General features: G+C 40.3%; 6 protein-coding genes across 14 annotated transcripts; 3 read left to right on the top strand and 3 right to left on the bottom strand.

Moving 5' to 3' along the window:
• Window positions 1-30,981: 30,981 nt before the first annotated feature.
• On the top strand, window positions 30,982-31,988 carry insb (preproinsulin b). The gene is made up of 2 exons (XM_029441795.1): window positions 30,982-31,171; window positions 31,843-31,988. Exons 1-2 carry the CDS (start codon window positions 30,982-30,984, stop codon window positions 31,986-31,988), a joined length of 336 nt encoding a protein of 111 aa, XP_029297655.1.
• Window positions 31,989-32,466: 478 nt separating this feature from the next.
• hmmr (hyaluronan-mediated motility receptor (RHAMM)) lies at window positions 32,467-39,941 on the bottom strand. The gene is given in 22 exon segments (XM_029440886.1): window positions 32,467-32,633; window positions 32,788-32,941; window positions 33,033-33,209; window positions 33,845-33,917; window positions 34,096-34,809; window positions 34,909-35,097; window positions 35,205-35,245; window positions 35,247-35,322; window positions 36,552-36,670; window positions 36,672-36,773; window positions 36,865-37,013; window positions 37,096-37,463; window positions 37,547-37,617; window positions 37,703-37,776; window positions 38,020-38,085; window positions 38,195-38,306; window positions 38,514-38,600; window positions 38,747-38,935; window positions 39,112-39,189; window positions 39,314-39,390; window positions 39,496-39,594; window positions 39,896-39,941. Coding segments are annotated over 22 exon segments (3,078 nt in total). The 3' UTR covers window positions 32,467-32,616.
• A 4,992-nt stretch (window positions 39,942-44,933) lies between these two features.
• On the bottom strand, window positions 44,934-66,204 carry cyfip2 (cytoplasmic FMR1 interacting protein 2). Of its 2 annotated transcripts, XM_029441280.1 has the most exons (30): window positions 66,051-66,204; window positions 60,293-60,445; window positions 60,112-60,201; window positions 59,086-59,163; window positions 58,411-58,512; window positions 58,087-58,268; window positions 57,911-58,007; window positions 57,159-57,287; window positions 56,944-57,048; window positions 56,768-56,856; window positions 56,402-56,639; window positions 56,118-56,270; window positions 55,482-55,621; window positions 55,231-55,378; window positions 54,826-54,979; window positions 54,487-54,643; window positions 54,301-54,397; window positions 54,143-54,219; window positions 53,941-54,049; window positions 53,707-53,826; window positions 52,695-52,894; window positions 52,513-52,600; window positions 52,250-52,393; window positions 52,017-52,107; window positions 50,101-50,231; window positions 47,205-47,277; window positions 46,957-47,051; window positions 46,628-46,866; window positions 45,198-45,345; window positions 44,934-45,101 (listed from the first exon to the last, which is right to left on the bottom strand). In XM_029441280.1, exons 2-30 carry the CDS (start codon window positions 60,407-60,409, stop codon window positions 44,934-44,936), a joined length of 3,759 nt encoding a protein of 1,252 aa, XP_029297140.1. In that variant the 5' UTR covers window positions 60,410-60,445; window positions 66,051-66,204. The 2 variants fall into 2 exon arrangements, with proteins under 2 accessions (XP_029297140.1, XP_029297141.1); XM_029441281.1 differs by lacking the exons at window positions 44,934-45,101; window positions 45,198-45,345; window positions 46,628-46,866; window positions 46,957-47,051; window positions 47,205-47,277 and adding an exon at window positions 49,138-49,677.
• Window positions 66,205-67,501: 1,297 nt separating this feature from the next.
• On the bottom strand, window positions 67,502-74,792 carry itk (IL2 inducible T cell kinase). 3 transcript variants are annotated; one of them, XM_029441470.1, is made up of 17 exons: window positions 74,507-74,792; window positions 74,238-74,342; window positions 74,026-74,107; window positions 73,774-73,899; window positions 73,497-73,534; window positions 72,897-73,048; window positions 72,732-72,797; window positions 72,587-72,641; window positions 72,067-72,146; window positions 71,617-71,759; window positions 71,334-71,408; window positions 70,360-70,528; window positions 69,527-69,743; window positions 69,375-69,439; window positions 69,130-69,248; window positions 68,033-68,190; window positions 67,502-67,921 (listed from the first exon to the last, which is right to left on the bottom strand). In XM_029441470.1, the coding sequence occupies exons 1-17, from the start codon at window positions 74,642-74,644 to the stop codon at window positions 67,856-67,858; spliced, it is 1,854 nt and encodes a 617-aa protein (XP_029297330.1). In that variant the 5' UTR covers window positions 74,645-74,792; the 3' UTR covers window positions 67,502-67,855. The 3 variants fall into 3 exon arrangements, with proteins under 3 accessions (XP_029297330.1, XP_029297332.1, XP_029297331.1); XM_029441472.1 differs by lacking the exons at window positions 74,026-74,107; window positions 74,238-74,342; window positions 74,507-74,792 and having other exon boundaries at window positions 72,897-73,085; window positions 73,774-73,789; XM_029441471.1 differs by lacking the exons at window positions 73,774-73,899; window positions 74,026-74,107; window positions 74,238-74,342; window positions 74,507-74,792 and having other exon boundaries at window positions 72,897-73,085; window positions 73,497-73,732.
• Window positions 74,793-76,886: 2,094 nt separating this feature from the next.
• med7 (mediator complex subunit 7) lies at window positions 76,887-79,282 on the top strand. Of its 2 annotated transcripts, none has more exons than XM_029440949.1 (2): window positions 76,887-77,074; window positions 78,229-79,282. In XM_029440949.1, the coding sequence occupies exon 2, from the start codon at window positions 78,238-78,240 to the stop codon at window positions 79,000-79,002; it is 765 nt and encodes a 254-aa protein (XP_029296809.1). In that variant the 5' UTR covers window positions 76,887-77,074; window positions 78,229-78,237; the 3' UTR covers window positions 79,003-79,282. The 2 variants fall into 2 exon arrangements, with proteins under 2 accessions (XP_029296809.1, XP_029296810.1); XM_029440950.1 differs by lacking the exon at window positions 76,887-77,074 and adding an exon at window positions 77,148-77,552.
• Window positions 79,283-80,893: 1,611 nt separating this feature from the next.
• On the top strand, window positions 80,894-95,355 carry lonrf4 (LON peptidase N-terminal domain and ring finger 4). 5 transcript variants are annotated; one of them, XM_029441751.1, is made up of 14 exons: window positions 81,605-81,741; window positions 82,364-82,475; window positions 83,283-83,369; window positions 83,768-83,886; window positions 84,495-84,617; window positions 85,956-86,144; window positions 86,262-86,385; window positions 86,744-86,819; window positions 87,014-87,128; window positions 89,917-90,038; window positions 90,194-90,352; window positions 92,146-92,308; window positions 92,419-92,568; window positions 93,548-95,355. In XM_029441751.1, exons 4-14 carry the CDS (start codon window positions 83,821-83,823, stop codon window positions 93,695-93,697), a joined length of 1,437 nt encoding a protein of 478 aa, XP_029297611.1. In that variant the 5' UTR covers window positions 81,605-81,741; window positions 82,364-82,475; window positions 83,283-83,369; window positions 83,768-83,820; the 3' UTR covers window positions 93,698-95,355. The 5 variants fall into 5 exon arrangements, with proteins under 5 accessions (XP_029297610.1, XP_029297608.1, XP_029297609.1 ...); XM_029441750.1 differs by lacking the exons at window positions 82,364-82,475; window positions 83,283-83,369 and adding an exon at window positions 80,894-81,116 and having other exon boundaries at window positions 81,408-81,741; window positions 89,989-90,038; XM_029441748.1 differs by lacking the exons at window positions 82,364-82,475; window positions 83,283-83,369 and adding an exon at window positions 80,894-81,116 and having other exon boundaries at window positions 81,408-81,741.
• Window positions 95,356-113,022: the final 17,667 nt, after the last annotated feature.

The following is a 113,022-nucleotide window of genomic DNA, read 5'->3' as shown; positions in this document are numbered from 1 at the left end:
TGGTGACCACATGACTTCACCAGCTTTATTCAGATTAATTTGACACCATCAGCTCCTCTGCTAGAGGAAGGAATAAAACGTGAGACTCATCTTAAATCCTGATTCAAATGAAAGAATGAAGAGTGACCTAGGTGGACAAGAAGGAAGCAAGGCTCCAGATGAGATGAAGATACATTTGATGGAAAAAATACATTTCTGGGTTCATGAATAACTTTATAGTTTGAAGTCGTACGTTTCTAATATATCTGAAAACAAATTGTTAATACAACATTGTAAATCCAATGAACAACTAGAATGGCACTCGGAGAGCGAATACCTCCACCGAGGCCAATGGTGCATTCACGTGCTCCTCAGATAGTCCAATGTCCCAAGATGGGAAGTCGTTCCTCCGATCTGAGTGTGTACATGAGTCGTAAGGTGGAAACAACATGGACGCCACAAAGAAGATGTGTAGTATTGTATTGCTCAGAGGATTTAAGCAGCATGTTGAAAGCTGTTTCCGAGTTGTTTGTGTGAATGTTGCCGGTCAGAAACTAAACTGATTATTCCGACACCAAGTGGCACAAATGTCTCCCAATGTTCACCAAAGTAAAACATAATTTGTATATCCGCCCCATAACTTCAATCCTCTCCGGTTCTTCCTTGGCTCATCACCGAGTTTCATGAAAAGCAGTTTGTCACGTAAATCATAAAATACTTTCAATATTTCTTTCCCTTGCAGTTTTATTTTTCCTATACAGCTGCAGGTGCTGTAGTTTTTAGTAAATACTACAGCTGCACTCATATTAACAATTAAAATTAGTGTGGGTAATGGGAAAGTTGCCATAGTAACAAACACACTGAGAATTATCACCCGACTGTGCCAAAGCAGAGAGTGAATATAGCACTTAAATTCGACTTGACGTGACTCAAAATGAAGGCTGACGTTGCTCAGTGTCTGCTGAATGTGTAAACTGTTAACTGTTTTCCAACACATTTTCCATATTAATTTGTAGCAGTCAATACTTGTTGATAGAATAAATTCATCATTGGTCTTTTAATGGGATTTGAGAAACATATAGCTGACCTTATCCTTTAAGATTACATTTTGTCCAGTGTCATTGCATTCAAAGTTTGCATTCAAAGTTAAAATTCAAAAACAAAGATGTCCTTGGTTCACTTTGAGAGTGCTGCCATTAAACTATTCAATTACCAAACGCTAAAATTTTAATGTTTCTCCTTCCTATGATATGAAAATAAGCCCCCCCATAAATGGATATGTGCTTAGGCAGGAGGGATTCATCTCCTGCAGAAAATGGCCTCGTATTCTTTAATTCATCTGTCAGACTAATTGTCTACCAAGACAGCCAGGAGCATAATGCATCAAACAATGTTGTCCCGGCACAACATTAGTTTGGCAAGTCCAACAGAGAAAGCCAAATAAAAGTCACAATTCACATTGATAGCGATATCAATTGTGTCCTCTCCAAAAAATTTAACTCATTAGTGGGAGATTAGAGTTGCTGTGCATGTTGTTTTATCACCGGGTTGTTAAAATGAAGAAAGAAGAAAAACAGAAAATATAGTTACTCGACAACCATCAATCTTTCAGTGAAAGCTCATTTAATATAGTCTGGAGATAAATGTGTTTGTGATTAAACTAGTTAAGCCTACACACGAGATGAACGCTTTCCTTTTATTTTGAAGGTAGTCATTATATCACAAAAGAATCCCCAAAAAACCCAGTGCCAGAAGGAGATGTTTTGTTTCTCTTTTGTCCTCCATCCGAGTGCTACTTTAACATCTGCATTACCGCACTTTACACACCTCACAGACGTGCACACAAACACTCACACACACAAATTGCATCCAGAAAATTACATCACTTCCCTGCCGTTGTCTGAAAATTACATCTGTCCCTCACCATTCCACCAATCACTCCCCAGGTCTCCATTTTTTTTCTCCTCTTCCCCTCTCTTTCGCCTTGCCTCACTATTTTAGGCTTTTCCCTCCACTTTAACTCGGTCCTAAATTGCCAAGCTTGAATTGCCCTATGAACAGCGTGGGGTGGACAGGCCTGCAGGAGGTGTGTGTGAATGCGTGAGTCTCCGTGTTATCACCATCTCTTTTCATTTTCCTCTCCAAGTGGTGCTGTCAGGAGCCAAAGAAGATATCACTCTCCGCCCGCCCCCCGACAGAGAGTCACAACACAACATAGAGGAAATGGAATAAAAGAATAGAGACAAAGGTAAACAAAATGGTTGCCTTTCCCCGACTAATCCCATGATTCTCTTTGTTCCTTAATCCCATCAGCCACTGGGGCCCATCGTGGCTCTCTGGGTACAGATAATGCCACCATGCCGTGTGTCTTGATGAAGTTCAGGACCTTATTAAAGAGAATCTGCATGCATGTGTAAATGCAGACGCACTCACAAGAGAAAAGTGACCTCCTGATCCTCAGAAGGTTTAACCTTTCTCCACATGGTTCTGTAATTGTACATTTCCAATTTTGCCAGCATCGTCAACAAAAACTTTCCCTCTCAGCTTGGCTTCACTCCGTGTCCCTGGATGTTTTGCTCAGCTCAAAATAACCTGCCTGCTCTTTGTTTCAAGGTAACTTTCTAAATATGACAACCTCTGACATTTAACACTGCATTTTTATTGCTTAAATAAACCAGCGTGTCAAGGAGAGCCGTGACCATCACTGCCAACACTCTGAATCAGTGTGTTCGGTGCTTTGTGTCATGTTGTTATAGCAGCCTCACATAACACAATATGCATTGAAGGAACCACTGACTTGTGTTTTAATAACTCCATCAACTGTAAATCTTAAGCCACCTACAGTCACGTCACTACGCTGAGAGGTGAATCAGGTGCAGCATTTCTCCAATTATAAAGCATGTCACCTTACTCAGTCTTGCGTGTCAGGGAACGAAGCTAAGTCATAAAAATGTGTGATTTAAGCCGATTGCTTGTGAGAATCTGGTCTTGTAACAGCTTCCATCCAGCAACAGGAAAGGCTAAACGAGGGCACAATGATGCACAAGCGGATTCACGGAGCAAGTCTTGTCTCGCTTGGGAGCTAACACGGAGTGAACAAGCATTTTCCAATATAAATACCTCACAAAGAATATGCCTGCATTCATTGTTTTGATAAAGAATCGCATAAAAACGGCAAGCTGGCTGGTGCGTTTTAATGAACGTGCAGCCTTAGACAGACACTGCTGTAAAGTATTCTCCGCTGGCCTGTTCCGAGAAGTTATAAAAGCCATTGCAAGTAAAGCATGATAGCTTTGTCACAGAGGCAGCAGTGTTGGCATGTGTATTTCGGATAACAATGGGTTTAGAGACCTCCGAGTGCCACCAGGAGGTTACAGAATCAGAAGCTCTAGTGTCGCAAACAGCTTGAGTGGTGCAATTTCATGCTCAGAGTAAATAAAAATATGTCTGAAATCAGCAACACCATCTACTAATGTTTGTGACTTGGCATCTCACGCACCATTTGTAGATAAGCAAACAGTCTCCATACAACATCCCTGGAATAGTAAAAGCCATTGAACGAGCTCTTCTGCTCTACTCTGTGTTTACAGGCACACAAATAGCCTGGTGCGTGGAGTGATCACATAAAAAGTCCGGGACATTTGTTGTGACCCCGAGAGGATTCTGGTCATGCATTCAATTATAACCTTGCTCCTCTGCGAACTTACAAGTGCGCACGTACACACACAGACACACACACACACACACACACACACACACACACACACACACACGTGTGTGTAAGCATGTGCTTTGGCCGCAGCCGTCCAAGGAAGCATCCATCTCTGTAGCTCAGCATGCAGAGGTTACTTTAGGGGCAACCTGCTCATTACTCCAAGTGTTGTTAGCCAAAGTATGCACGCACCAATTCATCAGCACACACCAATTTGTCAGAGCCACTTGCTCCAGCTTGTTAGCAGAGTACTTCAAGTCTGAGAGTTTGTTAACTCTAGTACGTATACACGTGTGTGTGTAAGCGTAGTATGTGCATGCATCCTGAGTATGTATTTCATTGTAAATAACCAATCTGTGTGTCTGTGTTGGTTCACCTTGTACCATTGTCCATCTGTAATTCTGTCCGCCTCTGCCTGGCCATTTCCAGAAGCTCACCGTCTCCCCGCAGCAGACGATGTGTGTGTGTGCGTACGTGCAGACTGCCTAATCTGTTGCTGCAGAGCTATGGCTGGGGGACTGCAGAGGATATCCTTTATCAGACTGATTAGAGAGGGGGAGAGGAGCGATGGACGGTGGGAGGGAGAAAAGAAGGATAGGAGGGGGGATAGAGCCTTCCCAGGTAAACACACCCCAGGCGCTGTTCGATCCCAACATTTAAACACACGCGTACTCAAAGCCGCAATCCAATTATTCACCACGAAAATGCTGCTTTCAACAAGCTCTAACCCCATTTAAGAGGTCTCCTCACCCAAAGGATCCTTTTTAATAAACAGTGGCAAACAAGTGTTGACCAAAAGGCAGCAAGCCATTGCTCTGAGTTTTCTCTTTTAACTACTTAATTAATCAAGTACTTTGGCTATAGTGACCCGAAGTTCATTCTTCAAAGTAACTATTTAGAAGTTAAAGTGTGAAAATAAACACTGCAGCCTCGTAGTCTTTTGTACAATGATGATATGGAGTGTGGAGAAAATGCAGTTAAACTGCCCAGGTGCTCAAACACCTAACTAAACACAGCAGCTTCAAAAAAATCTAAATTCTTGCGTGTGCATCCGACTTTCATGCCTTTTTTAACTCCCTCTATTCGATGTGAATAAATAGCATCCATTGAGACCGGAGCAGAGGGAGAGCCAGCTCGCATTTACATAAACACATAGTGTTCAATACACAGAGAGCGGGCAGGCTAAAGTAGCTTGACTCTCATGTACCCATTCTATTAAAAATGTATCGAACGTAGTTAAAGCAGAGATTTGGTCTCATTGTAAGAAAATACAGTTCAAAAGCCGTAAAGAGAAACTAGAATATTACATTACATTACAGTTAATTTAGCTGATGCTAAGTGACTTACAATAAGTGCAAACAATCAGAATTAACTTCACAAGCCAACATTCAGTTTGTTTTAATCAAACTCTGGTGTGGTTTACCCCTGGTGCAGTTGGGCAGTTTTGAACGCAGTAACGACTACTGGTGAAACTGAAACAGAATAAATAAAAAATAGACTAAAAGTATCAATTTCACTCTGATTTGGACTGGCCAAAAGGGCTGTAAGTGCAGGGAATGGAATTATCTGAATGAAATTCCTCTGCTCGCTGATATGTTGACTAGTAAAAACCAATAATGCTCAGACGTCTTTATTTTCTTTCCCTTTTATGCCCTTTGCTCGCCAACAGCTCTCCTGTAAACCATGAAGCCGGGGCCAGGGGCCACTCATCATCTTGTCGCCATCTTGTCATTATCTGATGGGAGCACCAATAACTTCCTTGCTGCTTCCTTGTTGGGTGGGAAGGGTCAAGAAGTCGTCCTGTGTCAGAAATGGAGAGGAAACGAGCTGTAGGGCTCGAGCTGCAGTATATTGATGGCATTGACATATGTAGCCGACTGTGATTTGAATTCGCAAATCCTCATTATAGCCTGAGCCTGTCTGAAGACAGCATTATTAACATAGTGAGAGGCAAACATGCCCCCATGAATACTAAAGTCTTGTTTGCCTTCATTGGAGGATTTGCTCCCAAATCGATTAGGAAAATATGTACTCTGCATCAGTATGAGTTTGAGAACTTGCCATTATTGAAGTTAAGTCAGTGTTTTTCACCTACTCAGCACATTAGCAAAAATGTTAAACTCAAGGTTAAGATATTCACAGTGGACATCCTTTTGTTAGTCAATGATGTATCAACATAATTTTTTTTGGATCACTTTATTTTGATGTCAGGCCTGTCAAAGATCAGAATTTTACAGCAAATGATGATCTGGGCGTGACTTCCAGAATTTGAGTCAGCAAAATTGTTCTCATCGCCGTCTAATTTACAAAAAAATGTCATTATGCATTCACATGCACACACACACACCCCTGTGATCTCTTGCTTTGGCTTGCCCTTGCGCTTCTCTGTTTGCAAACAGAGCTGCCCTGAAAGCCTCTGGCAGGCCTCTCTGCTGCTAATCAGAGCTCCCACACACTGGCCTTTCTAATGCTGCTGCCACAAAGTGCCGTGTTCAATATTAAAACAGACAACAACCTTTCTATATGTGGTTATTATGTAGTGTACCTTTCTTTTATACTGGGGAGTTAAGTCTTTTATCAACGGCTATGACATGTGTGCTTCACCATGTGTTAAATAAAGTGATAAAAACACCACTATTAAAGCAGTAGTTCGACATTTGGGGAAATAGGCTTATTGCTTTCTTACCAAGAATTAAACGAGAAGTTTGATACAGCTCTCATATTTGTCCCGTAAATATAAAACTGCAGCCAGTCGACGGTTAGCTTAAGCTTAGCATAAAATCAGGAAACAGGGGGAAACAGTTAGCCTGGCTCTTTCCGTAGTTAACAATATCTGCTAACAAGCACCTCTTAAATTCACAAATAAACATGCTAAAGACCGATCTTGTTTGTTTAATCTACACAAAGGCCTTTGTGAAGTCTTAAGCTCCTCTACCACTGGACAAAAGAAACACTAAAACCCACTAACATCTGGCTTTTGTGTGTAGTGGAAAAGGTTACAATCGGCATTAATTCCCAGGACCGATGACTCTGCAGTAGTGCAGTATTTATCCGCAGTGAAGGAAACATGACACCCGGGTGGACACATTCATTTTCACCCCTTTTACTGTCGCGATGCTCTGACATGCGTTTAAGTTAACATATACTGAATAAAATGTTCAAAAAGGTTTTGGACAATTATTGTAATTTATTAACATACAATTAATATGTTCTCCTCAAAGCCTCAAAGCCTCCGCAATTGATTGACAGGAACAGTAATTTTACCTCTCTGATCGTCGTAAAACACACTTCATTCAAACTCAACAGAAATAGAATAAAACTCCTCACACTGCTAACCATGATGCTGGCAGGCCGCCAGTGGAGAATGAAGTTACTGCTCTAAGCAAAGAGAGAGTCCAGCCTCTGTAAAACTGCAACCTGTTTACATTTTCTCTCTTTTGTTAAAACCAATGTGTTGGCGAGCTTTAGAGGTGCTGGTAGGCAAATGTTGCAGTTCCTTGGGACGGAGTCAAGCTAGCTGTTTATGGGGTCATCCCTTTCAGGGTCCTGTGTTCTTCATATAAACTAACAATGTAAGAGATTGATAAGGTCTATCTTCGCAGTACAAAATGCAAACAAATAAATGGACATGGACGTTTCAAATGGTAAATATCTGGTCAGCCACTCTGGAGGCATCAATGTCTAAAATCAAGAAAACCTTTTATTTTCGCAAATTTGAGGGCATAGATTTCAAGGAGTATTGAGAAACATACATTGCTGAGAAGATAGAACACTTCGAATGTTCTTAATGTGTCATATTAAGAGGATATTAAGATTGGGAACATAGGAAACTGTTTTCAGTGCTAAGCTACTTTAAGGCTTATATTTATTGTTCAGACATGAGTGGTGGCATTGATGTCTTCATCTCACTTTAACAAAGCGGACAAGCATTTCTCAAAATGTCGAAGTACTCTGCTCTGAAAGAGCTGCTGGTCGCAGTCCATTTTTGGATCCATTTTCTTGTTTAAAGTGTATTTACTGTTAGAAGTTGACATCATGTTGACATTTTTCCATGGCTGCCATTACAGGAGTTAACCTAATACAAATAAATCAAAATGTCAAGTATTAGCATCAGTTCTTCGAAATTGATGGGAGACGTTTCTTGCTGGTCTAATTATTTTGCCCAATACATACCACACAGGAAGATACTGGCATTGATTTTTGAATTGATTCCTGTCTTTCCAGCCACTGCGACTCTCATGGTTTCTCAAGTGTAAACTTTTGCTGTCTTGCTGCTGCCCACATAAAACAGTTGCGGATGCAACAAGTCCAGGCAAGTGCTCTGAAGATTGTCAAAAGTCATTATCTGGAAATATAGAACATTTCTAAGTGGGGCAGCAAGCTGAGGGAAAGTGGTAGAATATAAGGTCAAGTTACACTTCTTCAACTAACTCTGGGAGAACAATTCAACAGATTGATATGTGTATAGCAGCGTAAGACAATCCAAGGATATGGTTTTCGCTTGTGTGCGTGTGTGTGTGTGTGTGTGTGTGTGTGTGTGTGAGTGTGTGTGTGTGTGTGTGTGTTTCTAAATGTGTGTGTTTCTAAATGTGTGTGTATGCATGTGTGCTGCTAGCTTGCATGTCTCTCTATGATCTCTTGCCCTCTGGGCTGTAATTAATTAGAATTGGAACAAGGCTTGATTAGGATTCCTCTGTGATTCACAACCTCGGCGACCTTTCCATCCAGCATGCAGAACTGATCTCGACCTAATGCAATTGCTCCTATTGCAATGTACTGAATGTGTCAAACGTGTACTACATACTAGTGCATTGCCCAGGAATGCAAGGAATGCAGAATTGGTAAAGTTATTTTAAAGAGCAGGCACTTTAAAAAAATAAAATAAAATAAGGAAAAAATAAGCATGACTCATTCCTTCTATGAATGTTGTTATGGTTTAATAGGTACATGGTTTATTAATGTGATTCAGCAAAAACTAGTAAATCCCTGTTTGCGTTGTGCTGTGAAGCTGGCACTGGGGATATCTTGAACACCACAGCCTCTTGTCCTTGGCCACTAAGGATTACTTCCACTAGCCAGCTATTGAAATTGTTTCTTTTGATCTCACATTTCCAAATTAGGATTCTAATTCACACCATGAAAAATTAATTACCATTTTCTAAGGTTTCAAAGAGAATGAGTATGATTAGATCAGCACACACGGTTGGTATTAAATATGTTAAACAGAGGCTCTCTTTTCTTTCTTCGCGACATTTTTGTTGCTTGGTCAGGGTGCAGAGTGTTGAATTAGTGATGACCTTCATGGCGTGATTCTCTTAAAGAGGATGTCTAAGAGTCAGAGCCTAGTTTTAAGAGGGCACTCTGCCCCGCTAATACAAACGGTGCTTCAGCAATTATTCAACAATCCGGCTGAAGATTTGTAGAATCTCCAGCCCTGCTGTTACACTCGAGGAGGGTTTTGTATATAAAATGCATAACACGTTGTCGGGCAAGAAGGAAAACACAGTCTTCTGTCATAATATGTTTTTTTCTCCTTAGAGAAGGAAGGATAAACTCAGCAGTCCATGTTACTCACACAATCTTAACATCTTCATATATTCCCATTCTGACAGGGAGGGAAAGAAACACATTTATGAAACAGACGCACACATTTTGGTATACATCAGGGCTCTTAATGAAATGATGAAACAATTATTTCAAGTGAACGTGATTTTAACAACTTTGATTAACACCTGCCACATGCATGTGCATGGGAATACTTGTACTGTCTATCCATTATTGACAGAGCTGTTCATTTAAGTGTTTTCGTTTGATCTGAAAGTTTCATTCAACTCAAGAGCTTTGATCAAGAGCGCATGCCTTTACCCTTCGCTGTATCCTTCAAACAACTACTCTTATTGTTCTTGCTAATTAATGATGTTTCATTCACAATTTCATCTATATGACAAATTAAGTGCCTTTCTGTCTCGACTGATTGCTGAATGTTTTACTTCTTTGTCTATTTCAATAAGCGATTTTTCGGATTGTAATTAATTTCTTTAGCAGGAAACACAATTGATTCATTAAAAAAGAGAGGATTCTTCTTATCGTTTTCCCAGAAGGTTTGCACCCACAATTTCCTGTTCAATTTTCAAGCATATAAACTGCTCAGTCGAGGCCAGTCCCAATCAGCACACATTTAATGATAATGGTGGACTCTCACTAAGCTATTCAAAGTTAGTTGACCTTACAAAAAATTAAATGAAAGGAAATTAATTCTCATTGAAATTAACAATATGCTTAACAACCAATGGCAATTTAGCAAAGCTTGAAAGGTTTTCCATCACCTCAAGTGACTAATTTGAAGATAGATTTTTTTTTATTATTCATTGAATATTATAGGCAGTGAATAAGCCTTGATTTGTGCAAACTGTTTTGATGAATAATGACACATTATTCTAGATATTCAAAGGAATAAAAAAAATAGTTTTTCTTAAAATGATTCATTTCTTTCTTGTTGAAATATAACTGTTGGGGTTGGAAAAAAAGGAGAAAGACAGATTATTGTCTCTTTTCTGAAGCCATTACTGGACAATAGATATTGATTCCACTACACATTGGAATACTCTACGGCGATCCATTTATCTGTTAATTTGTCTGCGACCGAAGAGCCAAAGCGGACAAGAGCCAATACACCAAAGTCTACACAACATTCTATAAACTAATTAATCAATGTTGGGCCCGATCAGAGGCCAAGAAAGCTGTGTGAACACTGCAGAAGAGCAACACTGCCACCTGCTGCCGCTCTGCTTCAATTCTTCAAAAAGTAAAGGACGCTCTGGCACCGACACTGGCACTAAGATGAGAAAACAGGCCTTGCCAAATGCTGTCATATTGTGTTTTCTGGTTAAAAGAGACGACTACTGATTCAGCCGTTGTGAAGCTGAGGGAGATGAGCATATGGCCACAGTAACTATTACTCGACCGGCAATGTTAATTAAAATTCACAGATTTAATCGAGATGGAGAGTTTGGCTCGAGCAACGTTCAAGGTTAGTGTATGATTTATGCAGGATGCATGGATTAGATGTTGCTGGTACTACTGGAATCGATTGCCAGCAACCTTTACAGCAATCTGTTAGTGAAATTAGGAATAAGGCGTACTCTGTTTCCCATGAAAGAAATATAGAAAACCAATCTGATGCTGAACATACAGAAAAGTTTCAGACCTATTGAACAGTCCTCATTAGTGAGTTTCTAGAAGCAGTAGTGAACAGGTTTCTACTGTATGCACTAACTTATTGATCTGTTTCACTAGTGCATATTGCATTATTAACCTTCTCTGTTGTTACTGTTAATAGTAATGTTTCATCGTTGATCATTGGGTCCCAAAGACTGAAAACTGCTAAATAATTATGATATCAACCATTTTATTTATTTATTTATTTAAAATCCTTTTCCTTTGACTTTATGAAAACCCAATACGAAGAATGGTATTGAAGTGGTTTCCTTTCCCTTTTGCCAGAAAATTGAACGAGCAAACAAAACACGGAAAATACCAAAAAGCTTTGTTATTACAAAAGTCTTTCACAGACAAAGAACTACAGTGTGTTATCCCACATATATCGGATCAGTTATACCCAAGACAGGTCTAACTCCTTATTAAACCTCTTATAAAACCAACTGGTATAAGATAAACTCTAATATAGTCAAATACACTTATTCCTGATTTGCGAGGGGTAGTGCTGTCAGTGCATCAGATGTGGAGCACTTTTGCTTAGGAAGAATCCTATTTTAATTGTACACTATGACTAATTTAAAAACATCGTTCTTAGGAGTTGTGATTCTGTTTTGGACAAGAATCTTTACTTGAATTGTAAAACATTGAGTTTACTGCAGCCTACTCATTTTCTATGTTACAAAACAACAAAGAAAACTGTGTCTGCCGTTGTGTGAAACGAAGAAGAGTCAGATTATTTTAGCACTGTGGTTTTCCCAAGTCCTTTTGAATTCTCCTTCACATCTTTTCTTGACCTCATGATGTTATCCATCAAGGTCAAGGAAAAGTGTCTAGGATAAGACACAGGACGTAATTTCTTTGACTGGAGCGACGGTGCCAAGATGTTGCCTAGCAATGCAATTCCGTTGAAACGGTCTCTACAAAGCTCAAGATGATGTTTCGTGAGGCCGGGGATCTCCAGGACCCTAAACACAACGTTCGAGTTAGTCAATTAAAAGATGACTTTTTCCGCTATGGTGCAGTAACTACTCAATATTCCCCTACATATTTCCAGCGACTATAAATGAGGAAATCCCAGTAAACGAATCATTCAAAGAGGTCCATTTTATAAAATGTTAGAATGTCACACATTAAAAACATCTTTTGAAGTGAAATTAAACAGAATTTAAATGCAGCGCTATCCACCACCTATTTCTGCAGCTTATTGCAGGATAAATTGATTAAAGATCAGTGGGAACTTTATGTTTACTTTGTGTTCCTCTTGAGGCTTGAGGGGAACTTTGGCAAATGTCATCCATCTTTATCAACAATAACGATTAATTAAATATGATTACCTCCAAATCCTCAAAGCATTTGTTGATGTTGACAGCGGTGTGTCATCATAATATTAACAAACCACAAAAACATGTTTAGTTGATCCTCAGTACTGGCAAAGGTTCATATATCGCTATCATAAAACACAGGCCATTGGAAGGACTTTATGCCCTACAGCATCTGCAGCAGTGATTAAATGGAAAGTCACTCTCAGTAAATTAATCAAGGACACTTGCCTTATCAGCTCATTTATATAAATGGCTTAAAATGTATGCTAACTCATTTGTTTATTCTAAAGTCACAACATCGTCCTTCTCCTGCATGGCTTTCCATTTTGCTTTTGCCCTCATGGCCCCCTAAACAAGCTCGTTTCCAGCTGTAGCAGGTAGCTGTTTTTAATGACAAAGTAAGCAACTAACTGGCCATCGTGGAGCATGTAACAGCTAAAGAGCCATGTATTTCCCTCAGCAGTTAGTAGAGACCAAAACAAAGCTAACAGGAGCATGAATATTGGACATACATAGCTAGGTGGACACAAACATGACTCCAAATTAATGCTAATGTCACTCCGTTTCTGCTGGATGTATAAATAGGCAAACGGTTGCACCAGCAGTTCATTAATTCTAAACTGAATAACTACTACTATCTCTTAAACAAAAATATTCCTCCAAATATGCATATACAAAACAGTTATTTTTGGAAGCTGTATTAGCTTGTGTTGCTACAGTGACTTCCTCATTACATAGCTGAGTGCTTCTGATAGGACAGGGCTACAGAAGTCTCCTACAGATTTACACACTGCTCGAGTCTTAAGTCATATCTTAAGTTTTAATTGTGCAAGCTGATTTAGTAAATCAGTAGTTTGAAACTAATTAGTAGTTACTAAGAACAAAAACATTGCAAACCTGCATTCTTTCTAATGGCCATCGGGGGGCGACTCCACTGGCTGCAAAAATAAGTCCAATTGTCTTGAAGTCTATGAGGAACTTTCCACTTGATTTATTACCTCAGTAGACTCCATATATTTTACTGATGAGTGTATGGTCTCAATTAGTAGTTTCAAGTCTTCTTCAATACAATGTTGTGTTCATTTTGTAAATGATGGCCAAAATGCCAAACCTGAGGCTGCAATACCGCAGTCCATAAACTAAAGGGTGACGTCACAGTGACTTCAGTCCATTTCTTTTATAAAGTCTATGCAACCCATTTGAGGACTGACAAAACTACATTGACTGCTGAGCACTGCCTGCTGTGAGAACTACTGAACTGACATATTCTTCTTGTACTATAGCAGTGCTATAAAGTAATCATTGTCCCACTTCCTTGCGGGTGAGACAGAAACTCTCAAGAATGAGTCTTGCCAGTACTCCCATGGCCAGCCCACCCTCTTCATTTCCTCTGGCTTGGGGCACTGATGTGTTTGTTGTGTATAAAAGCTTTGTTTCAAATCTTTGCCCAGCAGTGAACTTCAGTCCTCTGACCAAAAACACATATTGTCTCTTCATTGTCTCCCTCTGCTTTTGCACAAAAGTCTAAATCAAATAGTTGCATCCTGCCTTACAGTACTTCGCTGGCAAAGCAAACCACCAGACAGCCTCGCTCACGTGTGTCTGCATGTGTGTGGCTGCTTTGCTAGTTTCTGCTAAGATTGATTAGCAGAAGGGAGTTTCTCTCATTTCCCCTTATACATTATTTGTCAACAAAAGAGAGTGACGTGAGTAGGGAAGCAAGAAATGAACCACCGCTTGGCAGAAAATGACTGTTGAAATATAAAAAAGAATATAAAAAGGGTCACGACAGCAGAATATTTAGCGTCCATAAAGAAGCCGATGCCACTGATGACACTTCCTTATGAGAATAAATGTTGGTATGCAGTACACACTTCCTTCAGTGAAATTAATTTCCCACACATATACACATGCACAAAAGCTTTACTTACTAGTACATCACTGGTGTACTCACGTTTTTATTGTTGTATTACGATACAAAGTCAGAGGGAGTTGTGTTTAAAATGAAGAAACACTGCAACCTAAGCTGTTGCCCTAAAATAAATTAAAAGAAGTATACGAGTGAGCCTGTAGACTGCACAGCTACAACTTACAAACACAAAAAATAACATTTACTACAACCAAATAACCGAAACAAATGACTCCACCCGCAAATTGTTGACACTTTTATAGGATGTAGTGGGATTTTAGTTGAGGTGGCTGGGCCCTGATAAACTTTGATTGAGGGGGATGTCAGTCCTGATCAAATTATTTCTTGTTTTAGGGCTGCTGAGTGCCACGCAGCTCAGGATGGCGGGCATGAGCACTTGCTGCAGGAGTATATGAGGACATTTTAAGGGGCTAAATGGGCCTGAACTTTTTATTTTTCCTCCAGCCTGGCATTTTAACTTATTGTAACATATGACTGTTATTTACACCAATCTCATCTCTCCTGCACCCTCAATAGAAGTCGGTAAAATACCAGTAGTTCATCTTTAACTTGTCACATTTCCATACGACAAGGCTGCTGATCAACTATTCCCTAGATCTTTGCACTTTTCAAAAGTACATGGAACCTTATTCCCATGACCCAGTTCAAAGAATGAGCCACATCTAAGAATAGAGGGTTTCGTATGTTGTACAGATTGAAAAACCCTCTGAGGCAAACGTGTGATTTGTGATTTTAGGCGATATATATATATATATATATATATATAAAACTGACCTTGCATCTCACCCAATTTGAGCTGCAGCCACCTGGGACGTGGCAAAGAATAAGCGCGTATATAAGATGGATGGAAAAGAAATGTGCTTGACTTGACACAGTTGGTGTTCACCATTCAACTACAAGAGTACCATCCACGCCAGGTAATAGGAGCCGTATGTATCTTTGTTTACAGCTGCCATTGTCAGGCTTCCAGAGCTCAGACAGACAGCTGTTCTGGAAGTAAAGGGTTAGGTACAATAGAGATATACAGTGATCATGACAACCCACTTACCTTTTTTTAAATTACTACTACTAGTAGTCGCCAAAGTCAAAGATTTACAGATCGTACACGTAGGAGCTTTAAGCAATTTCATGTTGGTTTATTATTAGGAATGTATTAAGTTATGCTTCAGTAGGAAGAGGTTTGTAGATTGATTATTTTCATGCATTCTCCTGTGAATGTCCAGCAACACGAGCGATCATTGCACCTGTGGCACCTCCTGCATTCTAGAACCTGCGTAGGCAACACAATCACTTGGTTAAGTTAAGAAAAAGTTTGTGGTTTGGGTAAAAATAAGTTTAAAAATGTTACGTACCTCACGTATGTGTCTTTAGTTAAGTAAGTTACATATCAAAAGTCAGTTAAAATAAGTCAGCGTTGACTCTCGTTATCACACTGGACACAAACGGCTGGCTGCAGGGAGAAAGACCTACGTTTGTTTGACCCATCCATCCAATCTAAACTCATCCCGGAGCGGACTTTGTCATTCTTTATATAACATCACTTGACCTTCTTAGAGGACAGCCCTGCATGTCCATGGGTTATATGGGAATTGTAGTGCATTACTTCTTGCAGGTGTGTGTACAAACAGTGACTGAGAACAGCCTGACATTGCACAACCTGTGTGACATTGTAACAAACTATAATAACAGACGGACTCCTTAAATAAGTTTACCCGCTTGTCACTGAAGACAGTAAAGGGACAACCCTCTTGGCGACTTCATTTCTTTACCGAGCATCTTCACAAACTTTCAGTGTAATACAGTATACAATAAAAAGAAATGCTGTTGATCCCCTACAGATGTCTCCACTTTTGATTATAGAACAAGAGTTCCATTTTGTAACCAAAGTATCTAATTACTTTACAGTGTGCTCCTCACTGAGCATCAAGTGCTACTACAAGTAATAATGTAAGCTCTTCACCTTACACCAAAGGGATCACCAGTCCTGTTGTAAAATCTATACACTTAAAACATTACACAAAGTGGTAGAAAGATGGGTCGCTTGTGAGAAAAATTAAGCTTAAGATTTGGCAATATACCATAAACTGGGGTGTGTATGTGTGTGTGTGTGTGTGTGTGTGTGTGTGTGTGTGTGTGTGTGTGTGTGTGTGTGTGTGTGTGTGTGTGTGTGGAGGTGGTTGTATTCTCCCTTCTTTGTGTGTGGTGGAGTGTGATGAATCAGATGCCATTTTGAGAAATGGAATTGAGTTTATGAGCGTCTGGATTGACGTTGGAGGCGACAAGGGAATATGGGGAATTAAGGAAAGAGTGTGAGCTACACTTAACACAATGTGACAGGCGCAAAATGACAGTTTGGCCCAGGAATCAGGATGCCATGCTGTTTGCACACACACACGCACACACGCACACACAGACATAGACAGAACACACAAATACACCACTCCGCCATGGAAAAGTGGGTACAAGCATGAGGGGACAATTTGATCTGTTCCACCAAACACAAATCAATGTCTATGTGGCTCTATTTTTGAGACACACAAAATAAAAGAAATATAAATAAACACACACACACACACACACACACACACACACACAGTCCCAATCAGTTGGGCATTCTCAGACAGGGACAAAACAAAGTCATCTGAGCCTGCAAGTGACTGTGCCAGTCTGGTTGTGACAGCCAGGATAGTTGCTATTAGACAGATTAACCTGAGGGATTTCTGCCCAACCCCTACAGCCGAGCAAGGACACAGAATTATCTGTGCCTTAGCATTTTTTACTTTTAGATTGAAGCATAAAATGTGAGCAAAATGGACTCATTTAAAAGTTCACTATCTTTCAATTTTTTGCTTTTATGGTGTCATAAAAGGGAGGAAAAAACGCCAAAGAAAAGATTAAAGTTATGTCAGATGTTATGTCAAATCTTTGATATTTATTATCTTCAGACTGCCCGACACCCACACACTACATTACACGTTGAAGCTCAAAAAGAAATGCCTGTAATCCTCTGTTCTCTATATCATCTTTGTCACACAATATCAGATCATTGCTTCAAAGAATGATATAGGGATAAGGCTGCTTTACGCTCCAGCATTCACCTCACGCTTGCATTAAAGAAGTGTGCTACATACACACAGGACCAAACAGCCAGTCAGTATTAATCTACTACACACATGATATTGACGTATAGATGTGTGTAACGAACATGAAAATTAAAAGGGATATACACAGGAAGCAGGTGGGTTTAAAACGATGGTGCAGAGGAGGTGAAGGAAGAGGTATAAGTAAAGGAGGAGCAGAGGGAGGAGAATAGGGTGAAATGCAGCAGGATGACAGTGACAGATGAGAGCCGGAGCTGACAGAGCGCTCAGTGATGACAGTTTATCAGCATCTGGTCCGCAGGGTCACTTCAGCTCCCGGACTCCCTTTCTCATCTGTCTCCATCTCTCCCCCTACCAGATCTCCTGACCTGACTTTGTCTCCCTCCCACCCTCCCTTCCTTCTCTCTCTCTCTCCCTCATGCAATAACACTTCTGACTTCAATGTTCCTTCCCTTTCATGCTCCCACATATACACGCACAGTGAGAAACTGTGTCCACGGAGACACATCCACACACCAATTACTACGGAGAAACGCCGTTAACAATGTAAGAGTACTTGTCAATAACCTCAGAGATAGATTAACCAAAGGATTTATTGCTTTGGCATTAACATATTTAAAATGCCAACCTCCTTGTGCAAGACCAGGGGATTTACGCTGACATCCGCCGGCTGATTAAATGTGATGTTACAGGATAAAATACAGCCTTGGTGAAAGGGAGAGGAGAAAGTCAGGGGAGGCCAGGCTCACACTGCATGTGTACGACACCTTAATTGCATCGATGATTATCCCCCCACATTACGCTTTCCCTGCTCATATTTATAGGTGTGTCCAATTTTCATTATGCTCTTCATTATGGAGCATAAATAACCTGCGTAAATGTGCCGCCACGCCACGACACGCCCCATAACATTGCCAAGTGATATCCATCTTGTCTCACAGTGATCCGACATTACCTGGCTGAATTATGTCTATTAGCTGTGTGTGGCCCCTCCCACTCCATCAGGACAGCAGTCCGCACATGACAGCATTAACTTTTAAGACTTTATGGCATCTTCTTTACCCAACACATACCATTAATCCACTTAATGGCCACCATGACCCCTTTCATCGTGTTTCATAAAATAAAAATATGAATAAAGCCCATTACGGTCTCCATTGTGGAGAGTCTCGGCGATAAATCAGAGTGGTTCTATTAGAAGGATTGCCTCTGTGACAAGTCAGGTAGGCCACACTAAATCATTGCTGCTGTTTGCTTTAATAAAGCTCTTTTTTGCCCGTTTTAATGCTTTAAGGTGGAATCTTTAACTTTGAGTCATATTTCAATCCACTGCTGTCCTTTAGCTAGTTGTTAGTGTGAAGGCTCCCGGCCTCATATTCACCCTCATCTGTGAGGTAAATCTGCCTCTCTCACTTTTTTGTAGATGTTTCCTCTTGCTAACACCTAGTGTAGCAGAATGTGTCGAATCCTGTATCTGTTTTGCAAATGTTGAAATACGTCGAATCAACCAAAGTGTATTATTTTCCAGTCGTTTTATGTGGCTGATTGATTGTTTGTGAAACTACAAAAGTCACTTCCTATGTAATTTTCTCTGGATTGTAGACACTTTATTAGTGTTGTCAGCTAAAAGGGTAACCACCCACAGAGACACTTGAGTCCAAACATAGTGTATGTGCCAGTCTTAGTCATATGAGCCATTTAGCAAACACCACTGTGATGAAACTAGCATATTTAACTAAAAACGTAAAGTTCCAGTGTGTAGGATTTAATGGCATCTAGCAGTAAGGTTTGAGCAACAAACTTTGGCCACAGTTTGGTTTGTCTGTTCCTCTGCTACTGTACAAACATGGTGGTGTAACATGGCGGACTCCATAAAAGAGGACCCACTCCCTATCAAGATATAAAGGGCTCATTCTAAGCCGACAGACACACAACGATTCTTAACTAATGAAAATCTATTTATGTATTTTATTTTCCAATACTGCCAAAACATCCCCCTAAATCCTGCACTCTATCCCTTTAAAGCTGCTCTAATCAATATTTTTATATTAACAATGGATACAATGACGATACGTATGTTAAAGTTGTTGCTTGTAGTGACAAACCTACAAAGAATAATCCACCAACTCTCACTTCCTATTTTGTAATACCTTTTTACACACTGTTTTGGTTTAGTGGTCCGCATGTTAACTGTTATAGTTCACTCTCGTCGCTCTCTTTAGAAACATCTTCAGATGAAGCATGCAGCTTTTAAGCTTTATTCGGAGAAAAAACTCAATAAAGAAGAACATTTAGCAGCTAAAGAGCCAGACATTTTCTCAGGAGGTCACTGAAACAGAGCATTAGACTAACATTAATCAGCTGGACACAAACACTTCAGACGAATGCTAATGTTGCTCATGTCTTCTGGATGTGTAAATAAGCCACTGCTTGCTAACACGTTCCCCATACCAATTCTTTAAAGTGCTAATATTTCAATGTTGTGTTTACCCCCAAGTGAACAATAAATAAATACATAAACTGATGAAGGTTTATCTGAAGGTGTCAGCTTTAGGATGTTTTTGTTTGTGTAGGACAATTTCTTTAAAGTATACGAAAGGCCAACTTTCATTTCAGTTTTGCTGAAAACTTTTACTTCTACAAACCCAACAAGGAACTATTGGCTTAATCACCAGCAGAGACCCATCAAATATGATATTAAGTTGGAAAATAAACACTTTTAACCTCATCCAAAGCAACAACTGCCACACTAAATTAGCCATGTCTACATGTGTGTTATATTTGCAGATTTAATAAAGACCATGATGCAGAATGTGCATTCAGAAGGATTCACATCCCGAGACAAGTATCGACTGGAACAGGTCAAAGGCCGATCACCCTGTGTATAGGGTGAATGTGCACGTGCGTGTGTATCATGGAAATATTGTGTGGTTGAGAAGCTCAGGTCCAGATACTGTTGAATTATGGAGCAAGCCTTACCTGGAAAGAATAAAGTATTCATGCACGGTATCAAGAAAACTCAGAGTCCTCTGTTCACCTTTCTTCATTCCCACACTGACTTCTGTTCCTTGAAAATCCGTCTTTGCGGCGACTCAAAGGAGAGTCCTCTGCTTTCACTTCAAAGAATTATCTTCACCTTTCTTTTTCGCTAACGGCAGGAAAAAAAATCTACTTCGATTAATGGTTAACAACCCTTGTGATTGAGCGTCACATATAGTTTGTTGTTTGGGCAATCCAAGCCAGTTTGTGCTAGGACACAGTAATGATAAATGGAATTATGCTTAACAAAAAGGCTATCACTGGCTGTGGTACAAAGGCCTTTCAGCAAATTCTCAATTTGTGGATCTAACACTGCCCTTGAATTGTTTAGGCACAACTGGGACGGTTGGAGGAATTAATTTCAGATATTACCAAACAGCGGGGTACACAGCTCCTCAGGCGCCGCAGACAAAATCTTTCATCCTTGTAAAAAAAAATTGAATGGGGATTTAAGGGGAACACAGATAATTCAATCTTTATCTGCGGCAAGCCACAATGAAATGTTTGAATTTCCATGGGATCCTCTTACCTCAAAGGAGGACTCTGGAATGAAAGGACAACACATCTGAAGCATCTCCTTCCTCCTCTTGAGCAAAAGAGTAAAACACATGTGCAGACACACACACACACACACACACACACACACACTGATACGCACACAACATAAAAGGTTCTCATCAACATATCAAAGCTGCAGTGCCTACTGTTTAACATGCTATATGCAAACTCAGTGGAAGCCAACAAGGCAACATACAGCCTCTCTCTGCACACTACACTTCACTTCTACATATATCACACTGGCAGCTCTGGCAGAAAGCAAACAGTAACAGATCGAGATAAGTCCAACAAACATGGATATGTTTGGCATTCTGCTCCATAACCCCCAGCGTCCTCCCTCACTCTCATTTGCAACCCACACAAGAGAAAGTTTTAGAGGAAGAGATACGGCAGGAAGGAGTGAGATGAACAACTCGGGCTTAGTAACATGAACTCGAGCTCCCTGAGATACCCACTAACAGTGTATAGATACCTCTCCAGAAAAGCTCCACTGTAGCATTAAAGTTGTGAACATGCATCTAATCCACCAGTTTGGAGACCGTTACACCGAGTCAATATGCAATTTGAGGCAGGTTGGCAAAGAACATTGGATTGATTGATTCTGACCTTTTACCTGACAGTACCTGCTGTACACATTATCCACAAAATAAAGAGAAGTGTTGAAATCCCTCTATCTTTAGGTTTGGCCTCTTTTCTTTTTCCCAAATAAGCTCCTGTTGTTAATCCCACTCATATGTCTGGCTGTAGGTCTGCTTTCTCTACTTTATCTCTGAGAGCAAGGGGGAGACAGACTCAGGGGGGTGATACCAGCCGTATCGATTTGTGCAAACATGCAGAGACACACACACACACATAACCATTCCTCATGTGTGGCTGTGCACAGCTTTGCTATAATCCCCATGATTTAACTCCATCTACCCAGCACTGCAACCACAAGGTGATTCGTGATAAAAAATAAAAAAACTTTTTCCTACTATCAATAAAAACACACACTGACACAGAAATAACCAGCAAGATTCTATAATATAATACTCTATGGCAATGTCGGCCGGTCAGTCGATCCACCGCTTTGGTCCAGACTGAAATATCTCAACAACCATTTCACGGATTGCCATGAAATCTAATACAAGCATTCCCCTCAGGAACACCGGGTCAAGTCCCAAGTCTTAAACTTTGAGCATCGAGTCCTACACGAGTCATAATACCACTTTTTTACACCCCTGTACCGAGTTGGCGTTGCGGCTGGTGCGATCCCATCGAAGGTGCAGATCTTGGTGGTAGTAGCAAATATTCAAACGAGAACCAGCTATAGACCCAAGTTCTCGTTTGAATATTTGCCGCTAACGCCAAGATCTGCACCTGCGATGGGATCTAGTCCTGGTTCTTTCCTGCAACTTGATCGGATTCTATGGAATTGGTTCAAACAAAGTTGAATTAATTGATAGTTTACTGGGAATGAATAGCAATAATGTTAGTTGATCCAGGAAATGAAGGGAAATTAATTCATTTGGGGCACACCTTTTGAATAACATACTTTCTAATCTTTTGGTTTGGGGGAAGGTATCAAGTATTTTTAAGTCAAACGGCTCGCTCAAGTCTAAGTGAAGTCACGAGTCATTGGTGTCAAAGTCCAAGTCGAGTTGCAAGTCTTTTTGGATTTTGTCAAGTCCGGTCTAAAGTCAGCATGCAAACACACTAAATTAAGTTGGTGAACAACATTGTCCCTGTGAACACGAAAGCACACTGACAACAGCGTTTAGCTCAAAGCTCTACGGTGCCTAAGTAGCTACAGCCTCACCAAGCTGTTGGCATGGCTGCAGTCTCCTTAAGTCTGAAAATAGATGCACTCATAAAACTGATTTTGAATACTGTCAACATCAACGACAAAAACTGTATCATGTCAATCCCAAGCTGAAGTGAATCAACACCCTTTGCCAACGGAAAACGTAAGCTATCATGCATTTGAAGCTGATGCTACTTCTTATTGGTGCATTATAGGGTTATAATACCCGTTTGTGAGGGATGCAATACAAAGAGGCGCTACATCCTTCTCCCTTCATATGTGGTGTGAAAAAAAGAAAAGAATTCCCTTCAGAGAGGAGGCAAGGCGCTCTCATATCAATCCATCAAACTAAAGAACGCCTTGCGCAAACTAGACAAATGGCAGTTCCAAATGAAATTCTCTTGTCTCGCGCTGAGCTCAACTTGAAAAGGCCGGTCATATGAGATTTTAAATAGAAATCTATTTTCTGGCCTGAAAATCAAACTGGCCATCATTCTGTCCTGCCTCACCTCTCTCTTGGGGACTTGACAGACTTATAACATGTAGTCATTTTCTCAGCTGTCAAACCAAGCTCTCACCAAGCTCCGTACCCCAACCCAACCTGTCAACTTCTAATTCTAATCTGCCCGAATGTCTGTCTGTGTGTGTGTGTGTGTGTGTGTGTGTGTGTGTGTGTGTGTGTGTGTGTGTGTGTGTCTGTGTGTGTCTGTGTGTGTGTGTGTGTGTGTGTGTGTCTGTGTGTGTCTGTGTGTGTGTGTGTGCGCAATTCACTCAGGTAAATATTTTAAATAAATAATGTCTTGAATTATGAAGGAGATTTCCTTCTTTTTCTTCATTATTACTGTGTGTGTTCTGTAAGGGTCCAGACCGAGGTGGCATAGCAAAGTAGGTCATGACAGAGGTTAGTACTGGATTAGCGACTGTCACTGGCAGGACAGGAGAGTGCAGACACCAGGGCAGCCATCTCCTTCTCACTCACGGTTTCACACACACACACACACACACACACACACACACACACACACACACACACACACACACACACACACACAGACCAACGATGTCTGAAACTCCGTGGCGCTGTCATGGATCTGAACCAGCAGGCTGTGACACACATGGAGGGAAGTGTCTGGAACAGGCGGCCATGTCCAGCCTGTCTTCTGCATGTATGCTCATACATGCATGAGGCAATGTTTGCATATGACAGGGCTGTTAGACCTGCCAGAATCCAAACTGAAAAAACCCTTGAAGTTCTCAACTTTTCTTTGACACATTTGTGATGCTTCCTCTTATCGTCCCGCAGTCAATTTTAATGGCACTCGTTAGGTATTCAAAGATGTGCTCCGTCTGAGCACAGATGAATCTTCATGGAGCCTTTATATCGGGATCCAGTTCTCTGAGTTGACTTATGGAAATCTGTCTCATTACTTCTGTCTTCTTACGGTTCAAACTCTCACATAAAAACATAATGATCCAAGCTGTTTCTGTTGTCTGCTCTGCAAGTAAACGATTTCTTTTTTTTTGATGTTTCACTGAAGTCAGTTTCCATCCTCAGAAAGTCTGGGATAATTATGGGAGTAAAAAGGCTCTCGCTATCAGAGCAGATTAACAACATCTCACTGGTCTGAACTCCTCACTCCCTTTTATCTCCTCAAACGCAGTAGAAAAGAAGACAAGTTATGCAACTCCCACCTTAGGGACCCAGCCGACTTTCCACCCAACTTCTGTCTGTCTCTGCATGTCGAGGGCCTCTGCCAGTCCTCTGCTATTTGATGTGCTTGTTTGATGCAGCCATGCGACCGGGGCAAGAAGGATCTACCTTTTGTTTGCAGCTCTGTTGCTGGGATTTGTTCCCTGGAGGAACAACTTCCAAAGCATGGAAAAGTTGGACCTTTCCTGGTACTGCATTTAACGCTTTCTTAAATTGCAGTGCCAAGGGGCTGGATGGCTTTTTTTACTGTCTCTTTTATCATTTTTCCAAAGACTCCTTTGCAAAGTTTTGAAAGACCCGTCCCTCCCTACTCCTGTCATATAGCGAAGACATGTCATATAAGGGAAATTAACATCATATAAATGTTTGCAGAGCCCAGAAGTAATGTTTAAGTTAAAGTTAAAGTAATGTTCTTTATTTGTATATATAAAAAAAACTATTTCATAATTCTAACTTGATAAAAAGTTCAAAAACAAGAAAAGTTTACACGATTTCTACACTAAACTCATTAGAAACAGCTTTGATTCCCCAAATTGAACTTGGTGTTAATTAGTCTCTCAGGCTTTTTGGCTTGTTTCTGCAATCAAATGAGCAAACAGGCCGATCAACAGGCCTAGGATTAATCTACAGTCAGGAATAATCACAATTGATATGCCAATTCCATCAGAATGTACTTCAGGTATAACTGCTGAGTGAGGAAGATGCAGATGAGAGGAGCACTTAGCTAATTTTCTAAATGGTACATCAATAGCAACATATCCTGTTGCTATTTTAAGACCTATAGATTTGAACAACATCCTATGCAATGTCTGGCAAAAACAAGAGTGAAGCCGGCCACATCTGAAACTTCACCCTCTGTGGAGCAGCTAGCTAACATAGGTGACGGGCTAACGGTCTCGTCTCTACAAGTCGAACTGAAGAAAACACTCACACATCTGACTCTTCAGAAATCAAAATGAGCCTACAGCCTATTCAAGCCTCATTGGAAGCTATACGTGGGGAAGTGGAAAAGTATGAACCTTGACTACGAGCTGTGAAAGACCTAGAGGCTGAAAAGACTGAACTGCAAACTCAAATGGATGATCTTGAAAACCTGTCCCGCTGAAATAGTCTTCAGGTCACAGGGATTCCTGAGGGCTCTGAAGGGTGATCAGCCAGGGAGTGTATGGGCAAACCTTATGTGGACATTTTTTCAAAAAATCATGTTTACAGTAGCAACAGAATGTACACAGTGCACCGTAACCATTAGGGAGACACCCAAAGAGGGCGAGCTACCTCGGCCTTTGCTGGTACGTTTACTCCATTCCAAGAGAAGGAGAGGACTTAGCAAGGAAACGTGGGCAGCTCTATTTCCAGAGAAGGACGGTTTTCATTTTTCTGCCAACTCGCCAATAAACCTTCAAGAAAATCAAATCCAAACCTTTTGAGGATTTATATATTTTAGAATTATATTTTTACAAACCTGTACTGCTGTCACTCTGCCTGGTGCCCCTGCCGTTGACTACAACATACTATATAATTTACTTTTACCATACTATATACGTTGATAAATGTACACGACCATTGTTGCCTACTTCCGTGTGATTGTTCGACATTTAATGTTCATGCCATGCAATATAATTGCATAATCCCTCATTTGAGGAAGCAAAGTTAATGTAGTTCCAGAAAGTTAGTTCATGAATTGTTAACCTGCAGTTTGCTCTGTTAGGAGTTGGAGGTGGGGTATGTGTCTGGTAATTTTTTTGTTTTGTTTTTTAATATTTGTGTGTGTTTTTACTTGTATAGGCTATACGTTATTATTATTATTATTATTATTATTATTATTATTATTATTATTATTATTATTATTATTATTATTATTAAAAATATATATTTTCAGTTTTGTATGTAGTTTATGTACGGGTAGGGATGGCTGGGGTTGGAAGGAGATACTGATTTAAAATAAAAGTCTTTGTAAATGTTGATGACACAAACGTATTGTTCAAAATGTAAAAAAAGTAAAAATATTGTAAAATAAAAAGTATTAAATATATGACTGTATATTATTATATTTCTAGGCTCTGCAACCCTGGCACACATATGTTACCTCACCAGCTGATATCAACTTTGCCACTCCAGTTGATCAGTCCATTCAACTCAAATATTAAATATCAACTAAAAATGTCGCTCCTTCATTCAGTCCTGTTTTCTTCAGCTAAGAAATATCACAAAAACCAGATGTATCTTGTCTTCTACATTACTGTAGAACTATTTATTCACAGGTTAATTTTCTCCCATCTAGATTATTGTAATTCCCTGGACACGTGCCTCAGTCAAGCTGCTCTAAATCGCTTACAGTTGGTTGAAATTGCAGCTGCCAGGCTTTTAACCAGAACTAGCTGTCAGTCCCACAATACACCTGTTCTTGCATCCCTCTATTGGGCTCTATCTTCCCATAAAAAAAGTCAGATTACACGATAAGATCCTGTTGATTACATATAAAGCATTGCATGACCTTGACCCAAGTTGCATTACTTATCTCCGTGTTCCTCATTCTCGACTACACCCTTTTTATTCATGGTTGTCTCTTATTGATCTGTGTTTTATATTGTAATCTAATTCTACTTAATTCATTTATATTTTCCATGTGTGCCTTTGAAGCACTTTGTATCTGTCTGCCTTAAGAAGTTCTAAATAAAGTGTCACTTACTTATATCAGACAACAAATTATCATAATTAAGGTTGTTGTAATTTCCATAAAATCATAGTCAAGGCTTGACTCTCTTTGTCTTCCATCAGGGGGGAAAAGTGTGGAACAAAAGCAACAAAAACAAAAACTGGATCTTTAATCAAACACTTCTGGATCAAATCTTAGCACCAGCATGAGATCTGCATAAACAAGTGACATTATCCAGAAGTACTAATACCAATGGGAGCTGTCCTAATGTAGCATTTAAACTTTTGGTAGGGTCCTGCTGTTCATATTTTATTTACTTTTATATCTGTAACGTTCAGATTGGATTACATATTAATCTCAGTAAGAGGTCAGAAAGCTATTGTATTGCATTTTCCTCTCTCAAAGGTTATCTGCACTGCACAGTATGAAACACAGCAGAGATTGTTCTTTTAAAAACATCTCTCTCAAAAAAGCATGTACGTACGTATACCCCTGCTGGCATTTCTGCAAAAAGATTATCTTCAGAGCATTTATGTTGTTAGTGGACGGTTTCCACTGCAAATGTATAGAACTGACAGTACAAACATAGCAGCATGTAAATATAGATCTGCTTACATCATATGCAGAATATTACAAATAAATGTAAAACGTAACATCATCCAGGAGCTTCAGGAGCTGAGGTCTATTACAAGTGATAGCTCTATCAATCTCAAGTTCTTCAGGTTACATATAATTACAGAAATCTGTCTCACTTATTAAAATGTACATGGATTTATTGGCCACTGGGTCTTTTTTCAAGGTGAGCATGCAGCTGCTGAATGCCTTTAAATCAATGCTGCAATGACAGATAAAAGGGGAATATGACACATTTTTTAAGAAAATTATTCCTGCTCCGAGGATAGTTTAGCCGATAGTCATGAACATGAACCTCTATTTCCTGCAGCTAAAAGCTGACCCCTGAGGGTCACAGAGAGATGGAATATCTGTCACCGCTCCACACGTAATGAATAGGTAATGAGTTTGCTCAGATTTATAAGATGTTTTTTTGAGTTTTTTGCCCTTAAAAGTAACTAATTCTGGTTTTGTAAATGTTATAAAATGTATTTTTCTTTTGTGCGACAGTTCAGCTTGGTGTATTAAATGGCTCTACATGATAAGAGTGTATTGTATTGTTCCCAAATTCTACAAATATTCACTCGTATGTGTATGTCATAACATTTTATATGCTCAAAAATGGAATCATGATCACTGATTCCAGTTTATTTAGATGAATATGTTGACTCATGAGATTGTCCTAATGTTTCTGCTTGTGTTCTTTAACAGGGCATGACATTACAAGAACACTGCGCATGGACCGGTACCTTGTATGAAAGAGGTGATAGCACAGAGTGTTACTGCTTCCTCTGGGCCCCGAAAGTTGAGTTATCGTTCAACATAAAATTATACAGCATGTCACCTCTCATCTAAATTTGGCCCACCCTCAGATACTGTCGGCACACTACAATTAAAATGAACAGCTGCTGCACATGGCAGGAGACGAGTCAAAACCTGGGCTGTAAAACAAAAGCTTTAACGGAAGGAAAAAGTAACTAAATAACTTCCCAAGAATTACATTTTGTGAAACAATAGCTATATATGTATTTATATGAGCAAAAGACATTAAAAAAAATGTTTTTAATCGACATTGTTGTTTATAGGGAGACCAAAGCAGTTAGTATTGACACATCACACATTATCTGTATATGTTGCCACACTAGTATAACATAATAAAATATAACCAACCAGGAAAGAGAAAACTTGCCATATGATTCTGAACTATGGCTGTCACGCTATCTGATTTTCACTACACGATTATCGTGGCAATAAGAATTCACAATAACGATATTATCTCGAAGTCTATAGAGGAATTGGGAAATGTTTTATTAATAACGCAATCAGTCAAATTCCTCTTTGAATGTATTGTGGAGGCACCACAGTAGATCCTCATGTGAACCCGACCTGCAACCCTTTGCTATATTTGTATTATTAACATGATATCAATATTTATTATATATCAATAACCTTATTCTGAATATAAACATTTTGTGGTTTCATCGATTGTGTTTAACCTAATAATAATTTTACACTTCATATTTCATTATTCTATTTTATGAATGATCAGGGCTGGGGGTTTGTTCTGATTTGTAAGACTTTACAAATACTATTACTTTACTTTATTCATTGCATAACCTTATTCTCATGCTCACAGCTCCACCTTGAACCAACTTTAGTGGTCACTAACAAGCCTAAGGAACTGTCTAATCACCATTATGTGAGCTGAACAAGACATATGGTGTTTGTTCGTCAGCAAGTGTGCGGTGCCAGTCAGGACACAGCACAGCAGACGTATAATTGGGTATCTCTCAGAGTGACTGCCCTCTCTCGATTGTATCCTAACTCTGCCGTTGGTACACACAAGTTAAATGACTTACTCTGGTGCCACTAAGGATCAGATTAACATGCTCACAGGTCAGCTTGTTAATGACAGGACTGCTGAGGCTGACAAAGTCCAGGTGGAGGTGGAGAATTATAAAGAGGAAAGGTAGCCAGGTGGAGATGTTCTCTGTGCATCTGAACCAACTGCTCTGCTTCACTGAGGCCTCAAACACAGGTAAGCAAGCTTCTCTGTATTCCCTCAAGATGTCAACTTTTTTTAAAATTGATGTGTATAATAACCAGGGATGAAAGTAAAGAGTAGCACAGGCAGGATCTATAATTCAACCAATCTACTGGGCCAAGGAGCCTGGCATACGGCCAAGAAGGATAGAGGAGTGGCAGGCCAGAGAGAGCGCTCTGCCAATGCAGTAATGCCTGGCACAGGTGGATTGTTAAAGACACCGTTAAAATGATTCATTTGCAATCCAATAATTTGCAGTACACTATAAGATGTCCACAAAAGGTCTATATAGTTTCCAAATGACTGCTAAATATGTTTTTCACCTTGAAACAGGAGCTGAACTTCAAACTCTGGAGAATATCCATCACAAATGGGATTTGAATAATAACACTAATGACAACTCTGTAATCTTGGACAGATCATTGCCAGTCTTGAGCACTATAGCTGCTAAACTGGAGAGCAAGGTGCAGAGTGACCTTGAGGACACAGTGACAGTATCTACGGTGATGCTTTTTGGACAAAGGCATTCCTTCTAGCTTGTAATAGATGGCACTTTGATACAAGGAAGGCCAAAAGGGAATCAAATATAAATCAATTTTCAATTTACTTCAATAGGAGGTGTGTAGAAATAACGTTAAACATAACCTTGGACGGCTGATCCGTTTTAACTTTATAACTATTCAATTCTTTCAGGGATTCAGACGTGTTATTACCACATCACCAGTAAATAACAGCAAGAAGTCAACCCGGGTCAGCAAGATGGAATTTTTATACCCATCACTTTTCTTAATCTTTGATTTTGCCCGTTTATGGCTCAAACTAGTTTGTCAGATTAAGAGATTTGAGTCAAATATCATCCAATGACTTTCCAGCAGAGGGCTTGTTTCACCGCGGCTTTTCATCCCTGCCCTTTGATTTCCAATAAAATAATGAATTGTTCAGTTTTCTGCTGACTTCAAAGCCCTTATTTTGAGTTAGGGGTTTTGCTGCGTGCCTACAGAGCTGTCTCAGAGTTATTATTACACTCTCAAAGCCTCAAGCTATCTGGCAGAATTTCACAGGAACATCGAAAAATATCTATATCCAAAGTTATTAGAAGAAAGTGGTCTTGTAATACACGAGTGTCATCAAGAAGTGTCTGATCAAACATCACTTCACACTTTTAGCTTTCAACCATCCGTCCTCGAGGTATCAAGTATTGATGAATTCAGTTGTACTGTTCGTCTTTTATACCTAGCATAATAATAAAAATGTGATCAGATGTGTACTATTTCATGTGTGAACCTTTCTTTATGTGAGCTTTAGGTGTCCCTCCTATGGCCAGGGTACCATGTTTAGTGTCTATGCTGTTACTGCTGGCACTCTACTCTCCAGGGGTGTCCTCGGCCCCCGGCCAGCACCTGTGCGGCTCCCAGCTGGTGGACGCCCTCTACTTCCTATGTGGGGAACGGGGCTTTTTCTTCAGTCCAAACAGACCCCACAAGCGAGATCTGGAACATCTGTTCGGTAAGGCCGCGTGCACTCTGGGACCAGCTTTGACTTATTCTGTTTGACTTGTGTAAAATAAGTTCTAACGGTGCCCTTGATGGTGAAAGCTCAGAAAGGAACAGTGTGACATTGCCCCCGACATGCCAGACTAGTTGTGTCTCTGCAGACACACGTTCAAGGTTCAGGCTGAGTCTAATGAGAATGCCAATTTGGATCCTAGCTGGAGGAAAGAACAGGGCGGAAAGTAAATCTATGTATTTGTCCGATCATTATTGTACAAAGCCCGTCTCCAGCCTCTTTTGAATTCAGTGGTGTGGGCCAGGCTTTTGCTTTCATATCTATGTGACAAATCCAATAACCACAAACTTTGCGAATTCCCCAAATTCCTCATTACGTTATTCCCAAAACACATTATTTGGATGTTCTGCCTCAAACATTCTGTCGATGTTTTGAAGTTAACTTTAAAAAAAGGTGTGAGCTATGATATGCCTCTGTTGGGAGCTCTGTCATATTCTCCTCTTGAAGTGGAGACTAACAAGACTAAATGGATTGGGGAGATCAGATTACCTAGCCATTAAGTCTCTATTAAAGTGTGAACAGTTTAAATGGTAGTTTAAGGGAACTGGAGGTTTGCACAGCAGCAGCAGGATTTAACACAGGGCGATGGAAACTTTCTTCACTTCAAAAAGGGTTCCTGTCGAAAAGTGCCAGACAGGAGCAGCGGCCGTGGAGGGCTCCGTCTGGGCATGAAGAGCCCAAGGTGAAGAGAGGCATCGTGGAGCAGTGCTGCCATAAGCCATGCAGCATTTACCACCTGGAGGGCTACTGCAACTGACTCCGCAACTAGCACCACTCATAGCTTGTAAAAAAGTAAATTTGTGGTCCCAATACTTGCTGGCTATGTCTTATCAACTGAAGGAAATAAAGCTTCATGACCCATAACCCAAGGCTCCTCTCTGTAAAGATGTGAATTTGTGTTCTTTGTAGCGGGTATATCGTGTGGATGAAACATGTCTTGCCTTTTGCTGGGCTCCAACCTGTAGCTGCAGTCCTACAGTGCCCTCTACTGGCGGAGCACAGACATGGTTGAGAAGATGTACATAGAACATAGCATTTCTTACACTTTGGAAGTCAATCAATCTCAGTAACACTTTTGTTTTATTAAATCTGTCTTTATTTACAAAAGAAGAAAGATTAATAATAGGAGATATCCTACATGCATCCACACTGCTCCTGCACACATACAATCTGCTCATAACATTTATTTTTACAAACACAAACACTCTATGTAACAATTTGACAGCAAGCAGGAAACCAGTGAAGAAATTTAATTGAAACAAAATTATTTGTACAAATCCAGATTAACAATCTCCTAAATTAGTATTAGTAAAGTATAAAAAAAAAAAAGATAAACCATAGAAATGTTGTTAAGTGGTCACTTCCTGTCTGGAAGAAGAGCTCCATTATGCATAATGATTTCCTGACAAAAACAAAACACAGAAAAATTAGGCTTACACACACACATCTCAGCAACTGCATGAAGTGAAAATCGCAACAGAAATCATATAATATCTCGTCATATCTCCAAAGATCTGCCCCTACATAGGTTCGGGGTGTTTTAGTTTTGCCCTCACCTTCTTTAAGAGCTTCAGTTTGCCTGTTCTCCTTGTTGTGCTGGAAGGCTTTGCTGGGATCAAACTTGGGGCAAGGAGAACCAGGGAGCTTTGACTTCAGCTGCTCCAGATCAATCTTCTGCCGGTTCACCTGAGACCGAAGCTTAGTCACCTCCTACACACACACACAAACAGAAAAACAATGAAGTACGGTCACTTGCACACACAATGAGACAACACGTGTTTATGTGACTCTCATGTCTCACCACTTTTAGGGAGAAATTCTCATCTTTCAGCTTCATCACATGTTTGATCTTCTGCTTCTGGTTCTGGTGGCCCAGCAGACGAGCGTAAGCATTGGACAACTTGTTCAGCTCGTCCTGGTTTGCTCCATTTTCATTGAGGAATGCGTTTCGCTCGGCTGCAAACGCATTGAGTTGTTCCTGTGGGCACACGACAGCATGAACGTCGAGAGGGGTTTTAACACGGCCATTTATTTGAACTAAAACACGCATGAATGGATTGTTTTGGCCACTTGGGGGCCGTGCAGCGAGCCGTACACGCAGCCCTGACATACAGCTGGAAAAAAGAGGTGGATGAGGGCGTGAGACTGAATCAAAACAGTGACGTTGCAGCATGTAAAACCACAACAATGAGCAGAAAGACACTGAAACGTAGAGCTGCAACAATGAGTGGATTAAAGTAATTGTTGAATTCGGTTTTTAACCTCTCAAATATGAAGGTTTCCTGCTTTTCTCTGTTTTATATCATATTAAAATGAGTATCTTTCTGTTTTGGACTGACGAATCAAGACATCACCTTGTACTTTTATAGACCAAATGATTAATCTAGAATATATTCGGCCGATGAAAGTAATCGTTAGTTGCAGCTCTACTAAATGCTCCTGTGGAACTGCACATATGGGTGATGATTATCTGGGATTCCACCACTACAACCAACACCTTTCACATTTTTTCCCCACTGTTAATATAAAAAGAATGGATAAGTGCAGCTTTAATGAAAGATGACCTGGGCTATTCAGAGGCTTCAGTTTCTAGCTGATTTGGAAATGACTGACCTGGAAGGGCTTGACTTTTGCAAACAGCTCCTCATATTGTTTCCTCCAGTGTTCAGTCATTGAACTTGGGGAGCTTAGGAAAAAAAAGAAATGATGAATTAAAATGTGCAAATTATAAAAATAAAAAACACAGACAGAGACACACACACAGAGACACAGACACAGACACACACAGAGACACACACAGAGACAGAGACACAGACACACACAGAGACACACACACACAACAAAAATAATCCAATCTTGTTCACCTTTTCTCCCGTTCTTCTGTTATTTGTCTCTGGAGTTCCTGTCGCTGCTCCTCCATCTCCCACTGCAGTGTAACCTTTTCCTGAGTCAGTACTTCCATCTGCTCCTGCAGAGCCCGCCTGTCTCGTCTTTGTTCTTCCAACTCGCTCTGCAGAGTGTGTGTCTTCTCCTCCGTAAGGTCTAATTGGGCCTGGAAGCTCAAACCGCCTTGTACGACCTCATCCAGGCGAATTCTTTCCTGCTCTGACATGTTAAGTTGGTTTTCAAGAGCAAGCCTGGACTGCTCTTTCAGTTCTACTTGAGACAGAAGACTCTTCCCTTCCTTGTCTGCTCTCTCAAGCTCGGTCTGTAGTCTGAGCACCTCTGACCTGACCTGCTGGAGGTCTTCTCTTTCAACCTCTAATGCTCCCTTTTCCTCCTGAAGCGCTGTCTGATATTTAACTTTCTCTTCTATGTCTTGTCGGAGCTGTTCTATTATTTCCTCTTTTTCCTGGCGGACCTCCTCTACCAGTTTCTGGGCTTTTTCCATTTCAGTTTTGAGCAGAGTTACACCCTGACCTCTCTGTTCCTCTAGTTGCCCCAGTGCCTCTTCTCTCTCCTTTGTCTGCTGCTGTAGCTCCTGCTGTAGCCGATTGATCAGGACAGCGTGGCTCGCCTCCATGGCTTTTATCTCCTCATCCTTTTGTGCCAGGCCCGTCTGCACCTGCAGCAACTTTCTATCAAGTCAAAGAAAAAGGGAATATATTTTCTTTTAAAAAAGGTGGAAAAGTGACAGTTCTTTTTAAAAGCAGACTCAAATTGAAGTCTCAGCATACCTTGAATCCTCCTCCCTGGCTTTTGCTTCAGCTAACTGCCGCTCCTCTAACCCCCCCTTCACTCTGTTGACCTCCTCTTCTTTCTGTTGAACCACTTTCTCCATCTCCTCCACCTGTTGCGTCACTCTCTCCACCTCCACTTCCAGTTCTTTCCGTCTTCTCTCTGCTCCCTGCAGAGCCTCTCTGGCGCTGAAGAGGTAAGACAAGCAGTCTGTGAAGCTTACACATTGACTGAATTTGAACCTAAACACGAACACAACTCACATTCCACGAATGCTGACAACTCGAGCGCTCACCTTTCCAGCTCCGTGACAATGTCTCCCATCTTGCTCAGTGAGCTTAGTATGTGCCTCCTGGAGTTCTGTCATGGCTGCCAAATGCTCCTCTTTTAAAGTTGCCACATCATTGTTCTTACTAAAAAATGACAAGCACACAGTTTTGGTGTGTCGAAGTAGGGATCTCAAATTTACAGATATGCGCATCATCATAACATTACTATTATACAGTTTAGATTTTAGTATTTTCAAAAATTTGACAGACTTCTAACACTTGTGGAAATGTGCTATAAGCAATAAACATTTTCTGAAAATACCGCAACTCTGGAATACTTTTCCTCCTGTCGAGATTACATCAATACGAAATCTGAAAGTCTCCCGTTGATAAGTGAATTGCAACAGAGAAAAGGTTTAACGATGCTTTTGTAAGCAGAGCTGACGCAATTGGCCGATTCATCAAACAGTCGATAGAGAGAAATAAATAATCTGAAACTATATCAATTAACAGTTTACATCATTTTACAAGCAGAAATGATAAACATAATGTGGTGTCCCAGCTTCTCAAATGTGGCAATTTGCAGCCTTGTTTGTTTTGTATGATAGTAAACTGAATAACTTTGGCTTCTGGACTGCTGGTTGGATAAAACAAGACATTTGAAGGAGTTATCTTTGTCTCTGGCATTTCATAGAATAAACAATTAATCGAATAATTCCAGAAAAGGTGCATCAAAAGACGGACATTCTTAGAGCGCCTTGACAGCCAAGTGGTTACAATGCAAGCCATAAAACCGCAACGCCCCGGGTTTGATTCAGGCATTAGGACCTTTGTTGAATCAAAGCCACCTCTCTCTCTCTCTCCAACATTTTTTACACTGTCCGGTAAAATAAAAAGGTGACAACGGCAAAAGCAAAACTCAAAAAAGTGCCATTCTTGGTTTAAATTCTGCACACGGTGTGTTGCGTGACATGAATGCTATTTTTTCTGTCTCCACTTTCAAGGGTCTAATAAAATAAAAAAACATGTTCCCCTCCCAGTGCCCTGGTTTCCCCTCAGATTTCAAAGATGAGGTGGTGAGGTGACTTGAAAACTTGAAATTGGCCATAACAGAAATAGACAGTGACCCGCTGTGTCAGACCTGTGATGGACTGGCAAGCTGTCAATTATTTTTGTATGAAACTTTATGCTCAGAGTATGCTGGAACACACTCCGTGACTCTAAATAGTAACACACAGGCAGTGGCTACAAATCCAAAAGGGAAAAAAAGGTGTTGTTTTGCAAGTGCAGTGAGGAGGATGACTTTCAAACTTCATCTTAATACGTTATCCGTCAACACACCTCATCACTATACTTAGCCTTTGGTTGCTCACCTCTCCAACAGTGCCCTGGTATCACTCAGCTGTCTCTCCAGCTCGTCCCTTTCCTCCTGCAGCATCTCGAGGGCCTCCTGACCCCTCTCCGCCACCTCCTGGTCCTCCAAGACAGCGAGCTTCCCCCAGCACCTCCTCCATCTCGTCCTTCAGCTGCCTCATCCGCTCCTCAGACTCCTCCCTCTCCTGCTCCACCAGCACAGACAGGGAGTCCACAAGTCCCTGGAGGAAAGAGGTAAGAGTCAGTAGCGGCTAGGTGATCCTACCAATGCAAAAAGAATGTGCCGTGTGAGACAACAACGCTTGTGTAAACCTTTTCTTTCGTCAGTTCCTCAATAAGTGCTGCATGTTCTTGCTGGAGCTGAGTCTGTGTATTTTGCTCATCTTTTTTAGCTTCCTTTAGCAAGATGAGCTCCGTTTTCAACTCCTCCACTCTCCTCATTCCCTCCTCCTGAGTCTTGCCTAAAAAAAATAAAAAGAATACACGATATTATTATGTCAGTTAACCGTCAATTTATTTGTAACGGGATCTTGGTGAACGTACTTCTGTCTTCCTCAGAGAACAGACACCTCTGTTCAAGATGTGCCACTCTCTCGTCCAGCTCCTTCTCCGTCCTTCTGAGCACCTCTCTCAGTCTCGTGAGCTCTGCCTCCTGCTGTCGAACCGTAACTCGAGATTCCTGAACTTCTTGGTTGGCCGAATCCATTTGCTCCTCCATGTCACTCACTGACAGTTGTGAAGACTTGAGCTCCAGCTCTTGGTTCTCCAACCTCTTCTCCACTTCCACTAAAGCATCCTTTGACGCCTGCAGCTCTTGCTGGAATATCTGTGCGGCCTCCTCTTTTTGTCTCAGCACATCTTGGATGGTTTCTAACTCAGTGGTGCGCTGCTCTAGGTCGGTCTCTAGTTGCCTGTGGAAAAAGTGGAAAGTGAGTGTCATGGCATACAGTTGAGATCTAACTTGCTTGGAGGAACCGTTAAGGCATTTGCTTACTTTACTTTCTCCACCTGAGAACAAGCAACAGTGTTCTCCTGTGCTTTCTCTCTGAGGTTCAAGCGGAGATCCTACAAACACACAAACGGGTCAAGCAGGTCTTTCGCAAATGATGACTAAAAGATGTCCCCTTCGTCTTATAAGACGAGTTTATACCTGGATCTGGTCATTGGCTGCGTCCAGGTATCCCTGCATGACTCTGGTCTCCGCCCTTAGCTCCTGTACCTCAGCTGGAAAATAACACAGAATTATGGATGGATAAGAAAGCAAACCCACTAAACACATACAGGAACACAGTTACCTGTAAACTGCGGTGTTTATTTGTACATCAAGGGCAATAATGTGGACATACATATATCCTAATGTGCACAAGACAGGCTCAGAAATCTAGCAAATAGTCCAGAGATTATATTTTCATCAGTTATGGGTAAATGTGTCTCAAGGAAAGAGCAGGCCATACACACACAACTCACCATGTAATCGAGCATTCTCATTCTCCAGGTCTTTGTTCTGGGCTTTGGTCACTTGATGAAGGTCCTCTGTAAAAAAGGTAAAAATCACCAAACAGCCCTGGTTATGTTTTCCACTTTTATTCCTCTACACATGTTTGTTGCACTAGTACTGCCATCTGTTGCCTTTAAATCTCACCCAAGTCTTTATTCCTGTCCTTCAGGGAAGTGACAGTTTCCCTGGCAGCTTGCAAGTCAGTTTCTAGCGCCTTCACTTGGCCTTCAGTGATAATCTGCAGGACATTTAACTCCTGCGCACACACACACACACACACACACACACACACACACACACACACACACACACACACACACACACACACACACACACACACACACACACACACACACACACACACACCAGCTGAAAGTTATGTGATTAGCTATTAGCTGGGATTAAATCAATGGAAGATTTTTTTTAATAAATAATAAAGCAAGTATGTTTACACAAGTCATACCTTGTTTTTAGCATCTAAAGTATTCCTGGCCTCGATCAACTCCGTTGTGAGAGATATGATTCTCTTCTTTGTGGTGTCAGCAGAAACCTAAAAAACATGTACTCAGTCACACTTTTCATGCAGTACTGATAAGAAACAAAAGATGCTTTAATCATCTTAGACACGCTCATCGAGAAGGAATTAAGAAAGGATTAGTTAATACATTAAATATAAACATCAAAACCCAAGCACACCTTGTTTTTTAGGAACTCGTTGATTTTCTTGAGCTCAGCCAGCTGTCTGTCGAGGGTGGTAACATTGGCAGAAAGGCCCGTCTTCTCCCTGACTGCAGCCAGCAGCTTGGCCTCCACCTTCTTCAGCTCCTCTTCCAGAGCCAGCAAGCGACGGTCCTGCTCCCCTCGCTGCTGAACCAGGGACCGTATCTAGAAGCAAACAAAGCTACGGTTATGACTTTGACATCTGCAGTAACACTGACAATGTAAACATCTGTTGATTTACCATTTGTTCAGTTATGACTTAGGGACACAAGCTACTGATGACAGGAAACAACATTTTTGGGGTAAACTTTTTGCACAAATGTTCATTTGATGAAGTGTACCTCTTTCTCCAAGAGTTTCTGCTGCTTCCTTTCCACGGTCATGCCATTCCTCTCTTTCTGTACACTTGAACCTTCAATCTAGGTTTTCACAAGGCATCAAGCTGGTTAGTGTTATGACAGGAGCATTTGCTTAACTAGCAGATATGTTACTGAGGAGCCATCTAAGTGGCGTAGTTACATGCTGAAATATAATGCAACTTACAAGACCATCAACCGACATGGTCCTACGGACAGGTGACATTAGGTCATTTCTGGAGGGCGATGGTGCTGGAAGAGCAGCTGGAGACACAGGTAATGAAAATAAGGAACACAACACGTTATGTTTAGATAATGCTATTTCTTATTACTTTTTAGTTTATTTGTTGCATTGTGCTCTTTACCCACCTGCCTTAACAAGTCTGAATCGTTCAGATTTGTCGAAGGAAGCAACTCCCTTCAGGTCCCCAGGTTTGATCTCATAGGACCCCGGTGCAGGGGCACAACCTTCGGCCAATAGCACAATGTTAGCCTTAGCCAATTTACAGAAGCCACTTCTTTGTTAGTTCAAACATCTAACGGTAACCTACTTCATGCTTTGCTTTTACTTTATAACATTAACTTAAATTAACCCAACGGGATACAACACTAACATAACGTAACTAGCTAACGTCTGCGTAGTAATTACCTAACGTTACCGTTGACGTTAAGTTGCCTAAGCATGTCAGCTAAGCTACTTACCGTTGAATAACTTGATTGGATAATTTGCCAACAAGCTACGGGCGACTAGCGTTTGAACGTCACTTACCTACGTTCTCGTTGAACCTTTTCAAAGGAGCTCTTGAAAAAGACATTTTTAATAATCCACTGTAAGTAACTATTTTTGAATTTCCGACCGTACTAATAAAGGCTGCAATGCAGCTCCCAGTGTGACAACAACAGACACTTCACCGCTGAAATTTCGAAAAAACGTCATACTTACGTTTACGTACTTGTGGCCAATAGGCAGCCAGTCTAGGATGACGCGTCCCCTCCCATCCTTGTCTGTCATATTTTCGCCCACCGTCTAAATATGTAAATAACTTAGATTTGTGTGTGTGTGTGTGTGTGTGTGTGTGTGTGTGTGTGTGTGTGTGTGTGTGTGTGTGTATGGAAGTATTATTATGTATTTGTAGTGTTTATACTATAGCCTACTATCTATCCATCAATAATATATAGAGTATTGCTTATCATGTGCAGGGGGACTGTCCCAGCTCACAATGGGACATAGTTTCATAACTAAAAAAACAACATTTTATGCTTTTATCACTTGTCGAGTTTATCCATTGGGAATTACTGTAAATAAAGCATGGTGTTATATGTGGTTTAATCTATTTTATACAGTCAATGATTAGAATGCATAGAATGTTTTCTGAGCTCGAGTCTCTTCGGCCGCTGACTGGGGCTGCGTCTGATGTATGCGGCTGCCGAGTGCCGGCTCTGCCGACCTCTCTCTCGTTTTCTAATGTCTGCCACTTTGGATTTAGTCCAATAAACAAACTAACGTAACGTTACACGGACTACAGCCCCCGGTTAACATTAGTGCCCCAGTAAACACAGATGGTGTTTTGGTGTGAATGGTGCAGTGAACCTTAAAGCTTTCTGGAGGTACACCAAGACTAAGACAAATCCATGTTCTAACCGTATACCAGATTTAGAGACTTGTCTTCCAGACGGCACAACTATTACGGCAAAGACAGACAAGGACAAAGGGAACACCCTGAATGCCAGATTTGGAGATGTTTTCACCGTGGAAAAGGACAATATTCCTGACATTCCCCCACTAGATAATGTCCCTGACATGCAACCACTGAAGATAGACAGAGAGACGGTGCTGAAATTGTTGAAGAATACGCAGCCCAACAAATCGCAAGGTCCGGACGGGATACACCCGAGAATACTGAAGGAACTCTGAAATGAACTCGCAACACCACTACATATGATATACCAAAAGACTGGAAAGTTGGAACTATCAGTCCTATCTACAAGAAGGGCGCCAAATCTGAACCACTGAACTACCGACCAGTAAGCCTCACATCTGTGGCATGCAAGATCCTGGAGACTATTATCCGTGACCTTATCATGTCTCACCTATCCCAGTATGATATAATAACACCACACCAACATGGTTTTGTACCGGGACGCTCAACATCGACACACCTACTGGAGACATTAAATGCATGGACTGACATCATAGACCAGGAATCACGCATTGATGCAATTTTACTAGACTTTCAAAAGGCCTTCGACAAAGTGCTGCATCAGCGTCTAGTCAAGAAAATGGAAAGCTATGGTATTACAGGACCGTGGGTGACACCATTCCTGAGAGATAGGAAACAGAGAGTTTCTGTAAATGGTACTCTCTCAAACTGGATAGAGGTGACTAGCGGTGTGCCTCAGGGCAGTGTCATCGGTCCGCTATTGTTTGTGATCTTCATAAACGACCTAACATCTTGCTGTAAAAAGCCAGATCCAGATACACGTAGACGACACCATCATCGACAGAAAGATTGTATCGATGAACGACTGCAGAGAGCTACAGAATGACCTCGACAACCTGGACAAATTTGCCCACTAGTGGCAAATGAAATTTCACCTGCAGAAATATATACTCATCCGGCTAGGCACAGGACATCCAGACTTCACCTATCATATGACAGACGACACTGGCAGTATAGTCAACCTACTCGAAAAGGACGAAGAACGAGTCCTTCGTGTCATCATCGACAAAAACCTCAACTTCAAGGCACACGTCGACAATATTGCACAGAAGGCTAACAAAGTCCTTGGGATAATTTGACGATCTTTTACGCATCTGGAAAGAAAAACCCTCGTATTGCTATACAAGAGCCTTGTCCGACCAATTTTGGAGTATGCGGAACCAGTTTGGAATCCAAGCAAGCAGTACCAGATAAACGCCTTGGAACAGGTCCAACGTAGAGCCACACGACTACCTGACCACGCAGACAAGGACTACTCGTTTCGATTGAAGTTGCTAGGCTTGCCATCACTAAAATACAGACGACGCAGAGGAGACATGATTGTCACGTATCAACTCCTGAACAACAAATACAAAGTGGACACGGATACGTTACTCCCCAGACACAGCAGTGACTGGACTCGAGGACACTCTCTGAAGTTGATCAAACCCAGAGCGAACAGACAGATAAGACAACAGTTCTTTAGTAACCGAATCATAAACGACTGGAACTCTCTACCAAACCACGTTGTGACAGCCCCGTCCCCTGACGCTTTTAAATCTGGACTAGACAAACACTGGAGGGACTATCTCTACAAATACTAGCGTACACCCAAAAATCTATGTTAAGACCAGTAGTATACATAGGCATATTGCCTTCACACTACTGTAACCATGATGATGATGATGATGATGATGATGATATTGATGATGATGGTCGAATTTTGGTATTCTTGGCCACTGACTGACTGACAGGCATGACAGAGGAGTAAATGCAATACACAATATAAATAATAAATTAGAATACAATAAATATGCCAAACTACTACAACTAAAATATGAACACTAGAAATTGTAAGGACCCAGTTTAGAGGTGAAATACTGCCCCCTATTTATTTGGAGCTGGTGGCTAGGAATTACACATTGAACCTTTTACTGTTCAATTATATTTTCTGAAAATTGCATCTTCCTCCATTATGGTCTAAAAGTTGTTTCAAAACTGCGGAGGAAAATACTAAATGTGTTCTATGTATGTAAGACTGAGTTAAAAAACAAAAAGAAGATGTGTAATATATGTTTAAAGTCATAGAATTAAACTTTTAATCTTCCTCATGTCATTAAACTATTTCCCTGTGTGTATGTGTCAGTGGATCAACAAACCAACCCAGCTAATTAAGTTATATAGGTTAGGGAAAAGGCCTGGAAACACCTGAACAAGCAACACGTAGGTTTACAACTTGACTACTGCGTTTAAGAGGAACACTTAGAACTCATTGAAAAACCAAAATTGTAGACACAACTTCATTTTTTCAGTTAAACATTTTTTATTTCATGGAAATACAACATAACTTCAATCCTTTGCAGGACCATTGTTGTACATTTTATATTCTTTTTCTCCACTTTTTTGTACTTCAAAACATGGTCACTTGTACAACAATATCATAAACAAAGCCTCATGTCACAAATGGAGCCATTGATGACAATAAATTACACTTGCCATGCTAAGGTTTTGAGATGATACATTGGTACCTTCATTTTCACTAGATTGACCCTTAAATGAACAATACGTCGGAGTTGAATAAATATGATAAAAAGACACTGGAGTTACAAAAGAAAGTTTGTTCATTCAAAACAGCAGAAAAAGATCACAGGGCAGTTTGGGGAGAGTTACTTCTTAATAATTCATTTGTTTTCCTTCATATGGAAAAAAAAAAATAGGGACACATTTTGCATATTTTGATAACACTGCTAAATCTAAAGCAAAAGTCCAACAATAGTAAATACTGACTATGTTAAGGAAACTGCCCTTTAATTATAACTCACATTTTAGTTATGATTTTCTTTCCTTTATGTGCAGAGTATTTCATAGGTCTGCAAGATCAACATCATCCATTCACACTCAGAACAGGTTAATCTAGTACAGCACTGTCTTTATACAACCTAGAGATATTTTCTAATCTTGTTTCTTTCATTGTTTTTTTTACTCTTGAAAAAGCAAACATATTTACCCAGATGAAGATGTGTCTTTTCAAAATTGTAAATAATATCACTGTATTAATGTACAGAATATAAAAAATCTTTCCAACAGACATAAGAGAGAGAGAGAGAAAAAAAGAGTTGATGAGATTTCCAGCCAGTAGTAGAGAGGCAAGTATACCAAGGATGTGTAAATTAAAAAATATTAATAATTAAAAAACAAGAACAATTACAACACTCAACACTTCACTTAGTTTAACAGTGAAATTTACAGTGGAACTGGTACCGAATAAAAATGTGTCAGGAGGAAGCAAGAAAACAAGATGAGGAGGGGGCGGTGAGATAAATAAAAGCAAATCGAAAATGCTATGTACCTTCATTCCTTTGAAAGCAAGCAGGTGAAGAAGTATTTGAATGCGTCATGATAGACACTGTGCACCATGAACAAGGGCAGACCAGATTATTATTATTATACAAATGAGTGAAGAGTTTGATCACGATTAACAGGTTTGGGCCATAATAGAGGACACATAATGGTAGCACAGGTTCACTGGTGCCTGTGCTACTACGGTTAGTAGCTGTAATAGCACTTAAGAGCACCGTGTTAAAATATCTTTATATAACTTAGAAAATTAGTTATTATGTTGCTTTATTTAGTCTCTTTATTTAAACCTTGTTAGATTTACTTTTGTCTCAGCTCTTGATTGCCAATTCTGAAAAGGCATTTAGGAGTCCCAACAGCTGGGACTTCAAACGAGTGGCTTCAGATTATAGGATAGAGATACTCTTTTGGCATTTGTGTCCAATCCACAGGTGTGCAGCGGAAGGAATAAGAGAAGGCATGCATGAGTCTGAGTGAGAGCCACACAGATAGTAAAATAAAAAAAAGATAAGGTGTGAATATACACATCCGCCTCTGTCCTGGTCCACTTCTAGGGGCTTCAAGAATTCAAAGACAGCCACATTTTATATAGAGGAACAGTTTGAGAGGATTTGCCTTTGGATTCTTAAAGCCAGTGTGGAGCCATCGTGGTCGTTTATACCTCTACAAGACCAGGAAGAGGCAGAAATTAGTATCACAGCTATGTGTGTTTTAAGTATGTGTGTGTGCACTATGTGTGAAGGGTGTATTTCAACAGGTGGTCGCCAGGGATTGGTGTATAGGAGGTTGGAAACAGCGAACGTGCTCCACAGTGGAACTGTCCGTCTCCACTGCCTTCATGTACTTGTTGAGGATGGCAAAGATCTCATTGTTGAGGATCTGGTACTTCCTAATGCGGTCGGCCATCTTCTTCAGGGGCTGTGAAGGAAAACAATAGAAAAAGGAATGAGTCGGACGATATCACAAGGTGTGTTTATGCGTGCGAGTATATGTAGGGGATAAAAGTATACCCACCACATTTTTGATGATCTCGTCTTTGCCGTCCTGTCGTTGGACTTTGAGCAGGTGGTAGCAGAAGTCAAAGAGGTCAAAACGACGCTGCTGTCCCAACAGCACGATGATGGCACAGCCGGCCCAGTTCAGCCCATCCCCGAAGCACTGCCTAGAAGGCGAGGCACGTAGAAACACATGAGTTATGTCTCGGTTAAAGTGAGGCACTAGTCTTGCACATGTTTGAGAAATTTCAGCAAGATAATGTGACAAGATTGCTCAATTGATTGTGGAACAGTATCTCGTCTCTTCTGATCCAAGTGTAGTGTGGAATAACCCACACGCAAAAATGGTCGCTGTCTGGACTTGAACCAAGGTTTGGTCACGGATATGTGGTTCAAGTCCAGACAGCGACCATTTTTGTGCCACAACGCCACTGTTTCTTTTTTTTATTTTTTTTGGGGGGGGGGGGGGTTCAAGAGAAGAAGCAGAGGGAAAACTAAGGTGTACTGAAAAAGTTTATACATCTTCTTTTTTGAGCAAAAACCGTGGCAAAAGATTTTCACTGAATAAACTACCGTAATTTCCGGACTATAAGCCGCGACTTTTTCCCCATTTTTCGACCCTGCGGTTTATATAACGGTGCGGCTAATCTATGGATTTTTACAGCTAACGGCCACTAGGGGAATTCCTAAATCTATGGATTTTACAGGTTACAGTCCACCGGATGCCGGAAAAGAGCGCGCAAAAGTAAAAGTGGAACCGCGAGTGGTACGAGAGACAGACGGACATTACGAGAGCGAGACAGTTTGTGAGACACCCTCATTATTACAAAGTCATTTTAACTAACTTTCGCTCAAGTTTGCGAGTGGATCCTGACAGCGTGGAGGAGTGTTAAAACATCCACGATCACCAACGGGTTCCGAAAGGCTGGAATGCTGCGTGATGAAGAGGAGGACGCCGCCACAGCTGAGGCCTTTCAGAGGCTGTTCGATTCCGACAGTGACGAAGAGGAGTTCGTTGGTTTTGAGAGCGACATCGAAAGAGAGAGGAGAGTGGCTGACGAAGCCACCCTGAGCCTGTTCGTTTCCGACACTGAAGATGAGGACTTTGGTGGTTTTAGTACGCAGGAAGAAGATGAGGATTAATGAATCCCCTCTGTGCACGAACCCTTACATATGGTAATTAAATATTAAAAAACCTGCGGCTTATAGTCGGAAAATTACGGTAATCCAGCGTTCAAACACACAGAAAAATTACAAATCCAGGAGCAAAGTCAGGGAAAATACATCCTGTTGTAGTATTTACATTCCATGTTTACAAAACAGCATGCAAAAGAGTGTTGAGTGACATAATCATGTTTTCAGATGTGGTCGATGGCTGAAAAAGACAAAAAGTCCGACACATCTGCAAACAAACTACAACAGAACACAAACCAGCCATGTGCCACTTACTCCGCGGTGAACTCATGTGTGCCCACAGGGATGCAGTAGACAAACTGCATGGCACTCCACAGGCGGTGGAACTCCATACACTCGTCCACATGCATCACGCCATTGGTGGGCGGAGGCCCGCGCCACACCCCGTCCTGCAGGAAGCTGCGGATGCGCGTCAGGATGACCTCGAACATGGAAAGGCCGCAGCACAGACGCTCTTTGGTCAGAAGGTCCCCCTCACGGGCAATGGCAATTTGCTGGTGAAAAGATCAGCCATGATACAGTTTTATAAAAAATATTAAGCAATATTAAAACATATTAGAAAGACGGAGTGGTGTTGAACTCACCTGTGGGGTTCCCAACCTCTCAATTAGAGGCACAAGGTGGAGAGGGGCGTACTTTGCTTCCAGCCTTTTCATCCTCACTTCCAGACGCTCTCCCTCTATATAACACACAGACATTAGGAGGGACATGTACACGCTGCACAAAATGACACGTAAATCAAAGGGCACCGCACTGTTAGTGGTACGGCAAGTATTTAAATTTCTATTTACCCATCTGCCTCGCATTTAGTGCCTCTAACCCTTTTGTATACCTTTGATGTAGACTCTGGGCAGAATGTTCTGGAAGGGGGCGGCATGAAGCAGGTCACACACTTCCTCCTGGGACTAAGATTCAAGCACAACACAATGAAAAGGGGTCATTTCAATTCAAAGAACATCACCCACTTTGCTTTATGGACACCCTTACAGAGCATGCTGGTAGCCATGAGGATGATGTTGATTTTATAGAACCACCCCCCCCCCCCCCCCCCTCAATACTCCCAACTGAAGGCTTTCATTTAGTCTCAAAATGTAACAACTAAGAGCGATAGCTTTTAAAAGCATATTTTTTTAAATGCATAAAGTTATAAGGAATCTGCCATGAGCTCCATGCTGTAGAAGTATTCTGATGGATGACTCGACACTCTCTTCAGTGATACGCAAAGAAGGAGATGAGATTAATGAATGAGTGTGTGTGTATTGATCATGAAGCGATGTTTATCAAGCCATGATGACAGGCTCATTATTGGCAGGATTATACATTTGTCACACTCCAAACACAACATCCCTTATAATCTGGTTAAGCAGCAAGAGGTCAAGTTTACATCCATCTTAAAAGCTGAGGTAGGCAGTTTATTATTGGCATCATTGGGCAAAAATGTATTCCATAATAACCTTTCAGCATATTGTAATTCAAGTGGTACCCCAGGGTAGGCAGTTTTCTGAAAAGGTCAGCTAGCTAGCTTTGGCTTCGGTTAGCAGAAGGCTAAGCTATTAGCAAAAGTTTCTCTGAAATGCTATGCTAATATTGTCAGGCTCTCTTTTTGATAAATCCCTCTTCATTTATTGGGTTGCTTTTTAGCGTAGGCAGTTGTTGCCAATGCTGGAGTAGCAGGATATTCCACCATCTGGGACGGGCTAGATATTCTAAAGCCTAAAACAAAACAGAGCCAAGAAGAGGTGCAGAAGTCTAGTCCTCTCTCAGACCACTTGATTATTTATGCTGAAAAAGGTACAATGGCAGATTTCTTGTCCAAAGATGTAAAACATTTGAATTAACTTGAATACACTCTAACCCTTCTGGGTAAAATGTCAGTGTGTTAGTGGTATTCTAGCTATGTGAGGTCATTCTTATCCATCTAGGTGGTTGTCACGGGGATCGTTAGTCAAGGCAACAAGCTATAAATCAAACTAATTGCTTAGAGACAGCATCTTGAAACCATCTTGAAACTAAAGGGTGATGAATGAGAGAAGAGCCATGCAATGATAGAAAAAAGCAACACACACACACTTACAGGTAGTCCAAACCAACATTACACACACACACACACACACACACACACACACACACATTTACAGGTAGTCCAAACCAACAACACACACACACACACTTACAGGTAGTCCAAACCAACATCACACACACACACACACACACACACACACACTTACAGGTAGTCCAAACCAACACACACACACACACACACACACTCCAAACCAACAACACACACTTACAGGTAGTCCAAACCAACAATACACACACACACACACCGGTAGTCCAAACCAACAACACACACACACACACACACACACACAGTCCAAACCAACAACACACACTTACAGGTAGTCCAAACCAACAACACACACACACACACACACACACACACACACACACACACACACACACACACACACACACACACACACACACACACACAGGTAGTCCAAACCAACAACACACACACACAGGTAGTCCAAACCAACCACACACACACACACACACACACACACACAGGTAGTCCAAACCAACAACACACACACACAGGTAGTCCAAACCAACCACACACACACACACACACACACACACACACAGGTAGTCCAAACCAACAACACACACACACACACAGGTAGTCCAAACCAACAACACACACACACAGGTAGTCCAAACCAACCACACACACACACACACACACACACACACACACACACACACACACACACTCACACACTCTCACACACTCACACACACACACACACACACACACGGTTGAAAGAGAGACAGCTGAGTAGTGTTATGTGGCATCACACGAACCAGAAGATAGTATGGAGGAAGAAGTGCAGAGTTAAGCACAAGACTGTACCAACAACCAACCAGAAATGTACTATCACCTCTTCCATGGAAGACGAGGACATAAAGATTATTTAATACAGCAGCCAATTGTGTTTTTTTTTTGTTTTTTTTACTAATTACATTGTTTTGATCAAATACATCAAATTTATTTAGGTTTTTGTGAGAAAAACAAGATTTTCACTTAATTCCTAATGAAATAAAAAGACAGTAAAATGATCTCAGTCCCTTTGCTTCCATGGCTGATTGGAGGTGAAACCGTGTGTGCCAAACTAACATGGTAGAAAAAAAAAGAAGAAACAGAATCACAGCAGCCCAAACCAACAAGAGAGAAAAAGAGAAAAGGTCATTCCGTGTCTGTGTTATTTTGGTACCAAAGAGAAAACCTAAATCCTTACCACCTGTGGTAGTTGCCAGCGTGTAATGAAAAATAGAGTTGTATTTCAGATATTACAAAACACACATCAAAGATCAAACATACTTGAGGACTGGGGACCTGAACGTTTCTGTCCGTCATATTCGATTTAGGATGCGAATCGACATCGTAAATTGGGCAGAAACCTTCAGGCACCCAGGTTTATTGCTCACCCACACAAAAACATGGCAGTCAAGAAAGCTACACATTAGCACACCCTGATGGATTTAACAGTGGAAAAGTAGGTAAAGCATTAGAATAAAGGGGAGACAACTAATATGGCAAGAGAGTACAGAAATAATCAACATTTCAAAAGCACAAAAGACAGAAGAGGAACAATAGGCTCAGGGGTATAACACAGTAATGTAATAGTTTGAAGGGAAATGAAAACTAAAAGGAAATGCCTTACCAGAGCTTGCTCGATGAGGAGGCAGAAGAGGATGGCATTTCCAACCTCCCTTAAGCTCTGGAAGACATCTGTCTTCAGCTCAGCATACTCAATAATATCCTTGAGCTGATGGTGGAAGAACTCCAAGATACCTGGAATGGTATGGATAAAATAATCCACCTTTTGTTCAAACAAAATCTGTTATTGAACCAGCGACTCATTCCTACAGTCAAACGTACAGCCAAGCAGTAAGCAGCTGCTAATATCTTATCGAGCCATTGATAATATATGGCGACCAGGATGAATCAGCGTGATGTCTGTGAGGGGTTCGGCTGCCCTGACCCACATTTGGTCCGAGCATCAGGCAGCATGTCAGCTGAGGACAGGAGGATGATTAACTGTTGACAGTAAGATCACAGGCAGTAAGCCAGGTATAAACTCAGGTCAGACAACATCAGTAATCTACAGATTACTAAACGCGCGTCATCGGTCTCTAATCTGTACGCACAGCTCAGGCCGAAATGCAACGTCAGAGGAGTTACAAAGTAGGTAGGTAGAAAAGTAAAGCACCTGTTACGCTTTAACCCCGCATGCATCTCTTAGGACATGTTTGTTTTTTTCATTATTCGATCACTTTGTGTTAATGCATATTGCATACATTTAGGTAAGGGTGTGAATTTAGTTTTTCCTTGGAATTTTGGAAGATCAAACTCAGCTCCTATAATAAGTCTATAAAAAACTGTGTTGACAAAATACAGACATTCGGACCCTTAGGGACAAAAGTGTTTCTATTGAAACTCATTTAAAAACATAAATATTTGAACCAACTGCCATTACATCTGAAAATGATGCATTGTATTATACCAGGCTTTTAATCTAGAGCTCTGGTTTCAAAATTGTAGTTATTTAAGCCATTTTCTCATTACCCTGTGGGGCAAATAGATGCTATTTTCCTGCTTTCCACTCAAGTTATGGCTGCTGTATTATGTATGACCGCAGTGTTTGATACAATGCATCAAAATCAATGTTGTTGCTAATTATTAACATATCAGACTGTGAAAACATTTTAAAAAAAAAACTCCCCACAGCATTTAGTGTACAGAAAATAATAAAACATTTATTTTTTATTTTTAGCAAAGTGGCATCATGTGAAGAAACTGGCATTTAATGGGTTAAAATTCTGGTAAAAAAAAAAAAGAAGTTGGTCAGAAGATCTAACCCAGTGAAAGTGGAAAATAATATTAATACATCATTGCATGGCAGTTTTTTGACGCGGACATCAGAGCAACTGTTTAAAAAGGAAGCACAAGGGTTCACTTTTGTATGCCTGATCTACATTTTAAAGTATTTACGTCCTTAATTGTATTTCTGTATTGCATGTTGACAAATAGATCACTTGTAACTCTTTGTGTATTTCTTTATTCACATCATATTACCGCACCAATCCCAAACTTGATTGTCATTGCAGCAGAGTTGCTATTTTCCCCACTGTGTCCCCAGTCGGCTCGGTCACACCCCTTGTTGATGTAGCGGCTTATGTTGCCACGATTTTCTTCTGCTGGCTGAGTGCTGCAAATATTTAACTGCTGCTCTAAATAGCTTGATCTAGTGACGGGTTCTTTTAAGCCTTAAATGCACTCAAAGAGGCAGCGTGTGCATAAAACACTAAAGAGGTTAGCAAGGAGGACAGTGCTAGTATTTATTACATCGGTAGTGGAACTGCATGGAAGTGTACTGAATGTAGCAAATAAATAACAGTTGTCCATTAATATTAATGTGACTCATGTAGGGTTTTCAGATACATTTGTAAATGTGTTTCTGTCTTCAATATGTCCACCACTCTTCTACACAACTCAAGGTAATACATGTAACTTAAAAAGGCATGGAAAGTGATGTAATGTAGTGATTCGCCTTAACAGTGGGGACCGTAAGCTCACCTGGGGAGCCATACTCGTGGCGCGGCAGGCGGCAGATCTTGGGCATGACTTCGATCAGAGTTTTAACGTACTGCAGGATGGTGCCCTGTAACTGCAAAGTGACACGGAAGATAGATAGAACACAGCGGGCAAGGGGAAGAGAGGGCACGAAGGAGAAAAATCCCTGTGAGAATCCAGCACACTGAGGAAGGAAACATGTTTTTAAGGATGCTATGGAAAATGAAGATAAATACCAGGCTCTTGACAATCTTAAGCAGCTCCTCCATCACTACAGCAATGCCCTGGTATCCAAGGAGACGGCAGATGGTCTTGAAGTGGGGCGGGCCGACAAAGTTTCTGTAGGAGCTGTATATGTGGGAGTAGGCAATGTTCAGAGGCTGAAAAGAGAGGAAGACACAGAGAAACAGAAGCTGTGTTAAGATGGAACAGTAGGAAGACAGGTTTCCTTCACACATACTGCTATAAGATTTATATCAAGTCATCAGCGGCACCACACCTTGGACCCATACAGGTAGTAAGGCTGCACGTTGGCTGGCTTGTCTCTTTGAGGCTCCTGGGTGAAGGGAATGGCTGTGCGTACAAAGCTGATGAGAGAAAACAATGTTTTTAACCAAAAGAAAAGGAAACAAAAGCTATTTTAAAAATGTTATCTCTGCAAATATACGCTGACAAACTGACCGGTTTGTGGATCCGTTGTAGCAGTAGTTAGGGAGGAAGTCGAAGTTGAGCTCCCAGAAGACGTGGAGCGTGATTCGCCCGTACGGAGCGGAGACGTTGTGGTTGGCCTCGCGGAACATGGCGTCGAAGCTGTCCAGGGTCAAATGCTTGCACAGGAGCCGGTGGGTTAGTCTGTTGATCTCCAGCAGCCACTCCAACTCCTGTGGAGGAGGGATACAGGAGCACACAGTGGTTGTGATGAGGATATATGCAGGCTTGGGAGGGTTAGAAAATGTGGTCAGTAACCAAATCCAAGTGGATTAACGGGATTACTTTCCGTTCATTTTGGATTACCTCCAAACCAAATATGCAAATATAGACCAGAGAAAATAAATATAAATAAGATGACTTGTTTTATAAACTCAATACACACTTGTGTTTTCTGTAAGCGAACAGCATTATTTCTGTGTATGCAAACAATGTTTATATCCTCAATGTACTGATGTTAGGCTGCAGTGCTATTTTAAGCAGTGTTGACTGTGTGGCAATGCACCGCACGGTTTTCGACACCAGGTAGTGCCTGTGAGTGAGTCGCAACATAAAAAGCAGAAGTTGCAGATGAAGAACTATTCATCCTCTGTCGTTGTTGTTACCTGCCGTGGCAAGAAGATAAAGTTTTGCAGAGAAAGCATGTAGGCAGACTTTAGAGTGGGATAAATGTGTATATTGTGTCAAACTACGTCCTAGCGTCTGCCTGTGTCTCTGGTTTTGAGCATTTAAATGTAAAATTAGATGAAGAGTCCTTGGATGATGACATTTTCCCAGCTGGAAGGCAAAACTTGCACTGCACTGTGTTTACTGCTTTACATACAGTACAAAATAATGTCAAAATGTCCAACTAGTGAAAGCATAGAGGTCGTTGTGCAAACCTTTTTACTGTAACTGTAACGAACACAGTTATTTATTCCCCCCCCCCCCCCCCCCCCCCCCCCCCGCCTGGATACATGCTAGCTTTGGGAGTGTGTGATCTTACCACTATGGAAGTGAGGTCCTCGCTCTCAAAGCGGCTGATGGCGTGGTCCAGGGACTTGTACATCGCTGCCGAGATCCTCTGGGTGATCAGACGGTTCAGGTCGATAGAGCGACCTAGCAGCTGCAAGACACAGGAGGAGCGGTTAAGAAATACAGTACAACACAAAATAAATAAAGTGCAAAAAAAGGTTGTTGCTAGATGAGCCGCAGAGGAGTGCTTTCTTGTCTGCAGTACCTGTACGTGTCTCTGCTTGAGCAGCGTCTCGTAGCGGTTTGACGGAGGGTACGGGATGATCACGCCATAGTTTTTACACTCCGCTCTGAAGCGCTTGTCTAGGAGGACGCTGTGAAACACGTGTGATTTAGTTAATGAAGATTGCAGGGAAAATATCTGCCAATAACTACAAACACACAACAGAGGAGGTCACTTCTCCTACCTTCCAGCCATGGCTTTGTAGTAGGCGAATATCTGATCCGCTAACTTGTAGACAAACTGGTCAAAGCAGAGGTTTACCTGGGAGCAGGAAAAACACTGTGAAGGTGCCGTTTTCAATTGTATGTGCAATGTATTCGAGTGATGGACATAAGAGCTTACCTCAGCTTCGATTTCATCGTAAAGGAACTGCTTCTTGAACTTGGTGAGAGCGTAGTAGCCGCTGTCGTTATACAAGTCTAGAGGATACAGCACGTATCTGGAGGAGGCAGAATGGTGGTTATAATACGGTCGGTTTTCTCAAGGTACAAACACAGTGCGAGTTTGCCGCTGGAAGTTCTGTCTTACTCCATCATGGAGGGCTCCTTGGTCTCCAGGATGTGGTCGGTGAGGATCCAGGGCATGGACATCTCAATGGGGAACTGGATTCTGCGACCCATGGTCAGCTCCAGGAAGAACTCTCTGAACCACAGCTGGGACAGGTCGCAGCACTGCTGCAGGGCCTCTGCATGGGGCACAAAAGGAAATAATTAAGATCTCCGGGTATTGCAATTCATTACATGACTCATCACCTCAGGGCCTTTTTACAAGAGCTGCCTCAATATGATCCGTCCTCATGGCCTTACGTTTCTTACTACTTTTGTCATTTTAGTTTGTTTGCAATCTATGCTGCAAGTCTCCTCTCACCGCTGAAGTTGAGCAGATGTGTGAAGAAGAAGGAGTGTTTGTGGAAGTCTTCAATGGCCACCACGATGGGTCCATCCAGACTGCTGCGGAGAGTCTTCTTAGAGCCACTCTTATCTGCTATCAATGACTCCAGCATGGTGCGCACCATGTACAGCTGTGGAGGGAACACAAAGATGAATACATTACTCACAGCAAGTTTAACGGGGCAAATGAAATGAACCATTATTAATAATTTCCCACCACATTATTAAATATGAATGTCATCTAAGATATGTGAACATCTGAATTACTATTATTCCAGTACACCAGTTCAGACTATTGTAGAGACCGGAATGTTTTCAGTGAACCAACAGCCTTCAGTTTTGGCTTCTTTCCCCAAGCACCCTGATCTATTTCATGTCCTACCTGTGTGCTGGAGGGTCCCACAGCCCTGCGGGGCACTTTGATGTCAAATCCACCTTTTGGGTCCTTCTCCCCCCTCAGGCAGGGGTCATTCGGAGGTTCCCTCGCCCCATCCCAGTCACAGACAGTCTTTCGGATGGCCTGAAGAACACTACAGACAACGAAAACAGGATTATAGAAGCGCTTCGGGTCTTTAAGAGTCCAACAAGAGCCACAAAATTCTGTTTAAAGTAGGTTTGATCAGATCATTGTACCTGATGAGGACGTTCTTCTTCTTGCGTACAGCCTGGCGCAGAGGCTCTCTGAGCGTCATCTGGGCAAAGTCCTGCAGCGCTGCGTAGATGGTATTCCTGATGGCCTGGTTGAACACAGACTCCATTCGGCCCATCAGAACCTACACGGATCATCACACAGCACCGTGATCATCATCGTCATCTTGGTCATAAGGGCTACTGACCATCAACTCAGTATTGAAGGAATGATTTGACATTTTGGGAATTACACTTAAAGATTTCCTTCCAGAAAATGACAGAGCCAGACTAACACTTTCCGTTTCCAGTCTTTATGCTAAGCTAAGATATTGCACTTCTGGCTGTCGCTTTATATTCAACAGACACATGGAGTGGTATTGATATTCTCATCCAACTCTCAGCTAGAAAGTAAATTGTGTATTAGAATAGTGTATTTCCCCAAATTGCAAACTATTCTTTTAAGGTTAACAAAGGCATCAAAGATGTTTGGTGGATAGCTTCTCATGTTTGATCCAATTGTCTGACTAAATAAGCTGCATATCCATTAATATATGTACAGACAGAGTTTAAAAAATGTCCTTTCACCATTAGCTTTGGGAGCACCAATAAAAGAGCTACTCAGTGTGGCCAGTGTTTTACCTGCAGCCCTTTGATCATGGCAATGACCTCCACCAGGGCAAATTTCTCTTCACTGGTGTAATTGTATCGCGTGGCTCGTTCATACTCCTCCGCTGTGCCCGGACAGTCCTTGTTACAGAATTTATCCGTGGGATGGACCAGCTTCCACGAGTACTGGAAGAGACGAGGAGAGCTATAAATAAATCAAAGCTACAACGATCAATGGCAAAACGACAAACTTTTCATACCTAATCCCGCACAAGCGTTTACACACACACACACACATACACACACTTTTCACTTACAACTTCCATGACGTGCGTGCTCCACTTGGACAGCAGCTGCAGACCCCTCAGAGCGAGGTCGAACAGCTCTCTGTACTCCTCGTCCGACTTCTGGCTGTCCAGGCCCGAGCCCGTCACCACTTCGCTGTTGCTGTAGCGCGCCAGCTCCGAGATGAAGCGGATGTGGTCCTCTCTGATCTGCACCATCTGCTCGCACAGGTTGTACTGTGGCGAGATGCTGCTCTGGGTGCACGTCCACCTGGGCACAAAATGGAGAAGATGGAGGGTTGGGGGGTGGGCGGGAGCAGATGGCGTCGTGGTCAACAATTGTTGGTTTTGCGGTCGAGAGCATTTCTGTACACTAGACGGCTAGACATGTCCTCTTACTTGGACTTGTTTTCTTCGTAGTGGGCACTTGTCTCAATGTAGCGCGACAACTCTATCTGCATGTCTCCAAATAGAGGCACCACTTGAAGCTGAAAGACAAGAGGAAAACATGCCTCACATTCGTCTCATGCACACAAATACAACACAAAGAGGTGCAGAAAAGGCAAAAACCTTACTTTGAAGAACTTGTCAATCTTGCTTAGGTTGATCCTCTTTTTGGCGTCGAGTTTATATATATTACTCACGTTCCCATCCATCAGGTACAGACCAAAGCCCATCACCTGACACACAGAGAGAGGCGGTTTGTTCTAAATTAGCTGAAGGACATTTAGCCAGCTAAAGATCACACTATTGATGGTTATAGTTTGGCAGTAGGAAAAGATGCGAGTACCTTAAGCAGCATGTGTTTCTCACTGGGTGTCAAATACATCTTGTTCTCATAATAGTCGACACAGATGTTGACAATGTCTGCCAAAAGCTCCTCGTAGCCGGGAATCACCTCCAACTGTTGGTGCAGGCACTTCACACAAACAGAGGGAACAACACCTTCACATAAATTCATTTACAGACAAAAGGGAGAAATTACTAATTTTACCCTGCAAATAGACATATACAGTATATATAGATTTAAATATAAAATATTTTTAATGCAATCAAAAGGAAAACAAGTCCGTTTGTAAAGAAGAAATTGCAACGTTGGAATTTGTGAATGCAATAATTAAATTAATAAATGAAATTATGTTTTAAATCATTAGTATGTGTTTTAGTTTTAAATTACAGTCATGCACTAAACAAATGGTCTAAAACAAAACAATCTAATGCCATCGTTATCTGACTGTAAAGAGCAAATGTGAAAGTTGAATACTGCTTGTTCAACATGTTAATGTTTGGGTTAACAGCTAAATTGCTCCATAAGACAATTTTATTCCGACTGCAAAATCTGTCACGTCACCTTTGGGAGAGTACAAATGTGATGAGTCATTCATCTGCTCTGCTTGTCTAGCATGTCATTTCCTGGAATATTTGGTAGAAGGTCGCTGTAATGCTGTACTATTACAGCCTTATACAATCTTCCATCCACCATGTCCTTTACACATTTTTACACCACACGCTGAAAACACAGTCCAGAGTCTGCACACCAACCTGAGTGATCCTGTTGTGGTTGGCTAAAAACATCGAGAGGTTCTGGGACTCCTGGATGGACTGAGGGTCGGCCATCTTCCTCAAGAATTGAGCTGCCCTGAAGGCAGAGGAGGAGAGAAGTGTTAACTTTGCTCCAACTAAAAACTATTCTACATTAGGAGTCTCTGGTTCGCTACCTTTTGTATGCAGAGTGATCGTTCTTAACGCTACACTTCATGTTCTTCAGCTCGTCCAGCACTGCAAACATGTTGATAAATTTGCCCAGAGTGAGCAGGTAGGCCTCAGACACAAAGTCCTTCCTTCTCTCAGCGTGACACAGACGCTTCACTTCGCTACAGAAACGTTCTATGGCTTTCCGCTGAAAATAACAAAGAAACCAGGATACACGGAATTGTTACACGATTTACTGTGTACAAAAGGACACCAAACATGCAAACTCTGAAAGGAAAATGTACGTCATTTTAAGAGCCCAATTGTACCGTCATGCAGATGAGTCTTACCTGGAAGTACATGAACTTCATAAGCTTGGTCACTTCAGGTTCTAACACCTCCACTGTTTTCTCATAGATCTCCACCCTGTTGGGCTGCTCATTGCATTTCACCTAGCAAACACAAGAGGGTGCCATCATACAGCTTGATTGTGCAGCAAGACAGTGTGTTTAGTTCTGCTAGTTCATGCAACATTGTAGTTATGTAGTTTGCAGGTAAACCTGATTCAAAAACTGAATTGTGTTTTTGATAAGGTTTCCTATTTTCATGTATGTATAAGCTGCAATTGTCCAATTTAGGGAAGTTATATTTGTGCAATAATGAAGTCATCCAGGTAACCAAGAGTGATGTCCGATTTGCCTTAAATGAATACTTCACCCACAAAATGACCATTTGTATATCAATTACCCGAATTACCTTGAATTTTATGTTTGGAGACATACGAGACAAATAAAGTTTTCTTCAAGAATTCAAGGTAACACGGGGTGAGTAATTTACTATACTGTGTTGTCATTGTGTTGGTGAAGAATTGCAGGGAAAGTTCTGACAGCTAAACTTTTTATCCGGTTGTTGAATGACGTCAGGTTTGGTAAGACGACTGGGATGCAATAATAAGTAGGAGATACGTTATCTTATTAAGAACGTGTGTGTGTGTGTGTGTGTGTGTGTGTGTGTGTGTGTGTTACCTGGGGAATGGCTCTGGAGCAGCTTCTCCAAGTGTAAAGCATCACAGCATACTCATGTCCTTCCTCCAGCATCTCATTCTGCACAAATGGACAAAATAAAACAAAGACATCATTCATCCTTAACATAGGATGGCCTAACCTGAAGCAAAACAAAATACAAAAAGCATCACCTATATTATTTACATCCATGCATTAAGAAATGATCCATGTGTATGGGAACTGACAAAAAAGGAAAAGCTTAAAATGTATTATTGTGGTGCCAAAAGGAGCGGGGAAATATATTGGGTGCACCTAAATGAAGAAGTCAGGCACACCAGCGCAACCACTGTACCACTTTAGTCACTTAGTGCACAGTCACAGCAAATCTACATCTAATTCCTTGTAGATCTTACTTGTTTAATATGTGCATGTTATAAATGGAAATTTTGCAGAGGCACTTGACAGCACAAAATATTTCCAATGTCTCAGACGAGTCACATATTCCAGGATGAATGGGGCTTGATAAATATATTCGCAGGGGAAAATCTCTTCCTTTCAGAAGAAGTAGGTGAGACAGATTTCTCAATCACTCGCTGGCTAAAGAGAGGAGTGTCCTCAAATAGACCAGCTTCAATGGGAATTCCTGATTAAATAAGGTTAAATAAAGCGCTACTTCCCCTCTTTGCCAGTCAAATCACACTCTGCACTCGTTCACCATCGGGGGAAAGAGGTTTAGTGGTCCATTGCCTGGCTGATTGTGTGAGGGAAGTGTGTGTGTCTATACCAGTGTGAGTGTGTATGTGTGTGTCCTGCCACAGGCCTAGCCAAATCCTAACAAAGAGCCAAATGATAATCAATTCACAAACAAACAGGGCTCTCTTTAAGGGAGTGAGGCTGCTTCCCAGTTGGCTTTGTGTTTACTGAAAGGGGAACAGCAACTATTCAAGATAGACAACAAAAATGTACTCAACCAATCAGATGTAAAAAACCAACACGATGGCAAGCCATGGCATGTGTTGTTTTTTTAAACTGGTGCACATATCTCACCATGCTGGAGTGGACTGTAGCTTGCTCTATATAGCGGGCGATGCCGGTCACAAATGCATTCCTGTCTTCAAAGTTGGTGTCAAAATTAGCCTGCAGAAGGAGGAGGGAGAAAAGTGGGAAAGGGTTATATTGAAAATGTCTGAAAAACTAGGTGGCGGCGACGGTGTGTGCGAGTGGGTACCTGGTACATGATAGAGGAGGGAGGGGGTTCGATGCATGGCTGCTGGTCCGGGAGGGGCAGCTCCTCCAGCAAGTCCACATTGGACAGGGCATCCTCCAGGGTCACGTGGGTCGTCATGGTAACAACAAGGCGTCACTCACACAACACCCCGGTCTAAGAGAAAGAGAGGATATGAGATAAGGCTGCACAAGAAGCTCTATTACAGAAAATCAGAAGACTGTGAAATCGGACTGTATATGCAACCAGGGCGGTACTTGTACCACAGGGGATTGTTCTGAAGATGCTCGGGGGCACACGGTAAAATTATGTTGTATATTTGATCAAATAGAGAATACGATTTAGTTAAATAATTACATCTACATATTGAGTCAGAACAGCTGAACACTATGTTTACCGAATAAGAAAACTGAGAAAAATAACAGTTAGCTAAAAGTAGCGGATAATCTGTTAAAATCAGATCGCCAGATCGTTAGCTTAAAGTAATGGGTAAAAAGTTGATAGTTGAAAGTGGATATCAGTAAATAGATAACTAAAAGTAATGAATAGTTTGTTAAAAGTGTTAGCTAAGGGGCATCCCGGTAGCTCAACCGGTAGCACAGGCGTCCCATATACAAAGGCTTAGTCCTTGCCCACAGCGGCCACTGGGTCGAGTCCGACCTGTGGCAGTCGTTCCCTCTCTCTCCCCCTTTCACAATCTGCACTTCTCTATCATAAAAGGCATGAAATGCCTGAAATATAACTTAAAAAAAAAAAGTGTTAGCTAAATCATTAGCTTAAATGAATGTGTAAAAAGTTGATAGTTGAAAGTGCATCGGCCTATAACAAAATCATTAGCCAAATTGTTAGTTTAAAGTAATGTAAATGGTTGAAATAGTTAGCCAAAACAATTGTAAAACGGTTTAATCAGTTAGCCAAAACAATTGTAAAACGGTTTAATCAGTTAGCTAAAGGTAATGGAACAATTGTTAAATTAGCCAACAGTAATGGATGAACTGTTAAAACATATAGCTAGCGGTAGGCCTATAGGATAAACAATAAATAGATTACATTAAAATAGTTAGAGTAATTGAATAACTGGTTGAAAACATTCTGTTTCTTCCACTCAAAGTGGTTAGAAGTTGCAGAATTAATAGATCAAATGAATGAGAAAAGGTGAAATATCACACTATACATCAGATGTCGCAATGATAGTGCTTTTCACTCAAACAAATACGCCCAATATTCTCTTGACGTGTCAGGACTCCACTTCCTCTTATAAAACCCTGTCTTGGCTATGCGGTGCAGTACATGTGTGTTCACCATGCACCTGCATCCTCTACCATTTCACTATATGTCAATACACTGAGCGGAAAGAGAAGGGCAGAGGCCCCTTACTGTTTGCGTTTTACCTTTTCCTTTGACTAGAGGCATGTTTGAAGCGTATAATTCTTGAAATGCGAAGACCTGGAAATCTCATTGATTTAAGAGCCGTAGAACGCTCTGGCACTGAATGATATTTGACAAACACACAATTTGCTTTCCTGCAAAGGCAGTGGACCCATGTGTGTTTCACAGATAATTAAGATGAGCTGATATTTTGTACTTTTAATAATTAAAATTAATATGGGGTAATACATATGGACCCAGAATGTAGGTGCAGCCCATGCATACGACTTTAAAATCCACAGCTACTATAATGATTGTTCTCCATCTGATCCGTCCTTGGAATAAATGGCGAGATCCCCTTGAAGCAGTACAGCCATTGCAGTGCTCTCTTCGTCCTTATAAATCACTAGTCCAGCCAAGGCAGTGTGTAAAAGCAGTGTGTATGTGCCCACCCGTTTATCATGTGCCTCTCAGAAATATGTGTTTTACGTCTGACCTGGCAGACAGGGCTGACAGGGCCGATAATCAGCTTAATATTCACAGCCAGAGCACGACTAGAACTAAGAAGGCCAGGGACCAAAACAGCAAAGAGAAAAGAGGCAGATGAACTACAAGTGGCGGTCTCTCTTCTCCTTGTCATAGGTAGGCAAAGTGCTTCACCAAGTGATCATTGATTATGATTCATGGTTATTTGTCCTGGAAGTCAGCCACAGACAGAACCTACCTATTTCCAAACACAGTCATACTTCAACGCACAAGTGGCAGTCATCACATGTAAATGTCAAATAATAACAAGTGTGTACATGTAAAGCCAATGTGCAAGAAGTTTGCTACACATAATGACCACTATCACAACTATAAAGTCTTCATATCCACTTGCTGTAACACTAATACTGTATGACCTCCTGAAAGGAGGTGGGTGGAGTTTCCTGTTGCATCAAACTGTCGTAGTTAACATACACAGAGGTTGTATTTGCATGACGTAAACCACAGGTCTGAAGGGCCAACATTCAGATGGATGGCTGAGTCATCAATACTTTAGTGAGCGACACTTCACTGTTTTGGCGCAGCAAAAGCCAGGCACACAGAGACAGTAAGAAGGTAAATTAATCATGAGTGAGATTAACTGGATATTATGTCAAATCAATCTCCTAATCTCACTTTATGTGCATCAGTGATATTCTCAGATTATATTATTTATAATAACACATGCATGTATAATGCATTTACATGGCTTACATTGTAGCAAGCTGACACTGAGAAGCTCAGTTTCAGTCATTTGCAGAAACATTGTATTTTCTAAGTCTAAGTAACAATGAAGTATGAAAATGAAATAAGTAAAACACCTGCAGATTTAAAATGATACTGGTGTCTAGTGATGAACACTGAGACTGTGCTGCTGCAACCTAGTGATGTTTAAGTAAGAAGACTGTTGTTTCCTGTATTCTTTCCACTGCTGTAACTTTACAACCTGGTTTCACACACTCTCGCGTTCTGGTTATTTTTAACTGTTCATCTTATAGAAAATGAAACATGCAGCTTGCTACAAGGGGTTCTGTCAGGCAGACAGACATGCTCAGTGCTACTAAACTCCCATCTGTGCTTGGGAATACAGACGGGGACTGAAGCCCGTTTGCAGAGTAAACTTTCCCACCCTGTACCCGGCTCTGTTCAACAGTTGGTGTGTCTGTCTGTGTGCATGTGTGTGTGTGCATCTTTACAAAGCACAGGGCCCCTTCATTCCCTTCTGGACATGTAGTAACCTAGCTGTAGGCCTATCCCACCCCCCCCGACCAAGAGAGACCACATAATCCCATACAGTAGTAGTTATAATGCCAAACTGGCATTATAACTAAAGCTACTATACTAAACAAGACAAGCTTGGATCTCCTCGTGACAGCACTAAACCATGAGGATAGAAGAGCTTTGAGGAAGTGTTCAAAAATATTACAACTAAAAAAGAAGAATGGAAATGAGGCAGAGTAGGAAAAGAACCAAAATAGCAAAAAAGCAGCATTTGTAGAAGAAAAGCATGACAGGTATGTGCTGCTAGGCGTGTGTGTAATACATTTTGCCCGAGAGAAAGACAGAGAGTGAGAGAAAGTGTGTCAACTCCAGGGTCACACCACTCAATGGGATCTCCCCCCCCCCCCCCAAGGCAAGCTTTGTAATATACATTTTCATCACCCTCACAATAAGATGAGATGCGATCAGCGTGGAAGAAATCGTGAGCATTTTATGACGCGGGCACACACATGATCATTGCCAGCACGTTCACAGACAAACACACACATAGTCACATGTGTGTTCCAGCAGCATCTGTGCGGTCTACAGTGTGTGCAGGACGCTGGATGGCCGAGGTATTTTGACAGGCTGATTGTCATTTCAGAGACAGGAAAACTGCTGTCGTCTCATGATTCCCATGATGTCACGCTCTTCTTTTAGAGCAACAACAATGACCATCACATGAATATACAATGTGGGGGGGGGGAAAACATAAGCCTGGCTCACATGACCGAGGTTGACAGGAAGAGAGGATGGTAAACAAAAACCTAAAGTAACATCACCAGCCTTTAAAAACGCAGAATATTATTTTTAATGTCAAAGTTTCATTATGAATGTGTGCTATGCTTTTTAAGATCACGTGCAGTATCAAACTTATGTAAGCAAAAAAAAGTCATGATTTGTGACATACAAATAGTTTCTGTTCATCAGTTTACCAGCACAGTTTACCTCTACTTCTCTTTTTTATTTTATATTTGGCTACTTGGTTGGTTGGATATTTATGTCTACAGGCATCTTTCCGTCTTTGTCTCTTAATTTACTCGACTGAAAGCAGCAACAGTACCATCAGCTGCACATGACCATGTTGTCAGTCTATATTAATGCTTGCAATATGGTATGATATACAAGGTTACTGTACATTCAGACATACAACAAAACTAAGTCCAATAGCCATATTATGGTGATATTACTAAGGCTGAAACTAATGATGATTTTCATTACGGACTATCAATTTTCTTTTGGAATAAATGTCTATATAAACTGTCAAAAAATGTCCATCACAATTTCAAGATGATGCCTTGTTTTGTCCAACCAGACATTCAATTTCCAATTATATAAAACAGAGAAAATAAAGAAATGCTCACATTTGGTAACCTGGACCTTGTGAATCTTTGGCATGTTCGCTTGATTCATGATTCATGATTCTCTACTGATCGCCTAATGCATGTATCTTTGAGCACCAGATATTACAGTGATATTACTGAGGGAAAATAACCTTATGAAACCAATAATCTGGACATCTACAATCTCTTACATACCACATCTATTGCATGTCTGTCCGGGGAGGAATCCCTCATTTTTTCAACATTAAAAAGGTTTTTTTTTCTAAAGCTAAATCGGTGGTCTAAGAAAATAGGGCATCATATGCTGTACACATTGTTAATTGTAGTTGTGATTCAGGGCTATATAAATAGAATCGACTTGATATTACTGAATACATTTAATGATTTTTCATTTACTATGGACCAGTATTAGCAGCAGCAAAGCATCCACAGCCTGTCATTACATCACTGCTTGCTGGTGAGGGGCTGGCATACAGATTTACAACTCAGTGAGTCTGCAACAGTAGCACAATCATATTTCTACTCCAAGTAACTGGTACTGATATTAATCACAGGATCGAGAAGGGGTCCGATGGACAGTTCAGCATAAAATGGAAAGAGCAGTGTTTAGACATTTGTGTGAAACGGAAGTAAGTGAACCTCATTTGTGCACAAGTAACAGGCCTGCCTGCCATGATGGCTGTGAAAACGTCTATAATGCATTAACATGGTGTGCCCTGCTAGCCGGATGGGTCAAGGGGGCGATCGAGGAGAGAAAAAAGGCAAAAATTGATGAAAGAGAGTCGAAGCAGCGATGTGAAATCGAGCCGTCTGAAGCATCAAATTCGCTCCCCTCCTTATCATAGCGGACATCTCTTTTCTCTGTACGGCGAAAACGCTGTTATCAGGTCAGAAAATCGTCTAGCTTCTCCGTGATCCATCTTTCATCAGTGCACTTGCTACACAGGAACCCTCTCCTCACCCCACCCATCTCAGTGTGAGCTACGATGCCGATGCAAGCTAACGGGGATCTCATTCAGAATAATCCGGGAAAAACGGGACGCACAATCCGGCTCACGGAGGGCGATTTCTCAGCGATTAATGATATTATCTTATTTGTGCATGGACAGATAGGGAACAGGATTGATGCACAGTGCGAGGAGGAAGAAGAAGGGGGAAAAAAGCCCTCAAGTCTCCAGCCATCATCACTACCCAGCGCACATCCCCAGCCCCCGTTCATCTTCAACGCTGCAGCGGCTCCATCCATCGCTACATTTGCCACATACCTGTAAATTGCATGTCCGTCCGGCGATATCCAAAAACGGGCGGACGGTGTCGCGGTGTGGGACGGCGATCCAATGTTTGCAGATCTTTTTTTTCTCGTCTTCTGTGCCGATTGATGCTCTAGTTTCGCCCCGTACCTACCCAGTGCTGCTAATCCACCCCACACAAAGAGCAGAAAATGGCTGCAAGTGCATTTTCTTAAAGGGACAGTCACAGCGTAGTGACGGGTGATGATGAGGGGCCGGGCCCCCCGACATGTTGACTATATTTATCCAAGCTTTGTTTTATCAGTAAAAAAATATATATGTATTTTTATTTTATTTGTACCTGTGGAGAATGTATTCTGCTTTTCACATTATTGTTCATATTAAAAGTAGTATGTGTGTGTTTGCGAGGGGAAGGGGTGATCAAGATAACTTGGCATGAAATAGGCCAGAGGGTATTGTCCTATTATTTTGTATGCATACTGCCATTGGGATGATAGTATATCTGTGTTCTAATGGTGTGTGTTTTTAATTTTATTGTTTTGTTGTATATGATTTTCAAAGATATGTGTTGAAGACAATGCTGTATTAAATAAAATAAAAAAGTGGGGCTATATTGCCCCACTTTTATCCCACCGTTGAAGTTGTGATTAGCTGCTTATAATTGATTGCAGATCTTTCTTTTTTTTATCATTAAAAAAAAAAAAGATGTATAATGCATAATCATATTATACATGCCCTGAAGGCCTATAGGCTTCCCACATATATATAAGTAGTATAATTATGAAGATGTTATTATTTTTCAGTGGCTGGCTTGATGACTGGCTTTATTGGGTAAATCAATCGTTGGTTGCTTGGATGTAGCCTACTAGTGAAATGAAAGGTGCTTATCCAAATCTACCTACTATTACCTATGTGCCCATAATCCATGTGCTTTCTGTGGCTCCACTTTCCTAACAGATGGCCCACATATAAAATAGGCTCTATTTAATTAAGTAGTTATTTAGACGTGTGTGATGCTCAGGATTTTTTACCCTATTGTCTTTCTCTGGTAATATATATTAAGATCCATCTTTGACTTGGTACTTGTATCTATTTTGCAAGTGTGAATCTTTTTTTTTTTTTTTTTACAGTTTCTATCTTTCTGGGCCAGAGAGCATTGCGAGGCCTGTAGTTCCATCTTTGGCCACTACACCTGCAGAGCACGACGCCTGGCTCGGTTGACTGACAGACTGAAAATGATTGTTGTGATCTCACATACACATTTCATTTGTCCCAGTAATGATAGTTAGTTATCAATATTTGTTAGATTCCCCAGTAATGTGTGACCATATCTAAAGCGCATTTTTGAAGAAAATTGGGCTGTATTTTGCCATAGTTTAGTCATAGAGAAAATACGGTAACCTTTTTGATACTGAATACTCAAATACTGAGCGTATAATTGAAAGTCAGAAAAAGGTATTATGGTGTGAAGTTGTTTAAACAGTTTTTATTTTTGTAGTGCTGAAAATATGCTGAAAAACGTAAGAGAAAAAAAAATCCATTTAATTAACAGTGTTTTAAACAACATAACCTTCTCACCTGCTTAATATACAGAGACCTTATATAATATTTGAAACCTTAATAAAAAGATGTCTGCATGGAGTGTGTGTGTGTGTGTGTGAGTGTGTGACTCTTCTCAGGAATAGACTAGGAACAGATAAAGTGCAAAATCCAGGAATTTGAAAATGTCATCATCTTAATCAAAGCAATGACAAGCATAATAAATCAATAAATAAAATAAATATGTCTGTTTTCATAGTTTTCAACCCCTGATCTTATCTTCACAGGTCTGAGAGGGAGGCCAGCTCATGCAAGAGGAGAGCAAAGGACGGACGATCTTCTGGTTTCTGAGAATAAGAACATGGAAACAAAAGCATTAATTCAAAGGCTTTGGCTGTCTGTATATTTTGTATGTCAGCAGTTATTCTACTAGGAATACGTTTAATTCCTGTACCCACCTCTTTCCAGCACCACTCCATGAGCAGGTGCACAGCGTCTGGGGCCAAGCGGGGCTTCAGGAGCCTCAGGCCTGAATTCAGGGAGTCCACCACATCGCTGTTAGTGCGGTTCTCATAAGGAAGACGGCCTTCGTTATACACCTCCCACATGAGCACACCTGAACAGGGAGACTCTAGTTGTTATAGAATAAACACACCTTTAGAGAGATTGACTGTCAGTCAGTGTTATTATTATTTTAAGAGATGAGGACAAATGAAAATCCGTTCTTCTGGTTAATCTGGTTAATCATTTACATGTTTGTGGTTGTTCAGTGTACGCTCCTTTGCATACACTACTCTGGGACTGGCTGATATAGAAATAGAAACAGTTTGTTACTTTTGTCCCGTCAGTTATTTATCACTTAGTCCGATGGAGTTGTCGGCAATGGAAAGTGGTTTGCTCTTTATTGACAAAGATCTTGAATTGTGTAGAGCCATGCACAACTATTATAATGCTGAATGACTTGTCCTTGCTAAATATATCCAGCCTAACAGCTGCAGAAATGCTGGCATTGCATTGGAGTCCTCCACCGACTGCATCCTGGACAAGAGCCTTAAGTAGAAGCCAATCATTTATGTAACGTTATTGTATCATGACTGCTCCTCCACATGTTGCTTTATTACCATTTATCCCTTTTTATTTGATATTTTTCTCTCTTTGTGATACAAACTGATCTATTTAGGGTTATTTTTGTGGTGTTTTTTTTTTTATGTTTTGTATATTATAACTCATTTTTCAGTGCATACCCTGAATCTCAATTAAAAAAAATGTCTGTGTCTTGAAATTGTTTCTGTTTGCTTCTAACTGTGGTTGCACTATAGCACACATACAACACCAGAGTCAATGTGCTCTCAGGGAAACACAAGGGATTTTGCTGTCTAGTCAACCAGCCAGCAAAACTCCCAAGACCTGCTGTTTTCCTGTGAAAGCTATACATGCAATCTCAAAATGTATAAATGTTCAATAAAAAGATAAAGGAAGGACGTTGTATGAATACAAAAACGGCAAATCAAACACACAAAGCAAGTGAAAGGCACAGATGGACGGATGAACACACCGAATGACCAGACGTCAGACTTGCTGCTGAACTTGCAGTACTTGATGACCTCTGGGGCCGACCACTTGACGGGGAACTTGGAGCACCGGGAGCTCGTGTACTGATCATCAAGCACAAACCTACAGTACGGAGAGCGGACACACATCCTTATACAGCAGCTGACTTTTAGCTATAGTAAAAACATAATAAGTATTATGATTAAAAAGCTTGACACAGATTCAGTGAAAAAAAAAGCATACCGGTACCTGGTCATACCGAAGTCAGATACCTTCACCTCATTGTTCTTTGAAACGAGACAGTTCCTGGCAGCCTGCAGAAAAAAGAGGAACAGAGAATTATTTTTAATAGAGCGGAAACACACGATAGTATCATAAAAAGTTATCATCTGTTGGTTTACTAGATCTCTGTGGATGAAGTTGGAGCTCTCCAGGTAAGCCATCCCATCACTGACGTCCAGACAGATCCCCAACATCGTGTCCTGAGACAAATTGCCTTTCCTGTCTTGCAGGTACTCTGACAGACAGCCGTTCTCCATGAACTCAAACACCAGACACATGGGAGCACACTGGGTGCGCACCCCGTAGAGCTGCACCAGCTTACAATGGGACAATCTCCTGTTTCAACACACCGACACATACATAAACTGAAACTGAAACAATATGAGGCAACTGAGCAAACCTAATTACAAATAAAATAAAATAAATGATAAGAAATACAAATATAAGTTACCCAAAAGAAGATGCTACATTGTTTGTTAATAATATTGAAATTAATCAAGTCATACTGCAACCTTTTTAGGTTTATTAGTCTTTGGGCATCATTAGCAAAGTTTGTTTATTGCTAAATCAATCATGTCTTCTAACACTTCAATGTATCTATACATGTCATACTGTAATATTGTTTGGGTCAGTACATATCCACCTCCCCTTCAAAAAACAATATTAACAGGGAGTTTAATATAAAAAACAAAACACCTATGTCATAGTTAATGTGCTCAGTATGTGTATTTAAGTTTGTTCTTTTGTAAAATCTCATCATGTTAAGGTAACACACATCCATAATACTATGATATGATACATTGTAAATCCTAGATGAGAGGTTTTACTATTAGCCTTTTGGGTTTTCTTATCTCTCCTGCACAATCTATGCTGTGTCTGTTGCTATATACTCTTGTTGTATCACTTCCTTTGTGTTAATAAACTAAAGTTAAACTTTTTAAAGTGCACTTACATCATGACCCTGGCCTCTTCTTTGAAATCCTCATCTGACATGCACTGTTCCTTTATCATCTTCACTGCCACCTTGTTCTCCCTCCATCTCCCTTCCAGCACGAGTCCAAACTGGCCACAGCCTATCTCCTGACCCAAGGTCAGCTCCACGGGGTCGATTTCCCACTGATCTGTTGAGCAGCAAACAGGTGGAGAACACCAACACTGATAATCCTGTTAAGGTAACAAACACGCTACACGGACTCTATTATTCCTGCAAGTTAAACTGCTTTTCACTGGTGTTTGATCATTCCCGAGCTCATCCATTAGCAGTAAACACAACGCTGCCGGTAAGTGTGCTGGCTTTCCGCATTCAACATTATTAACACGAAAGATCTGATTTCAAAAGGAAGTTCAGCTGATTTAACAGATCATGTTTCATAAACATTGTAGCACAAAAGAATGTGGAACAGGTGCTCAACAACGCACCTCAGCTGCTGTAAGATCACTGTAACTTATTACTTACATTACACCCATGCAGTAAACTTTACACACTTTCATTGTTTCTCAGAGTCTTTCGTGAAGCGTTAAACCTGATCCACTCATAGCCATCCTTGGAGCTACAAGCTATTTATCTTTTGCCACTAAGTATGAAAAAATGTCTGTTTTGTTTTGGAGCGTGGAAAAGAGATTATATAATGAAGATAGAGGAAGAGTTATTGTTATTCATTTTTTCCTTGTTTGCTCGTATTACAGCACATATTTATATGTTTTTTTATAGTACAAAAAAAGTTAAATATAACAATAATTAGTAATATTAATTATAATCAAAGAATTCTGAAAGTTTAAGGTTTGTTGCACACCACCAGTCTGTCAGTAGTATACTTCCATGTGAACCACTAGAGGGCGACAAAATCAAGAACTTTAGCATTTAAAGTTCTTTTTAAACTCCAGTTCAACCATCTTACTCATTTACACAACAGTACTTTGTCTTACCTTTCGAGGGATCATCAACGTCCTGAGAGCATTTTCCATCTTGAGATACGGGGTGTCTCAAACGCGTTATCAGGCCTGCACACAGATATGTGAAAACATGTTCAGTAAAGCATCTCAGAGCAGCATATCTTATGACATTTCAGAATCAGAAATCCTTTATTAGTCCCACGATGGGGAAATTTACAAATGTGTTGCACTATTTACAAGACATGAGCTGTTAATTCAGCTGAACTTCCTTTTGGCATCTGATCTGATGATGTTGCATGCGAGCCAGTACACTTACCGGCAGCGTTGTGTTGGTGGTAATGGATGAGCTCAGGAATGGTGCTGAACAAGTACTTCTCTGCCAGGTAAAATGTGGCCTCTCTTGTTTCTGTCTGTCTAATTTGGTAATGTTTCACTCTTGGATTCTTCTCCCCATTAGACCTAAAGACAAGAAAGAGATGCTAAATGTTTTTATGTAACAAATCACACCTAAGTGTGAAATGTTCCCAATAAATTACAATAAACAGCATAAAATGACAAAAAATGCCATTGATTTCTCATCACGTTCATTCTAAATATACCCCAGGCGTGTCAAGCTATTATTAGTTATTCTGGAGCATCTATTGAATTATACAAAGATTCTGTCACATGTCATCAAATATATCAGATGTATATATATTTAGCATCATATTATCTATTAAACATGTCATTATTTGTGGCTAAATACGTAAGAAGGAAGTAAAATTACCCCGGTGCTTTGGTGAAGACTGACACTGTGTAGACTCCTGCCTTACTCGAGTCACGCACCATGAATGCACCTTCCTTTCCCTGAAAGTAAAAAAAAATAAATGAAATTTGTCATTTTAGACATGTTTACTGGTACAAGCTGTCATTTTGAGTCACAGATGTTGGATTGCTGTTCTACCTCCCACTTGCAAAAATGTTTCAAAGCGTGATTTTACAGCAGGAAATTCAACATTGAAGGAAACACTGTGGTTGTGAAACACTTTTTCACATCCAATGTCATCTCACATTCTACTTGTGCAGGTGCATTTGCATTTTTTTTTGCAAAATGTGAGAATGCTGTAGGAGGCACAGTCACAGCAAAAGAGCACTGCGTCACACGGGAGCAACATCCTGCTAATTATCAGCACAACTATTATTTGGAGCATGTTTTTCTGTCAAAACACGGCTGGAAGCGTAAACAAATGAAAAAGAAATAATTACTGGATCCTTAAACACTGACATTGATTATTTTTTTGTTGTACCTGTTTCATTAACAAAACCTCTGCTTCCCCTCTGGTTATGTTGTTGTTGTACCATCTGTGAGAAGAACAATTAAACACAAATCATTGATATGTAAAGAGGGCAGAATGGATTTGCAGATATCCAGAGAAATTAAAACTAACTCACTTAAATCTCTGAAAGTTGTTGCCAGATTTCTCAGCTACGTAAGTACTGGGTACAAAGCCTTGGCTCCTGAGAAAATAAGCATTAATCATAGACTCATAATCAATCTTACTATTGAAAATGGTATTATTTTAAATGTACAGTAAGTTGCATCTTTATGCGAGTTACCCCTTGTCATCCTGTACGGCCCACCACTCGGAGTGGGAGCTGTTAATCAGCGTGTACTCCTGGTCTTTCTGAATGGGCAAGTCATCTTGACTGCGCGGTGTGTAGTCCTGCAGAGCAATGACCATTATCTGCTCCTCCTTAAGAAATCCCCCCTGGCAGAAATAAAAAAAGGAAATGGCATCTAAAAATCTAAAAAAAAAACATCATTAAAGATATTACTAAGCTATATGAATCAAAAAGCAACAAGCTCCTCTGTTTTAGTGACATTTCTTAAAAAGAGGGCTGAAAAAAAGCAAGCGGTGACCTATTCGGTTTTTTTTATACTTTAAATTCTTTTTTAGATACAGACAAAATCCAAAACAGATGTAAAAGCTCCCCCCCCCCCCACAGAAAAGGACTTTAACTTAACAACCTTCATTAAAATGTAATTGTCAGCTATAAAGGAGGCCTAGCAATTGAGCAATACAAGATAACAAACCGAGCTGCAATTGATACACGCAACAGAATAAACATCCAAAATACTATTTTGTCTTCCCCCTGTAGTTTGACAACAATAATAATTTAACATCACATGTTCTGCATGCTTTAGTAAAGTGGTACCTCTGCATCCGGGAGTTGAGGAAGTGGCTTTTTAGAAGCTGTGGAATTAAAAAAAATGTCATTGGAGAATGTTTTTTGTACACGTAACACTTCTAAATGTAGATCAAGATTTGCCTTAAGCACATGTTAGAAGAAAATGACAATACTTTACATTATTTACATGAGATTGTTTTCACACTGATGAGGCAATGTCACGCTGAATCAAATACACAAATTAGACTTAAGCACTTGATGGATATACAAAACAATTAAGGAGAATAGAATAAATCATACAAACCATAACCCACTGGGTCATAAACATGACAACCGGCCGCTAGTTTCTCTGTTTGTTGGCAACATTTCCATTTTCCATCCATCCAGAAGTTTGGGTGGTATTTTGCCACCAAACTGTTGTTCTTTGTCTCTAAATCAGGCGGAATAAAAGAAACATAGTTTGAAACATCGAGCTTGTGAAATACAACCGAGGCTTCACAATAATTTGCTGCACCCACATCGTTGTCTGAAACATGACGTTGTAGAAATCGCTCACCCTCTTTAAGAGCTCTGACCCATCTCTGACGGCAATCGTTGTCTGGGGCGAAAATATATAGGTAGTGGTTGTTGTGAAAAACCTGTAAAGACATTTACATTTGAGAAAATATTACTGTTGTTCTTGTGTTGTGTCACACTCCATGCTTAATTATACATTACACTTACTGTATAAACACACTGTAAATATTTGATTATCGTGTATAACCTCACCTGAAAAGGGTACTTATAGCTGCACGGTATGGGGACATCAGTACACACAATCTCCACACACTTGATCCTTAACAGCTCGATGCAACCTTTCAGCAAGGGCTTCCTCTGAAAGAGCGTGATCTTAACTTTATGTGTGCTGTACTGGACACACCGTGGATATTATTCAAATTAAAAGTGATTCCTCTGATGTCAAATGAACAGACTCAGCCTCAACATTGCATCATTTCTAATATAAATCCAGTGTATTTGTGGGGGAAGTGCATACTTACACCCAGGCGGCGTTCAGAATACTTCAGTTCTTGGGTGTCCAATACAAAAAACCTCTCTTTGTAGTTGCACGGAGATGTTCTCTTCTTTTGTTGTGATTTTTTAATCATAGTTCCCTTCAGAATCACCCGGGGGAACATGGTAACAGCTACGAACAACACTGTGGAAAACACCGGTGGCTTTCGACTTACAGAGAGAGAGATTGAGCACCTCGCAGTGACAGAAAACAAAACAGTAGATCAGAGCTTGATAGAAGCTGGAGCTTCCTGCATAAAGTTGTTGCACTCGGTAAACCACATCCTTACGGCATGCAATGGGTTGTGCTTATGTACACACTCACACACACACACACACACACACACACACACCCACAAATTGTTCAAGCACTCACATGCACTTTCACATTAAACTATGTTGCAATAAGTCGGTGTGATTCTTAAAACTCTGCACTTTCAAACATTTTCCACCAAAATATGTGTTCTGGTAACGACACAAAGTTTAGGCAAACATATAAAGATTGGTCAGGGTTGTTCATTTAATATTGAGAAGATTAACTAAATCAGAAACTAAATTACTTGTGTATTGAAACTGAGGTTTCAGACAATTCAAAGTCATTTCTACAGGATTTTGGAGGTGTTTTGTGTTAAATAATGTTTTTTTTGCCTGCTTTTTTACAGCACTTGTGAGATGCTTTCAGTGATCTTGTCTTTTATTAAATATATCTATCTATCTATCTTTCTCTTTCTCTCTCTCTCTCTCTCTTCTCTCTCTCTTCTCTCTCTCTCCTCCCTCTCTCCCTCTCTCTCTTCTCTCTCTCTCTCTCCTCCCTCCTCTCTCTCTCTCTCTCTCTCTCTCTCTCTCTCTCTCTCTCTCTCTCATATATATATATATATATATATATAACGATAACTACAGACAGAAAGAGACATATACTAACTGTGCTGGGATCGGGAAGCAACATTAGAGCTGGGTTCCAAGAGGGAAATAGAAAGTTATCTTTGGATCTCAGAAATAATGGTTAGAGTTAGAGAGTATTAGATAGAGATAGAGAAAACTTGACTGCACACTGTTGTTTAGTTGCAATGAAATATATTAGTGACACAATGTTTCGGTCCTTGGACCAAACGTAAAGAGAGTTAAAAACCGAGACAATTCATCCTCACTAAACATGGTAGATTTAGATGGATGCTGTAGCACCACCCTAACGACATTTGTTTCTACAATTTAGTCTGCATCAAAACTTTGGATGAGAATGGACCATTTCAATGTTCACTGAAGGAAAGGCACTGTTATTGTAAAAGGTAATAGGTAGACAATTAAGACAAAACCAGGGTTTAAGAAAATATATTTACATTAGTAAGGGTACAAATATTTCCATTTAATGTTTCTATTATTTGCTTTGACATTTTGACATAACTGTATGAGTTTTATTATGACATTAGTACAAAATTCGAATATTTTACTATATTTCAAAATAAACTTCCATCCTCTTTATGAGGGAACCTGTGCTGTGGATTGGGGAATGTAAATTAATTGTGTCCAACTTGAGCACTTAAATGTCTACAATTTCATTAACAATAACTATAAAACATATGGAAAATTGTGAAAAACATTATCCTGTGCTGGCCCTATTTTTAGTAAAAATAATTTAGGATTTAGATTGATAAGGTAATTGAAAATGGCCTGCACAATGTCTGGTACCAAGACTGTAATGCCAATCTAGAATGTTTTCCTCTTAATACCGATTTTTACAAATCGTATTTTCTTAGCAACTAATACATTTTCAGTTTGTTATTGTGAGATGTTAATTTACATAGCTAATTTCTGTACTTTCGTAAATATTACATTTTATTTACTTTAAAAAAATTATACAATGTTTTGCAATTGTTTATCTCAGGAAACTGTTTTAATGATGGTTATCTCTGGCCAGTGTCTTTGCACTGGAGAAAGTTAACCTGCATTAGTCTGGTCTAATATGTGGCCCTGTCTCTGTCAGCTGCCTTTTCTAACTCTGAATCACTTTGTGTTTCTTGCTTGGAAAGTTCTCGATAATAAACTACCTCTACTACTACTACTACTACTACTACTACTACTACTACTACACTACTGCATATTTTTGTTAAAGGCAGCTTTAGCTAGAAAAATATTTGGTGGAACCTAATAGTATACTTAAATAATAAAAGTGGTTTCAAATATGCGTCAGAAGTTAAACACGTTTTGTTATTATGGGAGACAGAAATTATGTCTTAAAAATAACCATACCTTTTTACGTTGTATCCCTTTCACCACATTGTTTTTATAATAATTATGTTTTTAGCAAATAGTACAGAAACAATCTTCAATAAATGTTAAGACCAATCAGCGTTTAGTCTGTTCCTCAGGTACCGTCCAATCCGCTCCATCAAAAACTTGTCACGAGCACAGTTCAGCCAATCGAATTAGGACAGAAACGAACGTTCATGTCAGTGAATGGAAAGAGCTAAGCTAGTCATGAGCTAAATGTCCGATTTGATACGTCTGTGACATTTCATATACAGTCTACATTCAGCAGCTGAGGAGTCATTTAAGAGGTGTGTACAAGTATCATCGTTGTTTTTTCATTTGCACATTTTTTTTGGTAAATGTGTGGTACCGACGTTACTAAGCTAGTTAGCAGATGTTAGCAGAAGTACTGATAGCCAAACACTAGCCACAAAGCTAGTTAGCTAGCTAGGTTTGATTCTGCTAACGCCTACGACTGGTTGTAGACTGAAGACCTGCACATTCAACAACGTGAATACATGTGCTTGATAGTTAATGATAATATCTTCTCTCCAATTGTTCGGACAGTTAACTGTTATGCGAGCAACGCTAGTAACGTTAACGACTGTTACGTTACTGACAACTAGCAGGATAACTTTCTTGCATACTTTATTTATATGGAGAAGATCTGCGAGTTGAAGCGGCCAAATGTTGGATCGTTTGTGGACAGAAAAAGTCCTTTCCAGAGATGGAAACTAACTAAGTACATGAACATAATTACTACATTTAAATGGGCTACATTTTACGGTAAGTTTAATGGTAACGTCACATTAGCTAAGTAACGTACGTTACTCCAATTCTGCAAATTAATGATTTGACTCCACAACGTTTAAGGGAAACATGTCGAGTTTTTTTACTCCTTTAGGTTTTTTGACGGCTTTAGTTACAGGTCTATTTGTACAGTCATACAAAACGTGAGAAGTTAACGCATCTCATCACTGTAAATACAAATTCTCAGAAGTAACGTTATCTAAAGTTAGACCACACCGCTGGACTGGCCACAGCAATAAAAGTTAAGCTTACTTGCACATTACTGCTTTAATATAGTTTTCAATACTCTGAAAGCGGCCATTCTTTTTTTTAATGAGTGTGTGTACTCTTGATATTTACATATTGCTGTATTTGACTTTAAACACTGGGCTGTTACACAACACTTTTGTTTGCTTTTGGACATGTAACCTTTTGAATATTTGCATAACAGCATTTTTGTATGATATTGCTACCTTCATGAAAAAAGGATTAGACCACTTATGTTACTACTGTTATCAATTGCAGTTAAGCCTATCGCTATGCATATTCCTGGTGAAATTGTACAGAGGAATCCTTAAGTGGTATTTAGACAAGCAACTGGTAATGGAAATGTGTTTTGCATTGCTTGTTAAGGATAACAGACCGATAAACAACACTTCTGTTACCGTTTCAGGTCATCATCATGGGTGAACCACAGCAGGTTAGTGCCCTTCCTCCTCCGCCTATGCAGTACATCAAAGAGTACACAGATGAAAACATACGCAAGGGTCTGGCTCCTAAGCCACCTCCACCCATCAGAGACAGCTACATGATGTTTGGCAACCAGTTCCAGTGTGATGACCTCATTATCCGGCCACTGGAGAGCCAAGGCATCGAGAGGCTCCATCCTATGCAGTTTGATCACAAACGGGAGCTTAAGAAGCTCAATATGTCCATTCTTGTGAACTTTCTGGACCTGCTGGACATCCTTATTAAGAGCCCGGGCAGTATAAAGCGTGAGGAGAAGCTGGAGGACTTGAAGCTTCTGTTTGTTCATATGCACCACCTGATAAATGAGTACAGGCCACATCAAGCTAGGGAGACACTGAGGGTGATGATGGAGGTGCAGAAGAGACAGAGGCTAGAGACAGCCGAGAGGTTCCAGAAACATCTGGAGAGGGTGGTGGAGATGATCCAAGGGTGCCTCGCCTCCTTACCTGATGACTTACCACAGACAGAGGGCCTGGATGGTACTGGTGATGGACCAAGGAGTGTGTCTGCAGAAGCTAGTGTTGGTTTTTCCTCTGGGCAGGCCCCCAGGCTGAACACAGAACCAATGGATGTAGAAGAAGCAGGTGCCAGCTGTATGGCAGCAGGTCATCAGGACAAGAGTGTCCCTGCTTCAAAGAGGGACAAAATGTGGGACAAGGATGCTGCCATGTGCAGTGTTATTGATGAAATTGCTTAAGTTTTCCGTTAAGTAGTCGTCTCTTTTTTTGTACACCAAAACTGTGTTTGTTTGTTTTTGTATGCTGTACGTAGAGTTAAAGTATGGAAATGTGTGCTGTGTTTTCACTGGGCCTGAAATCCTAACTGGAGTTGAATGGTGTTTTATTTAAAAGCCATTATGTAGATATTATTAAGTTCCTGTGAAGATATTTGAGGAATGTAAATATTACACAGATCAATTGGGGTGAAAACTTTCAGTTTTTGTAATAAAACCAATAAAGAAATTCCAATTGCAGTATGAGTGCAAAGCTGTCACAAATATGATCATTAAACCTATCAATGGTTTTAGGGAAACTGCATCATATCACAGCGAATTTCATGTATTTCAATCAATTTTAAGTGTTGATATTCCGTTATCTTTACAAAGCATTTACATCCTGTTGCATACTTTGCACGCTGTGTAATCTATTGACAGGTCATGGTCAGGTCAGTTTGTATAGACTCTAGTTACATAGTATTCCTAAAGCCCTTCCCTTTAGCGTTATGTAAAACACTTATATAATCTAACCATTGTTTTGTTGGCTTTTACGTGGAACAGTTTTTCCAGCAGCAGCAGCACTCTACTTAGTTTACATCTCCTTAGAAGGATCTTAATTTCCTTATTGCAACACAGAGCCAAATGCTTTGGGGGTGAATTTAAATATTAAAATATACCTCCTCCTATGACTTCTGTTACAAAAGGCAGTTTCTAGGTATGTGTACATTAATCCAGTAACAATTTGACAGTGTGTAAACCAAGTCTAGTAGTGGTATATTATAGAACTTTATTAAAGACAAGATGATAAGAAAACATTCAAACCGCATTTGAAATACAATGAAAATAAGTAGTTTAAAATTAGACACAATCATGCTAATAAATATTTACAGATTAAAAAGAAATTCTGTATCTAATTTATTGGACAAATCTTTTTTTTTTTTATAAAGCTCTGATTAAATGAGCTGAAAGTTTCAGCAGACTTTAATTATTCAGAAAGCATGTTCTACAGGTGGGGAGCATAGAAACTAGCCCCAAGCGAGGTGCTGCTTCACCTGTTCTGATCCTGGGAAAGCTCAGACATGTCCCAGATGACCTGAGAGGTCGGGATGCTTCATGAGGAAGAGATGTATTTAGTGCTTTATAGGCAAATAACTGATTTAAAATTCCATCCTTTGACACACAGGAAGCCAATGCAGTGATTCAAGGACAGGTGAAATGTTTTGCTCATGTTTCTTTATTTACATGCTATATAAAGCATAGAGTCACAGCTGTATGGGTGTCTTTGTGACCCACTAAGACTGCAGGCTATAATAATGTGAATCTAAGAAGTGTCTGTTTGGCCGGCCGCAGGCTTCAGCCTCATTTTATTGACCCAGAATTACTTCCATGAGACAGGCTTCACCTCACATGCAATGACTTGTATAACAAATGTACACATGTTGTTAACAGTTAAGCCTGTTTTTGAAGTTTGCACCTCCAGATGTGTCAGCTCTGTGTAGCCAGTTTACACGTGGCCTAATATTTTGAGTATGTAAGCAAAATCTGGGGATGAACCAGATGAACACAACTGGGTTTATGTCATGATCCTGCCGCCCCGCCCCCTGACCGCGATTATCCTCTGCTGGGATTCCCTACACCACGACAGGGTATTTTCCATATAGGCCTACTGCACTCTTGACTTGAATTATTATTCCTCTAGTGACTAGACGCATGAGTCTATAAACCCATAGCTTTCCACCCAGATGTTTTAAAGCCAAGAACTTTTGTCGCAGGAATTATGTTATGAAACTCGGCATCCTTGTGTTTCACAACAGGGCGGAAAGCCCTCCTTTCATCCAATCGGATTGGGCGATGCTGTGTCACGTGGTCTTTATTTATGTAATGTAATGGTGTAACACAGTAACCTATTTTTGCGTCTGATACATCGCATTAGGGGTTAAAAGCGGACACGGACTACTGAAAAGAAAGAATACTAATATGAACATATTCTGGTGGGGTTCGTGATGCGTTTGCGGAGTTCGGAACGACGAGGAAAGCGGCACGTTGAACTGGAAGCTGAGTTTTGTTTAATTCAACCTGCTTGAAAGGGAAATACGGTATGTGTCCCAAGCCAAAGACTAAGTTAAAGCTGGAAATGGATAGTGCCAATGGATATATTTTAATTTGCAAAGGGAATGTGTAAGGAGAGCACATGATAGCTTAAATTAGCGGTAGCCTTGCTAGACAGAAACCAGGTCGGGTTCGAGCAGATGTGACCAAAGAAGGGACACATTTACTGGATCTCTAGCTGTCGGTGTGTTATTTAAGTGGTGCATGCAATACTATTATACAATCAAGCCTCTCAGCCTGCATTGCTTTGACGATAAAAAGCAACCTTTTTTCCTCAGTGGGACGTTTTTTTCTGGTGACATAACGCAGTCAACATGGATATGCTGGAGTGTCCGCTCTGTCTCTTCCTGATGTTCGAGCCGGTGACCATGGCGTGCGGTCACACGTTCTGCCGGAGATGCGTTGGGGGCTACCTCCCGTCCAAATGCCCGTCGTGCAAGGAGAGGTTAAAACAAAGAGACGTGAAAAGCATGAAGAACAATGTTCTGCTTATCAGCGTCGTTGAGAAGTGCTGCCCCAACGAGACAAAGACGAAGTGCCATGTACAGGAGAAGCTCAAATCCAACGAGTTCATGGAAGCTTTACGCAATGTGAACGAGGGGCTACACTTAGGTAAGGGACGCATGCACAACATCATTACAACGGTACAGTGTGTGTGGTGCCTATTTTGGTTCAGTAAAGCCTGCAGGTTTGCTTGTATGTACAGTTACCTAAGATTAAGTAAGGAGGCAGATAGTGCAGAGTCCCACTTTTACGCACTGCTCACAGTTTTGGCTTGTGTCCAGTGCTGGTGACTGATGGTGCATCGCAATCGGCTCTGCTCTCCAGTCATAATGTGCTCAGCACTGAGATACAGGGGATGTAATGACAGAAAGGGGAGGAAACTTTGTATCTCAAGTACAGATCCGGAAAATACATGGTATTTATTCTACAAAGCTATTGATGACCTGGATGTATAACTGGGTCAGTAAACAGTCTCCAGATGCTCCTTCTTCATTGAAAGCAATAGTTTTTTCTCCCCATTTAGGAAAAACAGCAAGCACTTAAACTAATGTTATGTGCTGCATTAGAAGGATGCTCTGGAGAAAGTTAACCTGCATTAGTCTGGTTTAACATGTGGCCCTCTGTATTTGTCAGCTGTGTTTTTGGAGCAAGCTTTTTGTACATTTCTGCGGTCAAGTCGTGGTTTGAAAAGGAGAGAATGGTTAAGAGTTTGTGTTTAATATTTTCACAGGATTATTGTAAACACCCCTGCAAAGATGACCTTATATTTACAGTTACCGATCCTCTGTCTGCACTTCCTGTTTGTGCAATTGGCCTTATTTTCTTCACGCAGCAGCGAGGAGGTAAGAGGGACAGCTTTTACCCTGGATGAGTTTATCTCATCAGTATCCTGGGGATCATAGGAGTGTTTGTGCTACGATGAATCAGCGTACTGTTGAATTACCTCCCTGTTTGCCATGTTTGCCAACCCGAATAAATACTGCTGCAGCAGTATTTCTTCCTCCGGCACTTTTGGTTCTTGTGTAATGATTTCCGGGCACATTTGTTGTTTACATTGTTTTTTCTCTTGTCATTAGAGGTTTTAAGGTTGTGCCTTGAATTGTTGATTTCATAATGTGGACATTGTTGAGCACTGTCTGTAATTAAGGCCTGTACACTGTCAATACAACATGGCTGGAGTGGAGCAACAGCTTTATATAACAGCAACTCCTTGAAACTTGAATGCACACACATGCACATGTTGGTGTTGCAGGTGTATTAAGGTATTATTTTACTGGTAACATAAGCACAGTTAAATATCAACAGAAATGAGAAGGGATTGTGCACATGCAGCATTTATGTATCAGCATTATAATTCAGTGATAACCTTTCTGTGATAATAATAATAACACGTTTTATGTATAGCACCTTTCATACAAAAAACAAGGGAAGCCATAGAGATGGAATGAATATAAAAACAGGGGGAAAAGGCCACAAAATAAGATGATGATGATAATAATAATAATAATAAAAATAAAGTAAAGAATATTAAAATCAGTACCCTTATTTTAAGCATAAACATATATATCAATAAATACTGCAGCAGCATCAAAGGTCTCTAGTCTCTTCTACTCTGTTCTTATCTTTTCTTTTCTTCTTTTCTAACTCAGAAAGTATTTGGCCTCAAGAGCACTCTCTACCAACTTTGTATGCAAATCTAACCTGATGCATCATCAAAGAAAAAAAATTGGTGTTGGGTAGGGAATTGCACTTCTTTCTCTCCTGATACCTGCACTCCCCATTAATCAATATGTTTGAACCAATCCAATACCAGTAACATTGTTTTAGGCCTTATGACAAATAAGCTTGTATGAATTGCACTTTTACTTTTGTATAATGGATTTGATTGACTAAGAAAGAGCTTTTTAATTCGGATCAGTAACCACTTGTTGTGCGGTGCTTGTGTTTCCCTCAGCAAGCAGAACAACTCGTTATGCACACTGCTCCATGCCTGTCATTACATGTTGAATGTTTGCATTTAGAAAGGCGTGTTACCTAAGCATTAAAGCCACAGTTCTTGAAAGAACTGTGCAAATGATCTCTTATATTCTCTTTTCTTATTCCTTCTTCTGTTTTGTTTTGTTTGCATCCTTAGTCCCAGATGATCAGAGTTTGAAGCTGTTCAGAGCTGAAGCTAACTGTGGCCTGATGCGTTTCTCTGATGCTCTGACAGACCTCGACTACCTCTGCTGCCTTCGTCCTAACTGGACTGAGGTGAGAGACATTTGCAGTTTTGGACAGATACATAACATCTCGCTTGTATAATGTCTTTTTTAACACAAAGTTATCCATTAACAACACCACATTTAAAGCTTCAATTCAGTTGACCCCTGTGCAAATGTCTGCTGAATCTGAATTTTGTAAAATGCATGTAACAACACACGTAACCATAAAAGAAATGTGCCGGCCTTTTCGTTTTATTTTTATATTTTAATCCAAGCAATTTTCTCTGCTTGTATTGATGTTATGTCATCTAAAAAGTTATGCAAACAGCTACTTACGTCATACTGTCATTTAGCCAGTGGGTGGCTCACTGCAAATGCAGAAATGCTCACTGTACTGTATTAAATAATTTATATTGTTTCATTTTTTCTAGACATGTATTATATCACTTACAATTTTCACATCACATTTAACTATTTAAGCATCAAGCTTGAGTGGAAATAAAAAATAAAAGAAGTGTTATCATACTACAACGTAATTCAGATGAGTTTAGTGATGACTTTGCGTCGATGAGTTATGTTCTCTGCAGTGAGACGCTTTAGACGTGTCATTCCCTCATACAGGCAGCAGTGTGCTGATGTCACTTTTCTGTTGTGCAGGGCTTCTTTCGTAAAGGGAATGTACTGCTGGAAATGGGTCAACAGAAGGACGCCCTAATCCAGTTCCACCGTTGCCTAAAACTTCAAGCTGACTTTGCTCCTGCAAAGAGCCAGATCAAGAAGGTTTGTGTAACTTTACATTAAATGACCCTCTGAAAAGCGACCAGTGAGAGCAATAGAGACTTGAATTGGAAGATGTAAGATCTGATATATAAAACAGCAAGGGTAGCATTTGTATAGAATGATACAGTTGCATATGTCATTTTATTTTGTCTTTCTGCATTAGAATAGCAGCGATGATTCAGACATCAACTAACTCAGTTCCCCATCAATTATGAGTCTGAGTTGATCATGAGTGTGTGATATTTCATTATCACTTCATGGTTCATATGTTTAGAAGACAACTATAGGTGTTATAGAGATTTTCAATTAGTTCTTAATGTATTCCTCCGACATTTTGTTAATGCTCTTATTATTATTATTATTATTATTATTATTATTATTATTATTATTATTATTATTATTATTATTATTATTATTATTATTATTATCATTAGTAGTAGTCAGTGTTGGGGAGTAACTTGTTACATATAACAGAGTGAATTCAATTAAAAACAAAATGTAATTTTAATCAGTTAGTTATTGAGAAAAAAATATGAAATTAAATTACAGTTACTAATCAAAATGTTGGGGATCACAAAGGAGTTACATCATGTTCTGTAAAAAGCTTATAGGTCAAATATAACATTTATTCTGTTGCTCTGTTCCAATCTTAATTCAAGTTATATTGAGGAACTTTTAATAAAACTATTTCTGTAGTAATCAATGAGTACTGTTGTGAGGTTTACACTGCCTGCTTTAAATGATTATGTTTTATGACACCGTGGGGAAAAGGTGAGGACCCAAATGCAAAACGGCAGACAAGGAGGTTAATAAAAAGAGGGCTTTATTCAAAAAGCTTACAAAAATACAAAAGGTAAAAAGTAAACTGAAAAGACAAACCGGGAAGACACGAGGGAACACTGCAAAGCACGAGGAAGAACGCCAGGGAACATCAGCGTAACGGGGATAGATAGATAGAACGGGACACAGCTGGGAGAGAAAGACAAATACACAGGAGGACCAAATCAACAATCAAAGTGTGAGGGAAAAACACAAGGACAGGAAGTAAAAGTAGACATGATACACAGGGGAGTGAACATTTCAAAATAAAACAGGATACAGAAAATCACGGTCATGACATTTAAGTAATTAAATGTACTAAGTTGCATTACTTTGATGAAGTAAGTTACTTTACTTATTCCATTTTTAACATTGTAACTCTGTAACCTATTACTTTCCAAAAGTGATCACTTTTCTTTAGAAATATGTATATTTTACAACACTGGGTGAAAACAAACTCATTTATATTAACGACATGTATGTGACTAATTTGTATCATGACATGAATTCAAATGGCAGATTCTGGAGGCAGAGGGCATGGCAGTGCCGGACGAGGTGTCCTGCATCTTGCAAGTGGTGTCCGAGTACCTAAAAGGGCCCTGCCCCATTACCAGCCTAAGTGGCTCCCAGGGGCCAACTCACCCTGATGGCCTCAAACATCAATGTGGGGATGACAGAGAAGGAAAAGGGAGGAGAGAGGCACACCAGGTGAGCTCTGAGGGTAATGTTAACGGCTCTGATGTGCACTTTAACGCTTGGTCATGGGAGGTGTGTGAATGCAAATATACTGTAAATCCTAACTGATAAAACTGTGTGTGTGTTTAGGGTTCCAAGGTGAAGCATGACACAGGTACCGAGTGCTGCCTCAGCCTCTGCCAAGCTGTTTCCTTCCTCCCTGCTGCTGAGGAGGACGAGGAGATGATGAGGAAGGAAGATGGGCATGGCAGGGGTACGCGCACACACACACACACACACACACAGACACACACACACACACACGCACACACACACGCACACACACGCACGCATACACACCAGTATATAACACAGACACACACTTATGATAAATTGACTGTCATCATCATTGTCCTCATCATGAATCATTATGTCACTGTCGCTACAAACAGCTTTACCATAACACCCAGCAGATGGATTGAAATTGCATAATAATCACTAGTTCTGAAACTCGACATAAAGCTTAAAAGTGAAAGTCTCTCTCTCTCTCTCTCTCTCTCTCTCTCTCTCTCTCTCTCTCTCTCTCTCTCTCTCTCTCTCTCTTGCCTTCCCTCTCTCTCTCTCTCTCTCAGGTGAAAGTGGTGACAGCAGAGAGAAAACTCTAGGTGTTCTCACCGTGTCAGACTTTGAGTGCCCGCTCTGCATCAGGTTGGTGTCCTGGAGTATTCGCTCTGATCAATTATGCACTGCTCTACCTTGTCTGCCGTAATGTCATATATCAGGTTAATCCTGTTTTCCTCTCTCGTGGATTATTGATTAGCACGCATACACTATGCACAAAAACACTCTACAAGCTACTTTAGAAATAGCAACTAACTTGTTTCTTTCTCTCTCCTCTGAAGATTTTTTTTTGAGCCAGTCACTACTCCCTGTGGTCACACCTTCTGTAAAAACTGCATAGAGAGGAGTCTGGACCACAACCTCCGCTGTCCACTCTGCAAACAGCCGCTACAAGAGGTAAACATCTACAGATGGCTCGGTGACCGGAATCAGACGATTTATAGCTTGATCGGCCGATCAGTCTCAGATACAACATTTGACAGGCCTACGCATGCGTCACACGATGGTGCACCTCACACGCTCTGCGTCACAGACATTTACTGCCGATAGTCCCAGCCACACACACAGGGTGGCCAACTTGACGACTTTCTCACTAGATTTACCAACTTTTCAGACCCTCTTAGCGACAAATTTAGCGATTTATTCAGACTATCAGGGGAAGAGCAGGAGATGTATATATATCTATATATTAATTCCCAAACACACTGCTCAATTGGTTTAAATACGTTTCTTAGATCCTGTTTTTAGCACATGGACGTCTTCACTTTAATAGCAGATTACATTCTTAAATGATTTGTTACAGTGTGGAAGAAAGTTCATACATACCGTACACCTGATCTGCTAACACATAAAGAAACTCATCGGCTTTCGGTTTGATGTGATTTAGCTTCTGTGCGCTACTGGCAATATTTCTGGGGTTCCGATATAACCAGCGGAGATCCGGGCCAAGACTTCCTCTTCTGTGTTCCACTCATTGTTTACTGTTCTTGTGAAGGAAATTCTTAATGAGTACTGGGAAATAAAGGAGCTGATGGAGACCGAAGTGATGTCTTACACTGAAGGTTTATTAGATCTTGTACAAGGAGAACAGAGAATGAACAATACAAGCAAATACAGAGATGCTGTCACATTGTCTGCCACCATCCATTCTGGCAAACAGCCACTTTCTGTCGACATTTATCCTAAAGCAAGGCATCACGTAAACTGTTTACCTAAAGATGGATCCCCGAGATGGCTCCGAATCCTAGCCGACACATTCTAAGTAAGACAGTCATAGCATCTCCCTGACCTTGCCAGTCTGAATACACTTGGACAGCCTCACTTGTTATCCTGCAGCTGTGCTTTACCAGGTCCAGGGAGATAACCAGGATGAACTATAGTTTGTTGTGAAAACAACTTTACCTGAGAATGGACTAGTAGAGGTTGGCATTTGACCTAAAGCCTATTTCAGTCTTTCTCAAAGAGTGGTCGTGGTCCAAATGAATACATTATAAGTTTAATGTGTTTCTCAAACTGTAAAATTGACTAGTATAGACTAGAGTGTAGCATAGATGTAGCGTAGCTATGTAGGTTCGTTTTATGATCTTAGTCATAAATGATCTGTGCGGTCAATTTGAGCCGCGGTCAGCTGGCAAGATGGATCGATGGCTCAAGACAGGGTCAGTTAAAAGAACATTAAATCATAGATCTGACGCGACAGTGAAGGTGCATCGTCCTGATGCAGGTGATTCAGCAGCTACAAGTGGTTCAGCCGCAGCGACAACAAGTGGCTTTGTGTGCGTTACTGAGTCCCAGGAGAGCGGTTCGCTGTCCACCCTCCACCCGGCTGAAAGCTGTGAAACTCGGCTTGAACGCGGACAGTCCAGCGCTAAAGTGAAGAGAAAATATCACAGCGACTACAGTGAGATCTGGATTTTTTTGGACTGGAGATGAAGAGGATCCCAATCCACACTGTGTTTTGTGCTACGAGTCGTTGGCGAACGAGGCTATGAAACCCACCAAACTCAAGCCACATGTTGAGAGTAAACACAAGGATTACTTTGGGAAACCTTCAGGAATTGTTGAGAGAAATCGTGATGAATTTAAGAAACACATGACGAGGCGCCCTCACAGTTTGCATTTTGCGTATCTCTCAGTAGTAACGATCTTGCTGTGGGTAAGTTCTCTGTACGGACATAAACTCAGTAATAAATGTAGTCTACCTTTCATATGATGTGTACAATCTATCAGCATTCACCGTTTAAATTGCATATGAACGAAATGCTTGTAGAATCTGTAGTTGTATTTGTATTGTTGATTTAATGTGTGAAGGAGCGACATAGAGAAGGTCACATAAAGCTCATTATTAGGCTGTCATTTGTAATATATTGTTGGAGTGGTAAGCAGGCCTATTGTTTTTGGATATTTGGGGAGTTAGGTGGTCCGTGAGTGTTTTTTTTTAGTGTTTTGGTTAAGTGGTCCTTGGTCTGAAAAAATTTGAGAAACACTGGCCTATTTGGATGTCCTCTGCCATAAGAAACAGTCTCCAAATATGTACAGAGACTGAGGTTTGACCATTTCGACATATGTTTACTAAGAATAGCTATATAACCTGGTCCAGCTTTAGGACTAGGTCCAACATTCCTTAACAGTTCTGATTAGCAATTCGAGACGTGATAATAGAGTTGGAGTTAGGAGACGACGTCTACGGCTAATCTCTACAAACAGATACATTTATAAAAGCTAATAAAAAGCTAAATCATCGGCAGACGGTGGCCGATGGGTTTCGCCTCTTTTGCTCTCCACACGGACTGTGTACCTGCATGCGATCAAAGCTCGCTCTAACGTGATTGGTCGGTACTACTCGGACTAAAAACAGAAACCAACGCTTCTGATACCAAAATCTTTGCCTGCTGCCTACAGTTTATCTGTTCAGAGGGATTACATCTACGACAAATAATACTGTCATAACAACTGTTTGGATATATTTATATGTTCCCATACACAGCTGAGACCACATTAAAATAAGATACTATCTATATTGTGCAGCCACAATTGCTTTGCAGGATCTTTGTTGCACCAAAGTACACATTTAAATGTAATACAGTGAATTGTTTTACTGTAACATATACTATATATAATTGCGTAATAATAAGCATCATAATGTTGCAATTATGGCTGATTGGTCTCACTTTTCTCTTCCCAGTACTTTAAAAACAGGAAGTACAACACCACAGTTCTGCTTCAGGACATCATGATCTGCCTTTTCCCCTCACAGTTGGCTGAGAGGAAACAGGTCCATGAAGCTGAAATTGCTGAACTGTCCAAGTAGGCACCCACCTCACACAATCTACACTTGAGTGATTCAGTGAAGTGATTCATTCTGGCAACTTTAATCGTGCCTTATTCACACAATTCTCTACCTTATTTCTTTGTATCTTTTTCTCCCTGCCTCCATCTTTTATTTGCTTCTTCCTTTGTAGTCTCACTAAGGACATCCCTATATTTGTTTGCACGGTGGCCTACCCTGGCGTTCCCTGCCCCCTGCACATCTTCGAGCCTCGATATAGGCTGATGATGCGCCGCTGCATGGAGACCGGCACCAAGAAGTTTGGCATGTGCAACTATGAGCATGGCAAGGGGTATGCAATTTACTTTTCTTTTTTTTAAATTGTAGATTGGGGTAGATAATAATGTTCAAACTTAAGCGGCATCAGTTTCAAATCAAGTGAGGTAAAGGTCCTGTACATTTATTTAGACCAGCCTTGTCTGGGCCATAGAGAGACCGTGTTTGACATTTAACTAACTGTGAAGTTCACTGCAGGCGAGATGGAGCCTTATGGGATTGTCAGCAATGCGGGCATAAGCAGGCGGCACAGTGGGCAAAGTTTAAATCAGTCATAAGTGACCCTGACTAGGTGGGAAATGGCAGCATGGTCACCAATCTGGTGTGAAATCTGCTTCATCCTCCATCAGATACCACCGGATATTTGTTCCTAGTTCCACTGTATGTTGCCATGTTATTGCATTTCCCAACATGATTACCTATAACTATCCAGTTGTCTAAACTAATATTAAAATATATAAATAATGTGCAGAATAATGTTGTATTAAAGCATTTTTTGCCTCTGGAGCTCATTATATTGATTATGCGAGATTTTAAACTTTTTGTCAAAATGTGCCTCATTAACAACATTGCAGTGGACGGGGGGTCCACCACCTTCCTTAAAAATGTTTCATTAAAACATATGAGATTAGTTCCCTCTTACACTATAACATAAATGGCAATTGATAGTACACTTTGCTGAGCTGAGGGATTTATTTTTATACTATACTATGACTTTTCAATGACATTTATATGACATACTATACATTTCTTATGAGTTTTCTCATGACATATTATATTATGTAATAGTTTATGGTATTTACGACATATTATACTATGACTTTTGTTTTATAACATACTGCCCTATGGCTTTTTAATGACTTTTTTTTACGTAACACTTTCTATGAAGACCAAATTTATAGTGCAATAAGAGGGCATTCATAGTTAATTCTAATGCATTTATAACATTTCATGACTACACACAATACGTATGAATATATCAGTAGTCATAAAACATTATAGAACCTATATTATATATTCAAAGTAAGTAAAAGACAAAATACATTTAGTCAAGTTTACTTTTCATTGTGGAATGAAAACGGTGAGTTTAGGTATTCTCACAAACCATCAACAACTGCATGCAGCCACATAGTTACAACCATTACAACCCCCCTTCTCTCACACACACACACACACACACACACACACACACACACACACACACACACACACACACACACACACACAGGTTCTGTTCCCAAAGCAGACACCTTGTACTTGTAGTTCTTTGCATGGTTTATTGACATTTTAACACCTTGCATAATAATCACTCATGATGAAGCATAGATTATTTTAAATACATGACGATACATTACCCTTTACTTACCACCAACAATGACATGTTATGCTAAAGCATGCATTATTATACATGCATCAATATGTAATTCACTTTACAATGATAATTTATGATACTCCATGTACTATTATAGCATACAACGATTCCTTACTACAGTATATTATTGAGATGTGTACAGGTAGTCATAATTTAAGCCCTGTCATTAACCTCTAGTTTATAACTAGGCAAGAGCCTCCGTAACACCTCACTATAAGTTACATCTATATAATTTATGACTTGATATAGTGCATCAGAGAGCTTTATCTGAAGCACTAAAAATGCATTATAATTCACTACGAATGTCTTCATAATTCACTGAAGATGTGGTCTTTAGTTACCCATTCCGCCCCATTTTTGTTACGGCAATAATCACATTAAAAAAAAAGAAGGTGTATGAATTTAAGGCGTTCATGGTTTTTCCTCATGTGCCTCAGGTTTGCAGACTATGGCTGCATATTAGAGATCCACAGTCTGGAGCTGCTGGCTGATGGACGGTCCTTTGTGGACGCAGCGGGTGTCAGCAGATTCAAGGTGCTTAAGAGAGCTCAGCGAGACGGCTACCACACGGCTGATATCGAGTACCTGGAGGACCTCAAGGTTTGGGTCGCAGAGATCACTAACTACAGCAACACATAAAGAAGATATTATACCTTGGACCTCTTCTCGCTCTTGACTTTTTCTTGTCTGTGCGTCCTCTTCTCTCCCAGGTTGATGGTAGTGAGTTGGAGATTTTGGAGAGTCTGCATGACAGTGTGTACCAGCAGGCTCAGGACTGGTACCAGCGCCTTAGCAGTCGCATTCGCGAGCAGATCAGCAGACAGTACGGCACCATGCCAGATAAGGAGGAGAACCTTCAGGTGTGGTTCTTACTGTAGCTTTAAAACACATTTCTCATACAGCGTCCAGGAGCCACAGAGAAATGATTTACTTGTTTTTTGTCATGATGTCCGCCACTGAAATTATATTCCCTAACTGACCACAGTAATGTACAAAATGGGGGAAATTAATTTGGTGTATAATTCTTTTCATTCATCAAACACATGCAGTGGCTTATCAGCATGTCCACTTGCTTTTTTTTAAAATTCAGTTTTTATCTGTTAATTTCTGGATTGAATAGTATTTCAAACAAGCGGTTCATTAGTAATTATTCACAGAGAAAATACTATCTGTTTTTATTTGTTTCAAAGTTATGATTATTTAGTTATTGTTTAAAAATAATGAAGTGCAGACTCAAACTACACTCATAGCTCCATTACTGCACAGTGGTAACATTAGCTTTGGCAATAATAAAAACAGACTTTATGTTCATAGGGATTCAGTTTCAGTTGAAAGAATAGAAAACATTAGCGAGTTGGAAGGTGAGAAAAACACAATATAGAAATGATATTACAGTATGCATAAAAAAGATGGTGATGTGGAAGAAGAATAACTTGAAAAGCCACAGCTGTCCTTATCTGAATATATATATATATATATATATATATACACATATATATATATATACACATATATATATATATATATACACATGTATATATACATATATACATATACACATATATATATACATATATATATATATATATATATATATATGTATATATGTGTATATATATATATACATATATATATGTATATATGTATGTATAAATGTACGACTTCAGTTACAGAGTTTTTTCCCCTCTCCCACCTCCTGGATTAGTTTTCTTTTTTTTTATACTTTTACCTTCAATGGCCCGAAGCAGTAATGCCAAGTGATTTGTTCTACAGGAGCCAGTGGGCTGGTGTGGTACTTTAAGCATCTTCCTATTCTATTCCTTTGTTACTATCCTCTAGGCCTCATCCAATGGTCCGGCCTGGTGCTGGTGGCTGCTGTCTGTCCTCCAGCTGGACCCTGCCTATCAAACCACCATCCTGTCCCTGACCTCACTCAAAGACCGCTTGGGACACCTCCGCCTTGTCCTGGAGTACTTCTCTCAGAGCTAGACCCCACAGCTCAGTGGTAGTGTGACCACAACAAGCTGAGGTTCAATAAGAAAGCTATGAATGCATCCACACCACAGAGATTTGGGTTTGGGTCTACTCTGCATCTTAAAGTCACAGCTCAAGGCCAAATCATCTGGTCTACAGCAGAAAGAAAGTGATTTCATTACAAAACACAGCGCAATTGTACAGAGTCGGGGTTCTGCGGTTTGAGAGTTTGCATGACTTATCTTTCTTACACCGTGTTCTTCCCTAGGAATTTATGGGTTCAGAGTAGTTTACACGTTTACTTGCTGCAACAACAGAAACTACTTGGTCGACCAAAGATGCTTCTTATTTAGGTCCTTCAAAGGTGGTAAAATATTATTTGTTGATTAACTAAATCAGTTCAATTAACATTACTGAATATAAGCACTAGGTGTCACTGTTCTTTCTCCCAATAATTGTAAACAAGAAGAACATGCAGCTTCAGCCAAGCGGACACAGTTTTCTGTACTGTCAGGTGTTCATTCAAATCAGACTCTTTTATTAACATAGCTTCGCTTGGGAATAAACATTAATAGCACAGACAATTTGTAGAGATGTGTAGACGATGTTTCAGGACTATGCACATCAGAGTATTACATTGATTTGGATATTGCTGAAGGGCACTTCTTGTAATTCTTCTCATCTAATTGCATTTATTGGCCTTGACAGCTATTGACCACGGCTCATTTTATACTATTGAAAAATCTTAAAATATCCCTATTTAGTATTAAATATTGCAATAATAATTCATAGTTTCACATAAAAGGGCAGCAACTGGAGGATCTTTTTTTAAATAAAGGAAGCCGCTGCTGTGGCTGCTGGATGTCTCTGGATGCCGTTTGTCATCATCTGGTGGGAAAAGTATTCTGTGAAATTTTGTCAATGAGGAGACAGAGTGAGTGAATGGGAGGCGTACTGTACCAGCTTTGTTTTACAAATGAACCTGTGTGATGTTGCAGCACTGTATGTATGCGTGTGAGCTGTAAATAGGAAGTTTCCGTCGCCAACTTCATTAGCTAATTATAATTTTTTTTATTTCTTATGGCGAGGTGTCAGCACTGATGATGGCTACTGTCAGGTCCGCTCCCTCAAGGTGCATGGGCTATAAATGAAGCCATGACACAGTGCTTAACATTTCTTGTGCATAGATACCTGTGAAATAATTCAGCGAGGGTCTGACTGGGGCTGAGTCCCTCCTGCGGTGCTTCTGTGTTGGCCACATCAGCCAGGCCCCTGTCTGTGTGGCCCCTCTACCACCAGTCATGGTGCCTTTGAGTGCCTGGGCTAACTAACCGGGAGACCTGCAAGTCTTAGACTTTCTACTTATATGACAGACTGTGATTTGCTATTTAAATTGTTTTTGCAATTCATTTTTATTTAATATAGCGCTACATTCCATGGAATGTTGAAGCTGCATTGTGACGTGTAGTTAGTTTCCGAACACATTGGAGCTTTAAGGAATAACACCCACAGAATGACCATTTGATTATCAATTAGCATGTAACCCATGTCACCTTGTAGAAAACGATCTCGCATGCCTCCACGGTGAACCAATAATCAGAAGTCTTGATTAATTGAAGTAAATACCAAGTTAATGACGGCAAAACTATATGAAAACCTCTGTTAACAAACAAGAGTTTGTACATTTATATTTGTTCTGTTTTTAACGCGCCCCCCCCCCCCATTACCTTCAATTCATCAAGAATCTTCTCCAGTTTTGGATTCTTTGTTCACCGTGTGAGGCATTGACTGTTTTCTTCAAGAATTCAAGGCAAGTAATTCATTTACAAACGGTTGTTTTGGGCGTGACGTATTCCTTTGACTGGGTGAAGCATACGTAAGAGCTTTTTTTTTTACCTTGATAAATGTGCCATAGATATTTCTATGTTATGTGTTTTAAAGGAATAGTTTAAATAAATAGTCACTGTGTTTATGTTTATCTACATCGCTGACTCTGAGGTTAGTCTTCAACCCTCATGCCTTTTGTATGGTGGATATCGAACTACCATCTCTTCATGGCCAACATATCACTTCAAACTGTCAGAAGTGTCTCAGCAAACACAGTCATAGATGCATTGTGCGTGATACAGAACAACAGCCCTGCTAGTGTGATATTGAAGATGAGATTAGAATAAAAGGGGTAATCATGAGACTATATACGCACAAAAATGTGGCAAACCAGTTGGTAGACTGATAGATACAGGGGCAGCATTTACCTCATAAACAGGCTAACAACTACACTTTACTTGAGTGCAAGGAATACTGTTTGTACCGTCTCTCACGACATATTAATCAACCTCAGTTAATATGCTGACATTTTTGCAGCCATCTGGGATTCAAATATGAGTCAAATACTTTAATGTGCCAGTTTTCACAACACGTCTCCAAAGCTAGTATTGAAAATAGTAATGAAAAAATACATGTATCATAAAAGGTTAGTTTCTCGCTTCTACCGGGAAACGATTAACGTTCTCTCAGAAATAAAAAGGGATTGAGATTCTTATAGAATTCTTTTGAATGACCAGCCTAAACGCCTGACTACGAGCCCACAGCCTCGTGTCCCACAGCCATTGAGGTGAATTCCTCTGCTCTGCTCTGTTCGACATCTTATCAGAGAAGAACATATTTTTACACAGTGAAATCAATTTAGTGTGTTTCACTTTCTGGTTCTCAGCTGCAGTTTGTCATGTTTTCCTGTCTTTTTAAAATCATGCCTGTTTTTGTGTGTCTCTTTTATTACTTACAGATGATGACTTTCCATGAATAAAATGGTGATGTATGTTGATCACAGTAATCGGTCCCATGTATTGATTTACTCTGTTTAAGACAGAACTTAATCTTTGAACCATTTGTGAAATTTGCTTCATGAAAAAAAAAGCCAAATATATTTGAAAAATAAACGATTGTGCACCCATATTTTTCACCCAACTATTGGTCTATTTAAGGTATAATTTGCCATACAATCTTTTAAAATAGGTTAAACTAATGTATTGCACCACAGTCATGACTTTTCATCTCATGTATACCGTGTGTATACACACCCTGGCAGATGCCATAGTTGCAGTGTAATTGGGCTATCAGAAAATATCCTCCGACACAGTTAAAACAGTTTGCACCAAATCCACAATGGTTCTAGAAAACAGAGCATAATAACTGACCCGTTCTTGGCAGCGACTCCCCCTATGAACAAGTCTTACACTTGTGTACTTGGCAAAAAGGCTGTGAAAAGCTCCATGGTGTGGTGTTCTTGCTATGTGCTGTTCTGCCTTACAAAGGCAAAAGAACTTAACTCACTCAAGTGTAAAACGACTTTAAAGTAGTTTTGGAGCTAAATCAATTGTAGGCATAAAATTAGAAATGTGGCAATTTTTTGTTTTTATTTATTTATCTACATAAAAATCTTGATCTCAAACTTGACCTTTGACCCCTTATTCGGAAGTACTCTGCCTTTGCATTGTCTGCAAAATAATCAGGGGTCATTCTAAGACAAAAGGCATTAACTTCCATTTGATTTCTCACTTTGGTATTGATAACAGTTGACAATATGCTGTATGATAATAATGATTATTATTAAAACAGGCATAACGTTATCTTATCATTAGAAACATTATTAGCAGGCTGGACAACTGATTGTTTGTCCTGGTTGCTTTGAACTCGGCTCTGATTGCATTGTTCAAGTTCTGTCTCTTCGTTACATTGGCTCGCACTAGCTATTAATTTCTGCTATAATCTGCAAAACTATTTTCAGCAATCTCTTACATGTGTTTGGGTATCAGCGTATTGGGTTCTTTTTCATTTCATTTAAATGTTTCATAGTTAAGGCAATGAAAATGTTTAAAAAATGCAACAACACAGGAGACATGGTATATTTGTCCACATGGTAGAGCAGGTCTTTATTACCAAAAGCAAGTTAAGGTATTTTGCCTTTGTAGGGCCGTATTGTATGTCATAAAAAAATAGAAATGTGATAGAACAGTTTACCATAAAAAATATCGTAGGACAGCATGCAAAAAAATAAATATCATGAAAACATCATACTATAAAATGCAATAGAAAAGTCATTAAAAAAAGTCAGTATAGTATGTCTTTAAAAATATATTACCTACAGTCATAGTATAGTATGACGTAAAAATGTAGCCATTAAAATGTAAATAAAAGTAATAAAAAACGAATCATAGTATAGTATGCCATGAAAAACTTATGATAAAAAAGTCCTACTATAGTGTGCCAAACAAAATATTTAAAAGGTCATAAAAATATATAATAATTAAAAAATAAAAAGTCAATGTATAGTATGTTTTAGAAAAACAATCATATTATAGTATATTGTAAAAATTCATTAAAGAAAATACATAGTGAAGTATGTTTTAAAAAAACAATTAAAAAAAAGTCATCCTATAGAATGCCATTAAGAAAATAATAAAACAAAGTCATAGTATAGTATGCCATACAATTTTAATTAAAAATGTCATGATATATTATGCAATGAAATAAAAAAGTAATATTATAATATGTTGTAAAAAGTATCATAAAAAAGTCAATGTCTTAATGTATGTCTTAACAAAATTCAAACCCACTGAAACTAAAGCCATTTCTATCTCACTCATTTGTATTCAGTCCTCCAACTCCAATCCAATAAGTAAATTATCTTGATGTTATTATTGTTTATTCGCTTGCCCCCTGGATGACTTTTTAAATGTTATTATAAATAAAGCTTTTCAAAGAAAATTCTGCTTTATCTTAATTTAAAGTGCCTGTTTTGTCTCTGAGTAATTTGAATGTTATACAACCAATTTTGTGGTCATTAAGGTGGCATTACAAGCCAAATGGAAGTGGTGGGATCCATTGCAATTCACGGCATGACAGAAATTGGTAGAAAGGAGGGGTGTTGGAAGTGAAACGTGCCTCACATGCTGATAGCAAGACACTTTGGCATTGAAACAGTTATAATTACTGAGAGAACTGTGAAGTGCTGCAGCTGCAGCAGAGTGAAAGAAGCCTTGGGTTTACTCTTGTGGTTAGAAATTAAAATTAGAATAGATAGACTGGGTATTCCCAGTGAATGCTCAATTGGATCATTATATCAAACGTTAACTGTACAGCCTCTGAGAAATGGCCTGGGTTATGATATAAAGGTTTTGAATCATAAAGTTTGTTATGTTCCGTCATTGGCCACATATCTGAAATATTATCTTTTGGATGTATAGTTGTTGAATTGTAAACAGTTACTGCTGTTTTATTCAATCCAGACCAAAGTGTAATCTGCTGCAGGGGGTCATCCTCACTACAACACAATCAAAAAATGTGAACAAACCTTTCCACACAGGAAAACAACACAATGCAAGCACATGGTATGAACAAACCTTCCACCAGGGGGCAGTCTGTAGCTGTGGAAGGATAGTACAGTGGTATACAGATGGTATCATACTTTATAAACAAAGAGAAATCTCATAAGTGTATGCCTTTTTTCATTTCATAAAGGCTCAAAATTATCATGTTCGTGTCACAAATAGGGTCAATAGTGAAGCTTTGGCTGGCAGGAAGAACCAATCATATGAAACAAGCTGGAAGGAAGCAGTTATTTCCCATGCAACTGAAAAGAACATAAATTAGTGCAAGTAAAAGAGGATGTGTGAGTGTAGGTGTGCAGAGTGCACGCCATGAACTGCATTCCTCTTAGCACGAGAAGAAGAAAAAAAACAGCGTTGCAGAAGTGAGGCACGTTTCCTGCCAGCGTCCTCTGCATAGGAAGCAGGCAGATGAAAAGAGGTTTCAGTGGCTTCAGCAGGGCTCTGTAATGCAGCTCAGCATCTACATCAAAGCCCATTACATTTGAAGAATGCCACAGCTTTTCTGTACTAAATTGATCCATCGGCTTGCGCTGACTCCCTGCTTGTGTATGACTGAGTAAGGATGACAGGCGTTTTGTAGGAGTTATCGCAAAGGGGGAGCCGGCTGTGGCTGTGTGTGCTTGGATGCTCTTGTATTTCTGCTGTTAAGAAGACCAAATTCCCTCACAGGGATAGAAAGATGAAGAAAATCATCTTCAGAATGGATATTTTGTCTAGTTTAGAAATTAGTTTTAGGATTAAAGTTGGAATGTATGTTTAAGTAAGGGTCAAGGTGAGACGTGCAACAGAGACAATTACAACAATGGTTTAATTCCTGAAGAGCATATGAAAACACATTAATGTGTGTGAAACTTTAATAATAAACCCTCATAATGATGGAACAACTCACTGGGGTCTCCACTAAAATAGACTAGAACAACAGCGAGAGAGCCACGGAGAACATCAGAGGATGAACACAGCTCTGTTGTCATAGGAACAAAACCCAGAATGTCAAAGCTGGATGTCAAGAGCAGGATTATCAATTAGGAAACGGAGAAACTTTGTCTTTGAAGTGAAAAGCATTTTGTTTACCTTACCCAGCCTGAAAGACAAGTTAATTCCCGCCGATATGAGTATGGTGAAATGAAGCAGAGTGAAGGGGAGAGGGAGATAGTTGGAAAGAGCTCAAGTTGCCAAATATGTGTGTATGTTTGTGTTAGTATGTGTGTGTGTGTGTTTCTACAGTGCTCAATGCCCCTCTTCATTGGAGGATTGGAGTTTTTTCATGTGTATGTGTTCTTCTGTGGGTCTGAGGCTGATAAACCTTGCTTGTTTCTGTCTTTGTATAATCCCTTTGAGTGTCAACACGATGATAAACCCATGAGTACGCTCTTGTGTGACAGTGTCTCGGAGAGCCAAGGTAAACATATTGGCCACCTGCCGTCGTTAGCAGCATGGGACACATCATAAATGCTCTAAAATAAAGAAACACAGTCATCCAAAAAAACAAAAGGCAAAGGAAGAAGCATTGTGTTGCTGGATTAGCCGACAAAACTCTTTCCTTTCTTCTTCTGAACGCTTTCAGCTTTCCTTCCAAAGAAGACACTAGATGATTCAAGCCTTGAACTGGTGATTTGTGAGGTGAATAAAAGAATTTGACCTTCCACGTTGCATGACTGACAGTTTACCACCTCAAAAAGATGGATGAGATATCTCTTTGCCCCACTACGGAGAAGGCAAGACGGGCACATATTGAGTGGGTTGGAGGGAGAATAAAAAAAACTGTACTTTTATATTCTGGTGATTCCTTGCGGAAAAAAATACTAAAAACAAATGAAGCAGATAGGGATCGCCTGCTGGGAGATGAAGGACAGGAGAAACAGGAAGCAGAGCGGCGCTGCAGGAGACATAATGTCACGCAACTTGCTCACTGATCGTAGATTTACCGCCTGCAGAGACACACACCTGGCTGTGGGGCTGCTTTCTTATGGTCCTCACAGTTGTATGAAGTGGGTGCATGGTGTGTTGTGCACATTTATGCATCTGAAAGACAAAGAGAGAGACAGAAAGCAAATGTGATAATAGAAGGTCATTGCCAGAACCAATTCTAAAAAAGCTATGTGAGTGTGTGCCTTCTTTATTCTCCATCTGGATGTTGGACATTGTGCAAACAATACATGTTTGAAGGTTTGTGAACACGTGTAATGGAGGTCAGCTGCATGCTCCAAGCTAAATTCACAGTATTTGCAAAAACAAAGTGACTTATTTATTGTGACCAAAAAATAGCACCTAATTAGGCTGCGCCCACGGCAGTGTGTACAAGCCAGAGGAGATTTAACACATCTTGTTTCTTCACTGTTTCTTGAATCAAAGTTTCACAAGCAACATTTTATTTATCTTTGTTTTTAATTTTTAAATAGATTTATGATTTATCTCTTTCAATTGTTTCCTCAAATTTAAACCTCACTGACCCACTACTCATCATCGTCATTTCAAAATCATGCCCTACTGCCAAACATTGTTCAAACCCACAGAAATATATTTCAAAATCTCGTGGAGAACCTGAAGATACCAAATATGTCAGGCTTTATAATGATGCACAATACATCTAGAATAGTTGCAACAAGCTGATACAGAATATGATACTGTCTGATGATGCGACCATTTTTCCAACATTGAAGCTAGAGAATGATCAACCAACTCTACAGTTTCCCTCAGCTAGCTAGGGCGTTTTAGAATCTTTCGGTCGATTGTTTTGGTTTTACAACTCACAAACTGTACTGTTTGGCTTCAGTCAAATGAACATTAACCCTGTTTCCTGACGTAGCAGGCAATTATTTTTAATGTCAAACACCCTCTAACCTAGTGTACGCTACCTGCCCAGCACCAAACAGCAGACAGACAAAGTTAGTGACTAGCTTGTTATAGCAGCTGCTAAAGAGCCAGATAGTTCACTCAGGAGTTGGTGGAGACCGTAACATAACCAAAAGTAGAGTTAATATTTGATTTACAATTATCAAGTGGCCAGAAACAAGACTCAAAATGAATGCTAATGTTGCTCTGTGGTTAATGGATGTGAAAAAAGGCTGTTTGCTAACATGTTAGCCATAAGAGGAATGTTGTGTTCTGTCGCCCTAAAGTGTCAAAAAATAAAAGAACATAAAGATTACTGCTTTCAGGGAAAAACTGTATGTCAAGGGGTTACATTAAACTAACAGTCCCAGTAAGTATCTTACATTAGCAAGAGTTTTTGACTCCTGTGGCACGAGAACAAGAACAAAGAACAAGTCAGGCTCCCAACGTTTGTGCCTAAATTAAAGGACGACAGGAAGCTGGGAGACATACACGAGAGAGATAACTTTTGAATAATGACCATCTAAATAATGAAAAACAATGTGAAAGATAATATCTCAAAGTTCCAAGACATTGGAGAGGATAATGATCGCGATAAAAATGATGAAAGAAGGAAACAAGCAGTATAAAGAAAAGTAAGAGGATGCAGGAGAAGTGGAGAGAAGGCATTCAGGGAGGAAAACCTGATAACACGATTCAGAGGCCAGCTCAATCTGGAAAATATGAACATATCAGTAAATACAGTGATATCAGTCCATTTCATCTCATCACCTAGGGTCATAATTTCTCCAGCGGCAAGTCATCACAACGTTCTCACAGGAGAGAGTGCCGTGCCTCAGCTGAGGGTGAGTTTGGGATTTAAGATAGTTGCAAAGCAAAGGTGTGTCTGGAAGATAAGGCGACATGTGAATAGAAACAGTAGAAGCCAAAGCTGTAGATGAGAACATTTACTGTTCAACATTTAGGTCTTATCATTACAGTAAGTCCCGTAACAAAAGAACAATATCCAGCAACAGGGAGAAGTGAAAAGTTAGATGTGATGTTGGATGAAAGCAAGAGAGAAAGAAAATAAGTGTCTTTTTCCCACATGAAATATAAACAGCATCAGCACAGTGACTAACTGCTTTGATTTGAAGCAGCTCAGCGTCCCTGAGCTCAGGGACTTTCTCAGATTTTGATGTCTGGTTGTCATGGAGGCAAACCGGTCGGCCTTGGTTACCGTTACATTAATAATCTGCTCACTGGGCATTTCTTAATTAGATCACTGTTGGACGCAGACATCCTGTGTACTCAGGGATAATATTTAAAGCTGTGATTGCATGAAAATACATTCATGTCTATCTCTTCATCTGCATATCTGCGTCCATCAGTGTGTGCATGTGAGTGTTCAGCCTACATCCTCCCTGAGCCTCCCTGAGGCCGCTGTACAAACACTTGACTTTCAGCATCTAAACAAACAAACAAACAGTGCTCCCATTTCTTAAATAGGCACTTAGTGCCAGCAATGAGACTCATTTAACAATATTTGTTTAGATTGCTGAAAATGCTGCAATGTGAGACCAAAACCACTTTCGTATATTAATGAGTTTGTGGAAAGTTTTTAAGAGCCAACACACACACACACACACACACACACACACACACACACACACACACACACACACACACAAAGAAAAGTGGTCACACAATCCGTCCTAATGCTAAGTGACAGTTGATCACATGATGTCACATCTGTCTCAGTTTGCATGGTACCACTAAAAACACTGCAGGCACAAAGTTAGAAGGCTGGATATACTTCATTGTATCTACATGTCCCGACAAGTGACTGCAGTCAGTGTTAATGTTCATTAGAGGAAGTTTATCTTATAGTTTTCCTTTTTTGTCTTTGATATGAAGAGTTTTATCACGTGGTGGAGGGAACTTTAGGAGGCTATTTTGAGGGAGTTTCAATTATACATGCTTTCCAACATCTGAGGAATATCTGTCTTTTATAGTCCCCCACAAAGAGAAGTGGAACTACAGCAAAGCTACTTCTCACTGGGATGAGAGAGAAAGAGGAAGCACACGCTGTGTGGTTGTAAGGGTGGTGCGTGCTTGTGTGTGCACATTTGTGTGAATATTCATATGCCGCTGTGTGTTTTGTATCTGTTTTGCATGAGGGAACACTTAGACATATGAAAGACACAGAGACATATGAAAACTCACAGAGACTTTAAAGCACATAACAAAGATGCAAAATGATTCTAAAGCTAGTGAAAAAACTCAGGGTAAGACATTCATGTTACCACATATATATATATATATATATATATATATATATATATATATACACATATACATATATATCATATCATATATAAGTGGGAGTAGACACTCTCACATGTACACTCACACACAGAAACATGTGCTGCAGCTTTGCCAGTGCGGTGTGTGTCTCCTGTGGGGGATTTGCAGGAGATAGCAGTGAACATAGCGCAGGATTTCTGTCATCATTGAACACATGGGGAGAAGAGCCTGCCTAGACAGCAGCATTGACAGATTGCATGAATAATTTAGGAACAAAGTGAGAGGCCTCATAGACCTCTGAATCACTACCAATGACAGCTGCCTGCTCTAACTTTGGCTCCTCTCTCATCTTTTTTAATGCATATTATTTCCATAAATTCCTCTCCTTACATCTCTAAGTTGTGTCCGGACGCAAAGAGCACAGTGGTGGATCTCTGACCTGATCTCTGAACAGAAGCTGAGGAACGAGGGACAAAGCAAATGACTTTTGGAAACAATAGCACTGCAAGATTTCACTCGTATAAAGCAGTTAGACCTTAAGTGGCTCACCTCCATGGCTTAAAGAGGATGTGTGGAGGACCTGGACTGGAGAGTATCATCATAACACATTCACTGTAGGTGATTCAGACTTAGATCTTCAGCATTTTGTTAAGGGTAGCAGACAATCTTTATTGATTTGCAATTTTTCTGTCAGATATACTTGGAGGTTGGTGATTAGTGGTCTTGTTGGTTTCAGAAGGAGGTGGAGAAAGGGACTCGAGGGGAGAAGGAAATGAAAGCTGGTGGAAATGCTTTTAAACTGGCTGCTGCAAAAACAAGCTACACATCCGTGGTGTGTTTACACTTTTAAAGGAGCAGATGTTTGTCTGAACCTCAGATTCTTTTACTAATGTACCCTCTCAGTGCTCCAACATCACTGTCATCAGAGGAGACAAGAAGAAAAGACTTGTTACTGCAGTTATGCCAAATCATTATTACATTTGCATAAGCATCACAACTCGGGAACAATAGCTTTGTTTATAATGTTTTTGGCCAGTAGAAGTACTTTGAAAGTAGATGCAGCTCTGAGCAAAACTTTCTTTATACTTTGATGTCTTATTTTTCTTTGGATCACACCCAAGCAAAGTGTTTTACAACAACACTATGCTGCGATATTGTACTTTTTACTCCACTGCTTGAGTAAAGGATCTAAATACTTCTCAGTGATCTGAATTAATTACAATATGAGCAGATTCTAGACTCCTTGACTGGATTTTGAACTTTTGGTCATTAGTTGAACTATTCTCTGGTTAACTATATGGGCAATAGACTAATTGTTAATTGAAAACTAAAAATATACATGTATAGATTAACAATGTCAGTAAATAAGATGTTGTCCAGTTCTAGTACATACACATAAAATATACATTTATGAAAGAAAAGTTGGTAGGGAGGCGACAAACTGGCCCATTTCCCTGCACCAAGTTTGGAATTTAAGCCAAGCTGCAGGGGTTGAAATATTCATTTGAGCTCATGATTAAAGATGCTTTAAAACCCTGTCTGAAGTGTGTGTGTGTGTGTGTGTGTGTGTGTGTGTGTGTGTGTGTGTGTGTGTGTGTGTGTGTGTGTGTGTGTCACAGAGAGAGAAGGTGGGATATGGTAGTCTAAAGGGATTGCAGACTGCACCATCAATGCCTGCCAGTGTTTGGCTTGATTTTTTACTTTGGACAACTTGCACCAAGAGCAGTGACTTCAGAAGTGTGTTCAGAAGTCACTGCTCCGAGGCAACTAAAAACAATCAAGGTACATCCATCCAAAATCCCACTAGGCGCTTTATAATCCACATAGCCTTGATTAAAGAGTGACCTTTTTCAACAAGGATTTAACACAAAAAAATCACCAAATCCAATGATTTTTAAATGGCCTTTTGCACGAGAAGTGATTAGAAACCGCATTCCTGTTCCACATGTCACTTACAGAGGGACTGGCAGACAGACCTACTGTAATCTGCATTTTCACCACCACCCTCTCCCGTCCTTTTTCAAAGAGAAAGTTGAAGGTTTATTAGAGTTGGTGGCCTGTGATTGTGTTTTAATGAGAGAATGACTGTGGAGGGGAGATAAGGCACTCGGTTCGGGCTGAGAGGTCCTCGGTGGGATTAGAATAATCATCAAAAAACGCCATGTCTTTTAAAAACACACAATGGAACAGGACCGCTCCTGTCATCCTCCACTCCTCCGCCCATTCATCCCTCCATCTCTCCATCCCTGCACCCTGACACCAGTCGGCTAATTGACATTCCAGTGTGATGGTCTGCTGCTTGCGGTGGAATGCGACATTTCCTCTCATCACTCTCTGTACCGAGTCAAATGTGCGGTTTTACAGATTAGAGGGGGGGCAGTGAGAAAACATGAAGATGGGGGGGTAGTGTGGGGAGAAGATGATATAGATGTGATCAAGTGAAGGGGCACTGACAGAGAGAAAGGGAGAGAGTGAAAGGGAGAGAGGGAGAGAGGGAGATAAAGTGGCATTCAAGTACTGAATTAATGCAAACTCATAATGAGGCCTTCAGATACAATCAGCATCATTAGCCACCTTGATTTCAGTATTCCTGTTTTTCTGTGTGCACTTTATTGACATGTCCCCTATTTAATGTCAACAATCAGCAACTGGCGTTGGATTATGGAAATCACCAGTGTGAGTGGGATGATATCATAGTGCTTTTCATTTAGGTAACCTATAAATGTCACATGTTAATGTGACATTAAGACTTGTGTCACAACCTTGCTCGAGAGGAGGTGACAAGGAGGGAGACCACACAATCAAATAACTTCGCTATATGGCTTAATTTAAGTAAATTATCCACGAAGCACACGCACAATACAGAGAAGAGACAGAGAAGATCTTGCAGGTCTGCTTTATAGCCTGAGCGCAGCCTGCTCAGGTGTGCTGAATCACTGACGAGGAGATGACGAGGTCTCAGCTCCACCAATCAACCTCCTGAAACACAGGTTAAGCACACAACCTGGGAAGGACAGGACAGGGCCACCTCTGAGGCCGTCACACTTGTGATAAACATAGACAACCGACTGTGCAGCATTGTTCATATGGCTGTGTATTTTGTGTGTGACTGGAGGATTAAAAAGTATATTGTATACGTATGTATATATTTACACAAGGCACCTTCAAGGCAACAAACTTACATTAAGTGATTTTCTTTTTGATATTAATGTTAATTCTGTCAGCTATTTTTTGTATTATCTTAGTCTTAGTCCTGTGTCAAATGTCCTTGTTAGTTTATCACTTTTTGTTGGATGAATTAAACTCATCCGTCACATTTTAGTTAACTAAAAGTCTGTGTATTTTAGTCTTATCTTAGTCAAAGAAAACGGTAACTATTTTAGTTTTAGTCAATGAAAATGGACATTTCAGTCACCAGATTATAATGAACATTTCATTTATCTAGTGCTGGTCAGGTAGTGTTGAGTGGCTTTATGAGAGCCTTTTAGCTGAAAACAGCTCTCTGCTACTTGAAACACAGTTAATGATAAAACTAAACTAAAACAGTAAAGTAGTAAAACAGGTAGTAAAACCAAAACAATGAGCTGAAAGACGCCAAATGCTCTGTAGAGCTGAGGGGAACCGCAGAGTCCAGTGATCATTTTACATTATCAGTGACTTCTCTTACATACCTGTAGCTGTTTGATCCACTGTTGATAAAATATTGATTGTAGCAGCTTTAATTGTGAAATTGTGTCAAAAATGGCTTCATTAGGTTTACTTCAAAACTTCCCACTGCTGACATTTTTTCATATACTGACATACCACCATACTTAAATTCGTCTTGTAGATGTAAACCATTAATTTTCTAGTACGAGCATGACCAATGCAGGACAGGGTAGCCATTGTTATAAGCACGTTTATCTTGACACTAATTGTATCTATCACATTTAAAATTAGATCAAAATGTACAACAGTACATTGAGAGCAGACTGAATGTGAGCATTGCAACATCTCATAGCTCTCATGTGGGATTGATATACTGCAGGGGCCCATACATATTAAATGATGATGAAATGTAAACTTGGGGTGAAATAAAGGTGGAGGCAAAGAGAGGACCACGATAATGATTTATGTGCCTTGATGGACAAGCTGAGGTGGAAATTGAAAGAAAAGTGAAGTTGTAATCCGGTGGAAAATCCTTTGCTGTAGATCCTCAAAAACCCACCACACCACTTCATGTGAAGAGCTTGTGTGGGAGGAAGTGTGTGAATATTATTATAGGATTACCGTGTGTGTGTGTGTGTGTGTGTGTGTGTGAGGGAGTGAAAGTTCAAGAGGTGTCTGAGAGCTTCTGCTGTTATATATAGTAACATCTCCATTACCATACATGCGTCCTTTTTCTCAATCTGATCACACTTTGTATCCACACAGAGAATTGTGAATTGTCATTAATATAATTTTCCATGTTAGCTTAGCTTAAGACATTGATATCTGAGCAGAAACATGACAGGAGTTTCAAGGTTTTGGTTATCAGCAAGTCGTGATTTCACAGAATAAAGGTGTTTAACATTTACACAGGCCACATAGTCACACAGCGCAAAACACAAAGATGTCACGGAGGTCGTTGTGTTACTTTCATTCCAACAAACATATCTCCATGCCCTGCAGGGGATAGGGATATGTGAACTCTGCTCAACTGGAACCCTCCCTTATTTACTGTTCTTTAAATGCTGTTTAAATCACACCAGTTAATCTGAAAGGCTTTAGCAGTGGTGATGTGTGTGTGTGCACAGTTTGTGACAGCGAGTGAGCGAAAGAGAGAGAGAGGGATAGAAAGAGAGGGGTAGAGTTAGTTTGTGGCCTCTCTCTACAGGGAGAGGGGATTATGTTTCTCTGCTGTCATGTGTTCTGACATTCAGAATGTTATTAAACTTCAATAGGCTGAGCTCAGGGTTCACTGATTACTCTTACTGGGGCTGAATCTATTATTCAGGGTGTACTCCACACCGCGTGGTTACCAAAATCAAAATCACACCTGCACGCTTCACACACCGATGCATATACACCTGCACATGCATTCATATATGCATAATAAATGCACGATCCCTCCAGGCAGGTGCTCACACACAGAGTTATTCAGAGGCAGATAAATGCATTAGTCTGAATGCGCTATTACTGCAGTAATGCATTTTAGGTAATATGGCTGTCTTGCCCAATTTGATTTGTGTGCCTACTAAATCGGGTATTGAAGGAGAAGGCTGAAATTTAGAGTTGAGAATGTTTCTATAGTGATGTGAGTGTCTTTCTTGTGAACTCTGACATTGAGAATGAGAACAGAAAAAACTAAAACTGAAGCCCACTCACAGCTCACAGCAAATACACCACCATGCACCGACTGGCAGAATGAAAAATGTCTCCTCTTGTCAAAAAAACTGTTCTTTTTCAACAAATGGAAATGACAATTGAAGCATTGCTTTTGCGGTGAGGAGATTTAAGCAGGGGATTCTGGCCTATTGAGTGAAATATTACATTGAAATTGAGAGTATTTCCTGCTGCTTGGATTTTGACCCTAGCCACCAGAATGATTGGCTATCAGTCTACCTGGGTTGTGCAGGGAGCCTTCCTAACTTTGATCACTGTGGAAAGCAGCCCTGCTCCATAATCCCCTCATCTGTCATTCTGTTTGAGGCGATGTGGGCTGCCATACATCGCTCCCTCACTCCCTCTCCTGTTCTCTCTGTATCCAGCGTCCGTTTACTGCCTCCATCCATCTTCCCCTCAAGGCCGTCGTCTGCCTCCGTCCACCGAGATGGACAGATGGGAAACAGAGGAAGAGAATTTGGGTTCAGGGCGCCAGTTTTCCCCTAACTTCAAGAGGTCTGGCATCTGAGCAACTTTTCTGTTCCCCCAACAATAAGGAAGCACATATCTCAAACAGGGACAGTTCATCTCCAGTGCATCGCGCTAACAGGCTCTGTCTCTGGATTGACTGTCCCGTTCAGTCGGTCCCTGGGTGACCCTCAATACCACAGAGACGTCGGAGGACCAATAAAGCTCCAACTGGATAATAATTCATCACAACCTCACACGTTTTCATTTAGAGTGTAATAGAACGGCATTATGAGTGATAAATCAGCAGCTAATGGGATATGTGAAGCTTCAAACTGTGAGACTTGATGTGTGTACTGACCACTGAAGTGCTGAAGCAATATTTAATATTGAAGAATGTCCTGCCTCGGCCGGTGTAGTATCTGTGTCTATACACCGGTTCAGTGTGGTCAGAAAGGGACTCTTGTTTTAGTTGATTTGGCTCTGTACTGCAGCACAATGACTGTTTTTCCTGGCCATGGTCAGGTTCCTCGAACACAACACGAGCGGAACGTGTCGTCACATGTTCATGTCATGTCAAAGAACTTCAATATTAAATTGTCTGTAACTGTCTTCACGTTTTCCCTGTTTATGTTTCCCTGTTTTAATTTTGGTTCCTACCTTTAAGGTACAAATTCATAGAGGTGGAGCTAATCTGCGGTGTTTGTGTAACACGGCTTATTTAATCGGCACACTTGGTGCAGCACAGCGTGAGTTTGCGATCTCTTCAAGTATTCTTCGTGTGCAATCAAGTGACAAAACTGTGTAACGTATGCGTGCAATGCCATGTTGGATGATATACAAATCAAAAATGGCGTCTAAAGCGAACTACTACAACAATACAACTCCGACTTCTTAAAAGTATTTTGACTCTCTGGAGTCCTCTGCAAAGGCAAGATTCAGAGAAAAAGTCCAAATTTGCGGCCTTGACCCGTACACACTAAAGCCGTCTGATTATATTGAGGATTTAGATTCATTACCGCCGATTGAATATTCTGATATTGTGAACTATCTTGTGCTACAAACGTCGTGGGCAACCAACGCACAAATGAAGGCATACAAGAGCTTAGATGCTTATAATTTCTTTGTTTCTGGCTGGGTTGGTAGTCTTCTTACCAAACCACTGAAAGATAACAGGGTGCTCATCCATGCCCGTGTAAATCACTCAAAATCACTCAAAATCAAAACGGAGTGAAGGAGAGAATGTGAATGCGCAAAGTAGATAAACTAGTAGTAGTACAAACTGAAACGTGCACATAAATTAGATCAATAGCATAAGTGTTTAGTATATTTAATAAAAGAGCACTTGTCAATGTGAAAAGTGAGTTATGAATAAAAAAAAATTAAAAAAAATTTAATTTGAGAAAAGAAAGAAAAATACCTTGAATTTCAGGCAGGGCGCTGCGATGGTAGGGGAAACACTGGAGTCCCTCAACCACCCCAGGTGTCCAACCCCATCTCGATATGGGAAACCCAGCACCAGGTGACATTTATTCCCACTTTGAGCAAATCTCTTATTCATGTAGAATTGCAGTGTTTTTTGTTCACTAAACCAGTGGTCCCCAAACACCGACCCACGGACCGGTACCGGTCACAGAAAGATTGAATAATAAAATATTTTATTTTGAAAGGTTTTATTTTGAAAAATCACCAGATACATCCGTCTGTCTGTCTCTCTTGACACATGTCAAGATGCTCGTCTGTCACGTGATACTTTACTTCAAAAAAATTAAGCCCACAAGCAACAATGAGTGGAAAACAAACGTCTTTAAAGAGTGTAAATTGTTTCACATTTCTGAGGCTGCTGTGTTTAACACCGGTTACAGTTTGAATGTCTGACCCTGATTGGCTGCAGTCTATGACACTGATTAAAGTTTGAATCTCAAACTTCTTACCGTTGCATTTGTTTAACACTCCTGAATAAAATGTCTTTGTTTGCTCCCTGGGTACATGGTGTATCAGGGCAATTGAAGGTAAAAACAACAAAACATTTGTTTAATAATATAATATTTATTATTATTTTATTATGTAACTTCAATCTCAGAGAATTTGAGTTTTTATAATAACATAAAATAGCCGCCTAATGATAAGAAATGTTATAAGAATTGAAATGTACATCCAGATAGGTACAATCCTTTAAGTGCAGAACAATAGCTTCAAATAGACCAAATAAATATACGTGCAACATACAACAGAATTTATTTATTTATTTTCTTCATTCGTCGAGGTGCAGTCGAAACAGGTGAGTTTTCAGTCTGCGACGGAAGGTGTGAAGACTGTCTGCTGACCTGACATCAATGGGGAGGTCCTTCCACTATTTTGGAGCCAGGATAGCAAACAGGTGGGTTTTGTTAGAGGGGAATCTGAGTCCCACTCGCAGTGAGGGAGTAACAAGCCGATTGACCGATGCAGAGCGAAGTGAACGTGCTGGGGTGTATGGTTCGACCTTGGCCTGGATGTAGGAAGAGCTGATCCATTCACAGCACGGTAGGCCAGCACCAGAGTCTTGAAGCAGATTCGGGCCACCACTGGAAGCCAGTGAAGGGAGCGGAGGAGCGGTGTAGTGTGGGAGAACTTGGGTAGATTGAAGACCCGTCTCTATGTTCCACACGCAAATGTATCTTACTTTATGCGCTTTATCCAGCGACTCTTGGTCTTTTTATGAGCCTGCGTAGCAAAATAATAAACAAGACCGGTTGTTCTCTTGAGTAACTCATCCCGATACGAAACAAACACAGGCATTGTAGCTTCAGCGAGAGAGGAAGTTATGATGTCACATACCCGACTTTTGGGTGTAGTCTTTCTAGTTAAGTATTTCACAGTCCAATACAATACTTCATCAGTTTTACGACAAGCTGAGACTTTCTTGACAAACGTTTATGGAACAATTCAAATGTGATCAAAAATGATTTGTCTTGCTGTTATCTATCGTACATATATTTCTGAAATGAGGTCCTCATAGCATTGAGTTTTATTTATTCA

This window comes from Cottoperca gobio, chromosome 10 (genome assembly GCF_900634415.1).
Source record: "Cottoperca gobio chromosome 10, fCotGob3.1, whole genome shotgun sequence".
NCBI classification, from domain to species: Eukaryota; Metazoa; Chordata; class Actinopteri; order Perciformes; family Bovichtidae; genus Cottoperca; species Cottoperca gobio.
Note: the sequence above shows the minus strand (reverse complement) of the source record. Positions and strands in the feature narration are given on the sequence as shown.

What these genes read in the sequence shown, in the direction of transcription:
- insb (XM_029441795.1), top strand. Translation starts at nt 30,982, where the DNA reads ATGGCCAGGGTACCATGTTTAGTGTCTATGCTGTTACTGCTGGCACTC. An exon ending in AGATCTGGAACATCTGTTCG is followed by an intron (nt 31,172 to 31,842) that starts GTAAGGCCGCGT and finishes CACTTCAAAAAG; the next exon opens with GGTTCCTGTCGAAAAGTGCC.
- cyfip2 (XM_029441280.1), bottom strand. Translation starts at nt 60,409, where the DNA reads ATGACGACCCACGTGACCCTGGAGGATGCCCTGTCCAATGTGGACTTG. An exon ending in AAGAAGAACGTCCTCATCAG is followed by an intron (nt 55,379 to 55,481) that starts GTACAATGATCT and finishes CGTTGTCTGTAG; the next exon opens with TGTTCTTCAGGCCATCCGAA. An exon ending in TTAAGATTGTCAAGAGCCTG is followed by an intron (nt 52,108 to 52,249) that starts GTATTTATCTTC and finishes GTCACTTTGCAG; the next exon opens with TTACAGGGCACCATCCTGCA.
- itk (XM_029441470.1), bottom strand. Translation starts at nt 74,644, where the DNA reads ATGTTCCCCCGGGTGATTCTGAAGGGAACTATGATTAAAAAATCACAA. An exon ending in CGTTGATGATCCCTCGAAAG is followed by an intron (nt 70,529 to 71,333) that starts GTAAGACAAAGT and finishes GCTGCTCAACAG; the next exon opens with ATCAGTGGGAAATCGACCCC. An exon ending in TCTGACTTCGGTATGACCAG is followed by an intron (nt 69,249 to 69,374) that starts GTACCGGTATGC and finishes TCCGTACTGTAG; the next exon opens with GTTTGTGCTTGATGATCAGT.
- med7 (XM_029440949.1), top strand. Translation starts at nt 78,238, where the DNA reads ATGGGTGAACCACAGCAGGTTAGTGCCCTTCCTCCTCCGCCTATGCAG.
- lonrf4 (XM_029441748.1), top strand. Translation starts at nt 81,444, where the DNA reads ATGGATATGCTGGAGTGTCCGCTCTGTCTCTTCCTGATGTTCGAGCCG. An exon ending in TTCGTCCTAACTGGACTGAG is followed by an intron (nt 83,887 to 84,494) that starts GTGAGAGACATT and finishes TCTGTTGTGCAG; the next exon opens with GGCTTCTTTCGTAAAGGGAA. An exon ending in CAAAGAGCCAGATCAAGAAG is followed by an intron (nt 84,618 to 85,955) that starts GTTTGTGTAACT and finishes TTCAAATGGCAG; the next exon opens with ATTCTGGAGGCAGAGGGCAT.